Consider the following 144,179-nt stretch of genomic DNA (forward strand, 5'->3'; position numbering starts at 1 on the left):
GAGTTCTTCTTATGAATAAATTAAGTAATTTTCCGACTCAGTGCAACCTCTTATTTGTCGTGTGACTAGAATTGGTGGCGACCCAATATTTTGCGTTGATTTCAATGTCAGATAGCATTTTCTTATTCAAAGTGCACGTGGTTCGTTTAACCATCAGGATACAATCAAAGTCCGCTTCACGCTTCTTACACATAGCGACCTTTTATTCACGCTACTTACAGAAGGAGATGCCTTACAAATCACTTGTGCGACCGATTCTAGAATACTGCTCAAGCGTGTGGGACTCGTACCGAATACACTAAAATGACGCGTTGAACAGGTACAGAGAAGGGCAGCGCGAATGGTCACAGGTTTTTTGGCCCTTGGGAGAACGTCACGGAGAGGCTGCAGAAACTGAACTGGGAGACTCTTGAAGTTAAGTGTTTAAACTATCCCGAGAAAGTCTACTAACATAGTTTCAAGACCTGTCTTTAATTGATGACCCTGGGACTATACTACAAGCGCCTACGTATCGTCACATAGGGTTCGTGAGGCGAAGATTAGATTAATTACAGCTGCACGCACAGAGGCATTTAGGCAAACACTCTTCCCTGCGCATCATACGTAAATGGAACGGGAGGAAACCCTTGTAACTGGTACAATGGAACGCACCATCTACCATACACTTCACGGTGGTTCGCAGAGTACAGATGTAGATGTAGATATTGTAACAGACGGTGAGGACTGCCGCGTGGTGATAGCGGGCGGTAGCAGCGAGTTGGTTGGCGGCCGGGTGGCGGCGTGTTGTCGCAGCGCCGGTGGCCGGGTACACACACGCACTCACACGCACACACGGGTGCGAGGGCCGTTTTCCGCGAACAGCCGGCAGCAAACACCGCCTGGTGGGACGCGGCTCGCTCCACGACCTCTCCGCTGCGCTCAGCCAGCAGACTGGTCAGCGTGAGCACCGCTTCATGCATATTCATCACCTTCTTTGTGCAGGCTCACTTTCCGTAGGTTGTCCGAGCTGAACGTGACTCGCTGAGAGGTCTCAATGCAGAATCCACCACCCATCATTTTGTGTTTTTCTTCTTTTTTTTTCTTTACTGAGTTTCGATTCCCCCCCCCCCCCCCCCCCCCCCCCCCCGAAGGGGGCGGGCTGGCAGCAGCTTAGTATGCCGCTCTTCAGCCTACAGAATTTGTTTTAAAAAAGAGGAAGATAATAAATAATAAAAATAGGCGATAAAATCGGAGACTTAAATGGTAACATGGCGGAAAAAATCGTGGAACTTAAAACATAGAAACAAAGGTATGATGATGCTAATAAAATACATATGAAGCAGACAGGTAAAATAATAGACAGACAATTAAAAAACACGGCGACAGTCTGGTTTCTGTTCGCAAGAGACATAAAATTCACACCCAGCGACAGCATGATTTCTGTTCGCAACACTTTGGAAAGACGAACAACACTGAACATTCACTTGAACACTGCACTAAAAGTTGGCAAATATGACATACCAAAGCCGAGGGCAGGTGGGGGGAACCTGGATAGATGATGGGAAAATAAAAATGGGGGAAGGAGAGGAAAAACGAAGGGGGTGGGGGGTTATTCTGTGCAGAATGACGCCAATAAATATCTGGATCATCCACAGCATTCGTGGAGGCTTTTAGAAGGCATAGAAGGTCTTTCAAAAGTCATTTCTGACAAACGCAACAGTTACACAGAGAGCTTTATTGCATTTTCCATCTCCTTTTGTAATAACATCATGTTTCTAAAGGTAATCACTAATCTTCATATGACTGGAACGTGCACTGTTAGATACAAGGGGCGTTAAATTAGCAATGTAATACGACGGGCGTTTGAAAAGTCCGTGCAAAGTCCGAGAGATGGCACCACCGGCGCATATCGAGGTCATGTTTAGTTAGTAGCATCTTGGGAAAGAACGCACACCAAGTTTCAGCCATATTGGTCTATTTCTTTGTGTTTGGCATTCGTATGAATCAAGGAAGTCGAGTGATTGGCAAAAAATTGACGAAAAAGAATTTCGTGTGGTGATTAAACGTTACTTTATGAAAGGCAAAACACCTCAGGAGACTAAAGAGAAGCTTGATAAACATTACGGTGACTCTGCACCTTCGGTTAGAACAGTTTATAAGTGGTTTCAAAATTTTCGGAGTGGCCATATGGGCACAACTGATGCTGAACGTTCTGGACGCCCTGTGGGGTTTACGACTCCAGAAATCATTGATAAAATCCATGATATGGTGATGGATGACAGAAGAGTTAAGGTGCGTGAGATTGCTACTGCTGTGGGCATGTCGAATGAATGGGTACATAGTATTTTGCATAAAAATTTGGACATGAGAAAGCTATCCGCAAGATGGGTTCTGCGATTGCTCACGCTTGATCAAAAACGGAATCATGTGAAATATTGCAAGAATGGTTTGCAGCAATTCAGACAGAATCTGCAGGACTTTAAGCGTCGTTTCGTCGCTGTGGATGAAACATGGATACATTACTATACTCCTGACACCAAACAACTATCTAAACAATGGGTTAACAAGGGAGAATCTGCACCAAAAAAGGCGAAGACCAGACCTTCGGCTGGAAAGGTTATGGCGACTGTTGTTTGGGATTCGCAAGGGATAATCCTCATCGATTATCTGGAAAAGGATAGAACTATTACAGGTGCGTATTATTCATCGTTATTGGACCGTTTGAAAACCGAGCTGCAAGAAAAACGCCGGTGCAAAAACGTCCTTTTCCATCACGACAATGCACCAGCACAAACCTCAGCAGTTGTGGTCGCAAAATTAGTGGAAATAGGAATCCAACTCGTTTCACATCCCCCCTATTCTCCAGACTTGGCTCCCTCGGACTACTATTTGTTCCCCAATTTGAAGAAATGGGTGGCGAGACAAAGATGTTATTCAAACGAGGAGGATTGCAGCAACTAATAGCTATTTTGCAGTCTTGGACAATTCCTATTATTCGGAATGGATCAACAAATTAGAACACCGTTGAACAAAGTGTATAAGTCTAAAAGGAGATTATGTTGAAAAATAAAAGAGGTTTACCCCAAACACGTAAGTAGTTTTAATTTTTGCACGGACTTTTCAAACGCTCCTCGTACATTTTTTCTCAGGAAATTTCTGTTGAAAAAAAATGCGGGATTTGTTGTGGGACTTCGTGTTATGTTACCGTTTCAGCTGCTATAGTTTCATGAAATTTCGACAGGTGGCGGCGCTATACGTGGCCTTCAAAATGGAGTCTGTAACAGTGTTGGGTTCCAAGGAGAGAATTGTCAGTGAGTTTCTTTCGGCAGAAAACCATAGCATCGTAGATATTCAAAGGTGCTTACAGAATGTCTACGGAGAACTAGCAGTGAACAAAAGCACGATGAGTCGTTGGGTGAGGCTTCTGTCACCGTCTCAACAACGCGTCCAATCTCCCGCGTGCCAACCGGTCGACTCTTCATTCAAGGTGATCGATGGATCACACACATCTCGCTCCACAACTGGGCGTCTTCGTTGGTAGTACCGACACATTCACCCACCACTTTGTGCGTAACCGCTAAGTTCCTCGCCGCCTAACAAAGACTATAAAGAGCAACGAAGGACCATCTGTGGGGAATTGTTTGAGCGTTACGAGGCTGACAGTGACAGAATTTGTCGAATATCGTCACAAGCGATGAAACATGGCTTCATCACTTTGAACCAGAAACAAAACCGCAATCGAAGGAGTGATGCCACCCACACCACCTTTCCTCCGAAGAAAAAGTTCAAAGCCGCTCCTCTCGTACGTCTTGTAACATATCGTTTCCTGGCCCCGTTGGTCGCCATTGCGAGCACCAAGCCTAATTTTCGGTATCTAGGGGAAGGAGATGGGCAAATCTTTCCATAATTCACCTTTTACACTATAACCGGTGATTCAAAATTCACGTCCCAAAGGACAAAGTCTACACTGGTGATTCCATAGCTTGGACCATAGAAGGAAGAAGTAAATAGTGGAGACAGCGAAAATGCAAAGAGACGAACGCGTCCTACAGATGTGTTTAAATAGTGCAAAGAAAATGTTACGTCATTGGTCAATGATGATCTGAAACTTAAGGATACAATGCAACTATCATCCCCGGTCGCACATACCTCTATCGCAGAAGGTATTCAAACTGACTGCCATCCTGTGGACGACAAGTCCGAAGACTGCGACGGACCGTGCTAGACACTGACCGCAACGTCAGTGTCGGTATTTCTGTACAGGCGATGGTGATGTTCCCCTGCAGATCAGTTAATGTTCTCAGTGTGTTGCTGTACACTGTAGACCTGAATTGCCTCCGCAGGAAAAACCCCCGTGTCGCCATGTCTGGATACGCAGGTGGCTATTCTGCTGGGCGCCGTCTGTCAATCCAACACCCATGAAGAACTTCATCCAGGAGTTGGAGGACGTTTCGTCCAAATTGTGTAGGTGCGCAGTCCCGCTGGAAGAAAAACCTACATCTCTGTTCGAGAGGTGGATCGTCCAAATAGGATAGTTATGTTTCCTGAAGACGATGTCTGTAGTGTGCAGCAATGAGTGTGCCTTTCAAAAATGTGGGACCAATGAGGACACCCTCATTTATGCCAAACCGCACATTTAACCTTGAGGCAGTGTGAGTGTGCGCTTGGACTGCGGGAGGAGATTGTCGTTTGCCCAAAAGACGGCGTTTGCCTTTCCTATTCCAACGGGAACTAGTTTCATCGCTAGAGAAAATATCAGCTTCGAAGATCCGCTATTGTATGTGCCTTTCTTCAAACCATTCACAGAACTGAACTCAGCTGACAGTATCATCACCGTGGAATTCCTGCACACCATGGTTTCGTTGGGGTGGAAATGATTAGAGGACAGCATCTTAGACACGGAGGCTTGGCTGATGCCGCGTTCCGATGCCTCCCTCTCTGTTGCCCGAGTTGGACTCTCTATCGCCTCATGTAGCACAGCTTCTGATTTTATATCCCCTGTTGCTGCGCATGGCCGTCCAGAACGTCTTTTCTCGTGAACACAGCCTGCAGACTTGAACTGTTCCATTAAACGGCCAATCATTCTGTGTTAGGCTTACTTTGGTTTGGATGTCACGTATCGTATTCTGCTGCTGCTGCTTGCCGTTGACTCATACCTGCCGCATGGATGAGGATCATTTCCACCTTCTCCTGATATGGGTACACAGCTGAACAGGTCACTACACTGTTCAATAGCAGCACACTACAAATGCATGGCATCTGTTGCCCCTTTAATAACCTTCTGTCGGACTACGTTAATCATTTGGCTCAAAGACAACCGGCCATGTTATAGTACATACATTGCATGCGACTAATCATTTCGGCAGAGTGGTGGTAGTGAGTCGTTCCTTCCTTGTAGCTTTCGCTGTCTGCTCTAATAGCGAATTTGACCTATGGAACTTTACTTGTGAATCACCCTGTATATTAATGATCTGTGAAACCATATAAATAGGAACTTCAGTCTTTTCGCAAATAATGTAGTTAACTATACTAAAGTTGTGTCTCAATAAAACTGCGCATACTGTCAGTCAGATTTTGAAAAGAATTCAAAATAATGCAAGGATTTGCAACTCGCATTAAAGAGAAATGTAAAATTACATACTTCAGAAAACGAAAAAACCTAGTATCGTATATTTATAGTATCAGTAAGTTACAGTTGGAATCAGTCAGCGTATACAAATACTTTGTAACCTTCCCGTGTCGGCCGGTGTGGCCGAGCGGTCCTAAGCGCTTCAGTCTGGAACCGCGCGACCGCTACGGTCGCAGGTTCGGATCCTGCCTCGGGGATGGATGTGTGTGATGTACTTAGATTAGTTAGGTTTAAGTAGTTCTAAGTTCTAGGCGACTGATGACCTGAGATGTTAAGTCCCATAGTGCTCAGAGCCATTTGCAACATTTAACCCTCCCGTATACATACAAAAATATAAAATAATGATGTGTAACCTTCTCGAACATAAAATAAAAAATAAAAATAATTAAATTTGGATAATTAAATTCTGACGTATGAAAACTGATAAATCTTAATTCATGAAAAACTGATAAATTTTGGTGAAAGCAGCGCTACGCCATGGCCCTGTGAAATCAATCTGAATCTGTACGTGAGAAATAAACTGAAAAATTCTTACCTCGTGATCGTGTTGCCTGATAACGCTGTCTATATATCTGCTCGTGATTGGCACAACTTAGTGCAATTCTGACCTATCGACCAGTACTGGATAACATTTGTCTGAAATCTGGATTACGAGAACGACTGGCTTTACTTAGTGACACAGCTGCACAGTTGGTCGTCTGATTACTAAAGAAGACATGACTATGATCTGACAAAAATTCTGGAATATTTTAATGTAGATAAATGACTGGATCGGGACTGGCAATGATTTAAGGGGAAATTATACTTTTATAGTTGACTGGTAAAAACAATTATATTCTGAAAAATTTTTACGTTATTGACAAAGATCTACAGTCCATTACACAGGAAAATTGAATATATTACAAATCTGTGTCAACTGGTGCTGACGATTCACAAGAGAAAAGATTGAAACAATATCATATTTACATCTCAGACACGTGACTTAACTACGCGCATGCCAATAAAAATAATAAAATTAGCCTTGAAATAGATGGTTGACTTAATTACACCGTTGATTTTTCTTTATATTAACAATTATTCATCTGTTCATCATCATCTCATTCCATGGTATCATTTAGCTCTGCGGCTGGTCACAATTATTATTCAGTTCTGTATAATAAAATTTTACAACTTGTTCTGCACTGTGACTTTAGCAATTACTAACTGTAAACTGCGCTGTACCAGCGGCAGACTACGACTACACGGTAGCAGCGAGCGACTGCAACTGCCGCAGAGACTGCTCTCACCTGCGACTCTATTGCAGCTTTCTTTTAACAGGGGCAAAGATATTTTATGTCTCAGGCAGCGCCTTTGAATTGTCGTTCTAGCAAGTGAGCAATACATCGAGATTACATTTGCTCCAGCCGGGTGATGAACCCCTTAAAACTTGAGTACAAAAATTTGCAGGAATAGGAAATGGAATTATCAAATAGGTTCAGTCGTAGATAAAGCAAGCAGCAGATGCTTGAAGCCAGACGCCAACTATACTGCGTAGCTCAATTAAAACTGTTCAAGGACTACCATTAAGTAAGGGATCTAGAAATATTCTAAAACCCATTATGTACCGGTCCTGTAGGGGCTGTACAGTCGCGATTAGATTAGTTACAGTGGTCGCAGAGGCATTTAACCAATCATTCTTCCTGGAATGCACAAACAAATGAAACAGAAAGAGGTCCTGGTAAGTGGTACAAAGGAATTATTCTCTGCTGTGCACTTCATAAGTGTTTGCAGAGTATAGATGTAGACGTAGAAATGTAGGTATAGAAATCCGTTGTGATCTGTATCTGCTACGCTGTTTTCAGAGACGAGTGATTTTCGCAGGATGGCCACTGTTTGCCAACACCTGTTGGAAATAAACTGTTGAGAAGGTCTAAATCTACATTTATACTCCGCAAGCCACCCAACGGTGTGTGGCGGAGGGAAGCAGCGGTTTGTAAGGTAGTGCTGATAGCGGGAGAAGGAAACGGCATATTGTAATGCGTGTTCCTGAAGCTGATTGGCTCTAGAGAATTGTAACGAAATGAAGGAAGACGTGCAGAGGTTCGACGCTTGGTGCTCGGAGTGGCAACTGACACGCAACATAACGAAATGTGGCGTATTGCGAACGTATAGGCAGAAATACCCTTTACTGTATAATTACACGAATGCCGAACAACCACTGGAGGCAGTTACTTCCATAAAATATCTAGGAGTATGCATACGGGGCGATTTGAAGTGGAACGACCACTTAAAATCAGTCGTGCATAAGGCAGATGCCAGACTGATATTCAATGGAAGAATCCTCAGGAAATACAATGCATCAACAAAGGAAGCAATATTCAGACCACTTGTTCGGCGAACACTTGAATATCGCTCGTCAGTCTGGGATCCGTACCACATAAAACTGATAGAGGAAACAGAGAAGATTGAAAAAAGAGCGGTGCGTTTCGTTAGATGTTCATTTAGTGTGCACGAAAGCGCCACAGAGATGATCAGCCAGCTCCAGTGGCAAAAGCTGCGAGAGAGGCTTTCTGCACCACGGTGTGATTTATCGTTGAAGTTCCGAGAGCGTGCGTTCGTAGAAGAGTCGACCAATATGTTGCTTCCTCCTATGTACACGTGCATCTCGCGAAAGGCTATGAAGATAACATCAGAGAGGGTGGAGCCCACACGGAGGGTTACCCTCAATCGTTCTTCCCGCGAACTATTTGCGACTGGAACAGACAAGGGGGGCAACGACAGTGGAACGCAAAATACCCTCCGTCGCACACCGCAAGGTGGCTTGCGGAGCATAATGGGGCTGTAGAGGTAGATCCGCTAGAACAATTATAAATACTGCTACATAGAGCAAAAATTTCTGAAAACATTTTGAATGAGCAAACTGAGTTTAACAGGAACACATTTTTCAGCGACTTTAAAATGTTAAATGTTACCTAAAGAAACAAATTTTTAATATTTATTTAAAGTCAATACCACTATTAAACTGTTTTTTATTTGCAGTGTTACATTTACACGATCATGATCCCGGCTTCATAGAGCCATTATCAAGTGTTTTAAGTGTTATAAATGGCTCTGAGCACTATGGTACTTAACATCTGAGGTCATCAGTCCCCTGGAACTTAGACCTACTTAAACCTAACTAACCTAAGGACATCACACACATCCATGCCCGAGTCAGGATTTGAACCTGCGACCGTAGCAGTTCTAGGGGACTGATGACCTCAGATGTTAAGTACCATAGTGCTCAGAGCCATTTATAACACTTAAAACACTTGATAATGGCTCTTTGGAGCCGGGATCATGGTCGTGTAAATGTAAGACTGTAAATAAAAAACAGTTTAATGGCGGTATTGACTTTAAATAAATATTACAAATTTGTTTCTTTAGGTAACATTTAACATTTTAAAGTCGCTGAAAAATGTGTTCCTGTTAAACTCAGTTTGCTCATTCAAAATGTTTTCAGAAATTTTTTCTCTATGTAGCAGTATTTATAATTGTTCTAGCGGATCTACCTCTACAGCCCCATTATGCTACGCAAGCCACCTTGCGGTGTGCGACGGAGGGTATTTTGCGTTCCACTGATGCGCCTAGAACCGGTCGGCCAACAAGACCGGCTTTGTCATACAGTGCCTAAGATGGCATACTGTCGTATTTAAAATACACTATTAGACACATTGTCTAAGGGTCGATATGTGTATTTTAAATACGACAGTATATCATCTTAGGCACTGATAACACTTAAAACACTTGATAATGGCACTTTGAAACCGAAATCATGATCGTGTAAATGTAACACTGTAATTAAAAAACAGTCTAATGGCGGTACTGACTTTAAAGAAGTATGACTGTGGCCCCACATTACGAAAAAATTATTAAATTTTTAATAATTGCAACTATTTTATAACGTAAGGCCGTGTCTCTTATCTGCACAAAATAATTGTTTTTGAAAATGACGGATATGTATAAACAATAATGTAACATCGTTGTACACTTCAGAACAGCAACAGCTGGGTACAGGTGGAAATTTAGCATCTTTACGTTTGGATATTCGGAAAGTGTGCACGTGCATACAAATATGTCCGTCCACTCCTACAACAAAGTAACCACTACTGAAAATAGAAAGTAATTTTTCATTTTTGTAAAAATTGAAGTCAAAATATGCCACCTTGAGGTATACCCATGTACTCTCAACAGAATCAATAAATTAAATTAAAAAAAAAAGAAAAGATGTAGACTGCTGAAGCATCTGAAGAAGAGTCCGCAGCGTTCGAAATGCACCATGTCGTGAAATAAAAATCACGACTCGTGTATTCTTTCTTCGAATGCACGGAAACAACACTGGCAACTATGGACATAATGAAGCTGAATGTTATAACAGTATTGTACAGTGGCTTGGGACTCACGAAAAAGAGTAGTCGGTCGAAAGCTGTCGTTGGGCGTAGGAGGAGAGTCACGTGCCATCTGATGGAGAAGGTTTGTATTTTAGCACTTTGCCTGCCGTGTGGCCTTCGACGGCTCCCGCAGAACCGCAAGCTTGACGACTTGTGGCCGTCGGGGGCCCCAGCAGAACATAGAACGCCTAATGGCGTGTACTCATCCTGGCCTGTCCTGGCGGTGAATCATCCTTCACTAAACCCGAGCCGGCCGTGGTGGCCGAGCGGTTCTAGGCGCTTCAGTCTGGAACCCCGCGACCGCTACGGTCGCAGGTTCGAATCCTGCCTCGGGCATGGATGTATGTGATGTCCTTAGGTTAGTTAGGTTTAAGTAGTTCTAAGTTCTAGGCGACTGATGACCTCAGAAGTTAAGTCCCATAGTGCTCAGAGCCATTTGAACCATTTGAACTAAACTCGACGTCACACGGTCCGTGCATTCGAACATCAACGTTGAGCGTGCCGAGTTCAAAGTGCTGCTGAACGCTCAGAAATGATGCGGCTTGTGCATACGTTACGTGTGCCTCAACGTGGTGTACGGCTATATGCAATCGCTGCGCGCTCCAAAGACAGTCGTCGGATGCTTTTGGCTGATAGATCACATAAATAGTTTCCGAATTGTATGGGACTAAAATTCCTATGTTAGTTCTACTAAAACGCACATTTCCTCTCGTGTCCATATGCTAATCATGTTGTTCTCTCTGTATTACAAATAAAATCGTGGCGGAGAGGTTCTAGGCGCTTCAGTCAGAACCGCGCGACTGCTACAGTCGCAGGTTCGAATCCTGCCTCGTGCATTGTTATTTACAATAGTCTTTCACATAAGATAAAAATTATTTAAGCATTTTCATTTTTAGCGGAATGCTAAAGTCATTCTTATTTGATTGCTATTTCTATTAAGTAGCAGAATCTTTAGCGTATGTGAAATACACAACTAAACAAGAAAGTGCAAAAGTCTTATTGCAAGTAGTGAAAGCACTCTTGTACGAGGATAAATCCAATCGGGCGAACACACTCCTGAGAGAATTTAATGTAGTTGTATTACACACAAAAAAAAACAGTGGGTGAATCTGCAACACATCACACACTGCTTTATAAATCTGCCCCTCTATTCATTACACTACACAGAACTTCTACATCGCCCGACCTTATCTCGTACATGTTGTCATTTTTTAATAGTTTTGATAGAAACTGGCGCTTAGCATAGCTTATGCCTTCTATGTTTATGTGACAAATTCGAACTACAGGTCCGAGTTTCCCGGTCAGAGGGACCTGAGAGGGGCCGTTTGGTGTGTCTGGTGACATAACTCTTTCTGAAAGTGTCTTATAGTCAGGAGATCCACAGATTATCTGACTTCCAGTATGTGCTAGTTCATTTAGCGTTACCCAGGGTGCACGTGTAGTGTTATACTAGCGTTACACCTCTGGCGGAAACACAATCAAGAAAGTTCGGGTATTCAAAAATGGTTCAAATGGCTCTGAGTACTGAGGTCATCAGTCCCCGAGAATTTAGAACTACTTAAACCTAACTAACCTAAGGACATAACACACATCCATGCCTGAGGCAGGACTCGAACCTGCGACCGTAGCAGTCGCGCGGTTCCGAACTGAAGCGCCTAGAACCGCTCGGCCACCAGCGGCCGGCAAAGTTCGGGTATGCTGACGACTGGGCCATCGCTACAAGATGTAGCACAATTGAAGCATCTGAGGACATCCTAACGAAAGACCTGAAGATAAGGGGTGAATATTTCCGTAAGTGGAGACTTCAACCAAATGCTTCCAAAACAGAGGTTAGTTGCTTCTATCTCAACAACAAACTCGCTGGAAAGGAACTCAACATTCGATTTGAAAACACCATTCTCAGGCACAATAAAACTCCGAAGTACTTGGGCATGACGATGGACAGAACACTAGCTTTTAAAGAGCACCTAACAAAGACTCCCGAAAAATTAAAGACAAGAAACATCTTAATTCAAAAGCTCTGTGGTACTACCTGGGGAGCAATGGCCTCCACTCTCCGCACCTCTACTTTAGCAACTGTATTCTCGGCTGGCGAATACTGTGATCCGATTTGGCTAAACAGCCCACATGTAAAAAAAGGTGTATGTCCAGTTGCATAACACTCTAAGGATGATTTCTGGAGTAATTAAACACACTCCAACGCAATGGCTCCCAATATTAAGCCACATCCCGCCGCCACACCTGCGACGTACTGTCGCCCTTGTACGTGAATACAAAAACATCTTGGGAAATCGAAGCCTGCCATTCCACCAAAACACTGAGGCTGCAAACACTAACAGGCTTCGATCTAGAAACCCGCCAACAAGAACAGCAAGGACCTGTGTACAAGAAGGTTTCAGTATCACAAACGCATGGTCTGAAAAATGGAACGTATGGCAAAATCATAACATGCCTTGCGTCTCACAAAAGCCACCTGGTTTTGACCTACCACGCAAAACGTGGTCCACTCTTAATAGGATTCGAACTCGCCGTGGCAGATGCGCTTACTCCTTGTACAAATGGGGTAAAATACCATCCGCTCAGTGTGACTGAGGAGAAAATCAGACCATCAGCCGCATTGTTGATGAGTGTTCCAGAAGAGCCTATAATGGAAGCTCCGACGACTTCCTGCTCGCAACTCCAGAGTCGATAGATTATTATTATTATTATTATGTGCGATTGGACCCATACGGATCACGCAAAGCTTTTCCGATTCAATTTTTTAATTCTCCAAACTTCTCTCATTCTTTCCCCATGAATTCTCTTTCTTTCCTCTGTCCATTTTGTCCCCTGTCTCTTGCAAACTTCATTCTCGGGTTGTACTTTCCAACTATTGATTTTTTGCCTGTATACATTTCTGTTTATAACTTCTGAAGAATTTATTTGTGCATTTGCTAGATCTGTTTTGGTTTCTTGTATCCAGGGTATGGTTTTCAATTTTTCAATGTATATTAAAATTTTGTGGGAGAGTCTGGGTGTTGGGAGTCAGTGGATATGACCGTAAAATTTTAGTCTTCTTTTCCGGATGTCTGCGGCGAGGTTAGATAATTTTTCTGTAGTTTTCCGAGACTGTTCCCTGTATCCATCTTCCGCTCTTTATGGGCCAAGAATCTTTCTGATAATTTTGCGATCCTCTTTCAGGATGCCTTCCAGGTCGCCTTTTCTACGGAGTGTGAGTGTTTCGCTGGCATATAGTGCTTCGGGCTTGATTACTGTATTGTAGTGTCGTATTTTTGAGTGAATGGAGAGACACTTTTTATTGTTGATGTTGTGGGTTTTCCAGTACGCTCTTTTCAGTTTTTGCAGTCGAACTTTTTGTGCAGTTTTCTCTCCCCCTGTGGGTTCTAGGACCTCGCCTAAGTATTTAAAGAATGGAACTCTCTCAATTTGTCCATCTTTTGTAGTCAGTTTTTGAGTTTCAAATTTTGAGCAGATGAATTTAGTTTTTTGGAAGGAAATTTGTAGCACCGTCCGTGCGTGGTGAAGAGCCACATCCTACACGAGGTGACCCTGTTAACGCAGAACACGGCGGATCTATAGGAGAAAACCTTGAAAAAAAATCTCACATTCCAAATCCTCAATGCGTCTGTACTCGAGTCGAGCGGCAGCGAGGTCAGCGTCTGTCCATCTAGTAGGTGCGGCTGTATTATATGCTCCAGGAACTGACAATCCCTGGTTCTAAACACCCAGTGGAAACACTGCACCAAAACTTACAAGCTATCATGATTCGTGAGAGTAATGACAGAGTCGATAGATTATACACTCCTGGAAATTGAAGTAAGAACACCGTGAATTCATTGTCCCAGGAAGGGGAAACTTTATTGACACATTCCTGGGGTCAGATACATCACATGATCACACTGACAGAACCACAGGCACATAGACACAGGCAACAGAGCATGCACAATGTCGGCACTAGTACAGTGTATATCCACCTTTCGCAGCAATGCAGGCTGCTATTCTCCCATGGAGACGATCGTAGAGATGCTGGATGTAGTCCTGTGGAACGGCTTGCCATGCCATTTCCACCTGGCGCCTCAGTTGGACCAGCGTTCGTGCTGGACGTGCAGACCGCGTGAGACGACGCTTCATCCAGTCCCAAACATGCTCAATGGGGGACAGATCCGGAGATCTTGCTGGCCAGGGTAGTTGACTTCCACCTTCTAGAGCACGTTGGGTGGCACGGGATACATGCGGATGTGCATTGTCCTGTTGGAACAGCAAGTTCCCTTGCCGGTCTAGGAATGGTAGAACGATGGGTTCCATGACGGTTTGGATGTACCGTGCACTATTCAGTGTCCCCTCGACGATCACCAGTGGTGTACGGCCAGTGTAGGAGATCGCTCCCCACACCATGATGCCGGGTGTTGGCCCTGTGTGCCTCGGTCGTATGCAGTCCTGATTGCGGCGCTCACCTGCACGGCGCCAAACACGCATACGACCATCATTGGCACCAAGGCAGAAGCGACTCTCATCGCTGAAGACGACACGTCTCCATTCGTCCCTCCATTCAAGCCTGTCGCGACACCACTGGAGGCGGGCTGCACGATGTTGGGGCGTGAGCGGAAGACGGCCTAACGGTGTGCGGGACCGTGGCCCAGCTGCATGGAGACGGTTGCGAATGGTCCTCGCCGATACCCCAGGAGCAACAGTGTCCCTAATTTGCTGGGAAGTGGCGGTGCGGTCCCCTACGGCACTGCGTAGGATCCTACGGTCTTGGCGTGCATCCGTGCGTCGCTGCGGTCCGGTCCCAGGTCGACGGGCACGTGCACCTTCCGCCGACCACTGGCGACAACATCGATGTACTGTGGAGACCTCACGCCCCACGTGTTGAGCAATTCGGCGGTACGTCCACCCGGCCTCCCGCATGTCCACTATACGCCCTCGCTCAAAGTCCGTCAACTGCACATACGGTTCACGTCCACGCTGTCGCGGCATGCTACCAGTGTTAAAGACTGCGATGGAGCTCCGTATGCCACGGCAAACTGGCTGACACTGACGGCGGCGGTGCACAAATGCTGCGCAGCTAGCGCCATTCGACGGCCAACACCGCGGTTCCTGGTGTGTCCGCTGTGCCGTGCGTGTGATCATTGCTTGTACAGCCCTCTCGCAGTGTATGGAGCAAGTATGGTGGGTCTGACACACCGGTGTCAATGTGTTCTTTTTTCCATTTCCAGGAGTGTATTAATAGACTTGATGTTTGTTTGTCATCCTTAAACTCTGTTATATTAGTGATGTTTGTTGGCAGTTATTAACGTTTGTCATATTAGTGATACGTCTGTTTCTTTCTTATGTGTCTGTATTGCCAAATAAAAAATAATCTCGTATATCAATATCTTGTCTTGTGCGTTACCACCACCCGAAGGCTTTAATCGCAGATGTTTTATTAACTGACGTTTAATTGTAACAAATCTTACCAAGAAAAATGTGTTAGTGATCGATCTTCAATGTGACTTTGCATTGAATCGGTATACTTTCACAACGCACAAGTTACAATCCGAAAATTCTTTAACCACCAATATGAAGTTTTCCACAATTTTAACACGACAGATCGTACCAATAAATGACGGCTTTTCGCGATATCAGTTTGCTGTTGCTTTGAAAAGCCTATGTTCATAGGATGTAAGCTACAACATAAAACCCACCAAATATGGGCTTCAACTGAGAGTCGCATGGCGTCTGCCGACTCTGTAATGAAAAGCATGGCGTGCATGTAACGTAGGTGGCATTCTTCCATCTCACTTGCCTACGTTCAAACTCACATTCAGAATATGTTATGCCAGATATTGCTCTACCCGTTCGGGAAGACTCCCCAACGACCTTTTTCATCGCTCTGACTTCAGAAACACGGCTCGCTCAACTTTGACGTTTGAATGCACGGTCCGTGTGCAGACGGCTTAAGGCCAGGTTCTCAATGAAATGAGCAAATAATAGGCAAAGTCTGGAATTTTTTGTTGTTGTTGAGAGAATGAAAAGACATACAGAGGATCTGTTTATGGATTATGACTGATCATACTTTCAACTTTATTTTAGATTTTCAATACAAAAAAAATTGCGCTCGTAGTTATGATTTGATTAAGGGCCAGCGAGCATTAAGTAAGCAGACTGAATGCAGTGTAACACATTAGGAGTTATCTGAAATCAAAAATGGATAACATCAGTCGATACTACATTAAATTTATGCGAGCTTATACCTACCCACAAAGAAACAACCTTAACTTTAACGATATGGTGCTAACTCGATCTTTGAGTTTGATGTTTGAGGTTTTCTTTCGCTCTTTATGGCTTTACAAACAATAGTTAATATTAAAAAATTTCATATGTTTTTAAGCGCCCAAGTCTGGTTGACTGGTTGATTGATACGGGGGAGAGGACCAAACAGCGAGGTTATCGGTCCCATCAGATTAGGGAAGGATGTCGGCTGTGCCCTTTCAAAGGAACCAACTCGGCATTTGCTCGAAATGATTTAGGGAAATCACGGAAAACCTAAATCAGGACGGCCGGACGCGGGGCTGAATGGTCGGCCTCCAGAATGCGAGTCCAGGGTGGTAACCATTGCGCCACCTCGCTCGGTAAAGCACCCAAGAAAAGTGTTTACTTTTCGGTGGTCAGTGAAAGGTAGAAGTTAATAGGTTCAACCGTTTTTATTTTATCCTGAACGCAGTTTTGAAAAATCGTTTGTCGAGAAAAACCTGTTTAAAGTTTAGGGAAAACTTTTATATGTATTATTAATTCAATTTTCATAAAAACTACATGTTGTGAGCGTGGAGTTGATCTGTTATTCTGGTATTCTGCGCAACGGATTAATCTGAGATGTACCCTTTACCCTGTGGCTCCTGCAGGACGCTATTTCCACCCCCACACTACTACAGAAGTCAGACAGACGCTCCTAACGTTCTAAAGAGAAATGTCTGAAAAACTTTCAGCAATAAATATCTTCTGGAGTCGTCCGCTGTAAGGAAATGACACAAAAATTCACAAAAATTTCTTACGTAACTAGTGGGATACTTGGGTACTGGAGTAGTGCTAGTTAGTGTAAGAAAAACGTGAAACTAAAGAAAGTTATTATTTATTTTGCAAAAAATCTGAGAAATCACAATGGCACGTTTAGTTATGAATTGAACAAGTTATATCCTGGTTCTTTTCGGAATGTGAAGTTACCTCTCAAGGATCGGTTTCGCTAATGAAATTTCTATGCAAAGTTTAAGATGGTTGTTGACTTGGCAGAATGGCTGAGAGCCGCGCCTACTCAGCTTGAATAATTATCCTTTAGAATGTTGCTAGGTACGGTCGAGGCTGTCGCGTGTGAAATGCAGTGAAGTGTACTGTTGTGGAGGAAATATGGGGCTCACAATAGCTGTAGTGTGTAGTGGTTAATAAAAAAGAAAAGAGAGAAGAAAAGAAAAGGTTGAAAATGTGGGAAGAAATCGTGAGTAAAAAGGGGTTTTTTAAAATCGTTAATGACCGTGAAAAAAGGGAAAGAAAGAAATGCAAATCGGACTTCGTATTACAGAAAAGTGATTCAGAAAAGCTATTGTTGGGGTGGTCCTTGTGGCGTTTCTGAGCAAAAGTCAAACCAATTTCCACTACAAAAATTATTTGAAAAAAGACAGAGAATAACAAATGTGACTAACAGGGGGAAATGGCGTAGATAAGAGTTCATTCCTTACCATGTTAATATGTCTTCTTTCGTGCGGCGTCCAGGTCTTCAAAAATCTCCTACTTCATTTCTGCGTGAAAAGTCTGCTCCGAAATCTTGCAATAAGTTTCATTGTCCAGGAATTTCTAATCTATACAAAACCGTCTTGATATTAAATACAATTTATTTTACGTTGCTTCCCTCCTCCAAATGTCATAACAACTTCCACAATATGTCTACACATTAATAAGTTTTTTTCATCTTCATCAGATCACATCTGCATTAAGCTTCCGCTCTCGAGAGACAATACACGGATAGAAAAAAAAAAGAGTTACAATTGTAGTATTTTCTCTGCCGTCGAGCGCTCATACCGCTACGACGGTATAATTTATGTCTGAGGGAACGAGTGTAGCGCGGTGAAATTCAAAGTCCCACTACAAGCGCACAATACCATAAGCTGCGATGACTGCTGTCTGCGCCGCTCGCTGCTGACAAATAAGATAACTCTCGTTCTATCTGGATTGACCTTCGCCAATCAAACTCTCCCTATGCCTTGATGAAGTCAAGGATTCCTATTCGCCCCTAGTCTAACTATTGGCGTGGTACACTGGTCAGATAACCTGTCCACCGTGATGCCGCTCAAAATTCACTCGCAGGTGTGTAACTATAACTCTGTCCGTTCACACCTCACAATAAGTGTGTCAGCCAACACAGTGAACAACGCTTAATCACAAGGACTCAATATAGAGTAGCACTTCGATTCACTCTTGACAGAGGTGCTCTCCCGGTGAAGTACTGAGGAGAGACTTGTTCCTTGCTCCAAGAGCGACAACGGAACGGCGCCTCTCCACGCCAGACGTGAGGGGGTATATCTTTTGGTCTCTTCCATTATTCCTTCAGCTCAAGAGATCAGAAATATCGTCTGACATCAGCATTGCTCTTCTAAAACGGGAGAATGACGTTTAGTTTAAGGCGACCAATCCAGAAACCTGTAGGATTGGCGTTTGGTGTTTGCTGTCTGTGAAAATCTCAGAAACTGCGTGCTATGTGTAAAGAATGCGTGGGCTGGCTGCTCCCACACAATGTAGCGGAATTTGCTTTTAAGCCGATGACGGGGTTGTTCCCCCCTTTCACTCGGGCCCACGCTGTCCGCTACACAGGCAGTCACCCGCCAACATAGGCTGGGTCATCCTCTGAAGGGACCGGCTTCCCATTGTGCGGTTTCTCTCCTGAACTAAAAGCTTCTGTGAACATTGTGTCTGGAATGTATGTGTGTACGCCAGCCTTGAGTATTTCAACCACGGTGCGCTTACTTGTTAATTGCATATTGTTTACATGATTTCATACAACATTGACTTCATCTTATCGAGTTTGGGTTCGAATGAAGCGTCTTGATGTGCGGAATATGATTGTGAGGGCGGAATATATAAGCAATGAAGGTCAGGAGACCATGACGTCTTACAATGTTATTATATATTTTTGACGTCACTGAGCACAAACCTCCTAAGTTAGATTTTCAAAATTCAAAGTGGCTAACCCAATATGGCAGACCAAAAATTATGTTTTGACCAATTTTCACCAACATTTCGTTACCTACGTTTAGTCTGCAGTTCCAGGACCGTATATCAACCCTTCCTCTAACTCGAATTGTTCCTGGAGAGAAATTCCCCGGTTTTTCTTGGCGAGAAAAGTCGATCTGGCTGAGCTGGATGTACTGCGTTCGGCAGCCTGCACATTTTGTTCTTCAGCTTTTTCGGCGAATATGTTTGGATGTATGCTGCAATATGAATCATTTTGTGAACGTGCGTCACGGCACGACAAATTTTCTATCTGAGTCGGGCGTCTCTGGCTACGAGCGACCCACAGCAGCTGTGACGCTGCTTCGAACAATGGGCTGTAGAAAATTTTGCAACGCACGGATTAAAAAAACCTTTTCGTCCCAACATTATAGACATTTACACCTTTCAAAAAATGTAATAAAAAATTGAATTTTGGACCATTTTGAGTGAGAACCTGGCCTTAAGCGCGTGACAGTCGACATGCTTGGTGGTCAATAAGATTACTTTCCCAGTACGGAAAGTTTGCAAACATTCTAAAGTGTGGTCTCGTTCATGGGCGTGGATTCTGCTGAGACAGCTTTAGGGTTTTCCACACTAGCGCTGTAATCCAGCGAGCACATGCTGACGCATTAGAAGAGATCTCATAGCAGAACAGGGAGACAGTAGCTGGATCTATAAAAGTGACGTACCTGGCAAGGTTTAATCAAAGCCAATGGATTATACTTGTGTTCGTGGAAACTTGAAGTGAGGTGGTGATGTGTGATTATTACCTGTTTACTTCGAACGATCATCCAGTTTTTGTTTTTGTGGTGGAAGTTGCTAGGAGCCAGCTGGACGGAGTGTGTGTGGCCTGTTAGAGGGTTAAATTTTCCAGTCTACTGGATCCTTCTCAATGTAAATTACCACAGGGTGCTTATTAGTAGCACAAGGGTAGTGACAATTTCAACCCTCTCTTTTTTTCATAGCTGCTTATAGCAGCTGCGGTGCGTAGTCTTTAAAATAAAAATCAGTGATCGGTTACACAAAATTTGTTATTAAATTCACTTTATCGTTTCCAACAGATTAATCTGTCATCATCAGAAGCTTGACACAGTCTTAAATCGTAGGTAAGCCGACGACAAATAAGGATTGGACTATAAAGGCGTCATACAAAGAATCAGTAAAAAAAATATGATTCAATTTTCACTCTGCAGCCGAGTGTGCGGCAGTTTGAAACTTCCTCGCAGATCGAAACGCTATGCCGTGCTGGTACTCAAACCAGTGACATTTGCCATCTGTGGGCAAGTGCTCTACAAGCTGGACACCCAAACACGACTTCCGTTGTCATACCTTTGCTTCAACCAGCACCTCAACTCCTTTCACAAAATTTCTCCTGATTAACTTGTAAGACTAGCACTATTGGAGCAAAGGATATTGCGTAGAGACATGGCTAAGCCGCAGCCAGGATGATTGTTTCCAGAATGAAATTTCACTCCGCAACGGAGTGTGCACTGAACTTCCGGGTAGATTAAAACTGTGTGCCGGGCCGGGACTCGAACCCATGATAACCTTTCGCGGGCAAGTACTCTACCATGAGGTACTGGAGAAACTAAGGACAGATCGTGAGTCGTGTTTGGGTCGCCCAGTGGTAGACCACTTGCCCGCGAGAGGTAGAGGTAGTGGGTTCGAGTCCCAGTCTGGCATACAATTTTACTCCGCTAGGAAAACTTGCCGAAAGTTTTCACACGTTACTCCCGCTGTCTGGTCCACGAGGAGTGCTCGCGTACCACACTGCTAGCGAAAGCAGAGTGAGTTCTGTCCCCTGTCCAGCACACAGTTTTAACATGGCACCCACAATCGACAAAGCGCTCACTTCGCAGAGAGTAGAAAAAAATCGATATTTGTTCTTAAAGTGTTTGTCATCTAGTTCATGTGCTTGCAGTGAATAGCGTTCCATAAAGTGCATTGAAGCAAACCATTTTCAATCTTCCATAGACTCATAACAGAGCATACGTACAGTGCGTCATCGATTTAGTTCAAGTTCTGCTCTGGTACGAAGCGCGTCTGAACTGTTTCGGAGATATCGAAGATCAAAGAGACTTGTTCAGCGCCATACGAGAACGCCAGACGTGGAGCAATAGTGTTAGCGCAACCGGCCAAGGCCGTAGACTAGCAGTCTGCACATAGTGTGTTAGTTTATTCACGCTTTTTTTCACCAGCCACTTGCATCAATACAATGAATCATATTTCTTCGGAAAGGAAAAATAATTAAAAAAAAATGCTGACAATGGCACATTCGTGGCGAGATATGATGGCGGTATAATGAGGAAAAGTGACAAAACCAACAGTTATTTATCTATACATTCATGAACGTATGGCAGATATACTGTACTTTATTCAAATCAGGTATAACCTCGCGTGACTTCAATGTGATGCGCTCCTGTACGTGTACGAATACTAATATCGATTGCGCCACCCTACGATCGAATCGTACACTCACACTTCTTCAGAACCTCTGGCAACAGCATATTCGCGCATACCGGAATGCTAGCAGTATTTATTAGTTTACTTTTTTGCGCACCCTGTGTTAAGTTGCATGTACTAGGAAAGCGGCATAAAAGCGATCGTCAGAGTCTTATGGTGGCAGCGGTGGGAGGATGGATAACTCCGAATCATGATTGTGGGTGAGTCGACCGGACGATATCGAATTCATTGTGTGTGTGTGTAAAAATGAACTCTGTGAGTAATATGGAGTGTGTCATTTCAGACCTCACTTTCATTTTTTGCTTTGTTTAATATCGTAAAAACAGAACTATTAAGAGTAGTAAGAGGATCCCGTTTCATAATCAGGCACATGGTCAGAAGAAATGCCAGTGACGCCTAATTTCCCTGTTATCACCCTCCATCATAGTTGTCAGATTGATAAGGTTGGTGTAAGTAGTAATTGCAGTTAGCCCTCCCTGTTGTCCGTGCGGTCTAACGCACGGCTCTCCGGGCGGGAAGGAGCGCCTGGTGCCCGGCACGAATCCGCCCGGCGGACTTGTGTCGAGGTCCGGTGAACCGGCCAGTCTGTGGATGGTTTTTAGGCGGTTTTCCATCTGCCTCGGCGAATGCTGGCTGGTTCCCCTTATTCCACCTCAGTTACACTATGTCGGTGATTGCTGACCAAACACACGTGTACACCACCAGTACTCTACCACGCAAACATAGGGGTTACACTCGTCTGGTGTGAGACATTCCCTGCAGGGTCCAACAGGGGCCGAACTGCACAATAACCCTGGGTTCGGTGTGGGGCGGCGGAGGGGTGAAGTGGACTGCGGTAGTGGTCATGGGGTTGTGGACCACTGCGGCTGCGGCGGGGACGGGGCCTTTCCGTCGTTTCTAGGTCCCCGGTTAACATACAAACATACAATTGTAGTTAAAAACATACGGGGTGAACATTAATAAAACCGACAAACTCTAGGGACGGATTCCTGACTGAAAATGGAGGCAAAAAAGCCCATGAACACGTGTCCGGAAATGGAAGGTGTGCTTTCAACGAAAACAAATCGTCCCGAAACACAGAACAGAGCTGCATCGCATCCACGTAACAACAAATGTTCCAAGTGACCTCATTGGGAAGCAATGCAGGCGTTCACACGTCGAATCGTGGTTTCCCGCACTCCGGCCTCTCTGCGACTAACGTCACAGACGTCGTGGCCACGTTGCTGAAGAGTGTGCACATCCGGAACTGGTTCGGCAGACACAACGCTTTTCAGGTGCCCCCAGGGGTTAAAATCCAGGGGTGATCTAGCAGGCCATTCTACACGGCCACCGCGTACTATCCCACGTCCGGGGAAGATGTTGCTGAGGTGTCGGCGAACTGTAATGCGGAAGTGCGGTGGTGCTCCATCATGCAGAAACCACACAACCTGTCGTGTTGAAAAAGACACATTTTCAAGCAGCCCAAATAGAGTATTCCGCATGAAGTCCAGGTAGGTTCCTCTGTAGAGGCATTGTGGAATAACAACTGGCCGCACCCTCTACGGAGGATAACACGGCGGTCGGATGGTCCCGGTAGGTCACTAGTGGCCTGACGACGGAGTGCTTAGTGCTTAGTGCTTAGTTCCAAGCATGTGGCCGCCAAGAATCCTTACCCACACACTGATGCTGAACCGATGCTGATGAGACACCTCAACCATTCCCTGGGGATTGTCTGTAGCCCACTGATGATGATTTTGCAGATTAATGACGCCAGTTCTGTTAAAGGTTGCTTCGTCAATGAAGACAACTGATAACAGAAAACCCATAATTGCGATGGTCTGGTGCAAAATCCATCGACAAAACCCGTTACATAGAGGGAAAACCCCTGCTGATATTACACTACTGGCCATTAAAAGTGATACACCAAGAAGAAATTCAGATGATAAACTGGTATTCATTGGACAAATATATTATACTAGAACTGACATGTGATTACATTTTCACGCAATTTGGGTGCATAGATCCTGAGAAATCAGTACCCAGAACAACCACCTCTGGCCGTAATAACGGCCTTGATACGCCTGGGAATTGAGTCAAACAGAGCTTGGATGGCGTGTACAGGTACAGCTGCCCATGCAGCTTCAACACGATACCACAGTTCATCAAGAGTAGTGACTGGCGTATTGTGACGAGCCAGTTGCTCGGCCACCATTGACCAGAAGTTTTCAGTTGGTGAGAGATCTGGAGAATGTGCTGGCCAGGGCAGCAGTCGAACATTTTCTGTATCCAGAAAGGCCCGTACACGACCTGCAACATGCGGTCGTGCATTATCCTGCTGAAATGTAGGGTTTCGCAGGGATCGAATGAAGGGTAGAGCCACGGGTCGTAACACATCTGAAATGTAACGTCCACTGTTCAAAGTTCCGTCAATGCAAACAAGAGGTGACCGGGACGTGTAACCAATGGCACCCCATACCATCACGCCGGGTGATACGCCAGTATGGCGATGACGAACACACGCTTCCAATGTGCGTTCACCGCGATGTCACCAAACACGGATGCGACCATCATGATGCTGTAAACAGAACCTGGATTCATCCGAAAAAATGACGTTTTGCCATTCGTGCACCCAGGTTCGTCGTTGAGTACACCATCGCAGGCGCTCCTGTCTGTGAAGCAGCGTCAAGGGTAACCGCAGCCATCGTCTCCGAGCTGATAGTCCATGCTGCTGCAAACGTCGTCGAACTGTTCGTTCAGATGGTTGTTGTCTGGCAAACGTCCCCATCTGTTGACTCAGGGATCGAGACGTGGCTGCACGTTCCGTTACAGCCATGCGGATAAGATGCCTGTCATCTCGACTGCTAGTGATGTGAGGCCGTTGGGATCCAGCACGGCGTTCCGTATTACCCTCCTGAACCCACCTATTTCATATTCTGCTAACAGTCATTGGATCTCGACCAACGTGAGCAGCAATGTCGCGATACGATAAACCGCAATCGCGATAGGCTACAACGCGACCTTTATCAAAGTCGGAAACGCGATGGTACGCATTTCTCCTCCTTACACGAGGCATCACAACAATATTTGACCAGTCAACCCCGGTCAACTGCTGTTTGTGTATGAGAAATCGGTTAGAAACTTTCCTCATGTCAGCACGTTGTAGGTGTCGCCACCGGCGCCAACCTTGTGTGAATACTCTGAAAAGCTAGTCATTTGCATATCACAGCATCTTCTTCCTGTCGGTTAAATTTCGCGTTTGTAGCACGTCAGCTTCGTGGTGTGGCAATTTTAATGTCCAGTAGTGTACTTGCACTCACTGCGTGTGATAAGGATAGTAGCGATTGTCATACAGGATACAGAAAGCGTACTTCCGACCTTACTGGTGGGCCACTTGCCTGTAGCTTGTACCTACAAGGTTCATCTCACAAGAGAAATTCCCCATCCCAGCCCCCCTCATTTTAATGGTAAGATGGTCCAGTGCATAGCCCATTAAATACTGAACACAGCCCAAGCACGAAAGCGGGAAGAATGTGTACTGAACTGTGAAAAAGGAAGCAAAATAGAAGCAGTGAGTGATCCGAGTTCCAGATGTGCAATCTCCAGCGCACGGCGAGAGCCACGCGTCGTGGTTGTGTGGCCACAATGTTGGACTACAACGCTGGAGGTCCATGTTAAAATCTTCTCCGGGGCCAATTTTATTCTTTTTCACAAAATTATGAACTGTCTGTCCGGCCACTGACGTGTCTGTTCTCCTTCTGTAGTCGTGGCAGTTGTCATACCATACACTGTTTATAGAATATGAGTCATGTAGTAAGAATATACACTGGAGCGCAGAAGAAACTGGTACAGGCAAGCGTATTCAAATACAGAGATATGTAAACAGGCGGAATACGACGCTGCGCTCGGCAACGCCTATATAAGACGAAAAGTGTCTGGCGCAGGTGTTAGATTGTTTACTACTGCATTGGCGGGTTATTAAGATTTAAGTGAGTTCGACCATTTGAAGAGTGTACTGTGAACATCAGGTACCTTGTAAAACAACAAATCTCCGACACTGCTGCGGCTGGAAAAAGATCCTGCAAGAACGGGACCAACGAAGACTGAAGAGAATCGTTCAACGTGTAACCCTTCAGCAAATTACTGCACATTTCAATACTGGGCTATCAACAAGTGTCAGCGTACGAACCGTTCAACGAAACATGATCCATATCGGCTTTCGAAGCCGAAGGTCCCGTCGTGTACCCTTGATGACTGCACGACACAAAGCTTCACGCCTCCCCTAGGTCCGTCAACACCGACATTGGACTGTTGATGACTGGAAACATGTTGTCTGGTCGGATGAGTCTCGTTTCATGCGGATGGAAGTGTGCGGGTATGGAGATATGGAGACAACCTCATGAATCCATGGACCCAGTATGTCAGCAGGGACTATTCAAGTTAATGGAGGCTCTGTAATGGTTTGGGTCGTTTGCAGTTGGAGTGATGTGGGACTCCTGATACGTCTAGACACGACTCTGAGAGGTGACAAGTACATAAGCATCCTGTCTGATCACCTGCATCCATTTATGTCCATTGTGGATTCCGGCGGACTTTGGAAATTCCAGCAAGACAGTGCGACACCTCATACGCCCAGAATTACTGCAGAGTGTCTCCGGGAACACTCTTCCGACTTTAAATACTTCCGCTGGCCACCGAACTCCCCAGACACAAAGATGCCTTGCATCGTGGTGTTCAGAAGAAATCTACACCCCCCTCGTACTCTTATGGATGTATGGACAGCCCTACAAGATTTATGGCGTCAGTTCCCTCCAGCACTTCTTCACACATTAGTCGAGCCTATACCATGTCGTGTTGCGACACTTCTGTGTGCTCGCGTGGGCCCTACACGATATTAGGCAGGTGTGCCAGTTCCTTTGGCTCTTCAGTGAATTATCGTCGCAAATAAACGTGGAGAATAGTGAGAGCAGGCGATATGCCGCATAGACTTCTCACAGAAATGAAAACAACAAATAAACGGGTGCGAAACGTGTTACAACAAAGTAATTCAAGAGTCAAAACTTTCAGAACGGAACAAATAATTCAAGAGTCAGAACTTTCAAAACGGAACGCAAGAGTCATAACATGAGACACTTGTGTAGAATAAATTGGAGATTCGTACGTCAGGAGGTCCCTTCCTTACACCTCGCTGTTGTAAACGGACGGCTCGTGGTCGTGCGGTAGCGTTCTCGCTTACCGCGCCCGGGTTCCCGGGTTCGATTCCCGGCGGGGTCAGGGATATTCTCTGCCTCGTGATGATGGGTGTTGTGTGTTGTCCTTAGGTTAGTTAGGTTTAAGTAGTTCTAAGTTCTAGGGGACTGATGACCATAGATGTTAAGTCCTAAAGTGCTAAGAGCCATTTGTAAACGGACGTTAACCACGACACAGACACAAATTTGAATACAGAGAACAGACACGTCAATGATCGGACGGACAGTTCATTACTTTGTGAGGAAAGAAGGGTGGGGGGTGGGGGGGTGGGGGCACGAGAGAGATTCGAGCACTTATCACCTCCTTAGTTGTCCAATACTGTGACCACGTAACCACGACGCCTCGGTTCGTCAAATTCGCTTGCTGTTGCACATATTGAGCTTGACTGTTCACTGTTCCTCTTTTGCTTGTTTTTTTCACAATGCAGTACACCTTCTTCCTGTTTTCATGCTTGATCTCTGTTCAGTTTTTGATGAGATGTCCAATGGACCATCTTATCATTAAATCTGAGGGGAGTCCGATGGGGGGTTTCTCTTGTCAGAATCCTGTAGAACCCGATCCTCCAAACCTGGTGTACGCACAGTCCGCCGCCTCCCTGCACATCCGTCTGTCTGAAAGGACCCTTGATCACATAAATGCTCCCAAAAAGGGTTTGAAATGTTGTGTGATGTGCTTTGTGTCTGTGAGGGTACTTGCTTCGGTATAGCCGTGCTGCCTCTCGACCGTTTCCATCTATTTGGCCATACACGAACACCATCTCGGCTTGTTTCCGACATCAATACCGCTCCATTCTGCTGCTTACAGTACGCTGCGTCAATCACACAGCCTGCAACAAACAGGGAACACGCGGCACGCGGTCAGATGATCTTTCATTCGTCAGTGCCGTCTACCGTGACGACGATGCATTTCTGGACAAATGTTCATAGAACGTCTTTTCCTCCATTTTCAGTCAGGAATCCGTCCCTACATTTTGTCAGTTTTATTTATGTTCACCCTGAATATTAGGGAAAGCTAATGAGGATATTATAAATGTGTCGATAAATAAATGCTCATTCTGTCCAGGTTCCTTATTATACTCGTATATCAACACAATTGTACCACTGTGATTTTCATTACTTCTACAGATACTTTCCATAGAAACAAGATTCGCTGAAGTGAAACGAGTATTAGGTAGAAGATCTGATATACAACTTCCCAGGTGCGAGTATGACTCGCGCTCTGAGAATATAAGGAATGTAGACAATTCACCTACCCTGGGAATGCAGAATCTCGACTATTTTTGCCTGTTATCGACACTGGCAGTGGCAAGCTATCCGTCCCTAGAACTTCCATACGGTCGAGAATGTTGTAATTTTAACTTTCAAATCGGGTAACAAATGAGGAAAGCAGTATTTTTTTGCGTGTGATATCATTACAGATTCACAATTTTCGGATTTTTTCCCTTTACTTATACTGCGAAACCTTGCTTCTTGCCAAATTTCATGGTCTTAGCTGAATGAGAAATACCCTTTAGGTCTTAGTGAGTGAGTATGCGAGTATCAAAATATGTGACATATACGGACGTATCTCTTGGTTTCATTGACTTAGAATCTTTTTTTTTTTTACATCGCCAAGGGACCATAGACCTCAGTACATGTCATAAATTTCAGCTTGACGCATATAAACGTTCCTGAGGAAAAGACGTCTCTTTTCTCTGTGAGGTACTGGATGGGTTAAACAAAACGTTTAGAACGCTGGGCATATTTTTTGATTTAACTAAGGTGTTAATTGTGTTGATCACAAAATATTTCTTCAGAAGTTGGACCATTACGGAAGACGGGGCGTAGCTCACAATTGGTGCACCTCTTACTTTATCAACAGGCAGCAAAAGGTAATTATTAACAGCGTTGAGAATGGCTGTGATGTGGGGTCTGAGTGGAGTACAGTCGAACAGAGGGTGCCCCAGGATCAGTGTTGGGGTCACTCTTTTTCTTTATTTACATAAATGATATGCCCTCTAGTATTGCTGGTAACTCTAAAATATTTCTGTTTTCTGATGATACTAGCTTGGTAGTAAAGGATGTTGTGTGCAACGTTGGCTCGGTTTCAAATAATGCAGTTCATGACCTAAGTTCATGGCTTGTAGAAAATAAACTAACACTAAAATCACAGTAAGACTCAGTTTTTACAGTTTCTAATAAGCAATTCAAGAAAACCTGACCTTTTAATTTCACAGAATGGGCATACGGTTAGTGAAACTGAGCAGTTCAAATTCCTAGCTGTTCAGATAGACAGTTAACTGTCGTGGAAAGCCCACGTTCAGGATCTTGTTCAAGGACTTAATGCTGCCATTTTTACTATTCGAACGGTTTCTGAAGTGAGTGATTGTTCGACACGAAAATTAGTCTACTTTGCCTATTTTCATTCGCTTATGTCGTATGGTATTATATTTTGGGGTAACTCTTCCCATTCTAAAAGGATATTTTTGTCTCAGAAACGGGCGGTTCGTGCAATAAGTGGTGGAAGTAAGTTCGCGAACCTCTTGTCGACCCCTGTTCACTAGTGCGGCTAACTTGACAGTGGGCTCTGTTTCTTGTTAACAATATCATCTTATTACCAAGAATAAGCACCTTTCACTCAGTTAATACTCGGCAGAAATCCAACCTGCATTTGCATCGGACTTCCTTAACTCTTGTGCAGAACAGTGTGCAGTATGCTGCTGCTTCCATTTTCAGTAAGATACCACAAGAATTCAAAAATCTTAGCAGTAATCCACACGCTTTCAAATCGAAACTGAAGACTGAAGAGTTTCCTCATGAGTCACTACTTATATTCTGTTGAGGAGTTCCTTGAAAAATTAAGCTGATTCTTATGTTACATTGTTGATTGCGTGTACTTAAACTTATGGCTTGACTTTTTTGGGTCCACAAACATTTTATTTTTATCTGTTACTACTTTTATGTTGTAATTTCATGTACTGACACGTTCCATGACCTTAGAGATTTGCTCCTCAATTTGGTCCTACGGAATTTGACGTGTAAATAAATGACACAGAGACACTCGGATAGCAAACGACAAAAAATGTTATGTCATATGGTATAATTACTAATGAACAATTTCGCATTTTCCCCATAACTTGTAACATGAAACCTTTCTTCTTGTCAGATGTGATTATTCTAGTCCAACGGGAAGAACCCTAAGGGTTTTGATACGTGAGTTTGTGAGTATCAAAATATGTGACAGAAATGGCCAAATCTACTGATTGCATAGTCTTAGAAGCTAACGTTTTCTACACCGCCAAGAGACCATAGACCTTAGTATGAGGCATAAATTTCAAGTTGATACCTCAACCAATTCCTGAGAAAAAGAGGTCTTAACAGACGATCGAACAGACAGACGGCCAGGTAACAAATAACAAAAAAGTTTTTTCATGTGACATAATTGCAAATTAACAATTGTTGGTTTTTTCCTTTGGTTTTCTTGTGAAGCCTTGCTTCTTGCCAAATATCGTGATTCTAGGTCAGCAAGAAGTACCCAATAGGTTTTTATGAGTGAGTTTGCGACTATCAAAGTATGTGACATAAACGGCCGCATCCTTTGATCTCACTGACATAGAAGCTTCAACTTTTTACACCGTCAAGAGATCAGAGACTTCAGCATGTGACATAAATTTCGACTTGATATGTCAACCCGTCCATGAGAGGAAGTGTTTTTAACAATCGGACAGAGAACAGATAGACAGACTCTGTTGTCCGAATAAAGTGATCCTATAAGGGTTCTGTTTTCCGCATTTATAAACTGGGACACTGAACCCCCAAAAGGAAAAGAAAAATAAAATTAGACTTTAATAACGGGTGATAAAAAAATCAGTATAAATTTGAAAACTGAATAAATCACGGAATAATGTAGATAGAGAGGTACAAATTGACACACATGCTTGGAATGACATGGGGATTTTATTAGAACCAAAAAAAATACAAAAGTTCAAAAAAGTCCGACAGATGGCGCTTCGTCTGATCAGAATAGCAATAATTAGCATAACAAAGTAAGACAAAGCAAAGATGATGTTCTTTACAGGAAATGCTCAATATGTCCACGATCATTCCTCAACAATAGCTGTAATCGAGGAATAATGTTGTGAGCAGCACTGTAAAGCATGTCCGGAGTTATGGTGACGCATTGGAGTCGGATGTTGCCTTTCAGCATCCCTAGAGGTGTCGGTCGATCACGATACACTTGCGACTTCAGGTAACCCCAAAGCCAATAATCGCACGGACTGAGGTCTGGGGACCTGGAAGGCCAAGCATGACGAAAGTGGCGGCTCAGCAAACGATCATTACCAAACGACGCGCGCAAGAAATCTTTCACGCGTCTAGTAGTATGGGGTGGAGCGCCAGCCTGCATAAACATCGTACGTTCCAGCAGGTGTTTATCAGCCAGGCTGGGGATGATGCGGTTCTGTAACATATCGGTGTACCTTTCACCCGTCACGGTAGCGGTTACAAAACCAGAATCACGCATTTCCTCGAAAAAAAAAAGGGCCCGATAATGGTAGATGTGGTAAATCGAACCCATACCGTGACTTTCTCGTCGTGCAATGGAGTTTCCACGACAGTTCTAGGATTTTCGGTAGACTAAATTTTGCAGTTGTGGGCGTTGACAGACCCTCGGAGCGTGACATGAGCTTCGTCGGTCCACAACACGTTACTCAACCAATCATCATCTTCCGCCATCTTTTGAAACACCCACACCGCAAATGCCCTCCGCTTCACTAAATCGCCAGGTAACAGTTCATGATGCCGATGGATTTTGTACGGATAGCATCGGAGGGTACGCCTCAGTGCCAACCAAACAGTAGTGTATGGAATGCCGGTGCGACGTGCGACTGCACGAGCGCCGACTTCCCCGTGCATAGACGAATCGGCTACCGTTCTTCCTGAACTGTCTCAGCAGCATTACGCCTTGTGCTCGCTCGGCCACTACGGGGTCTATCGTCTAAACAACCCGTGGCTTCGAACTTCGAAATCATCTCGCCACAGCTGCATTTGTCAAGGGATCTATACCCGTTCGAATCCCCTTCCTATGGCGATAGGATCGTAACGCTGAACTAGCACATTCCCCATTCTGATAATACAGCTTCACTAAAAGCGCCTTTTCAGGTAACGTCAGCATGCTGCGACTGCTGGCGCATCTGATTCTCTCTCTTGTTACAGCTCGTTTTATACACGATTGTCATGCGCAGTCTCTGACGTTTTGCTGTCCAGCGCCATCTGTCGGACATTTTGTGAACTTCGTTTTTTGTTTTTTTTTTGTTCTAATAAAACCCCATGTCATTCCAAGTATGTGTGTCAATTTTTACCTCTCTATCTACATCATTCTGTGGTTTATTAAGTTTTCAAATTTATTCTGACTTTTGGATCACCTGGTACATTCGGGCAGACTTCGAGTATGCCGCCTTAGCAAGTTGTGTCAGTGCTGTCTGTCGACGGCTAGCGCCTTCGTATGCCATTCAACAGGCTCGTAAAAGTTTAAGCCTCGAATTTTCGAAAACGCTTGATCGCACTTGTTACATGTAAGTATATATCATAATGGTGAGAAAAATGAGCGAAGCAGGTGACACTTTGGCTGTATTCTTCCCTTGTCAAATGGAACTGCAGCAGCGTGTATGTGTGCGCGCGCGCGTGTGTGTGTGTGTGTGTGTGTGTGTGTGTGTGATTCACAAACAGGCGCGACCTCGCCGCGGTGAGAACGCAGTGACGTCACGCGCATGGCAGGCGTGACAAGGCGGCGCGCAGTGACCTTGACATGCAGCGTCGCCTCTCCACGTGCGGCGCTGCGAATCCGTAAGCACCTCACTGACAACCTCAACAATACCTTTTGAAGAGCCATAATCAACACGCCAAGATGCTGCGCGCAAGGAGTACGCCGTGGGGAACGACAGTGCGCTACTGATCGGGAGGCGGAAGTATTCACTTGGAGACTGTTTACGCGCTGAACAGTCACAAACATAACATACATTGGTATGCAAAACTCAAGGACGAAAGTAACTGTCGTGTGATGTCTCACTGCCAAGTGACACAGTTCGATGAAACATGGACCGTACAAGGAAATAACTGCAACAGTATAGTACAAAAGGTAACTGAAAGAAATGAGGAACGAGAGGAACAGAAATTAGACTGTTATTGCAGCGAAGTCACCGCCATTTATGATGGACCCCTCGATATTACAAATGGCAGGACATCTACATCTACAGTGAAGAGCCAAAGAAACTGGTACACCTGCCTAATATCGTGTAGCCGGCCGATGTGGCCGAGCGGTTCTAGGCGCTTCAGTCTGGAACTGCGTGACCGCTACGGTCGCAGGTTCAAATCCTGACTCGGGCATGGATGTGTGTGATGTCCTTATGTTAGTTAGGCTTAAGTAGTTCTAAGTTCTAGGGGACTGGTAACCTCAGATGTTAAGTCCCATAGTGCTCAGAGCCATTTTTTTAATATCGTGTAGGGCCCGCGCGAGCACTCAGAAGTGCCGCAACACGACGAGACATGGTCTCGACTAATGTCTGAAGAAGTGCTGGAGGGAACTGACACCATGAATCCTGCAGGGCTGTCCATAAATCCGTAAGAATACGAGGTGGTGGACATGTCTTCTGAACAGCATGTTGTAAGGCATCCCAGATATGCTCAATTATGTTCACGTCTGGAGAGTTTGGTGGCCAGCGGAAGTGTTTAAATCCAGAAAAGTGTTCCTGGAGCCACTCTATAGCAACCCTGGACGTGTGTGGTGTCGCATAGTCCTGCTGGAATTGCCCAAGTCTTCGGATTGCACAATGGACATGAATGGATGCAGGTGATCAGATAGGATGATTACGCACCTGTCACCTGTCAGAGTCGTATCTAGACGTATCAGGGGTCGCATATCATTCCATTTGCACCATTACAGAGCCTCCACCAGCTTGAACAGTCCCCTGCTGACGTGTAGAGTCCATGGATTCATGAGGTTGTCTCCATACTAGCTCAAATGGCTCTGAGCACTATGCGACTTAACTTCTGAGGTCATCAGTCGCCTAGAACTTAGAACTAATTAAACCTAACTAACCTAAGGACATCACACACACATCCATGCCTGAGGCAGGATTCGAACCCGCGATCGTAGCGGTCGCGCGGTTCCAGACTGAAGCGCCTAGAACCGCACGGCCACACCGGCCGGCTGTCTCCATACTAGTACAAGTCCATCCGCTCGATACAATTTGAAACGAGACTCGTCCGACCAGACAACATGTTTCAAGTCATCAACAGTCCAATGTTCGTGTTGACGAGCCCAGGCCAGGCGTAAAGCTCTGTATTGTGCAGTCGTCAAGGCTACAAGAGTGGGCTCCGAAAGCCCATATCGTTGGTGTTTCGGTGAGTGGTTCGTACGCTGACACTTGTTGATGCCCTAGCATTGAAATGTGCAGCAATTTGCCGAAGGGTTGCACATCTGTCACGTTGAACGATTCTCTTCAGTCGTCGTTGGTCCCGTTCTTGCTGGACCTTTTTCCGGCCGCAGCAATTTTGGAGATCTCATGTTTTACCGGATTCCTGATATTCACGGCACACTCGTGAAATGGTCGTACGCACTTCATAGCTACCTCGGAGATGCATTATTCCATCGCTTGTGCTCCGACTGTAACACCACGTTCAAACTCACTTAAATTTTGATAAACTGCCATTGTAGCAGCAGTAACCGATCTAACAACTGTGCCAGTCACGTGTTGTCTTGCCGACCGCGGTGGCCACGCGGTTCTAGGCGCTGCAGTCCGGAACCGCGCGACTGCTACGGTCGCAGGTTCGAATCCTGCGTCGGGCATGGATGTGTGTGATGTCCTTAGGTTAGTTAGGTTTAAGTTGTTCTAAGTTCTAGGGGACTGATGACCTTAGATGTTAAGTCCCATAGTGCTCAGAACCATTTGAACCATTTGAACTTGTTGTCTTATATAGGCATTTCCGACCGCAGCGCCGTATTCTACCTGTTTACATATCTCTGTATTTGAAAGTGCGTGCTTATACTATTTTCTTTGCTGCTTCAGTGTGTTCTACATAGATACTCCACAAGCCGCCATGTGGAGTAGGCGGAGGGTACCCTGTACCACTACTAGCCCTTTCCTTTCCGGTTCTACTCGCAAAAAGAAAAAAAAAAAGAGCGAGGGAAAAGAGACTATCCGTGTGCCTCCGTATGAGCCCTAATTTCTCGAATCTTATCTTCATGGTCCTTATGCGCAATACAGGGTGAGTCACCTAACGTTACCGATGGATCTATTTTGTAAACCACATCAAATACTGACGAACCGATTCCACAGATCGAACGTGAGGAGAGGGGCTAGTGTAATTGGTTAATACAAACCATAAAAAATGCACGAAAGTATGTTTTTTTAACACAAACCTACGTTTTTTTAAATGGAACCCCGTTAGTTTTGTTAGCACATCTGAACATATAAACAAATACGTAATCAGTGCCGTTTGTTGCATTGTAAAATGTTAATTACATCCGGAGATATTGTAACCCAAAGTTGACGCTTGAGTACCACTCCTCCGCTGTTCGATCGTGTGTATCGGAGAGCACCGAATTACGTAGGGATCCAAAGGGAACGCTGATGGACCTTAGGTACAGAAGAGACTGGAACAGCACATTACGTCCACATGCTAACACCTTTTTATTGGTCTTTTTCACTGACCCACATGTACATTACCATGAGGGGTGAGGTACACGTACACACGTGGTTTCCGTTTTCAATTACGCAGTGGAATAGAGTGTGTCCCGACATGTCAGGCCAATAGAAGTTCAGTGTGGTGGCCACATTTGCTGCGCACAATTGCAATCTCTGGCGTAATGAATGTTGTACACGCCGCAGTAATCTGGTGTAATGTCGCCGCAGGCTGCCGCAATACGTTGTTTCGTATCCTCTGGGGTTGTAGGCACATCACTGTACACATTCTCCTTTAACGTACCCCACAGAAAGAAGTCCAGAGGTGTAAGATCAGGAGAACGGGCTGGCCAATTTATGCATCCTCCACGGCCTATGAAACGCCCGTCGAACGTCCTGTCAAGGGTCAGCCTAGTGTTAATTGCGGAATATGCAGGTGCACCATCATGCTGATACCACATACGTCGACGCGTTACCAGTGGGACATTTTCGAGCAACGTTGGCAGATGATTCTGTAGAAACGCGATGTATGTTGCAGCTGTTTGGGCCCCTGCAATGAAGTGAGGACCAATGAGGTGGTCGCCAGTGATTCCGCACCATACATTTACTGTCCACGGTCGCTGTCGCTTTACCTGTCTGAGCCAGCGAGGATTGTCCACGAACCAGTAATGCATGTTCCGTAGATTCACTGCCCCGTGGTTTGTGAAACCCGCTTCATCGGTAAACAGGTAGAACTGCAACGCATTCTCTGTTAATGCCCATTGACAGAATTGCACTCGATGATTAAAGTTATCACCATGTAATTGCTGATGTAGCGACACATGAAACGGGTGAAAGCGGTGACGATGCAGTATGCGCATGACACTACTTTGACTCAGTCCACCGGCTCTCGCAATGTCCCGTGTACTCATGTGTGGGTTGATGGCAACGGCAGCTAACATACCAACTGCACCCGCTTCTCCTGTGACGGGCCTGTTACGGACCCGTTTGCGTGCTACGACCATACCTGTTCTGCATACACCCTGCAGGCTTCAGCTGCATTTCGTCGACACTCGCCGTAGATGAGTACCGTCTCAGGCTTTTCAGGGTTCGAATACACCATGGTCACAGTTCCTACAACAATACACTATCACAGACGTCTGGTAACACGGTGTACTACAGTTGGTCTGCGTGCGGAGACGAATGCAGAATAACAATAGCAGCAAGCGCTACATGCGGACACTGCGACAGCTAGACCAAACCACAACACTGCACTACAGCGACACTCGTAAACACGGTCGTCATCGTAAACATGTCCCTGCAGATGCTGCTCGCCGACCGTGGCCCGTGTTTATTACAACATGCAACTGAACGTCGGAGGTTTCAAGCGTCAACTTTAGGTTACAATATCTCCGGATGTAATTAACATTTTACAATGCAACAAACGGCACTGATTACGTATTTGTTTATATGTTCAGATGCGCTAACAAAACTAACGTGGTTCCATTTAAAAAACGTAGGTTTGTGTTAAAAAACGTACTTCCGTGCATTTTTTTATGGTTTGTAATAAACAATTACACTAGCCCCTCTCCTCACGTTCGATCTGTGGAATCGGGTTCGTCAGCATTTGATGTGGTTTACGAAATATATCCATCGGTAACGTTAGGTGACTCACCCTCGCCGTCGAGGACAACATACTGGGTTCTATTACTTAAGAGGTCTTCAAACCACTCATGTGTCTGCGAACTTATTCCATATGCTCGTACCTTCGTTAACAGCCTGCAATGGGGCAATGTGCAAAAAACTTTCAAGAAATCTAGAAATATGGAATCTGCCTGTTGTCCTTCATCCATAGTTCGCAGTATATCATGTGAGAAAAGCGCAAGCTGAATTTCGCACGAGCGAATCGAGAATGCAACAGCCTTAGCTTCCTAAGCATATTCCGAATTTCGTTATTAAACCATGGTGGATCTTTTCCATCCTTTATCCACTTAGTAGGAACATAACTCTCCAGACCACGATTTACAATCTGCTTAAACTTTGCCCACAATTCCTCTATGCCCATCTTACTAGAGCTACGTGATGTCAATTCACTGTCAACGTGAGATGCTAACAACTGCTTATCTGCCCTCTCTAGCAGAAACACTCTCTTCACTGAGATATTAACTATCGTAACCATAGTTGCTTTAGTGACATCATGATTGCTAATCCCCATTTCTGTTCCGACATTGTCGATAAGGTCCGGCGTATTTGTAGCTACAAGATCTACGATATTTCCATTGCGTGTGGGCTGCCGAGCTAGCTGCTCAAGACAGTTTTCAGAAAACTGATTCTTAATAGAGTGTGTGTCCACCGCGGACGGCAGTGCACGCTGTGCAACGTGATTCTATGGTGGACACAAAGCTGACAACTGTTGCATGGTCGTTGGAAAAATGGTTCAAATGGCTCTGAGCACTATGGGACTTAACTTCTGTGGTCATCAGTCCCCTAGAACTTAGAACTACTTAAACCTAACTAACCTAAGGACACCACACACATCCATGCCCGATGCAGGATTCGAACCTGCGACCGTAGCAGTCCCGCGGTTCCGGACTGCGCGCCTAGAACCACTAGACCACCGCGGCCGGCATGGTCGTTGGAGCAGGGGATTCAAGTTGGGCGATCGGCCAGGCCAGTCCATTAACCGAATATCCTCTCGTTCCAAGAACTCCTCCGTCCGCATTGTTTGAGGTGCTCGTGCATTGTCATACATACGTATGAATGAAGTCAGGGTCGATTGCACACCTGAAAAGATGCAGGCCGCGCAGGGTAGCCGCGCGGTCTAGGGCGCCTTGTCACGGTCTGTGCGGCTCCTCCCGCACGCATGGGTGCGTGTGTTGTCCTTAGCGTAAGTTAGTTTAAGCTATATTAAGTAGTGTGTAATCTTAGGGACCGGTGACCTGAGCAGTTTGGTCCTATAAGGTCTCACCACAACATTCCAGAAATGCTAAAAGATACACGTGGGAAAGGAATGCAGTGCCACAATAACGTTGACCTGTCAGTGTACCGTGTTCAATAGTTTGAAGGTTGTGAGGTAACGGGCAAATAGTGGCGCCCTGAAAATATTCTAAGTTGGCGTGGCCGCACGGGGACCGGCAGCAAACACATGGTGGCGAACTGGCGAAGGTTAGCCGGACGAGAGGGGTAGCCCCAGTGCATGGTCCAGCCGCGGGGCTGGGAATTCCATTGTAACGCTGTGTTGATGAAGGAGACACGCCTGGAGTGGCAAAGATGACGGACTTTGTGAAACCTTAATGGCAGACATTTGGCAGTTCATATAGAAATTAATGGTAACCAGACAAATCATAATACCTCAAAAAGAAACATGTACATTACCATTATTTGCACAACGATTCGGATGGTGTAATTAGATTTTCAATATCTTTATTAATTTAAAGTTTAATATCTGACTGTAAATTATACAATTAACACGCAGCAACGAATTTCCAAAACATAAACGCTTCATCCGATTTCGTCGATCGGCGTGTCTTTAGAAATCTATTAGTGTAAACCTAAATTGATATGAATTACAGGCATGTAACTTGAATACTACATGAGTTATTGGAGGTCAAAGTGGCCGATTACTATTGATCGCGTCAGGCCACAAGTACTCCATAGTGACGCGAAAAAACGGTAGCAGCATGCTTAGAAATATAATTATTCATCTATGACAAGTACTCCATAGTGACGCGAAAAAACGGTAGCAGCATGCTTAGAAATATAATTATTCATCTAAGTCTTTGTATATATCCGATATATACTATTCATGAAGAAATTGGTTAAATATTTACTGTGTTTTAGAAAGCACAGGGACATTAAGCGACTGGCCTACCTTTTGTTTGTAACACCCCACCCGTCACTTATCTGGTTTTGGCGTGTGTTCAAGCTCAATTGTTCCATTTGCTAAGTCCTAAACTGCAGAGATGCTCACTCTTTCTCAGGCAAGCTGAGTCATGAACGCCACGTCCGCACTCCAGGCAAGCTGGGAACGGAAGACTCCCACAGAGACTTCTCCCAGTACACTCTTCGCCTCGGTTTCCCCTCCAGCAAAATCACTTTCGCCAATTGCAGCGCAAGTCGCGTTAATTATGCGTCGCTTCCCAGCGCCGATCAGTGCCTGCTCTGGGAAGTGAACAAATTACCACAAAATTTTCCTTCCTCTCAACTTCTGCTATTTAGCTCCTCCCAGGCCACCCATCAAGGTTAGCTTCTGCACAAAACCAATTTTTCTGGAATTCTGACTCCTAGGAGAGTACTTCAAATCCCTTGGTCCTACGTTCCCATCGGAGGCTGGCGTATCTCATTCTGTCGCTCTTCACCTGATTTACTTCCTACTCTGCAGACCATGAATTCAGTGTGAAGTTGCTATAGTCACGAACACGCATATTTTGGCTTCTGTTTACCGCTCCACCATAGCTTTGCGTGGCTTTCTCGCTTGTTTCACTGAAAACGGGATGACGGACATTTATCAACAGGTGTACAAGTTCTCTGTCTGCTTCCCGGTACACCAGCATGGGGTCAACCACCCACTCACCGTCACTCATCTTAAGGCAGCTGGAGGTCGCGCCCCGTTACCGCTTTCTCAGAGCTTGAGCCGCCCTAAGCTGCCTATTGTCGCTTCCCTTTGCCGCTCCCCAGCTGGCCACGTTCAATTCTGAATACTTCCCTGGGATAAACTAGCCTCCAGTAAATCGACGCGTTTCCACAAAGTTTTAATGTCGTGTGAATTACTTTACATCACCCAACATTAACTATTCCAATATGTCCATACTATACCCTCTACAAGATGCATTGTGCCTTGTCAGTCATATTTGTTCAGCCCTACTGTTCGCTCAACGTGAGTTAGGTGATCTTTAATGACTTCATGTAAGGGGCATAGTTCTTGCCATCTTACATGTTCTGTTTCTTTGATATATGTTTATCGAATTTGTTTATGTATCTAATAATGTGTTAGAGCGTGTTTATGGTCCAGCCGTAGGAATATTTATTTAATTTGAAGTATTTAAATGTAAATCCAGTACTTAGTATGTGCTTAAATATGTTTGTGAGTGTACGTCAGCTTGAAGACATGGCGGGAGCGCTCTACCCAATCACAGCGCTCGTTAATGGCGAGACTGCATGGAAGTGGGGGAGGAGGATGGTTTGGAGAGAGGACGCGATGGTAATCCTGAGCGGTGGGCAGTTTGCAACCGTGCGGTGCGAGGGACAGTCGCTCAGGGCACGGAAAGTGCTAGACACGACGACGCGACAGACGCGGAGTCACAGAGAGGCTTGGAGAGTGTGGAGTGGTTTGAGAGTGGTCGCGACATATACAAAGACTTCAGAGTGCCGACTTGTGCACTTGTGAGATTTCCGTGGCTTCTGCAGTGAAGACGTAGTGTGCGTTTAAGAGTGAATATCTCGCGAGCTATATTATTGTTCATAACTAATTACTTGCAGTAGGAATTTATTGTTTCCCTGTTATTCAACTTATACTTTATTTAATTGCTGGACTATCGACACCAATAAATGTTTGGCAGAAATATACCACATTATAAAAAGTACTCCTACTATCGTACTCATCATTTAAAGTCGCCGCGCGAGATTAGCCGAGCGGTCTTAGGCGCTGCAGTCATGGACTGTGCGGCTGATCCCGGCGCAGGTTCGAGTCCTCCCTCGGGCATGGGTGTGTGTGTTTGTCCTTAGCATAGTTTAGGTTAAGTAGTGTGTAAGCTTAGGAACTGATGACCTTGGCAGTTAAGTCCCAGAGGAATTCACACACATTTGAACATTTAAACTCGTTAAGATAGTGCCTGCAGATTTTATTTAATTGCAATCTTTCATTTGTAAACTTATATGTTACATTCATAATTCGCAATTGCCGAGTGATAGAAACCTTCCACCATTCGATTCAGGTGTGTATTCATACCGTATACTGTAGACTCAGCAGTATTTGGCCTGTAATGCGGCAACTTCGTATCCCAGCCCCTAGACAACGAAACCAGCCAAAACTTTTAATATTTCAACTTAGAGTCGGAGGGTGCGTAGTTGAGGGCCACCACACATCATATCATCACTTAATTAGAAAGCCTCCAAGGTCAATACGTCGACGCAACTTTATGCCATCTCGGAGTTTATCCCGGTGCCATGCTTCAATAAAATCTTCTCTGTTTATAACTCGCGTCACTTCGAATAAAACACTAGAGCTTTCGATAGCTGTCTCCGCCATCGTTATCAGGAGTTAAAATCACTGACTACCAGGACTGGCAGAGTGTTCTGCTTACATAGATGGAGTAGCAACGTCTGGAACCAGGCGGGACGGAGCTGCTGGGTATGCCCAACTTGTCCCCCGCGCGAGCGTCACTACCTCTCACTCTGGAAGGTTCCAGACGCTGCCATTGCATCTACGTATATGAGTAGAAGACAGTGCCAGTCCCGTCAGCCAGTGATTTTAACTGCTGATCATTCCCGAGGCAGTTATCGAAAGCTCGAGTGTTTTATTCCAAGCGACGAGGGTTGTAAACTGAGAATATTTTGTTGAATCATTATGCCTCCTCACATTACAACACCTGGACCGCCAAAACGATCATGTTCGACAGTGGTGGACGTAACCTCGTACGGTGAAAGGTGGGAACTCGTAACGCATCCAGGAGTATTGTCGTTATTGTGACACTGTACTCTTTTCCCTTGCGCGTCATTCAGTGGTGCATTGGGCCCTGAATTAATTTTTGTGAAGGGCGACCGCATTGAACACTGCAGGTGGAGGAGCTTTCGAAAAAAGAGGATATTCGGTGACTGGACTAATCTGCCCGTTCCCTCGACTAAAATCCTATCGAACGCATGTGGGATGCATTGGGGAGAGCATTGAAATACGTCCATGTGGACCAGCGACCATCCAACATATGTCAGCCGCGCTGGGGGAGGGATCCCTTCTTACCAGAAGAACTCTTTACCAATCTTGTGGAAAGCGTAGTAGCATGAACTGATGTCCGTGGTGATCGGACACCCAATTAAGAAGCGTGCCCCGGCATTTGTAATTTCCGGGAGCTGCAGTGACGTCAGTATCATTATTGTCTTGAATAAGTAATTTCTGTTCGTCTCATTGAGTACTTCTTCAATTGCCTTTTGTACTATACTGTAACAATTCTTTCTACAGAAGCTCGAAACTTAGCGCGGAGTTCAATGCGAGACGCCTATAACAGTTTCCACAACGAAACTTTGTCTCGAAACCTAGCAGAAAATCCAAAGAGATTCTGGTCGTATCTGAAGTATGTTAGCGGCAAGAAACAATCAATGCCTTCTCAGCGCGATAACAATGGAGACACTATCGAAGACAGTGCTGCCAAAGCAGATTTACTAAACACAGCCTTCCGAAATGCCTTCACAAAAGAAGACTAAGTAAATATTTCAGAATTCGAATCGAGAACAGCTGCCAACATGAGTAACGTAGAAGTAAATATCCTCGGAGTAGTGAAGCAACTCAAATCACTTAATAAAAGCGAGTCTTCTGGTCCAGACTGTCCACCAATTAGGTTCCTTTCGGAGTATGCTGATGCATTAGCTCCATACTTAACAATCATATACAACCGTTCGCTCGACGAACGATCCATACCCAAAGACTGGAATGTTGCACAGGCCACACCAATATTCAAGAAAGTTAGTAGGAGTAATCCACTAAATTACAGGCCCGTATCGTTAACGTCGATATGCAGCAGGATTTTAGAACATATATTGTGTTCGAACATAGCGAATTACCTCGAGGGAAACGGTCTATTGACACACAGTTAACATGGGTCTAGAAAACATCGTTCCTTTGAAACACAACTAGCTCTTTATACACATGAAGTGCTGAGTGCTATTGACAAGTGATTTTAGAACGATTTCGTATTCCTGGATTTCCGGAAGGCTTTTGACACTGTATCACACAAGCGGCTCGTAGTAAAATTGCGTGGTTATGGAATATCGTCTCAGTTATGTGACTGGATTTGTGATTTCCTGTCAGAGAGGTCACAGTTCGTAGTAACTGACGGAAAGTCATCTTGTAAAACAGAAGTGATTTCAGGCGTTCCCCAAGGTAGTGTTACAGGCCCTTTGCTGTTCCTTATCTATATAAACGATTTGGGAGACAATCTGAGCAGCCGTATTCGGTTGTTTGCAGATGACGCTGTCGTTTATCGACTAATAAAGTCATCAGAAGATCAAACGATTTAGAAAAAATATCTGAATGGTGCGAAAAGTGGCAGTTGACCCTAAATAACGAAAAGTGTGAGATCATCCACACGAGTGCGAAAAGGAACTCGTTAAACTTCGGTTACACGATAAATCAGTCTAATCTAAAAGCCGTAAATTCAACTAAATACCTAGGTATTACAATTACGAACAACTTAAATTGGAAAGAACACATAGAAAATGCTGTGGGGAAGGCTAACCAAAGGCTGCGTTTTATTGTCAGGACACTTAGAAAATGTAACAGACCTACTAAGGAGAATACTGCTGGGCGGTGTGGGATCCTTACCAGGTAGGACTGACGGAGTACATCGAAAAAGTTCAAAGAAAGGCAGCATGTTTTGCATTATAGCGAAATATGGGAGAGAGTGTCACAGAAATGATACAGGATTTGGGCTGTACATCATTAAAAGAAAGACGTTTTTCGTTGCGACGGAAACTTTTCACGAAATTCCAATCATCAACTTTCTCCTCCGAATTCGCAAATATTTTGTTGACACCGACCTACATAGGGCGGAACGATCACCACGATAAAATAAGGGAAATCAGAGCACTTACGGAAAGATATAGGTGTTCATTCTTTCCGCGTGCTATACGAGATTGGAATAATAGAGAATTGTGAAGGTGGTTCGACGAACCCTCTGCCAGGCACTTAAATTTGATTTGCAGAGTATCCATGTAGTTGTAGATATGTGCAGCCCAAGTTTCATCGATTTATGCTACTTGTCAGTGACGCATCATGTGAAAGTTACATTCATCCTCAAGTTCTGTGCCCCAGTCTATATACAGACCCTCGAACGATTTGTTAAGTAAAGCTGAGTACATTGAGTGACCGGTGGAACTAGGGGCAGAAATACACAAAGCGAATGAACACGAACGTCCAGCAGAGCTCTGATGATATGCGCTACTGAGATTTTTGTTTGTGTGTATATTATATCTGTCGCGCAGTAGACATTCATTTCCGTATCGTTCCGTACCCGATTCATTTCCCGTTCACTTTTTTCCGACTACTGTTGTGTCATCAGCGAACCGTGTAATGCAGACTGTCTACACGTCACAAACAAATGCTTCGTGACTGACAACCGGAAAATACGAGGGTTGGAACTTAAATAGTGGCAACTATTTATTCACAACCGATACAAATGAGTTACATGTTTGCAGGTGTTGCTGTCCTTCAAAGTAGTCACTAGCGTTGTGTAGAAACTGTTGCCAGCGATGTGGAAGGCGTAGTATACCGTTAGCAGAGCCTGTTCTGTTGATGGTGGGAATGGAGCGGTCTGCTGCCTGTCGAATCTCTGGAACAGTTCTGAAGCGAATGCCACGAAGTGGTTCCTTCATCTTCGGAACCAAATCAAAGTCACAAGGGCTTAAGTCCGGGGAGTATGGTGGATGGTACAGTACTTCTCAGTCCCATCGACCGAACAGAGCAGCCGCAGATTGCGCTGTATGCGCCCGCGCATTGTCGTGCAAAATGATGGGTGGGTTGCGCAGAAAGTATCGCCGCTTTTTCGCAAAGCTGGTCGCAGGTGACGCTCCAAAAACGACCACCAGAATTTCGTGTGGTGATCAAACATTACTTCATGAAAGGCAAAATGCCTTAGGAGACTAAGAGAAGCTTGATAAACATTACGGTGACTCTACACCTTCGATTAGAACAGTTTATAAGTGGTTTCAAAATTTTCGGAGTGGCCATATGGGGACAAGTGATGCTGAGCGTTCTGGACACCCTGTGGAGGTTACGACTCCAGAAATCATTGAGAAAATCCATGATATGCTGATGGATGACAGAAGAGTTAAGGTGCGTGAGATTGCTAGTGCTGTGCGCATTTAGAATGAACGGCTACATAATATTTTGCATAAACATTTGGAAATGAGAAACCTATCCGCAAGACGGGTTCCGCGATTGCTCACGCTTGACCAAAAACAGAATCGTGTGAAGTGTTACATGGATGGCTTGCAGCTGTTCAGGAAGAATCCGCAGGACTTTAAGCGTCGTTTCGTTACTGTGGATGAAACATGGATACATTACTATACTGCTGAGACCATACAACAATCTAAACAATGGGTTACCAAGGGAGAATCTGCACCAAAAAAGGCGGAGACCTTTCCTTCGGCCGGAAAGGTTATGGCGACTGTCTTTTGGGATTCGCAAGGGATAATCCTCATCGACTATCTGGAAAACGGTGAAACTATTACAGGTACATATTATTCATTGTTATTGGACCGTTTGAAAAGCGAGCTGCAAGAAAAACGCCGGCGATTGGACCGCAAAAAAGTCCTTTTCCATCACGACAATGCACCAGCAAACACCTCAGCAGTTGTGGTCGCAAAATTAATGGAAATCGGATTCCAACTCCCCGCTATTCTCCAGACTTGGACTACTGTTTGTTCCCCAATAATTTGAAGAAATGGCTGGCGGGACAAAGATTTTATTCAAACGAGGAGGTGATTGCAGCAACTAATAGTTATTTTGCAGACTTGGACAATTCCTGTTATTCGGAAGGGACCAACAAATTAGAACAGCGTTGGACGAAGTGTATAAGTCTAAAAGGAGATTACATTGAAAGATAAAGAAGATTTGCCCCAAACACGTAAGTAGTTTCTATTGTTGCACGGACTTTTCAAACGCTCCTCGTACGCAATGCTCTCGCACGTCCTAAACCAGGGCTGGCTATAGTGTGCCAAACCACGCGCGTGCCGGGTGTGTAGGCCGTGCGCTGTCTCTGCTTTGCTCGGACCTTCTCGGAAGTACTCCCTAAAGCGCGATATTTAATTTAGTACTGTGTTGTGGCATTTTTCGGTCAGCACAACTCTCTTCAGTTCGGTAGAGTCGTGGTGTTAGCGCTGTTTAGCCTTCGCTTTCTGTTCGTGGTCTGAAGGAAATCCACGGGTCGAGTGGTTGATAGCACAAAAAGAGGCAGCTACCGATCTATCGCTGCAAGCCTTTGAATGGGAATGACCGTAGAGAAGGATGAGAATTCGCAATACATATTACGCAGTCGCATAATCGAAGGCTACGAGCTAGTTACTTTTTTCATCTGTAATAATTTTATTCCCTGCAGTGACTGTTTACTAATCTGGGTTCAGCATCTGCACTACTTTGTATGTTTCCCATGACGTCTATCCCCCATCCATTCTTCTTTAGGTTTTCTGCATTTACAATTATTATGGACCAGGTTGGGCTTGTAGTTGCACGTTCTGAGACGGAACAGCTTCAAACGATAGAGGAGAAGATGTAAGTATGGGCATCCTCTTTTAATTTTTGACTTAAATTTACTTTCTTTTGGAAATACTCTAGATTTTTACGTTAACAAGTATAGGAGGTTTACTAATTGATAGGATGCAAAAGATGATTAATATCAGTTATTTCTACTCTAAATCTAAGATTCACCAAATCTTATAAAACAGCATCAAAAGGGGAGGCAAATATGTGGCCTCCCAAAAAGTCACTAATAATCTTTTAATGTTTTTAATAAAACAGGTACATTTAAGCATTTTAAATGAACTTCAAATAAAAAATTATTTACGAGAATTGCAAACTAAGTTGGCATTTTCAGTCCAAGCGCAATCCAAGTGTGCTCCCTCTGGGAAAATACATTTGACCCACAATTCACCTCAAGTGTCTTGAGAGAATTTTTCATCACAAAAGATGCAAACTGCTTCGCTCGAGTCTGGTGTATGAGGTGTGTCATAAGTAATGAGACTAACAACACTGCGGGCGATCTTGCAACGCTGTGTTTTTGTACTTGTGTAGACCGGTGTGTTGATCTCTTCCAGATGCTCAGTCCGAGTTTCAGCTATGTACAACCATCACGTGATTTTTGAGAAGGCCTAAGTGAAGGTGTGTTTTTGTTGTGTGTTTTACGAAAATGGAACAGCGGAATTTAGAGCAACTTTATGCCATCTAGTTGTGTGTTAAACTTGGGAATCCACGAGTATGCCCCTTAAAAGTTTGAAACAGGCCTATGGGGAAGATTCCTTATCATGAGCACAAGTTTTCCGCTGGCACAAGTCATTTTTGGAAGACCGAGAACACGTAAAAGATGAACCTTGCTCAGGGAGACCTTCAATTTAAAAAAAAAAAACGACGAAAAGTTCGAACGTGTGCGTGCTCTTGTGAGATCAGACCGACGTTTAACAGTGCCAACCAAGTGCTTTACAAAGATGCCCTTGAGAGGCTCGGAAAGAGGGCAAATCGAACGAGACCGGACACTGCAGACAAGTGGATGCTATCATAATAACGTCCCATGTCACATGGTCATTTCCATCACGGTATGTTTGACCCCAAACAGCATTCCTGTCGTTTCGCAAGCCCCCCTATTTACCGGATCTTGATACTTGTGAGTTTCTTTTTCCCAAAATTGAAAAGGACATCAATTTGGGACTCTGGAGAACATTAAAAAAAATGCGACCGATATGTTAAACGCCCTACCAGTTGAAGCCTTTCAATGCTGCTATCAAGACTGGGACTCCAGCGGTGTATAGCTGCCTAAGGAAACTACTCTGAAGGGCAAAATATTGTTGTTAGAAAAAATAAAACCTTTGACACATAAAAAAATCAATCTCGTTACTTTTCTCTCACACACATCGTATCTCTATCATTGATATTCAGTGCACTAGCCGCCAGGCGCCGACGAAACCACTCGCAACATATACATCATGCGGGTTGCAGTAAGCTCAGCCCCTACAGTTCAGACGACGCAAGACTTCGCGACCCCGAAATTCAGTGAACAAGCTAGTAGAAGGCATCAACAGCACTCTAGCCAGACCACCCAGCGGCATACACGGTAACGATGGAGGTCGTCCACAAACCGCACCTCTTCATGCATCCGTTGTGACAGGTGCCGAAAATAGGACTGCAAGTATCCATCCACTAGGCTACTATTTAGGCCGGCTCATGAGCTCCGACAGCAGTTCAGTCGCAGTCAACGACCGGAAGACCTTAATCTACGCCGCGCCAAGTACTGAGCCGGCGCCCTGGATAGCACTAAGTGTTCGGCTACGTGCCAGCTGGGACGCGGGATAAATTTCTTAGAGTCAGTATTCTGATATGTGGTTCTGAGTAGACAAGACGGGTTGTCAACGCAACTACCTAGATCTGAGGATGATACAGAGTGATCGAAACATGTAATACAATTAAAAATGTGCAACTGAAACAGAATAAATGAGAATTAAATATCTATACAGTTTACTGAATCTCTTAAGACGATTATGTAGTCTATAATGAAAATGTCGGATTTTAAATTTTCTATCCTTGTTGGACTTATAAAATTTTGTTAGTGTTGGACCCTTGATACTTCAGCAAATGAAGTATCTACACAAGATTTCGTCAAGTATTTGTTCATTCTTTGGCTGTGGATTTGTTTACTATAACCGAGCCGAGAAAAGCTTTTTCCTGTACAAGTCCAAGTTCTGAATATTGATTTGGCAGGTGGTTATAATTAAACTTTCCCTATTTAACACGCTGCAGTATGGAAACTAATTAATACGTACGAGTACCAAACTTGGTAGCATTAATGTTGAAACCTTCCCGTCTCCCCTATACCTCCTTTTGTTGATACTCAACCTTCCCTTCTACAATAACCTATGAAACTTTCCCTTAGGATTTCTACCTCTTGCTTAATAATAACAAATGAAATCTTCCCTTTGAAATTAATTCTCTTTCTCAATCTTCGCATACAAATTTAAATGCTGCTTATTAAAAGTTATTTTCTGATTATTTCGACGAAACATAGAATTTGTTGTCGTCGTGGCCCTCAGTCGTTACCTGCAACAACCCAAAAGTGTTCCTTACCTTTTTTACTGTTACTGGATCGCCATCTGACTGCTACATCGAACTGCGACATGAATATACTTACTCTGTTTTACTATACTTTATTAGCTGCTGGTGGGCTGTCATAATAAGTGGCTTACTTATTACCAAAGCTGACGTTATTCTTTAATAGCAAAGCTGACGTTACTCTTTAATAAATTTGACTGAAGTTACGTAATTCATAGTTAAACTTTTTCTTGACAACAATCAAATTTTGCGAAGTTTTACGTTAATGGTTTTTGAGATGGATTATAATCAGTAATGCAATATTGCTGGCAAAACTTAATTATATTCTGAATGAAATGATTTTACAAATGTTCAAATGGGACTTACTTGTTACAATAAACTTACAACTAGCATTGCGCAAACATACCTTCAGTAGTCTTGCGTTTCTCAAAAAAATAATTCAATAATATTAGTTCCTCTTATGATAATAGCTGATGTCTGTCTACATCAGTTTATAATCTCTTAAATCATAGCTGGTTGCTGGCAGGCACACCGCTCCTCTCAACCTCTCGCTTCAGACCTGCTACCGACTCGCTTCACATCTCGCTTACTACTGACTTCCTACGAACGCTAAAGTGCGGTCTCTCCCGCCAACAATGCTTTCTGGTGCAGACAGTCAAGTCCCTCCTACCATTACAAAATGTATCAATGCGCGGTCTTTCCCGCTCTTTTCTTAAAATGTATCCATACGCGGTCTCTCCCGCCCTTTTTAAAATTATATCAATGTGCGGTCTCTTTTGCCAACAATACTTTGGTGCAGACGTTCCCTGCTACCACAATTATTTCCAACATGACAAATATTAATTATTCCTACTCAATCCTATTAATAAAATATAAACATCTTTCATAATTTGTGGTTTGACAATAGACAATAGAAATATACACGTCTCACAATGTCCAAAGTATGGGGTGCATGATTTCCATGCGTCACAGCGCCACCGTCCAGTTCCAACTATGGCCACCAGGTGTCGTGATCAGTCATCGTGATTCATAGTCTCTCACACATGACCAGTCGCAGTGCACCTGTTGACGTGTCACCATGAGCTTGGACAAAAGAAGCAGGGCATTACTGGTGAAGCTCTACTATCAAAACAAAAGTAAGTTGCAGCTGCACTTCGAGAATATCGCCGGCTGAAAGGATTACGGAAGGGTCCTCTTTCTCCACCTGCTGTGTGGAGCATGACGAAGAAGTTTGAATCAACTGAGGAACTGCGTGTCGCTCCGGCAAAGTGCCGACGACCCGTCGAACCACAGATGGTTGATGAAATCGCTGCTGCTATGGCAGACAACGCTGCGAGCAATTCCCGATCGTCAGGCAGTGCACGTGCTGTGTCACGACAGTTTAACATCGCGTGGTCCACTATACGGAAGGTGCTTCGAATCATTCTCAAATGGTATCCGTACAAGATCCACAGCATGCGCCACAGGGCACACAACGACGTGTTGACTTCGCTCTCCACTTTCTCGCAAGGACAGGCTGGCCCTGGATCACGCTATGGACAGACGAAGCTCATTTTTCTCTTACGGGTCAGGTGAACACACAGAACTGCCGAGTGTGGGGATCTTCATCTGTGCATGAAGTTCCTCTGGTGAACATGTCACCAGATGGTGTGGCTCCACGGCTACGTTCATCATTGGTCCATTCTTATTTGAACAGGTTGGCGCTCAAGGGCGAAAGACATGCCATAGAGTGGGCAGCGTTACTGCGATATGCTTCGCCAGCATATCTTCCCCGCCCTACAGGAGAGAGACACATTGAGCTCAACAGTTTTCATGCAACATGGGGTCCCACCGCACAACGCTCGTGAAGTTCACCTGCTTCTCCGAAACACATTTGGAAACGATCGAATTATCAGCCGATTTTTTCCAAATGCTTGGCCGGCACGATCACCTGATCTCTCCCTCTGTGATTTCTGGTTGTGGGGTTACCTGAAAGACGGGGTTTACCAGGGGAACATTCACCTATGTACATGCTTCGTTCTGCTGTGCAGAATACAATCCTGCGCTTTCAGACGCTTCTGGTCACTTATGGACGCCATATTGAGTCCCTTCATATTGAGTCCCTTTTGTAGCAGTACTGGTATCGGTATGTAATGGTATGATGTACCGTAGCAGCACATTAAAAGTGTTTTAATTGAACTGATTCTGCATTATTTCTCTTTCCCATGTCCTTGACATTAATGCTACACATCATTTTCTGTTATGGACATTTCCATCTGTGATGAGTGAGTTTTGATTCCAGATCGTCCTGGAAATCCCTGCTTGTGGATCAGCCTTCGTTTTGTTTTGGTGCTGACAGGGTTTGCGAGTGCAATATTTAGTTGCACAGTGACTTTTGCAGCTGTCGTCCTCTTATTTTTCGTCACGATCCTCTTCATGGACCACCGTCTGTCACTATCATACTACACACTCGTCGTCCGCGTTGTGAGTTAGCGGGTGATGTTCTTCAACTTTTCATTTATGCGCTATAAATCTTCGATACAGAGGCAATTGAAGCACCACTTCGGCCTCCTTGGTTACAGGAGCACCCACCATAGGAGCACCGACAATTTGCCCACTTTCGAGTTCTCTTAGCTCCGACATAGTGTAGTCACAACTACACAGAATACTGTTCTGATCACGCCTGACATTTGCAACGTATTGAGCTCATTGCATAGGTGCCATTCGGCGTCAAATACAAGAATGCAGCCTGCAGGCTTGGCTAACATCCGTATTTATATTCAAGCATGTGTTTCTCAGAACGTTGCCATATTTTGGTTTAGATCCTATATGTCTAACGGGGCAGCTGGATTTGAAGCGTCCATGGGATACTGCGAGATTTCAATGGGAGCCCATATTTATATCAATGCCACCTGAGTATCATGGCCGCTATCAACTATGACCTAAAGACTTGGGTGACTGAAGACGTGTTTTTAAAAATAGCTTAGAATTCAGATTTCAGAATATCGCTGTGAAATTATTTTAAACTAACCGTAAGGTCGTGAAAAGAAAACTACTTCGTGTACCTGACAAAGCTTTGGAGTCCAGAACAAGCACCTGTTCGCACAATAGCCGATGCTACATACACACTGCTTGAAAGATAAGTTCCAGTTGGTCTCTTCTATCAATAAACGGCACCGTTTACGGTCCTGGCAAGCAGCCTGTAGCATCTCTCAAACTACATCCGGCCGGCCGGAGTGGCCGTGCTGTTCTAGGCGCTGCAGTCTGGAGCCGAGCGTCCGCTACGGTCGCAGGTTCGAATCCTGCCTCGGGAATGGATGTGTGTGATGTTTTTAGGTTAGTTAGGTTCAATTAGTTCTAAGTTCTAGGCGACTGATGACCTCAGAAGTTAAGTCGCATAGTGCTCAGCATCATCTGAACCATTTGAACTGCATCCGGGAGGGGTGCCCACATTTACATCTGTGCCCGGTTTTACACTTTCTCCTCTATAATAAAATAATTTTTCAACGATGTATTAACTATGTTGCTAAGCTGCTAAAATGGTCATCCAGTTGAGTTGCAGGTTGTTAATGTAACGACTTCTAGGAACAGAAGATGTGATATTTTAGTACATAATTATTGAACGAATTTAAACATTTTAAATGCTCTTATAATCAACCCTTTAACTTAGATGTCTTAGCTCAAGAAACCATGTATTAAAGGTAGAAACTGTATCTGTGTCTTGTGGCAGCAAACTCTCGGTGCACAAATTGCTGTTGTTGCGGTCTTCAGTCCGAAGACTGGTCTAACGCAGTTCCCTACGCTATTCTATCCCGTACAGGCCTCTCCATCTCCGAATTGCTACTGCAGACACACCCTTCTGTATCCCCTTGCTGTACTCATCTCTTGCTCTCCCTATACGACCCCCCCCCCCCCCCTTACCATGCAGTTCCCTCCAATACTAAATTGGTGATCCCTGATGTCGGCTGCATCGGGACATTACGCGGAATTAGCGGCGACGAATGAAAATGTGCACCAGACTGGGATTCGAACCCAGGATCCCGTACTTACTAGGCAGGTGGGTTAACCACTGTGCAATCTGGCGCACAGTGTTATCGTAACCGCGCGGCCTGTCTCGTCACATCCATGGCCAATTCACATGTCCATCGATTACCGGCTATCCACAGTACCTGTCCATTCCCTCCATGCTCGCTACTCTGAGTTTTCCGCAGGAGGTCGGGTGCACTTGTGCATCAGCACTGAAGAAGGTGGACACATTGCCCATCCAGGCGAATCAGTTATATACGTAGATTGGAACTTAAATAGTGGTAACACTGCTGTGGAGACACTATGCAATGGAATCGGCTATTGTCAGTGATAGCACACGTTTTACACATACCTACCTTACCTCCGAGCAAATGGACTCGCCCGTCCCGCGTAAACAGCGTGCGCACAACCTAGGGAAACACAGTCACTTGTGAGCAAGCGGTCTAACGTAACGGTGTCACTATTCGAAACAGGAACAACGGAGTTGGATCAAGATTGAATGTGCCAGAGGTCGTAGAGCACGACAGTGTCATCAAGGTCTTCAAGAGGTGTGCGGGGAATCGGCATTGCCGTACAGAACAGTGGCACGCTGGGTAAAAGCCTTCAACGAAGGTCGCAAAACTGTGGCAGAAATGCATCGGGCAGGTAGTCCTAACGTCTCTGAAGAAGAAGTGCATGCTGTTGCCGCGTTAGTGGACAGTGATCGACGCCATACGTTTCGTGAGCTCGCCCACGAAACCGGATTAGCGCATACGACTGTGCTTCGCATCCTGAAGGGACGCTTCGGCATGCGAAAAATTGCATCACGATGGGTTCCACATGACTTGACGGAAATGCAGAAGTAAATGCTGAGACGCACTTGGAGCGTTATAAGCACGAAGGAGAGGCTTCCTTACGCCTTATCGTAACGCTGGATGAGACATGGGCCACATCGTACGAGCCAAAACTGAAACGCCAATCCAACGAATGGCGTCATAATGGGTCGCCACGAAAGTCGAAAGTGCACCAGAGCCCCAGGATGGTGAAAGTTACGGTGATTCTCGTGTACGACTGTGATGCTGTTGTCCTCAACACATCACGTTCCTCCACGGCAGACGTCAATGCACAGAATGACTGCTCGTTTTTGGAGCATCACCTGCGACCAGCTTTGCGCAGCCCACCCATCATTTTGCACGACAATGCGCGGGCCCATACAGTGCAAGCTGTGGCTGCTCTGTTCGGTCGCTGGGACTGGGAAGCACTGTACCATCCACCATACTCCCCGGACTTAAGTCCTTGTGACTTTGATTTGATTCCGAAGATGAAGGAACCAATTCGTGGCATTCGCTTCAGGACTGTTCCAGAGATTCGACAGGCAGTAAAGCGCTCCATTCGCACCATCAATAGAACAGGCTCTGCTAACGGTATACTACGCCTTCCACATCGCTGGCAACGGGTTCTACACAAAGGTGGTGACTACTTTGAAGTGCAGTAACAGGTGCAAACATGTAACTCTTTTGTATCGGTTGTGAATAAATAGTTGTCACTATTTAAGTTCCAACCCTTTCATATGTAAATCGAAGGTGGAGGGGGTGATGGAGAAAGGAAAGGTAAGGGAATATTGGTGTCAGCTGCATCGGGACGTACTTCAGCGCGGATGCACAAGTACGTCTGACGTCGTGAGGGGAATCTCAAAGTAGGGAGCATGGAGGAAATAGATAGGTGGCGCTCGATGGAATGTGGATCGGATGTGAGGTGTGCTGAGATAGTCCGCGAGTGGTGCACACTGTGTCCTCGATGGTGCGGAGGGTAACGGACTTGCTTATTAAGTAGGAGATCCCGGGTTCAAATCCTAGTCCGGTACACAATTTCATTAACCCGCCGCTGATTCCGCGTAATGTTCCGATACAGCTGAGATGTCCGAAAGAACAGACACTACGCATTTATATACTTCAGCATTCTTCTGTATCACAAGTTTCAGAAGTATCTACTCTCTTCTTATCCAAACTGCTTTCATACATGGCTACACTCAATAATAATACATAAAAAAAACCAGCGGTATGGCGCAATGACTGGCGCACTGGACTCGCATTCGGGAGGACGTCGGTTCAATCCCGCGTCCGGCCATCCTGATTAAGGTTTTCAGTGATTTCCCTAAATCGCTGCAGGCAAATGCATGGATGGTTCCTTTGAAAGGGCACTGCCGACTTACTTCTCCGTCCTTCCCTAATCCGAGGACCACGCTGTCTGGTTTCCTCCCCCAAACAACCCAACCTCTTTCAAAAAAGCCTTCCCGACAAATCTGTATTCGATGTTAAAAAATTTCTCCTCTTCAGAAACGCTTCTACTGTCATTGTCAGCCCTCTCTACTTTGGACATAATCAATACCACTGTCGGAAAATAATTAATACGTCAATTTTGATTCGATGGCCGCATGTCCCACCTGGCTGGTTCAAGTGGCTCTGAGCACTATGTGACTTAACTTCGGAGGTCATCAGTCCCCTAGAACTTAGAACTACTTAAACCTAACTAACCTAAGGACATCACACACATCCATGCCTGAGGCAGGATTCGAACCTGCGACCGTAGCGGTCGCTCGGCTCCAGACTGTAGCGCCCAGAACTGCACGGCCACTTCGGCCGCCGTCCCACCAGGGGAATTGTATATGTACTCATAATGGTTTCCACGTCGTCCGCCGACAAATAGCGTAGAGGTATAACAACCAGGGCGGCACCTGTGTCTACCCTTAAATAGCCGGCCGGGGTGGCCGAGCGGTTCTAGGCGCTACAGTCTGGAACCGCGCGATCGCTACGGTCGCAGGTTCGAGTCCTGCCTCGGGCATGGATGTGTGTGATGTCCTTAGGTTAGTTAGGTTTAAGTAGTTCTAAGTTCTAGGGGACTGATGACCTCAGAAGTTAAGTCACATAGTGCTCAGAGCTATTTGAACCATTTCTACCCTTAAATAGGGAATACTTACAGCCAGTAGGCTCAGTGCGGTGAAAACGTACGAAGCAAGCAGGCAGTCATGCCACGGAGACACATTTGTGCTTCCTAGAGCAAACTGAGCGTGTTTGAAAGGGGTTGAATTGCGAGCTTCCGATTGGCGGGATGGCCCTTTTGGAGAATTTCCTCACAAGTTGGACGTGATGAGTCAGTTCTGCAACAATGCTGATATCTACGGTCACGTGACCGTTCTCACGCCCATACATGAGGTTATGGACGTCCACGGAGCACAGACGACCGCCAGGATCGTCGTGTTATAAGAGCAGCGGTGGCATATCGTACAGCTACCACAGCACGGATGAGAGGACTCGTGAGCCCAGACGTGTCAACACGCACTGTTGCAAAGCGGTTATTAGCAGTGGGACTGTGGACACACACACCTCCTGCCCGTCCTCCACTCACGCCACATGGTTCAAATGGCTCTGAGCACTATGGGACTTAACTGCTGTGGTCATCAGTCCCCTAGAACTTAGAACTACTTAAGCCTAACTAACCTAAGGACATCACACACATCCATGCCCGAGGCAGGATTCGAACCTGCGACCGTAGCAGTCGTGCGGTTCCAGACTGTAGCGCCTTTAACCGCTCGGCCACTCCGGCCGGCACTCGACGCCACATCATCGACGATTACAGCTCGTTTGATGCCATCAGAGGATCACTTGGAACATGGAATGGCGCGACGTGGTCTTCAGCTATGAAAGCAGACTCTGCCTGTACACAGCTGACGGTCGTTTGCGCATACCTGGTGAGCACTGTCTCGTAGAATTCACTCTTCCAGGACACGCTGGCCCAACCCCATGCCTTATGGTGTGGGGTGCGATAAGCTACAACTCTCTTGTTCATCTTTGGTGTTTCAAAGGGAACATTAACCAGTGCTCGGTACGTGTAGAATGTTGGTAGTCCTGTTTCCATGACGTTCTTGCATCAGGAAAGTGATGTGATGTTCCAACAGGATAATGCTCGCCCGAACATCGCCCGTGTAACTCAAAGTGCTATATAAACGTGCAGCAACTTCCCTGACCAGAACGATCTCCGGACTTCTCTCGAATCGAGCACATATGATGGAACGAGAAATGACTCGTGCGATTCGTCAACCAACAACTCTTACCAAAATATGTGCACTGGTCAAGCAGGCATGGGATAAGTATCCCAGGACATTGTTCCCCATCTGTACGATCGACTGGACATCAGAGTCAGCACTTCCATTACCAACCGTGGAGGATACACCACGTAGTGATTTGGGTCTTTCAGCATGGTACGTTAGACCGTTGCTCATCAGTGTGGGATCCGTACCACGTCGGGTTGACGGAGGAGATAGAGAAGATCCAAAGAAGAGCGGCGCGTTTCGTCACAGGGTTATTTGGTAAGCGTGACAGCATTACGGAGATGTTTGGCAAACTCAAGTGGCAAACTCTGCAAGAGAGGTGCTCTGCATCGCGGTGTAGCTTGCTGTCCAGGTTTCGAGAGGGTGCGTTTCTGCATGAGGTATCGAATATATTGCTTCCCCCTACATATACCTCCCGAGGACATCACGAATGTAAAATTAGAGAGACTCGAGCGCGCACGGAGGCTTTCCGGCAGTCGTTCTTCCAGCGAACCATACGCGACTGGAACAGGAAAGGGAGGTAATGGCAGTGGCACGTAAAGTACCCCCCGCCACACACCGTTGGGTGGCTTGCGGAGTATAAATGTACATGTAGATGTAGAACCACTCGTGCTATTGATCTGTAAATGTAATCATTTCATGTACTCCATATGCACTGTTGCAACAATAAATCTTAAGTGAACTGGAAAGCTCTAAAAAGGGTGTTCTAATTTTTTCCAGCAGCGTATTTTAGTGCCCAAATAGCAAAACTCAGCTACTACTTTAGTGTACCGTTTTCAAATCTAACTTCCTCAGCGTCACCTGAGTTAATTCGACTACATTCCATTATCCTTGAGTTGCTTTCGTGATGTTCATCTTATATTCTTCTTTCAAGATGCTGTCCATTAAGCTCAACTGCTCTTCCAAGTCCTTTGCTGTCTCTGACAGAACTGTAATTGCTGCCCCAAATTCTTCTTTGGTTTCCTTTACTGCTTGCTTAATGTACAGATTGAATAACATCGGGGATAGGCTACAACCTTGTCTCACTTCCTTCTCAACGACTGCTTCCCTTTAATGTTCTTCAACTCTTATAACTGCCGTCTGGTTTCTGTAGAAGCGTACAAAGTGCCCAGACTATATAAATGCAGCAGTTAAGCTTGAGAGGAAGTAGCTACTTCCAAAAACTTTACACACAGTTTCAAACCATATAGAAACTTTTTCTTGCTGACATCCCTCACAAAATAACGAAATGAACTACGTTTCTCACGACTACATTTTCACTGTTGATGCACTAAAACTACAGCATCAGGCACGACGTTTTAATTTGTTACTTATGTGCTGCTAACTCTATTTACAGCACATTTTGCAGGGAGTAATGACTTTTCTGGAGACTAAAAATCTACTCTGTAGGAATCAGCATGGGTTTCGAAAAAGACGATCGTGTGAAACCCAGCTCGCGCTATTCGTCCACGAGACTCAGAGGGCCGTAGACACGGGTTCCCAGGTAGATGCCGTGTTTCTTGACTTCCGCAAGGCGTTTGATACAGTTCTCCACAGTCGTTTAGTGAACAAAGTAAGAGCATATGGACTATCAGAGCAATTGTGTGATTGGATTGAAGAGTTCCTAGATAACAGAACGCAGCATATCATTGTCAATGGAGAGAAGTCTTCCGAAGTAATAGTGATTTCTGGTGTGCCACAGGGGAGTGTCGTAGGACCGTTGCTATTCACAATATACATAAATGACCTTGTGGATAACATCGGAAGTTCACTGAAGCTTTTTGCGGATGATACTGTAGTATATCAAGAGGTTGTAACAGTGGAAAATGGTACTGAAATGCAGGAGGATCTGTAATGAATTGACGCATGGTGCAGGGAATGGCAATTGAATCTCAATGTAGACAAGTGTAATGTGCTGCAAATACATAGAAAGAATGATCCTTTATCATTTAACTACAATATAGCAGGTCAGCAACTGGAAGCAGTTAATTCCACAAATTATCTGGGAGTAGGCATTAGGAGTGATTTAAAATGAAATGATCATATAAAGTTGATCGTCAGTAAAGCAGATGCCAGACTGAGATTCATTGGAAGAATCCTAAGGAAATGCAATCAGAAAACAAAGGAAGTAGGTTACAGTACTCTTGTTCGCCCACTGCTAGAATATTGCTCACCAGTGTGGGATCCATACCAGATACAATTGATAGAAGAGATAGAGAAGATCCAACGGAGGGCAGCGCGCATCGTTACAGGATCATTTAGTAATCGCGAAAGCGTTACGGAGATGATAGATAAACTCCAGTGGAAGACTCTGCAGGAGAGACGCTCAGTAGCTCGGTACGGGCTTTTGTTGAAGTTTCGAGAACATACCTTGACCGAGGAGTCAAGCAGTATATTGCTCCCTCCTACGTATATCTCCCGAAGAGAACATGAGGATAAAATCAGAGAGATTAAAGCCCACGCAGAATAATCTTTCTTTCCACGAACAATAGAAGACTGGAATAGAAGGAAGAACCGATAGGGATACTCATAGTACCCTCCGCCACACACCGTCAGGTAGCTTGCGGAGTATGGATGTAGATGTAGATACCACTAAAAGTACTTGCAAAATCACTGTACATCACATAGTTCAGAAAATATGGCGAGATAAACATTGAGACGCGTGAAAAAGTAGCTTTTCTTAAAACGGAGCGCAAATTACCGAAACTACTCATCTTTTGATCCAGTGTTTGGTAATGAGAGTATGAGCGACTTCCAACAAACTTTAAAAACAATTTCAAACTTTTTCTAAACTTCTTCTGGCTTACAGCTTCACAAATTGAGTTCCCCCACGTGCGGATCGCGCACGACCGCTCGATGCACCGCCTGTCACTCGCGCGTGCGTCTTCCGACACTCGCGAAGGACGCATTTGGTTCCTGTTGCCCAACAGAGGGCTTAAACATGCCGAGCAACGAAAGACTTAAACGCTGCACAAGAGCCGTCAGGTTGTCATGCTGGAAAGCGCCACTGCTAGGGAACAGTTTATTGCTTACGAAATGTTCCTTGTTCATGCCATTAAACTTCAGTATCAAGCTTAACGTTTTAATTTATTATACGAGGGCTATCCCCAAAGTACATTATGTTTTGGAATTAAAAATAAATAAAGTATTGGAAAATTTTTTATTACATACAGATGAAAGCCACACTTAAATACTACGTTTCTACATAGTTGCCATTTAAATTAAGGCACTTATCGTAGCGATGGACGAGCTTGGAAATTCCTTCGTCGTAAAATTCTGCCGCCTGCACCTTCAACCACGTGGTTACCTCTTCTTGAAGCTGTGCGTCGCCATCAAAACGCTGCATACCCAACCACTTCTTCATTGCTGGGAATAAGTGGAAGTCGCTCGGTGCCAGGTCGGGACTGTACGGCGGATGAGGAAACAACTCCCACTTAAAAGATTCGAGAACTTCACGAGTGGCATTTGCCGTGTGGGCCCTGGCGTTGTCGTGAATCAGCAAGATCTTTGAGCCCAACTTTCCCCTGCGCTTATTTTGTATTGCTCTTCTGAGGTTGTGCAGAGTTTGGCAATGCCTTTGAGAGTTCTTTCCAGGAAATCCACAAAAATCACACATTTTCTGTCCCAAAAGACAGTCGCCATCACCTTCCTTGCCGACATTGTCTGCATGCATTTCTTGGGTTTTTGGGGGGAATTTGTGTGCTCCCACTGCACTGACTGCAATTTTGTCTCGCAGTTCACATGCTAACCCATGTTTCGTCACCAGTAACGATGCGATCGAGTAATGAGTCGACATCTTTCTCGTAAGCGTCCAAAAACGTTAACGCTGCAGCCATTCGCTGATTTTTTTGAATCTCTATCAAGATTTTTGGTATCCATCTTGCACAAAACTTGTGGTAACCAAGCTTTTCGGCAATGATTTCGTGCAACAAACTTCGTGAAATTTGTGGAAAACTCATAGAGAGTTCCGTTATTGTGAAATTACGGTTTTCACGGACCGCGGCATCGACTTTTTCGACAAGTTCGGCAGTCACTATCCTGGGTCTTTCACGTCGCTCTTCGTCGTGAACGTTAGTTCGGCCATTTTTAAATTTTATGACCCATTGACGCACTCCACCTTCAGTGATTATGTTGTCCCCATACACTTCACAAAGCTGCCGATAGATTTCTATCGGTGTACAGTTTTTTGTAGTCAGAAACCTTATTACAGCACGCACTTCACACTTCGCGGAATTTTCAATTAACATTTCAAACTGTCACAGTAACTCAACGGAGTACAGCACGAACCTCTCACTAGCACGGCAGGATGCCGACTGAGCGGCGGAATGCCATGACACCAAGATGGCCGCGCTAGCCCCGCCCCTAACGGACACAAACGAAAACGTAATGTACTTTGTGGATAGCCCTCGTATATATGATATTGTTCTGTATAAGGAAATTTATACGGAAATTCAATTTTTTAAACAATCGGGGGGTGAGGGGTGGGGGAATTTACTGATAAAATATAAATTATCAGGCATAATTTCGAGTATATTCTACGCAGATTTAAATAATGAGAGTGAAATTTTTAGAGCTGTTGATATCAAGTGATATTTTTCAAACACGTAGTAGCAAGTCAATACTGCTCGCTGAAACAACTGCTTCATGTGTCAATGGTTTGGGGGCACGTCTTCTACGGAGTACAACTCTTACGGACTTGCATAAAATTCATCTAGGTGAGCCTAAGGGAATCGTAGCAACCTCCACATGATTTTCACGTTCGCTTACTATGAAGGGGAACTGAGACAGTGGCTGAATCTTCACTCTCGAATCTTGTCCCTGGATCTCTCCATTCTGCTTGGAAACGGCGTTAATAGATATTTACCAATAATGTTTTGATAGAATTAAAGATTTGTTTGTTTGTTTCCGGAATTAATAATTCTAGCCCCTATAGTTAATGCATTATAAGTTTTTAAATCTCTCGCTATAGTGCAGTAAAACATGGTAACTGTAACACCCTAATGAACCCCAAAACCCAATTAGGAAAAACCATCATGATGTAAAGTAGGGAAAAGTTAACCTGACAGGTACGACAACTTTGCCGATGATATAACACCAGAAAGACTTGATAAACACCATCATTAAGCATTACAGATTGTGTTTTGCTAGAAAGGAAGAAGAAAGAAAGGTCATCTTTAGTTATTTGCCGAACATCTAAGTGATAATTGCACATTATTACCATGAAAGTTAAGTCCAAAGAAATGTCGGTCAGAGATAACTTTTATGTGGAAGAGAGTTGTAAACGCAACGAAGAAATTCATTGCGTCTACAATACTCATTCATGGAAAAAGTAAGTCGCTTGCTAGCTATAGTGCTATCAAGTCATACGAGAGCAGCTCTTGCCATAGTTGAGCTAACGGAGCGCGACGAGGTTGTTTTACTTTCGAGAGTCGTTGTTGCGTGACTTAGACATACGGATTTTGTGAACTGATATTCAGACTAGAGACTTTAACCGAGATAGTATGCTGACTGTGTACACCAAGTTGTAGGATTTTATTAACGGAAGTAGGCAATATTGGACTTAACATTCATATAAGTGAACTTATAGAAAGAAATGGACAAAGTTTCAAAAGACTATAATACACATTTAGTCTCGAGTAGGAGACACTGACACGAATACATGAAGAAGATACAATTACGCCGAGGGTTAAAGCTGTCGTAATTGTCACGATACTTGAAACTAACAGAACTGCCAGTGCTAATTAACAGTCTGTGCGTGCGGCGTGATGTTTATAAAGTGTTCAGCGAAAAGGAACAATAAAATTGTTCATCAAAAGTGGAAATTCAACGTGTCGCCTCCATCATTCTATGAATATTTGGTAACTACTCATCAAAAGTTAATGTTGTTGTTGTTGTTGTTGTTGTGGTCTTCAGTCCTGAGACTGGTTTGATGCAGCCCTCCATGCTACTCTATCCTGTGCAAGCTTTTTCATCTCCCAGTACCTACTGCAACCTACATCCTTCTGAATCTGCTTAGTGTATTCATCTCTTGGTCTCCCTCTACGATTTTTACCCACCACGCTGCCCTCCAATACTAAATTGGTGATCCCTTGATGCCTCAGAACATGTCCTACCAACCGATCCCTTCTTCTGGTCAAGTTGTGCCACAAACTTCTCTTCTCCCCAATCCTATTCAATACTTCCTCATTAGTTATGTGATCTACCCATCTAATCTTCAGCATTCTTCTGTAGCACCACATTTCGAAAGCTTCTATTCTCTTCTTGTCCAAACTATTTATCGTCCATGTTTCAATTCCATACATGGCTACACTCCATACGAATACTTTCAGAAATGACTTCCTGACACTTAAATCAATACTGGATGTTAACAAATTCCTCTTCTTCAGAAACGCTTTCCTTGCCATTGCCAGCCTACATTTTATATCCTCTCTACTTCGACCATCATCAGTTATTTTGCTCCCCAAATAGCAAAACTCCTTTACTACTTTAAGTGCCTCATTTCCTAATCTAATTCCCTCAGCATCACCCGGCTTAATTAGACTACATTCCATTAGCCTTGTTTTGCTTTTGTTGATGTTCATCTTATATCCTCCTTTCAAGACACTGTCCATTCCATTCAACTGCTCTTCCAAGTCCTTTGCTGTCTCTGACAGAATTACAATGTCATCGGCGAACCTTAAAGAATTTCTTCTCCATGAATTTTAATACCTACTCCGAATTTTTCTTTTATTTCCTTCACTGCTTGCTCAATATACAGATTGAACAACATCGGGGAGAGGCTACAACCCTGTCTTACTCCCTTCCCAACCACTGCTTCCCTTTCACGTCCCTCGACTCTTATAACTGCAATCTGGTTTCTGTACAAACTGTAAATAGCTTTTCGCTCCCTATATTTTACCCCTACCACCTTTAGAATATGAAAGAGAGTATTCCAGTCAACATTGTCAAAAGCTTTCTCTAAGTCTACAAATGCTAGAAACGTAGGTTTGCCTTTCCTTAATCTTTCTTCTAAGATAAGTCGTAAGGTCAGTATTGCCTCACGTGTTCCAGTGTTTCTACGGAATCCAAACTGATCTTCCCCGAGGTTGGTTTGTACTAGTTTTTCCATTCGTCTGTAAAGAATTCGTGTTAGTATTTTGCAGCTGTGACTTATTAAGCTGATAGTTCGGTAATTTTCACATCTGTCAACACCTGCTTTCTTTGGGATTGGAATTATTATATTCTTCTTGAAGTCTGAGGGTATTTCGCCTGTCTCATACATCTTGCTCACCAGATGGTAGAGTTTTGTCAGGACTGGCTCTCCCACTGCCGTCAGTAGTTCCAATGGAATGTTGTCTACTCCGGGGGCCTTGTTTCGATTCAGGTCTTTCAGTGCTCTGTCAAACTCTTCACGCAGTATCATATCTTCCATTTCATCTTCATCTACATCCTCTTCCATTTCCATAATATTGTCCTCAAGTACATCGCCCTTGTATAGACCCTCTATATACTCCTTCCACCTTTCTGCTTTCCCTTCTTTGCTTAGAACTGGGTTTCCATCTGAGCTCTTGATATTCATACAAGTCGTTCTCTTATCTCCAAAGGTCTCTTTAATTTTCCTGTAGGCGGTATCTATCTTACCCCTAGTGAGATAGGCCTCTACATCCTTACATTTGTCCTCTAGCCATCCCTGCTTAGCCATTTTGCACTTCCTGTCGATCTCATTTTTGAGACGTTTGTATTCCTTTTTGCCTGTTTCACTTACTGCATTTTTATATTTTCTCCTTTCATCAATTAAATTCAATATTTCTTCTGTTACCCAAGGATTTCTACTAGCCCTCGCCTTTTTACCTACTTGATCCTCTGCTGCCTTCACTACTTCATCCCTCAAAGCTACCCATTCTTCTTCTACTGTATTTATTTCCTCCATTCCTGTCAATTGCTCCCTTATGCTCTCCCTGAATCTCTGTACAACCTCTGGTTCTTTTAGTTTATCCAGGTCCCATCTCCTTAAATTCCCACCTTTTTGCAGTTTCTTCAGTTTTAATCTACGGGTCATAACCAATAGATTGTGGTCAGAGTCCACATCTGCCCCTGGAAATGTCTTACAATTTAAAACCTGGTTCCTAAATCTCTGTCTTACCATTATATAATCTATCTGATACCTTTTAGTATCTCCAGGGTTCTTCCATGTATATAACCTTCTTTCATGATTCTTAAACCAAGTGTTAGTTATGATTATGTTGTGCTCTGTGCATATTTCTACCAGGCGGCTTCCTCTTTCATTTCTGTCCCCCAATCCATATTCACCTACTATGTTTCCTTCTCTCCCTTTACCTACACTCGAATTCCAGTCACCCATTACTATTAAATTTTCGTCTCCCTTCACAATCTGAACAATTTCTTTTATTTCATCATACATTTCTTCAATTTCTTCGTCATCTGCAGAGCTAGTTGGCATATAAACTTGTACTACTGTAGTAGGTGTGGGCTTCGTATCTATCTTGGCCACAATAATGCGTTCACTATGCTGTTTGTAGTAGCTTACCCGCATTCCTATTTTCCTATTCATTATTAAACCTACTCCTGCATTACCCCTATTTGATTTTGTGTTTATAACCCTGTAGTCACCTGACCAGAAGTCTTGTTCCTCCTGCCACCGAACTTCACTAATTCCCACTATATCTAACTTCAACCTATCCATTTCCCTTTTTAAATTTTCTAACCTACCTGTCCGATTAAGGGATCTGAGATTCCACGCTCCGATCCGTAGAACGCCAGTTTTCTTTCTCCTGATAACGACATCCTCTTGAGTATCCCCGCCCGGAGATCCGAATGGGGGACTATTTTACCTCCGGAATATTTTACCCAAGAGGACACCATCATCATGTAATCACACAGTAAAGCGGCATGCCCTCGGGAAAAATTACGGCTGTAGTTTCCCCTTGCTTTCAGCCGTTCGCAGTACCAGCACAGCAAGGCCGTTTTGGTTATTGTTACAAGGCCACATCAGTCAATCATCCAGACTGTTGCCCTTGCAACTACTGAAAAGGCTGCTGCCCCTCTTCAGGAAGCACACGTTTGTCTGGCCTCTCAGCAGATACCCCTCCGTTGTGGTTGCACCTACGGTACGGCTATCGGGGTATCGCTGAGGCACGCAAGCCTCCCCACCAACGGCAAGGTCCATGGCTCATGGGGGGAAAAGTTAATGAACAGTGACTATTTAACTTGGAAGTAAAGTCGTGGACTGTTAGTTGTGACAAGGAAGTTTTGGACATACATAATATTACGACGCAAGATAATTAAGATATTGTTAAAGAGTATCTGTGGATCCCGCGTCATATAGAGCGAACAATTTTACTTAGCAACGAACAAACAACGACCAATAGATCTGAAATTGAACTTTTTCCTCGCTTTTGGTGATGTGGACGATGCGCTTGGGGGAAGATCCATCAATTACTGCACTAAAGTGTCAACCGGGCACATAATAATTAAACTTCAAACCATAAGAGACAATCAGAGTGCGCAGCTCGCATTAATAAGGAAACTGTGCGGACTCGCAATCAAACTTTAATCATTACGCGAGGAACGATTTCTTAAGAGCTTTTTCAGATCTTGTCTCTCGTTAACCGACGGAGACATCCATCATCGCGCATCGCGCCTCGATTCCACCGACCGAGCTGTAGCAGTAACAGCTCCACGTCGTCGACAGCACCAGCACGCGGCGGAGAGGTGACGTCACATAACATAAAAGTCATTACTTAGCTAGAGTTTCAAGAAGTACAGGGTGATGAGAATTAAACTTTCACTACTTGAGCCAGTATAGCCCAAAAGCTATTTACCGTATGGGTACCCAAGTATATAGGAATGATGTTAATACTGTGAACTGTAGGATTTCTGTTGTTAGTAGGGTTAGCGTCATGACCTGAGGGTAGGTACCGCTACAGGTATGAGACGTAGGGAGGAACTTGGACCCCAAGGTCCAAGGACACGCAGCGTTGCTGTGATCTGCCTCGCCAAATATGTGATCACTGCTCTACGGGAAACAGGTTTTTTGGACTCAACTTATTTGATGCACGATGGAACTCTGCCTCACACTTCTCGTGAGGTCACTCGTAGACCTCAACAGCACCGGCTAGAGGGTGCTGCCGTCGGTGTCTCTTGTAGTGCCAACCTAGCAGAGCGAACCTACTTTGTGACATCGTAGCTATCGATACCACACTCCATATGCACTGTTGCAACAATAAATCTTGAGTGAATTGGAAAGCTCTAAAAAGGGTGTTCTAATTTTTTTCCGTCAGCGTATTTTACTGCCCAAATAGCAAAACTCAGCTACAACTTTAGTGTACCGTTTCCGAATATAATTCCCTCGGTGTCACCTGATTTAATTCGACTACATTCAATTATCCTTGATTTTCTTTTGTTGGTGTTCGTCTTATATTATTTTTTTCAAGATGCTGTCCATTCCACTCAACTGCTCTTCCAAGTCCTTTGCTGTCTCTGACAGAACTGTAATTGCTGCTCCAAATTCTTCTTTGGTTTCCTTTACTGCTTGCTTAATGTACAGATTCAATAACATCGGGGATAGGATACAACCATAACACATTTGGAGAACATTTTAAAGAACATAGTTCTTATTATAGGAAACAGTGATCTATAATTATTATAAATAAACTGGAAGCAGTCTTGATTGTACAAATTTTTTAACGTGGTGACCGGTTTCGATCTTATTATAAGATCGAAACCGGTCACCACATTAAAAAATTTATGCGATCAAGACTGATTCCAATTCATTTACATTTGGAGAAAACTGAATCATTGGCAGACCGTTTTAAGCTGTGTGGTCCCCAAGGTCACCAAATCTGAGCCCTTGTGATCTTTGGCTGTGGGGTTACCTGAAGGGGAGGGTTTATCAGTGGGATACAAGCACACGTTCGAAGTTGAAGATGAATAGTATGGGGCGGCAGCAAACATCCCAACTGAGGTTTTTTGGTCAGCATTAGAGCAATCTCTAGTGCCGTTTCAGGCTATCGTGGATGCAGATGGTCGTTCTATCGAGCAGCGTTTGTAGCCTGGACAGTAAACATGACACGCAGTTGAAAAATATTACCACCTCATGTGTAAATTAAAATTTGTTCCCATTGGTTTTTTCGTTATTTCTATTCCGCATGTCCTTATCAATGTTTCCACAAAATTTCGTTGTGCTAAGGTCACTCGTTTTACATGGGGGGTCCCTTCCAGTAGCGAAAGTTTGATCGTAACCTCCCTGTACTAGCTGAAGTAAGGGCAAGAAATATGTGCCGTTACTTTTAGTTACTAACTAGTTCCTTGCTCCCTAACGGCGTTTGTTAGAAAAAGTGCGTCGCTTGCAAGTTTCATTTGGTCACTTAAGGGTATTTTGACGGTATTCGCGACGCGTGCTTTAGGTAACTCTGTCAAAACACGTATCTTGAGACCAAACTTTAGACGAAAAAAAAATCTGTAAGACTGGACAGCACTCTAGTATTTCACCACGCACTGGTAACATATTCGCAGCCTTCCACAGTACTGGAAGCACGCTCCACCTCTGCTGCAACATTCCCACTATCTGGATGATGGCAGTTGCCTGTGAAGGCAGAGGTTGGGCAACTGAGCCTTCGTATGCAGCCCTCGTTCTGAAGGGAGGCACCGTATACGGAGATCGCTCTCCGCTTCTGTATTCGCAGAAAAAACTTGCTGCGAAGAACCTGCAGTTTTCGAGAAACCAAGGCGGCTAGCCTGATGTGTCAGCCACTTGTCGAAGCAACTTCTCTTAGAGCGGTGCGGAGACAACTGCTCACCGGAAATGCCTGCTACAGACCAGTTCAGAAGTTCAGATGTAATTTCTATAAGGGCAAAGCCGGCGGTGGCTGGGAACAGAAGGTCTGAGATCGTGTTTTAACTGATGTTCAGCAGTTGCTAGTTCTCAGTTCGTTTAATGATCTTTTGAGAAGGAATGGATTTCACGAAATGAATAAAATCTGATTCGGTCCTAAAAATAATTCATTATGAAGTACGTACGGCATTTATCCACTGCAAATATATCTCCTGTTAAATAATTACTTAATTTTTTTTATGTTCTGTGACTCATGCTCGCAATATCTTGCTCTGATGTGGAATGTGTCGACTGATATGGTAAACTATCACTTTTTTTCAGTCAGTATCTCTTGCACGTTTACAAGTGTGGCTACTATTTTTATGTATATTATATTCCATCTATCTTTGAATCAGTGGTGCTCTGCAGCTTGAATATGTTGAATGAAGATCATCTTATCCACATCCGGCTCAACGTGAAAAGGTACCTCGTACCTCGGTTCCTAGGGTTCACGTCATTTCAAGCTACGAACGGTTGTCAGCAGAGTTAGACCATCTGGAAGCTACCTTTCGCCAGACTGGGTACACTGAGAGGCTGTCGATGCGTGTAGAGGTACAAGCTGTGAATCGAGTGAGAGACGAGAACAACAGTGGCGCCTAAGTCTACGGCCTTAAACATGTAATATTTCTAAGAGGATTGGTCTTATTTTGAGGGGATACGGTGTGAAGTGCGTTTTTCATCTTTTAGATTCTATAAAGAATGATCTTGGTTTACTAAATGCTGATCAAAGAACGTCGGCAGGAGTGGCCGTGCGGTTCTCGGCGCCACAGTCTGGAAGCGCGCGACCGCTACGGTCGCAGGTTCGAATACTGCCTCGGGCATGGATGTGTGTGATGTCCTTAGGTTAGTTAGGTTCAAGTAGTTCTAAGTTCTAGGGGACTGATGACCTCAGAAGTTAAGTCCCATAGTGCTCAGAGCCATTTGAACCATTTTGATCAAACAAGAAAAGGACAGAGCACTACTTGCTCTTCCGTTGTTTTTTAATATTTCACTATCTATTAGCTCTGACTCTGGTTACCTTTGGTTGTGTGATAGCGCTAGTTGTTTACGGTTTATGTTGTCTTCTCCTTTCATCGTCTTTTGGTTCCTGCTTTCCGTAGCCTCACCAGACGAAGGTTTAAGTATGATATTGCAGTGCCTGTGTTATTCCGAATTATGATGCAATGTTCCTTTGGAAATGAATGCATGTCCAAAGGAAGATTACGTCGTAATTTGGAATAACACAGGAACTACAATATGGCATTTATCCTCCACACCGAGCAAGCGACTTTCAAGTAAAATGTCTTGCCTCTACGGGAATATACTTTGTGGATGGGCGTCTGCAGCTTGTAAACACACGGTTGACGAAATAAATGTCGAAGTTTGGATCTAGTCGTGGGTCGTGCTTGGATAGCCTAATGGTAAGGCAACCGCTAGCGATAAGCGGGAAATCCGGGTAGGAGTTCTGGTCCGGCACAAATTTTCGTTGTCGTCTTTCCATTGTACAGCTGATGGTTGTCCATATTAGGAGTTGCAAAGTACAACTCATGAGGGTTTAAGTTGCCATGCACTGCGATTTATCATTTCATTTGGGCCTTGAACATGACGGAATGTTCGCCTGTCATAACAAAGGCGATGTATAAGGGCGTTACCTGGCTGAATTCTTGTAAAGTTATTTGGAAATTAGATACGCCTGCTGAAGCTCAAGTTTCACAACTACAGTATCGAGTGAAGCTGTGTAATATGATTTTTTTACATCCTTGTCGAACTAATTAGTGCATTAAGCCCGTCTTCATCACCAATACTTCAAATATTCATACTGCTACAAAATCCATTGTACGCCACTGGCCATTAAAATTGCTACACCAAGAAGAAATGCAGATGATAAACGAGTATTCATTGGACAAATACATTATACTAGAACTGAAATGTGATTACATTTTCACGCAATTTGGGTGCATAAATCCTGAGCAATCAGTACCCAAAAAAACCACCTCTGGCCGTAATAACGGCCTTGATACGCCTGTTCATTGAGTCAAACAGAGCTTGGGTGGCGTGTGCAGGTACAGCTGCCCATGCAGCTTCAACACAATACCACAGTTCATCAAGAGTAGTGACTGGCGTATTGTGGCGAGCCAGTTGCTCGGCTACCATTGATCAGACGTTTTCATTTGGTGAGAGATCTGGAGAATGTGCTGACCAGGGCAGCAGTCGAATATTTTCTGTATCCAGAAAGGCCCGTACAGGACTTGCAACATGCGGTCGTGCATTATCCTGCTGAAACATAGGGTTTCGCAGGGATTGAATGAAGGGTAGAGTTACGGGTCGTAACACATCTGCAATGTAACGTCCACTGTTCAAAGTGCCGTCAATGCGAACAAGAGGTGACCGAGACGTGTAACCAATGGCACCTCGTACCATCACGCCGGGTGATACGCCAGTATGGCGATGACGAATACACGCTTCCAATGTGCGTTCACCGCGATGTCGCGAAACACGGATGTGACAATCATGATGCTGTAAACAGAACCTGGATTCATCCGAAAAATTGACGTTTTGCCATTCGTGCACCCAGGTTCGTCGTTGAGGACACCATCGCAGGAGCTCCTGTCTGTGATGCAGCATCAAAGGTAACCGCAGCCATGGTCTCCGAGATGATAGTCCATGCTGCTGCGAACGTCGTCTAACTGTTCGTGCAGATGGTTGTTGTCTTGCAAACGTCCCCATCTGTTGACTCAGGGATCGAGACGTGGCTGCACGATCCGTTACAGCCATGCGAATAAGATGCCTGTCATCGCGACTGCTAGTGATACGAGGCCGTTGGAATCCAGCACGGCGTTCCGTATTACCCTCCTGAACCCACCGATTCCATATTCTGCTTACAGTCATAGGATCTCGACCAACGCGAGCAGCAATGTCGCGATACGATAAACCACAATCGCGATAGGCTACAATCCGACCTTTATCAAAGTTGGAAACCTGATGGTACGCATATCTCCTCCTTACACGAGACATCACAACGTTTCACCAGGCAACGCCGGTCAACTGCTGTTTGTGTATGAGAAACCGGTTGGAAACTTTCCTCATGTCAGCACGTTGTAGGTGTCGCCACCGGCGCCAACCTAGTGTGAATGGTCTGAAAAGCTAATCATTTGCATATCACAGCATCTTCTTCCTGTCGGTTAAATTTTGCGTCTGTAGCACGTTATCTTCGTGGTGTAGCAGTTTTAATGGCCAGTAATGTAAATATAGCTTTAGAGAAAAGAGAACCACCTGTATGAATATCAAGAGCTCAGATGGAAATACAGTCCTAAGCAAAGAAGGGAAAGCAGAGAGGTCGAAGGAGTAGAAGGAGGGTCTTTACATGGCAGATTTACTTGACGTCAGTAATATGGAAACGGAAGAGGCAGTAGATGAAGATGAGATGGAAGACGCTACGATCGCAGGATCGAATCCTGCCTCGGGCATGGATGTTTGTGATGTCCTTAGGTTAGTTAGGTTTAACTAGTTCTAAGTTCTAGGGGACTAATGACCTCAGCAGTTGAGTCCCATAGTGCTCAGAGCCATATGAACCATATATATGAGATGGAAGATACGATACTGCGTGAAAAGTCTGACAAAGCACTGAAAGACTTAAGTCAAAACAAGGCCCCGTGAGTAGCAACATTCCTTTAGAGTAATCATCTTGGGGTTGAAGCTCTTTTTTTCGTATTTGATTTAACACTACTATGTTTTTGAATAGGGTCCGCCTTTAGTTTTTTAACCCAAACATGTTTCACTGCAGTTGCAGCATCTTCAGTGGGCTTTTATTTTTCGTCTGTTAAAGATAAAAAATGTTCTTTATTCTTTGTATACATGTAACTATTAGTTCTTAGATCGTAATTACAGATATTTGAAAAACACATAATTTATGAATTCATACCATTTTACCACATGGTGGTAATTACGATCTAAGAACTAATAGTTACATGTATACAAACAGTAAAGAACATTCTTTATCTTTAACAGACGAAAATTAAAAGCCCACTGAAGATGCTGCAACTGCAGTGAAACATGTTTGGGTAGAAAACAAAACTGTGTTTTGCTAAAAGCGGAACCTATCCAAAAACATACGCATTCCTTTAGAGCTACTGATAGCCTTAGGAGAGCCAGCCCTAACAAAACTGTACCATCTGGTGAGCAAGATGTATGAGACAGGCGAAATACCTTCAGACTTCGAGAAGAATATAATAATTCCAGTTTCAAAGAAAGCAGGTGCTGACAGGTTTGAAAATTACCGAACTATCGGTTTAATAAGACATGGTTGCAAGATACTAACACGAATCCTTCACAAAAGAATGGGAAAACTGGTAGAAGCCAACCTCGGAGAAGATCAGTTTGGACTCTGGAGAAATGTAGGAACACGTGAGGCAATACTGATCCTACGAGTACTCATAGAAGATAGGTTAAGGAAAGGCAAAGCTACGTTTATAGCATTTGTAGACTTAGAGAAAGCTTCTAACAATGTTGACTGGAATACTCTCTTTCAAATTCTAAAGGTGGTACGAAAGAGAAGCAGTGGTTGGGAAGGGAGGAGATAGGGTTGTAACCTATCTCCGATGTTATTCAATCTGTATATTGAGCAAGCAATAAGGGAAAAAAAGAAAAATTTGAAGTAGGAATTTAAGCCCAGGGAGAAGAAATTAAAACTTTGAGGTTTTGCCAATAACGTTGTAATTCTGTCACAGACTTGGAAGAGCAGTTGAACGGAATTGACAGTGCCTTGAATGGAGGAATCAAGGTCTACATCAACAAAAGCAAAACGAGGATAATTGAATTTAGTGGAAGTAAATCAGGTGATGCTGAGGATATTAGATTAGGAAATGAGACACTGAAAGTAGTAGGTGAGTTTCGCTACTTGGGAAGCAAAACAACTGGTGATGGTCGAATAGGTAGGATATAAAATGTAGACTGAGAATGGAAAAAAAGCGTTTCTGAAGAAGAGAAATTTGTTGCATCGAATATAAATTTAAGTGTCAGGAAATCCTTCTTGGAATGTAGCCAGGTAGGGAAGCGTATCATGGATGATAAATAGTTTAGGCAAGAAGAGAATTGAAGCTTTTGGTATGTGGTGCTACAGAAGAATGCTGAAGATTATATGGGTAGATTAGTACTGGAGGGAAGCGTAGGGGGTAAAAATCCTAGAGGGAGAGCAAGAGATGGATACAGTAAGCATATTCAGAAGGATGTAGGTTGCAGTAGTTAGTCGGAGGTGAAGAGGTTTGCACAGGATAGAATAACATGGAGAGCTGCATCATACCAGTCTTTGGAGTGAAGACCACAACATCAACAACAGAAATAATCTTGGAAATTATCGATTTCTGCATTGCTGTTACTTTTACGTAATACTTGTGAGAGAAAGATTGGCATGGCGTGTGGTGTTTTCGCATGTTACTGAGTGTATCGGAGGGGAATTTCTATTTTTCTGTTTCATGTAAGCCCCCAATACGTGCTCAACTGGTGCTCCTTCCGTTGCCCGCGCCCACGGTTGACACACATTTACGGCACCTAATACTTTCTGCTCCAGTTTAGTATAACAGGGAGTGCTTAACCGTCCGCAGCTAATCGTTGCTACTTCCATTCTTGTACACGTTGAGAAATTTTACTAAGACCACTTTACCCACCATGCTAGGCTCCTTCTAGCTGGGCTGCGCACTCAGAGCTATCAAGGGGACGCGCCTACTCGTCAGCACGGATTCCGTTCAAATTCGTGGGTACATGCAGGGCTTGACCAGAAGTGAATGTGGCAGAAACGGAAGCTCCAGATGGCCGTCCGTTTAGGGAAAATAGCATTTTTGGCACGGGTCGGGCGAGGCATGAGCCGTTCATGTTAACATAGTTAACCAGGCAGAGAGGCTGGCGCAGCGGAAAGAATGCAGAAGGGCAATCCGAAGGGCGTTGTGTCGACTCCCTATTCAGAAACTTCTTTTATTCTCAATTTTTACGTTACTTACACTGCAAATAAAGCGAAACAATGATCAGTATATTGTGTTTACTAATATTTTCGTATTGGGCATGAGAAACGCAAAGAAAACTTCGGGAATGCAAGGCGTACACGACAACTTTGAATATAAAATTAGATAATATTGTTATTTTACAGCTGATGATTTACACGTGCTGGATATTCATCATAAGAACTGGGGAAGCAGTAATTGTCTCGGCATTTTGTAATAAACGCCACATTTTTATAATTACATGATTGTTATAAAGTTCCTGTAGAAGAATAAACTTGGTTTACATTCATAAAAGATTGTCTCTCATCGCATACTTTGGCAGCAAACCATCTGCAACGCATCTTTTCACCAAATACTGGCGAGGACAGCTGGTGATGTATAATGGAATGCATTTTGATGCATGATTTCAATCTACGTGGTTCGAACTGTCAGCGATCTTATTGTTTCTTCATAAGTAATTATTTTGATGCAGTCTTCTCGGGATGTGATTTCTTTTTGTTTCTCACTGCGCTGATGTTACCTACACCGGGAACCTATTGTTCGCGTGCAGCTGCCGATGGCTGCTCGAAGGTCGAATTGAAACTGAGGGAACAGCGAGTCCTGCACGCTTTAATTATAATCCTTTCGTGGAAAGGTATTTGCAGCGTCCTCGTGGACGGTTTAAGTATTATTATTTCTTGGAAATTTATTTGCAATCCCAAATTTTCCTTTGCCTTTCCTTTTCATGCCTTTTACGATAATATTAATAAATGCAGTGTGCTGAGCGTTATTTCGGTTTATTTGAAATGTAGGTAACATAAAAGTTGAAAATAAAAGTGGTTTCCGCAGAGAGAATAACCGTTGTGTACTCTTCCCAATGCGCTAAACGGTGCCTGCTTACTACGCTAACATAAATGATTCATGCCTCGCTCGACCCGCGTCAAAAATGCAATCTCTTTCAAAAACTTCGTCATCTGAGGCTTCTACTTCTACCACTTTCATTTCTGGCCAAGGTATATATATATATACAGGGTGAGTCACTTAACCTTACCGCTGGATATATTTCGTAAACCACATTAAATACTGGCGAACCGATTCCACAGACCGAACGTGAGGAGAGGGGCTAGTGTAATTGTTTAATACAAACCATACAAAAATGCACGGAAGTATGTTTTTTAACACAAACCTACGTTTTTTTAAATGGATCCCCGTTAGTTTTGTTAGCACATCTGAACATATAAACAAATACGTAATCAGTGCCGTTTGTTGCATTGTAAAATGTTAATTACATCCAGAGATATTGTAACCTAAAGTTGACGCTTGAGTACCACTCCTCCGCTGTTCGATCGTGTGTATCGGAGAGCACCGAATTACGTAGGGATCCAAAGGGAACGGTGATGGACCTTAGGTACAGAAGAAACTGGAACAGCACATTACGTCCGCATGCTAACACCTTTTTATTGGTCTTTTTCACTGACGCACATGTACATTACCATGAGGGGTGAGGTACACGTACACACGTGGTTTCCGTTATCAATTACGGAGTGGAATAGAGTGTGTCCCGACATGTCAGGCCAATAGATGTTCAATGTGGTGGCCATCATTTGCTGTACACAATTGCAATCTCTGGCGTAATGAATGTCGTACACGCCGCAGTACATCTGGTGTAATGTCACCGCAGGCTGCCACAATACGTTGTTTCATATCTTCTGGGGTACACATTCTCCTTTAACGTACCCCACAGAAAGAAGTCCAGAGGTGTAAGATCAGGAGAACGGGCTGGCCAATTTATGCGTCCTCCACGTCCTATGAAACGCCCGTCGAACATCCTGTCAAGGGTCAGCCTAGTGTTAATTGCGGAATGCGCAGGTGCACCATCATGCTGATACCACATACGTCGACGCGTTTCCAGTGGGACATTTTCGAGCAACTTTGGTAGGTCATTCTGTAGAAACGCGATGTATGTTGCAGTGCTCTCCGATACACACGATCGAACAGCGGAGGAGTGGTACTCAAGCGTCAACTTTAGGCTACAATATCTCCGGATGTAATTAACATTTTACAATGCAACAAACGGCACTGATTACGTATTTGTTTATACGTTCAGATGTGCTAACAAAACTAACGGGGTTCCATTTAAAAAAACGTAGGTTTGTGTTAAAAAACATACTTCCGTGCATTTTTGTATGGTTTGTATTCAACAGTTACACTAGCCCTTCTCCTCACGTTCGGTCTGTGGAATCGGTTCGTCAGTATTTGGTGTTGTTTACGAAATATATCCAGCGGTAACGTTAGGTGACTCACCCTGAATATAGGGTGTTACAAAAAGGTACGGCCAAACTTTCAGGAAACATTCCTCACACACAAAGAAAGAAAATATGTTATGTGGACATGTGTCCGGAAACGCTTACTTTCCATGTTAGAGCTCATTTTATTACTTCTCTTCAAATCACATTAATCATGGAATGGAAACACACAGCAACTCCCCGCGTTTCTTAGTTAAGGGTTTGTAATGCCATTGTGTTAGTAGCTGCAATATGTGCTGGGCTGTGGTGGAGCGTAGTTGTCACACCAGCGCGAAATCACTGTTGTAATGCGGCATAAGCACCTTTTCATCAGCGAAGAACGGCAGCTACGTAATCACATTGCAGCACAGCATTTCCGCGTTCAGTTTTTGTTGCGAGAAGAAGGAAATAATATGGTAAATCGCAAATAAATGGTCGATATGCAAGCAGCTCATAATAAATTATCATTTGTATTGCACATTTTAACAGTAAATGGAAAAGTCGATTAGCTCGAATAAATTTTCCAGTAAAGAATGAAGACTGAAATATAATCTACATCAATCTCTTTTGATGCTGGCTGAGATTTCACTGCAGCTATTGTAGTTGTCTACTTGGATCAGCAACGGTTTTTTTGTTTTGTTTTCTATCTCCAGACAGTGCGCTGTTTGTGCATACCTGTTTTCAAGTTTGTGTATATGACTCACTGAGTTCCTCCAGACACTTTGGGGAACACTTTCCAGAGCGGAGCGACACAACTGTTAAGTATCATTTATTTTAAAGTTCTTTTTATCTTTTGCTGCCTTCTTCTTGACAAATGCCCCAATAAGTTCAATGGCGTTCAATTCGCGCCGCGCTGCGGCGAACCACAGAAGTTCAGTTTCGTCGTCCACTGATCGCAGTATACTTTCCAAAAGATATTCCTGCTCCCTGAAGTGCGGTCGCACGTGTTCCAGTAAGCCAGCTTTAGTAAACTCAGAAGTTCTCTTCACTGGCTGCGACACGAAACTGCTGGCGCCCTGTTTTTTTTACATTTTTTTTTCGACCTCAAGTTAAGCAAGATTTTTCACAACTCGATAGTGATGCATGGTTTCACGCAAGTACAAGGCAACTAATAATGTTACGAGCACTGTCTCACACGAACACACAGCAAAGAATGGAAGCACAGTTGTTTTCTTTCTGAACAACAACGAATAATGAAGTGGAAATACTGTACAGAGGTCCACCAACATAGCATACGCGAGCACGCGGCGCATAGAAACTCAAAAGCAAATAAATAAAAGACGTGATACTAATATCACGTCTTATATTTACTTGCTTTATGTAGATATACGTGCATTAAAACATAACAGCTTGTAAGCGTATCGTCATATCACTGGCTTGGTTGAGGAGTGTCTTTGCGGGTAGCCGCATTTTGCTGAGTCGAGCACGGGACACGGAACTGTTGTGTTGAGGGTAGCTCTGCATGTGAGAGACGTTGTTAAAATGGAAGTTGAAGTGTTGCTACAAGTGCAATTACAGTAAAGTGCTGAAATATGGAAGTGATTCAGAGGAAAGTGCGTCAAGAAGTAATTAAGAATGAGCAGTGCCGCCAATAACATACTTATGTATCCTCTCGTTGCGTGTCGCACAGCATCGATCATCCGCGCCGTGTTCGGTCTCCCAGAATGAACTAATGTGAACAGTAAAAATTATTTAGCACAAAAGAGTGCAGTCAAGTGCCAGTGTCTTGTAGCGAGCGTGAGAACGTGCGTTCGATCATCACATTTCCGCATCATCAACAATCAACCGCGCGGCGACGGTTACGCGCACGCTCGTACAAGTGAGAACTGAGAACTGAAAAATTAACTTTACGAACAGTGTTATAACATTACTAGTGTCAAGGAGGACTGGCACCAAAAGAAATATCTGTATGTGTGACGAGCGTAAGAACTTTCGTTCGGTCATTCGGCTTCCGCATCATCAACAATCATCCGCGTCGTGTCGGCTACGCGTACGCTCGTGCAAGTGATATTGTGGACAGACAATCATCAAGATTGTTAATTGGAATAAACATTTACGACTTAGAGTGTAAACGGTGCAACCTGTGATTTGTTATCGTCTCAGAATATAGATGTTCATACCAAACGTAAGGCAGTGTTGCGTCTTGACATTGAGTGACTCCCCTAACTCGCTTGCACATCTCGATAGATAATTTCAGGCAAGCCAGCAGCAGTGTGGAGCAGAACAGTACGATCGCCGCGGGATTATCAGGTACCTGGTGTGAACAGGGCGCACGGTCCGAAGTGACAAAACAGTTTAAGGCTCCCGCCACCCATTTGTACCCCCGGGTGTGTTACAAACTATGAAAGGCCCCAGCACAGCTTGCATTTACACTTTTCGTCTTATTAATGAAGTTCAGTATGATTGCATCTTTAAACTGTGCAAAGGAAATTTTTCTCATAATTGCGTTCTGATTTCTATGACTCCTCTTTTTTTGACACTCGCCAAAAAATTGTCGAAAAAGCACGCTTTCTCTTAAATATTACCGCGTTTGCTGCCCACTTTTCAGCTAACATGTAGTACTCGTACATCAAATAAAAGTAGACATTTCCACGATTCCGACAAGGTATAACGCGTTGATGTTCGTCTAGTGATGTGATCAGAATGCGAGCTCGAAGACAGAGGTCAATCAATATTAGCAGTAAATGGGCAGTAGATCTAGGAGCCAGTTAGCAACAGCCTCCTGGACGTCGGTGTCGATTCTTAAGTTCTTTAACGGGCCGAAGAGACGAAAATACCTCATGCTACGGCATCCTGGCTATATGAAGTGGGTTGCAATACAGTCCGTCGCTAACGCCGGACCAAAACACACTTAACTGTGGCCGTATGCGAGCGGTCGTTATCGTGCAACAACACGACACCTTTTGAAATCAGGCACAATCACTTGCGTTCTGCAACCGTTCTAGCGCGGTATAAGAACTGGCAGCATCGGCAGTCTCTCCATGGGTGCTTAAATCAACTAGCACCATACATAGTTAGTCCCAAAAGACTGTGGCCGTGACTTCCTTCGCAGACACCGTTGCTTTGAAATTCTCATGGAGCGAAACGAAGGGTGTCTGCATGACACTTTCTCCGCTTCCGTTATCTCGAGATGCACCCACTTTTCGTCCCCCGGTGACGGTATTGTGCAGGATTGGAACACCCTCCAATTCTGGCAAGAAAACAGGCAGTAGCATGCTCTAAAAATTATATTGGCTCAAATGAGGGCATGGAGGCTGCTGCTGTTGTGAGGGTGTTCTCCAGATCTGAAGAGAAGTATACTGTTAAAAACGCTAAACACCTTGGTGATGGGGACTCCTCTTCGTTCAACGCTGTAAAAGATAAAAATCCGTAGGATACAACAACAGAAAAGTTGGAATGTGTTGGCCACATCCAAAGAGGCTTGGTGGTAGGCTTCGTCGCTTGCTGAAAGAGAAGAAAGGTGAAGTACTTGAGGATGGAAAACCACTAGGAGGAAAAAGAAGGCTTACTCTGAAAGGAATTGATTCTCTTCAGTTATTTTATGCGAGAGCTATCAGGAAAAACACACATAATTTAGAGGCAATGAGGTGTGCTGTGCGGCCAATTTTTTTTTCCACACACTATCCACTGACCAAACACCAGTGCACAATCTGTGTCCGAAAGACGATTGTCCGCAGCTCGTGGTCGTGCGGTAGTGTTCTCGCTTCCCACGCCCGGGTTCCCGGGTTCGATTCCCGGCGGGGTGAGGAATTTTCTCTGCCTCGTGATGACTGGGTGTTGTGTGATGTCCTTAGGTTAGTTAGGTTTAAGTAGTTCTAAGTTCTAGGGGACTGATGACCATAGATGTTAAGTCCCATAGTGCTCAGAGCCATTTGAACCATTTGAAAGACGATTGATGTAAGTTCAACAACAGAAATGAGACTAATTACCGGAACCTGTTATGAATGCAAACCCTTCACGGAAAGACACAAAACGTAAATGAGAGCCTCAATAATTTAATTTGGATTAGATACTCAAAAAGGACATTCTGTGGACTTGGAGTACTCAAAATAGTTGTCTATAATGCAGTTTTGTGTTACAATAACGGAAATAATGACAGAATTGGAGTGCTGAAGAGAGTTGGTATAGATCCTGGTGTGTTTACAACAGCAGCATTTTACACCATCGACGAGAGCAGGGTCAAGATAGCTAACAGATCAGTGTCTTACCTACAAATACAGGCCAGACATATTAGAAGAGGAGAGAAGGGAAACCTAGACGATGAAGAGTATCAGTATGGAGGATTTTTAAGTTGAGGTAAGCTTGTAAGTAGGCTGTTTAGGTTTTTATGTTGGTAACGGCACGTAGCGCTCCATTAAAATCGCTGACTGCGATGTGTGCAGTCTGGTTGGACTCGTTGTTGGAAGTTATACGCCAGTGCAGTGTTGGGCAGTAGGATGTGAAAGGCCCGTAGCGTAGGGGAGTTGGTGGTGAGCCGCCAGCAGTGGTGGATGTGGGGCGAGAGATGCTAAGAGTTCTGAGATGTTTATATGAACGGACGATCTGTACGTGTGTCCGTCAGAAAAAGGAAATTTGTTAAATTGGATGCTGTGACTTTTGAACATTATTAAGGTAAATACATTGTTTGTTCTCTACCAAAATCTTTCATTTGCTAACTATATGCCTATAAGTAGTTAGTGCTTTCAGTAGTTAGAATCTTTATTTAGCTGGTAGTATTGGCGCTCGCTATATTGCAGTAGTTCGAGTAACGAAGATTTTTGTGAGGTAAGTGAAGGGTATAGGTTATTGTTAGTCAGGTCTATTCTTTTGTAGGGATTATTGAAAGTCAGATTGCGTTGGGCTACAATAGTGTGTGTCAATTTAGTGATGATCAGAATAGGCAAAGAGAAAACTGTCTCAGTACGTTGAGTTTCACTCTGGTGTTTGAAAATCAAGTAACGTAGAAGTTTTACCAGCACAGTCATTCTTTACGTTCAAAAGGGAAGTTTCAAGCTTATTATATACAGGAGTATGAGAAGAAAATCTTTGAACCTCATTTTCTCTGTTTTACATTTTTTACGTTATTAGAAGCCTTTTCTCAAAACGTATATGCGATAATGCAATGAAATTTTCAGGAACTGTTCGCAACGTGTCGCTGTCTCCCTCGAACTAAAAAATACGAGATACTGCAATTACATTCCGATTTTTAGATGTATGAATGTCGTGTGACTAGAGCCTGCCGTCGGGTAGACCGTTCGCCGGGTACAACTCTTTCGATTTGACGCCACTTCGGCGACTTGCGCGTCGATGGGGACGAAATGATGATGATTAGGACAACAGAACACCCAGTCCCTGAGCGTGGAAAAATCTCAGACCCAGCCGGGAATCGAACTCGGTCCTTAGATTTTTGGATGATAGTTTTTAGAAAAAGAAGTTAATTTTGAATGTGCAGAATTAAAAACCCTGTTAATGATACAATTTGTACCATAAATTAATAACTGTGGTCTTATAACCTTCTCAGAACACTACAAGAAAATTTTCAGATTACCTGCATGATTAGAATTTGAGTTATAACTTTTTATCAAAAAATACACTAAAAAAATTGAAAATTCAAATTTCTGGCAAAATATTAATTCTGCATATTTTATTACATTTTTCTGTTAAAACACAGGTCGTTTAATTTATACATGCAAAATTTTAGATTTGTAAATTAATAAATACGGCTGTAATGATTTTTCAAATAAATGTTTACATTTTCCGTTACATCCCCCCTAAACTCAAGAACTGCGAGCGTACGAATGCAGTCAGATTATAACATTCAGAGAGTTCCACGTCCGTAGCGAAGTCCGTAATGCACTAATCTCGGGGAGAGAGAGAGAGAGAGAGAGAGAGAGAGAGAGAAAGGCTGAGTACTCGCAGGCGTAGTAGACACTAGACTGAACGGTGATGACGATAGCTTCCGGCCGCTTCTCACACGCTTCGATCGCGGTGCTGCCTGCGCAGGCCAAAGGAGGGCGTGTCCGCAAGGCGGCAGTCGATTGCTGTGTAGCTGCCCCTGGCGGCGGTACTAGCAATGTCCGGTGCCAACCTATGAATCACGAACTGACACTCCCGGTGTGGTATCTGTGGCGAGCGACGCCGCATTGCAAATGCAATGGATATACAGCACAACACACTGGACTGCCAGAAGACGTGCTCTCCTAGATACCCATGGCAATCTCAGATGAGAAGAAGCTGATAGAATTGTGTCTTTAGCATTTATTGCGGTACCAAGTGGACATTTTCCTTGTTTCCACCACCCATTGTTCATTAATCTTGACTTCCACTAAAGGTTTGCGAATTCAACCTTGCACCTACTAATATGTGTTAGTATTGTCAAAACGTAAATAAACCACATGCAAGGAAGTTTTCAGGGAAAGATATAGATGTCAGCCAGAGATATCGAAAGAAAATAGCCCTCACACTGACAAAAATTCCGCTGAAGCAAGCAGTTCCCCAAATGTCGGAAAAGGTGGGAGTGGCCGCCAGTGCAGGGTTAATCAGTTTAACAATTTAAAGGAATTTCTAAAGCTGCTATCACGACAAAAATTCACAGACAAGATAGATTAAACTGTGTAGATCAATAAAATAATATTTTTGAAAAACCGTTTTTTTGGACCAAAATCCATTACATCCCCCTCAAGTAAACGATTTTTACCTGACTGTTATTGTGTCTCTCATTCTTTGCTGTCTACCTTTAGAACCCATGCATCGCTACAGGATACAACAGGCAAGGTACATGTAGAGTTCGTGTGCAGTCTGCATCACACGAATGTGGCGGTCGGCTTGTAACAACACTTCGATACGGCATACGTTCTCATCTGAGGTGAGGGTGCTCGGCTGCCTGGCATTTTGTCATCGCGGACGTCTGTTCCGCCATAATCGAATTCCTGGTATCAAAACCACACCAGTCTTTGCAACATTACACTCGCCCCGTAAACTTCCAATTAATGACGATGAATTTCAGCTGTGTTTTCCGTAAACGCAAAAAAATCTTGTTACACTTTGTATTTCGAGCACCGATCCTGCATCCATCAATATCTTCAACTATAGGAGAGGCCCTCATAAAGTTTTAATTAACATCTCGGAAAAAAATAATCAAACTGCGACCATGAAGCTTGCGGATGGTGTTATAGCATCTTTATGTATTCACTAAGCAATGCGATTCATTGATGAATTCTTCTTGGGTTGTCAGCCGAGTGGTGGCGTCGTCTTGTCGCAACGTTTCAATGAGTTTCGTACCCATCATCTTCTGGCCAGAAGATGATGGGTACAAAACTCATTGAAACGTTGCGACAAGACGGACCCACCACTCGGCTGGTAATCCGAGAAGAATTCATCAGTGGAATACGCCGAGAAAGACTGTGTAATGTCTCCTGCAGCGGTCTCTCCGCGATATTTTCAAAAATTTTATAAATTATATAACTCAGTACATATCACAAAATATCTCTTCTTATCTTACCGATTCCTAAACTTTAATATACGATGATTATCAATGCAAAGTAGTTTCAAGCCCTATTATTCCTTGGAGCGTCCATTTACTCCATGGAATAGCTTCTCTGCTATCTATGTTTTCTCTTATGAAAAGAATGAAGGAGATCTTGCCGATTAGCCGTGAAACAAGGAGGATGTATATGTATGTATTGTTGAGCTAGTCGCCATCTTGATGAGATTCTGTATGAGAAGGAATTTAATACATGATCTAAACTAAAGTAAGTGTGTTCGCGTATTATTTAACTGATTATTATTGACAATGCCTGCTTACTACGCTGTGTTGCACGGGATCAGTGCGGAACGTCTGATTTACACTGGACGAACCTGCCGTTTTGTATGCTCAAGATATCCAGTTACTTCAAATAAATAGGCTAACACGGTCTTACCAGCAGATCTCCGGTCTTCCCCATGTGATCACCGAAAGTTAATAATTATTACAAATGTTTTCAGGAGATCGACTAACAATTTTCGTCGCACCGAGACTTCGAAATTGCTTCACTGCCTTATGGAATTTAAGTTAAGCTCAATTTAATCAGGATAGAACAGTATTGAACTGTGTGAACGTGATAAGCCTGCTTTGTGAATGAAAATTCCCTTAACATACGCATGTTTTTACTATACTGATCAGTGAAACTAAATCAGGCCGGTGTGACAGAGGTTTTTAAATTTTTTGACTACGACAAAAAAATATTCAAACTGCAATCGCATAAATACGATTCATTTTCACAACAATGAACGACTTGGAGGGGACATTGGTTATAGAGGTCTGCATTTGTCGTATTCAGGAAAAGTTGCAAGTCGAAAATGTCTTCCATGCTATGGTATATTCATCTGAGGAAAGAGGAAGAAATCACCGAGTCCATTTCAGGAGAATATGGGAGGTGAGACAAAATTTGATGTCTCACGTAAGCAGGATATGTAACTGTGTTCTATGTACAATGAGAAGGGCTGTTGCCGCTCAGTTGGCGGAGCACTTTCCCGCAAAAGGCAAAAGACCCAAGTTCGAATCCCTGTCCGACACATAGTTTTAAACTGGCAACAAGCTCCATACGTATGTCATGTCCAAAACGTTGTACAAGATATTGGGAATTCATCTGAGCCGTGCACGGCTCGTGTTCTTAACATTTATTGTTTGTCATCTTCTCTTACGGTACTGCCGCCTCGTTTTCTTATTCTATTCACTGGCGTCGCTAACTTCCTGCCTTACTTGTCCGTGAGCTCCAGCAGCAGCACGTATCGATATGTTCGCTGTCGTACCAGCCCTGGAGCGACCGACAGTATTTCTGGGTCGTCGTGTGTCTGGCACTCAGAGAGATCGGACCTGGAACGGTTGGAGTTGTAACGCGGCAGAAGTGCAGTCGGGACATAGCAGCAGTCGGGGACGGAGCTCTAGGGAGGCGCCGACAGCCAGTACTCGCAGACCGCTCGCCACACAGGATGAACTGCGGCAGGGGGATCGACCGTTGCTCGGTCGTTCAGTTGGCCGTCTCTTTGGGCGACGTGTGTTTGGTCTTATGACCGTTTATGGGCCTCGTCACTGGATCATCTTGCTGGACGTGGCTCGGTTCCTTCTTGTGCGGAGACGTCGTGGCCAATCGGCAAGTTACCTCTGCATGATTGGACCCGAGCCAGTGTGCCCGGATCGCCGTGTCTCCCAGTTCCCGACGTACGTCAGGTTGAGTCGAGTTGGAGCTGGAGTGAGCTCGGGATAGGCACACATGGTTTGAGCGCCAACGACCTTGGTTGGTTGTTGATCGGTCGTCTGGGCAGACGACGTGTTTCGTCACCGACCGTTCTTCGGTTTTGTGTGCGTGTCCGCCTGTGATTTGTTCTAGTTGTTCATCAGTGATTGGTTTTATACGAGTGTTCGACTTTCTTGTGGCAGTGTTTCGTGCAACACTGCGTACCCTGTGTCAGTTCGACTGAGCAATGCTTAAATGCTGTAAAGCTGTCTGCGTACTGCAGTAGCCAGTTGGTCGGTTGCGGCAGAGCAGCGGGCCAGTGTTTTCTTACCGTGTTGATGCTGTCTGCCACGGCGTGTAGTTCCACAGTCGTTGCGATGTTCATGTACGTCAGTAGTTATTGTGCCTTGGCTTATTAACCCACCAGTACTTGAAGATGAGTTTTACTGGTCTCTTCGCCTCGCTGGCATTTTGGTTGTAGTGTTTTCTGTCTGGTGACCGACACCAGGTAGTTGGTTGGTTCGTCGGCCTTCTGTCGGTTGGGTTGCCTTCCGATTTAGAGATTGTTGGTCAGGCTGGCTGTCTCGCCAAAAGGGAGTTAATGTTACAATTCCAGGCCGACCCTTGGAAACTTCTGAGCATCGTTCCGTGTCTGTTACGTAGTAACTTCCCTGTTTGAGTTTGAGTTATTTGGTTGATGTGTGAGCTTCAGCCGAGATTTAATATATCTTGAATTAATGTTTCTGTCTTGCCCTTTTGGCATAAGATTGTTATTCTTTATATGGCGCTGACAGCCGAATTTTATATCAATCCTTTTAAGGCCTTAAGCAGTTAAATGATAATTTTGATGTGTGGCCTTCTGCCGAATTTTAATATTTCTTAAATTAATGTTCTTGTCTTGCCCTTAAGGCATAAGATTGTGATGCTTTTGTAGGGCCTTCAGCCGAATTTTGTATAAAGATAAGGCCTTCTGTCTTTTGATTGAAACTCTTTTTAATGCTTAATGTGCCGCCTCCAGCCACGTTCCATTAAAATGAAATTGCTAAGGCCTTCAGACTGTTTAGATTGAAGATTTAGAAAGTAGTTTTGGCTGAAACCTCCAGAAGAACCTTGTATTTCAGTTTCTTGCTCAAGCCTTGTGTCTTGGATTTTTAGTGTGGCCTACAGCCGATCTAAAGTTAATCGAGAGAGGTCGATTAAGGTTTTAAGTGTTTTGCATCCTTGTTGTTGTATTGTGCGTTGATAAATAAAGTTTGTATGTTGACTGCAACTGACAGGAACTTATTTTGGCCCCTTTCCACAACCTAATCTGCTCTGTCCTGCTAGCCCAGGCGTTTCATCATCCATGACTGACTTTCACTAAGGACTGTGATACGCCGATCTTCGAGCACGAGGGACACCACTTGTCCAATGATTCCCAGTTTTTCGCGATGGTCAGATGGTTAGCAGTTCGTGGTCTTGTGGACAGTGTATCTGACTCTCACTTACTCTGAAAGGGCCTAGGCTTCGATTCCTGCTGGGTCGTGGGTTTTCTCCTCTCGGGACTGGGTGTGTGTGAGGGCAAGTTGAAAAATAGAGGGAGAGAGAGCTCGAAATATATACGTGCGTATGATAAACCCCTTCCCTCTAAAATTTATCTCCTTTACACCTCCTATGTGTCACCACATCTTATGTGTCACTGATCTCATTCGTACTAAGATTGCAGTACACGCGAGGTGCCTATTTGCTTCCACCGCCCTGAATGGAATGCATAAGTTCTAATTAATGATCACGAATCTGCAGTCTTCTACAGTTATTCTTCCCTGTGCAGAAAACAGCACGTAGGTAGTGAATCCGTTGAGGCAGTAAGAAACTCTTAGCGAGGAACTGATATTATGTGAATAATTAGATTTCCATTGTTTTGTTTAAACGGGATGCCACTCACTTTCTTATTAGCAGAATACAAGAAACTGCACAATTATATTTCACTTTATGGGTCACAAATAATCACGCTTTCATAAAAACAAAACAATGAACTGCGTATTTACGTAATTACTATCAAATTGTTCTCAATTACATGTCCACATAACCAGACATTGCTAATAAAGTGTTAACTGACCCCGACCGCGGCTGACAACATGTCTGTCCTCCAACACTGTCGAATCAGCTCTGATCTTACATCCGAACCAATTAGCCAGCCATCCAAGTTAGCATCATCCGAAGATATCCAACGTGCTTCGTCTGCCTTTTCGTTTAGCAGTTGTTTATTGTCCTGCTGGTTATTAATACTTGTGAAATAGTGGAATGATAGCTTGAGAGACGCTTTGATATGAAATGCTAGTAAACAAGCTGTTTAGTTTTTTCTAATATTAATAACAGAAGATTATCATTTCGGCCCGCAACTTCCGGACGCAGCAGCCAATTGCGGAGAAGGACCACAATATAGGCGGTCTTTCTCAGGATACTAGCACCGAACAAACCATCTGTCCTCGGCACCTCACATCACATTACGTGATCTTCACACTGCTGCCTTCTGTACTTCTCTAAGAAGAGCTTCTAGTAGCTGAATATAATGGCTGCGAAGCCAGAGATATTACAATGTTTTGAAATCTTTATCATCATCGAAGCGCAAATTACAGGAGTGGCATCAAATAAAAAGACTTACACCAAGTAGCCGACCTTCCCAATGGGACTTCGGCCAAAATTTCCATATGGATGGAGCTATTTTAATGGTTCAAATGGCTCTGAGCACTATGGGACTTAACTTCTGAGGCCATCAGTCCCCTAGAACATACAACTACTTAAACGTAACTAACCTAAGGACATCACACACGTCCATGCCCGAGGCAGAATTCGAACCTGCGACCGTAGCGGTCGCGCGGTTCCAGACTGTAGCGCCTAGAACCGCTCAGCCACCCCGGCCAGCTGGAGCTATTTTAATATGCACAGCTATATTACCTTGTCAAAATTGGATTTATTTACCACCTGAAGTATTTATTCCAACACATGCATTCGACACCTCAAAACAAACGTCTCCAAAGTCCTTTAAAAATTTATTCTGTAGTAATATTGTTACGATGTATATTCTTTTACTTTGTGATAATGCTTTCTCTTCTCCTATACGATCCTTGCACCTAATAGTTTCCAGACGCCATGTTTGTTTAAAAAAAATATGACAGTATGCATGTGATGTGTTACGACACTGAAAGGAGCCTGTGACCACTGTAGGTACTCTATTTTACTTATTTTATTTGTACCTACATCTACATCTACATCCATACTCCGCAAGCCACCTGACCTGACGGTATGTGTCAGAGGGTACCTTGAGTACCTCTATCGGTTCTCCCTTCTATTCCAGCCTCGTATTGTTCGTGGAAAGAAGGATTGTCGGTATGCTTCTGTGTGGGCTCTAATCCTGATTTTATCCTCATGGTCTCTTCGCGAGATATACGAAGGAGGGAACAATATACTGTTTGACTCTTCGGTGAAGGTGTGTTCTCGAAACTTCAGCAAAAGCCAGTACCGAGGTATTGAGCGTCTCTCCTGCAGAGTCTTCCACTGGAGATTACTAAATGATCCTGTAACGAAGCGTGCTGCTCTCCGTTGGATCTTCTCTCTCTCTTCTATCAACCCTATCTGGTACGGATCCCACACTGCTGAGCAGTATTCAAACAGTGGGCGAACAAGCGTACTGTAACCTACTTCCTTTGTTTTCGGATTGCATTTCCTTAGGATTCTTCCAATGAATCTCAGTCTGGAATCTGCTTTACCAACGATCAACTTTATATGATCATTCCATTTTAAATCACTCCTAATGCGTACTCCCAGATAATTTATGGAATTAACTGCTTCCAGTTGCTGAACTGCTATATTGTAGCTAAATGATAAGGGATCTCTCTCTCTATGTATTCGCAGCACATTACACTTGTCTACATTGAGATTCAATTGCCATTCCCTGCACCATGCGTCAATTCGTTGCAGATCCCCTGCATTTCAGTACAATTTTCCAATGTTACAACCTCTCGATATACCACAGCATCATCCGCAAAAAGCCTCAGTGAACTTCCGATGTCATCCACAAGGTCATGTATGTATATTGTAGATAGCAACGGTCCTACGACGCTCCCCTGCGACACACCTGAAATCACTCTTACTTCAGAAGACTTCTCTCCACTGAGAATGACATGCTGCGTTCTGTTATCTAGGAACTCTTCAATCTCCATTAGATATACGTTTTGTTTTTTGTCAAAAGAAACCCAAAACCATGTTCTGGCATAGTGTTTTGTTTTTCCACTAGACAGTGCCACAAGTTCCTCCAAAAAAATTGGCCGGCCGGTGTGGCCGAGCGGTTCTAGGCGCTTCAGTCTGGAACCGTGCGACCGCTACGGTCGCAGGTTCGAATCCTGCCTCGGGCATGGATGTGTGTGATGTCCTTAGGTTAGTTAGGTTTAAGTATTTCTAAGTTATATGGGACTGATGACCACAAAAGTTAAGTCCCCTAGTGCTCAGAGCCATTTGAACCACTTGAACCAAAAAATTGTAACACAACACAAACACACAAATGTAAATCCACCTGATGATGGAGGTTTAAACCTTTTGAGACGCGTCGTGGAGGGAAATAAACAGTGAGTGGTAACAGTAAACTTATTGTTTCGTTCGATGTCAATAACGTCATGATAAAGCCTAACCTTAAATGTTCGCATTTAAAGACTAGCTCTCCCATTTGGATACGTCAACTTCTATATACAAGTGGCGTTTGAAAGCCTAGATCGTATTTTTTTCTGCCTTTACATGGAATATAATTTGTACTAGGTAATTATACACCCGTGACATAGTTTTTTACCTTACTTATTGAACTTTCCGCATATATTTTGACTCGCTATGAGTTTCTAATGTCGTCATCCACAGCCAAAATGAGGAAGACCTTGGACGTCACACTGGCTGGCACCGGTTAGCTGTCCTCGTCTAACAAGACCGAGGGTCAGTGGCTGAAATAGGGTTTCTCTGTCCACGCTGGAGACGGTCCAAGGGCGTGGGAGGGCGCAGGTGAGCGAGCACCAGCGTGGGCGTAGCTAGACGGAACGCGTCTTCCTGGTGCCGGACACCGTGACCGAGAGTCCTGAAATACTGCGTCTCGCACTTTTATCACAGAGGGACATCTCAGCACCATAGAACTCTCCTCTGACCTTGTACGACGTCTACTCCAACGCGACGTCGGTTCGTCTCCTTCGTTTTGCTCTTCATGCGAGAAATTATTCATCCAACACGTCTCCTGGCTACGAACCAAGAGCGACCTCGCTAGACACAACCTAATCTCATGCAGCGCATAAGCCAGTTTTACTACTTGGACTAAGCATGGTATGAGGAAAAAACAGTACACTTGTTTCGCTAGCTATTTCTTACGTCTACGAACACGAAACAGATAAGATTTGCACACAGTTCTAGTCAAACTGGTTTCTACCGACCACAATGTCGAATAGACAGTTCACACTTTCACAGCTTTTCGTTCCACTTGTGAATGTCAGTTAGTTAGTTTCATGATCCATGAATCATTTGTATCATTAATCGCAATGGAGTGGAGCGAGTCATTTTACTTTCACATTATTCACTTATGCGGAAACATGGCTACATGTCGTCCATTCGCAAGTTTTTTTAAAATAACGATGTGAATTAGTAAACACCTTTTACAAACTGCAAAATTTGAATTTCTTATACAGAATAGAAGCCGTTGCCAAGGAGAAACTTTTTCAGTTCGTTTTTAAATTTAGTTTTGCTCTCTCAGACATTTGTATCACTGCTTAATTGACAAAAAATTTTTGATAGCAGGATTGTGCACCCTTTTCTATGCTAAAGATAAGCTTAATATGGCGTAATGAATGTAAATTTTTCTTTTGGTATTCTAACAATGTACATTATTGTTCCATTTGTACTGTAATGGGTTGTTCACAACAAATTTCGTGAGGGAATAAATATGCTGTGAAGCAGTAGTCAAAATACTTAATTCCTTACACAGTTGTCTGCAAGATGGTCGTGGGTGAGCATCACATATTATTTGTACAGTACGTTTTTCAACATTGAAGACCTTCTCTCTTACAGATGAGTTACCCCAGAATATTATTCCATGTGACATTACTTACTGTGTGTCTCTCGCCAAGATGTACAATGGTTCGATGTGCAAATGTGACTAATCTAAGTTGTGGTAGGAGTTCCAAAATGTGTTTGTCTAGTTTAAATTTTCATAAATATAGATACCAAAAATTTTTGATGTTTCCACCCTAGTTATTATTTCTTCACCTTGTCTTACACTTATGATTGGTGTAATACTTCCAGATCTGCCGAAATGTTGAAATTCGCCTTCGGGTACTTCTCAAATAATGCTTGATTAAGTTTGAAGCCCTCATGATGTTTCCAGCATTAGGAGGCGAAACGTTAGGTATTGAAACATGCCTTGGACCGCAGCTTAACGTCTTTAAAAATCAGCAAGGTTATCCATCGAGCCATCACAATTTTGCACATACTCTGTAAATGATAGGAACATAATGTGATGGAAAAACATTTGCCAGTTGTATAAATCATTGTTACTACATAAGCTGTATTATGTAACATAAGGGACGACAAATGATTTCTATTCCCAAGTTGATGAATCAGAGTACTGATGTATTATAAACTGATACAAATAAAAATACAATGAGAGGTCATTAGTCTTTAACAAGATTTTCACGTTCCTGGATAAAACAATGTAGGCTGTGACCCGCCGTTGTGGCAGTCGTGTTGTCTCTTGGTACTTCTGTGAGCAACCAAGGAAAAGATGGTCCACGTCTTCTTCCACGCTACGCTAACAGAGAGTGGACGGGGGCTTTATGAATTCGATAGAGGTATTTGCTGAACTGCCTGTGATTAAATCTGAGGGGAGCCATGATGACCATGAAATATCTGTGGTATTGGCATTTTCATACGACTGTTTTGACGGATATTTCATATGAAAATTTTAACTCTTTACTTCATTGCTGTCTTATTTGTGTTTGATGCTGTGGGGGAAGTCAATGAGTACTATTTTACTGCACGGCTCTATTACTGTGCACACTGCTTCCTTCGCTAAGATGCCAACTTCTCCGTTACCTGGTATTCCGCTGTGCACTTTGACCTAAATCAAGATAATTATTTTCTAATGCACTCTTTTTAAGTTCTATATTAGACCAAGAAAGCGAAGTAAGATAAAAATTATTCGTGTTGTTTGCATAGTGATTTCTACTAACTATGGGGACGATTTTGAACCTGATAAATTGAGACTGCTGTTATTTGAGACCTGTGGAGTAACTGAGGGTCTTTAACATAGCACTGGGTTCTGCGTTGAGGTTAGTAATTAAATTTTAACTTCATTTTTCTGGGTGTTGTCCAGAAAGGCACTTCATATTCCCTTGGCGCTTTTCGACCATCTGTTCAGATTATCCACGAAGGCGTCCATTTGGGTATGATATCCGTTATGGCCTTATTATTTTATTTATTTAACCTGACTAGATTAGGGCCTTCAGTCCCTCTCTTACACGCTGTGGTGAGAGAAAGACAACTCTGTCATAATATAGGGCCCGCTTTTGTGTTCAAGATCGGAGAGTTGAAGCAACTGAGAATTGGAGAAGAGTAAGAGCTGGGACGTAGAGCAGGATTTCGAAATATTGTGGTGCTAGAGGACGGAGGTTCCTGGTGCTCCAGGATTTAGCGTTGGCACAAAGGACTTTGAATTTGAAAAAATGGTTCAAATGTGTCTGAGCACTATGGGACTTAGCATCTGACGTCATCAGTCCCCTAACTAATCTAAGGACATCACACACATCCAAGCCCGAGGCAGGATTCGAACCTCCGACCGTAGCAGTCGCGCGGTTCCGGACTGAAGCGCCTAGAACCGCTCGGCCACCGCGGCCGGCTGCGAATTTGAAAACTGAGGTGCTCCCTACTGCAGTGAATTGTCTGCAGTTTAAAATTTTATCCATGAGAGGACGCCTTTGGGCCTTAGTGTCAATCTTTGGTAGTTAAAATTACCTATTGCTCCAGCATTAGCGTGTACCGAGGAAAAACAAGGAGGTCCGTGTACCGAGCCAAAGATGTACTTATGCGCATCGAGACACAGTTACGTTCGCTTCATTTCACGGATATTTGATTGATGATAACGCCGCTTGCGGGCTAAACTGTGACTCACCGTAATGGGAACAGTACTCCACTCATCTGCAGGTCAGTGTCAATGTCAACGTACCCAGTGCAAACGCTCTCTGATATCTCTCTGGTACATATCGTGCAGTAATTTGCATGAAGCCACCATCATTCAAAGATCAATAGAGCACTCGATTCTTCTGCTTCCGACTACAGTTTCTTTGCTTCTGTAACTTCCACACATTGAAAGTTAGTTCTGATCTAATATAACACTCACTTTCGACTGGACCACAAGATTCATTGAAATCCCCCGTTTTTTTTCTCTACCAGTTATTTTTACGTGTATTTTACTCACCAGCCTGCTTGCGTAACCTTAATGCTCAGCTAGGTGGCGCAGTGGTTAGCACACTGAACTCATATTCTGGACGATGATGGTTCAAACCTGTGTCCGGCCATCCTGATTCAGGTTTTCTGTGATTTTCCTAGATCGCTTCAGGCAAATGCCAGGTTGGTTACTTTGAAAGGGCACAGCCAGTTCCTTTCCCTTTCTTTTCTTTCTTTCTGTCTTTTGCTACCGCCTTTATCCCACATTGTGCGCAGGGTCAGCAGGGTTAAGTACGGAATTGGCGTGGTTAATTTTAAAGGTTGGCCGGACGCCCTTCCTGCCGCCACCCCATACCCCCAAGGACGGAAATAGTGTACCCCAGCTGTCAGCATCTAGTGTAACTCGTTAAGTAGTGTGAATGTCAGGACTTTAAACATAGCTGCGCAACAGCAACGGTTCCACGTAATCAGATTAAGAGCAGCCGACCAGTTGCAAAGGATAAAGTAATCTTTACCTAGGTTTCAATAGATATAAATCTATCTTCTTCAGAAGACGGCAGTATTACATTAACATGAAGCGATGTGTCCTTATCGTTTTTACAAACATCCGCATAGTTTCATTAGTCAAATAAAATATAGCCCTGAGAACAGGGTTTGTCAGACAAATAAAATAGGTACATGGAAGTTGGAGAGCGCATATGCTTATGCGCTCTCCAACTTCCATGTACCTATTTTATTTGTCTGACAAACCCTGTTCTCAGGGCTATATTTTATTTGACTAATGAAACTATGCGGATGTTTGTAAAAACGATAAGGACACATCGCTTCATGTTAATGTAATACTGCCGTCTTCTGAAGAAGATAGATTTATATCTATTGAAACCTAGGTAAAGATTACTTTATCCTTTGCATCTGGTCGGCCGCTCTTAATCTGATTAGTGTGAATGTGTTTCAAATGTTTGCGAGTCGTGTAACTGAGGCGGGACGTGGGGACTAGCCCAGTATTCACCTAGTAAGATGTGGAAAACCGCCTAAAAACCACATCCAGGCTGGCCAGCACACCGGCCGTTGTCGATCCGGGGCCGGCGCACCTACCCGGGCCCAGGAAGCAGAGCGTTAGCGCTCTTGGCTACCCTGGCGGGTCATGGCCAGTTTCTTTCCCCGTCCTACCCTAATCCGAATTTCTGTTTCGTTTGTAATGACCTCGTTGTAGATGGGACATTAAACACTAATCTCCTCCTCTTCCTCCTTAATGCTCACCCATCTTATGAGGCAAGGAGGCTAGCCAAACCCGGATCGAATGTTCGCGGCCGGTTGAGATTGCTGGTCTGGGGCATCGATCAGTCTGAGTGTAGTTTTTAGGGTGTAATCCACGCTCGTTTAGGCAGATTCTGGGTTGGTCCCCAATCTCTAGCTTAGAAAATTACAGTTACGATACGCTAACACAACGAACAAAGTTCACGCGATTCATATACGGGAGATATGACTTCCCTCCCCGAAGTTAGCTGACGAATGAGGCGACAGAAAGAGCATCCGGTCACAAAGACAAAATAAATTTTGCCAAATAATGAAAGCAATTGACTTCGTAAGACAGGGTAAATGATAGGAAGCAGAGACAGACACAGAGGGGGCTGACGTCATATGATTCAACCGTTCACTTTTGATTTCATTTTTGTAAAATACGCCTAACGCTGCATATATGTGTTGGCAGTAATAGCTATCTTTTAGTCTTAGCGAGATGATAGGTAACGATCTTCTTCATTATTTTTGGAAAAGAATTTTATTTTTTGGAAACAGCCATTCCACTACTAAACTTTGTTTTCCCTTTCTAGTTGTTTATCTATGCGACTATTATTTTAGCTGTGACCAGTGGTGACATCGGATCCCAACTCGAGGCTTTGAGACATAGTGGGAACGACTGCTTGAGAATGAGGCTGCAATCCTCAAATTAATCGCGTAGAATTAATGATGAATAAAGTAAAAATAAAATGTGGATGTGGAGCGTTTATTTCCAAAATAGAAAGAGAACAGGTTTTTTTTGCGAGGGACGGCTTCCATGAACTAATCACGCTAAATCTCATATGAAAGAAGCGCCACTTGGTTTGAAATTGCCTGGTAGATTGAAATTGAGTACTGGGCCCGTACTCGAACTTGGAAACTTTATCTTTCGTGGACGAGTGCTCCACCGACTGAACTATCAAAGCACGATCATAACGCGGAAGGTAGGTGAGGTACTGATGGAAGTATATTTATGAATGCAGGTCGTGACTCGTGATCGGATAGCTCAGTCGGTAGAGCAATTTGCCCACGAAAGGTAAAGGTTCCAGGTTCGAGTCCCGATCCGGCACACAGCTTTAGTCTGCCAGGAAGTTTGAAATCAGCACACACTCCGCTGCAGTGTGAAAATTCACTCTAAGTACCACTTAGGTTTAGACAGTGTTTATAAATAGCCTGTTAAACTTATTGAACTATTTCAATCGAAGCAGGAGGTCAACATATGTGACTAAGACAGCTAGTTTCTCGCACATATTTTAATAATTAATACCAGTGCCGTTTTTCTGGGGGCACACTGGGGGATGCGTACCCCTAAACTTTTTCGTCGACAAAGTAATTCTTTTACTACGTTGAGAACTTGGGAGAGTGCCAAAGATTTATTTCACGGACGTAAATTTTTTATTTCGTATTTTCGTGTTGGTAATTGCAATACGAACGATACCAGTGCAGTTTTTGGTGGGAAAATCGATGTCATTGACTGTTTCAAGCATTTCGAAGCTGCGGCAACCGTTCTCGACAACTGAATCGCTGGCAGCCATTTCGACAACCATGTAGTGCCTGCGCCCACTAATAGTGGGCGATGGTAGTGGTAAACGGATATGCGTACGCTCAAATCGCATGCTTCATTTGAGGAGATGTAACCTGAAGTGCTCGATACCACTTTCTCTTGTATGTTTGTTTCTCGGTATCGCCTGCTTCATTTGAGCTGTAAAGTCAACTGAAGAGTCCGATACCATACGTCATGGCTAAAAGCAGACGGGTGGTATCCCATGCTTCAGTTATAACTAATTTTCGCTGCATTATATTCCATGTCGGAGTACCCTCAAACTTTTATTTAGAAAAAAAGCACTGATTAATACATCAATTTGGAAACACAGATTACTTTCCAGGCATGATACATAAATAAAATGTGATATCAGATTCCCGTTTCCAACCAAATGCTACCGTCTGATATCCATTAAACGTTATCTGTTCAGTCAGTATATTGTAGCTAGCTTCGGTGCTTATAGGGAGATACTGGGTGAAATTAACAACATGTGAACTAACGGTTTAAATTGAAGGCAAATTTTCTATGTACTCAACTGATCTCTATACGTTGCGTGACGAAAACCGTGAAACAGCCAGGGGGGGGGAAGAGGAAACGAAATGAAACTTCACGAGTCGAGAGGGTTTGTGTTGTTATTTCAGTGATTATGGCAGTATTAGCCCACTTACCAGTATGACATTGCACCCACTCTAGCCTAGAAACATGCACTGCTTCTTTTGGCCTCTGGTAATCCATCAAGGAAAGTGGGGCGGCAGCCGGACACGAAGTACTTGAATAACGATAACACAGCCAGCAGATGTACTGGAATCCAACGTCGCTTATTCTTTTTAATACGCGCTACCAGTTGCCACACCAAATGGTGTCATCTTCAGGCCCCAAGCGTAACCTGCCATCCACAGCCGCAATGAAGTCTTCAAATAGGGACAGTTGCCAAGCTGACGTGCATGCTTGATGGTAGCATGTACCGGATGGTTATAATTAAACTTTCCCTATTTAACACGTTATAGCACGGAAACTAATTTCCGTACGACGACCAGACTTCATGGCATTAATGTCTAGGATATGGGGAAGAGAAATAATGCAGAATCAATCCAATTGAAACACTCTTAATGTGCTGCTACGGTATCTCATACCACTACATACCGGTACCATTACTGCTAAAAAAGGAGTTCAATATAGCGCTCATCAGCGTCCAGAAGAGTCTGAAAGCGCAGGATTGCATTCTGCACAGCAGAACAAAGCACGTCCGTAGCTATGCTGGCTCCCTCACCTGATATGCTGCGCTGCAGATCAACACCATACAGAGGAACTTCATGCACACTGAACGTTCCCCTGGTAAACCATGTCCTTCAGGTAGAAATCACAGGCAGAGAGATCAGGTGATCGTGCCAGCCAAGCATTTGGAAATGATCGGCTGATAATACGATTGCTTCCAAATGTGTTTCGGAGAAGCAGGTGAACTTCACGAGCGATCTGCGGTGGGGTCCTGTCTTGCATAGAAACTGTTGAGTTCAACGTGTCTCTGTCCTGCAGAGCGGGAAGCATATCGAAGTAACGCTGGCCAGTGAGACTGCACGCCTTCGGTCCTTGAACCCCAGCCTGCCCAAAAAAGAATGGGCCAATGATGAACGTAACCGTGAAGCAACACGTTCACCATATAGAGGAACTTCATGCACAGTGACTGGAGGTGACGATCCCCACGCTCGGAAATTCTGTGTGTTCACCTCACCCGTCAGAGAAAAATTAGCTTCGCCTGTCCATAGAATGGTCCAGGGCCAGCCCTCGTCAACTTCACTCCTTGCAAGAAAGTGGACAGCGAAGTCAACATGTCGTTGTACGCCCTGTGGTGCAAGCTGCTGTGCCATATGGATTTTGTACCGACATCATTTGAGAACGGTTCGAAGCACCTTCCGTATAGTGGACCACGGGATGTTCAACTGTCGTGACGCAGCATGTGCACTGCCTGACGATCGGGAATTGCACGCAGTGTTGTCAGCCATAACAACAGGGATTTCGTCAACCACCTGTAGTGCAACGGGTCGTCGGCCTGTTCCCGGAGCGACAACCAGTTCTCTAACTGATTCGAACCTTCTTCATCGTGCTCCGCACAGCAGGTGGAGAATGAGGACCCTTCCGTCTGATCACGGCACCTGGTGGCCGTAGTTGGAACTGCACAGTGGCGCCGTGACGCATGGAAATCATGCACCTTATACTCTGAACATTAATGCTACCTAGTTTGGTACTCGTACGTATTAATTAGTTTCCGTGTTATAACCTGTTAAATAGGGAAAATTTAGTTATAACCACCCGGTATTAAAAAGAATAAACGACGCTGGATTTCAATACAGCTGCTGGTTTTGTTATCACTATTCAAGTACTGCTGTAACTGGTCTTTGATATCTCTGACACTGGGACTGGGACAGAACTGGCGTCCAAGCTGGTCCCACACATGTGCTATTGGGGACAGAGTTTGGGATCTTGGTAACCACGGGACAATCTCAACATCATGCAGACAGTCACAGAGAAACAGGTCACGTGCGGACGAGCGTTGTACTGTTGAAAACTGGCACCATGAAACTGTGGCAAGAGAGGTAACACGTAAGAATGTAGGATGTGGTGGATACTGTTGTCCAGTCACAATTCCCTCAGTCACTATCAACCATGGCCTCAAGTTATATCCGATGGCTGCCCACACCATGACATCTAGAGTAACAACTGTGTTCCCTCTACAAAATATTGGAATAACGGCACTTCCCTTCAGGTCGCAGTGACACTCGCTGACTACGGTCATCCAGGATAGTATGGGACCACAAAATAACGCAACATTATACATCACCATCCCAGTCACGGCACCTCTCCAGAGTCATCATTTGAGTAGTGATGTTAACTGCAGCCTACCGCACAGGGCGCTGCTAGGCTCCGAGCAATTGGGCATGGTGACATGGAGTGTTACAGGGAGTCCATTACTTGTTCTCGGACGGCAGGCATGGACGTGTAGGGGTTACAATGTGCTTGATGCACGATACCACAACATAGCAATCCTCCCTTGCGTTGGTCAGGCATGGTGGACCTAAAACTTCGCGATGATTATGCCTACCCTCACGTTCCCATGCAGTCAAACAAGGGGTGCTGTCACATCCGAATGCCCACAAATCTGGATATCGCATGGTTCGATCAGCCAGCCAAATGGGGACCCACAATGAATCCCCTTTCTAAGTCTGTAAGTTGTGGATAACTCTGCCTCAAAAGAGTGCGCAGCGTCTCCATAGCCTTCACAGTAATCACTCAACATCTGATGCTGTTCCCGCTCCTTGTACAGTAAAGTGCCAAAGAAAATACGCACGCGTACTCAAATACAGAGATATGTAAACGGTACTGTGGTGGTCAACACATACACTGCTGGCCATTAAAATTGCTACACCACGAAGATGGCGTGCTACAGACGCGACACCGACAACGTGCTGACATGAGGAAAGTTTCCAACGATTTCTCATACAGAAACAGCAGTTGACCGCCGTTGCCTGGTGAAACGTTGTTGTGATGCCTCGTGTAAGGAGGAGAAAGGCGTACAATCACGTTTCCGACTTTGATAAAGGTCGGATTGTAGCCTATCGCGATTGCGGTTTATCGTATCGCGACATTGCTGCTCGGGTTGGTCGATATCCTAAGACTGTTAGCAGAATATGGAATCGGTGGGTTCAGGAGGGTAATACGAAACGCCGTGATGGATCCCAACGTCCTCATATCACTAGCAGTCGAGATGACAGGCATCTTATCCGCATGGCTGTAACGCATCGTGCAGTCACGCCTCGATCCCTGAGTCAAGAGATGGGGACGTTTGCAAGACAACAACCATCTGCACGAACAGTTCGACGACGATTGCAGCAGCATGGACTATCAGCTCGGAGACCATGGCTGCGGTTACCCTTGACGCTGCATCACAGACAGGAGCGCCTGCGATGGTGTACTCAACGACGAACCTGGGTGCACGAATGGCAAAACGTCACATTTTTTTCCGGATGTATCCAGGTTCTGTTTACAGCATCATGATGGTCGCATCCGTGTTTGGCGAAATCGCGGTGAACACATATTGGAAGCGTGTATTCGTCATCACCATACTGGCGTATCACCCAGCGTGATGGTATTGTGTGCCATTGGTTACACGTCTCGGTCACCTCTTGTTCGCATTGACGGCACTTTGAACAGTGAACGTTGCATTTCAGATGTGTTACGACCCGTGGCCCTACCCTTCATTCGATCCCTGCGAAACCCTACATTTCATCAGGATAATGCACGACCGCGTGTTGCAGGTCCTGCACGGGCCTTTCTGGATACAGAAAATGTTCGACTGCTGCCCTGGCCAGCACATTCTCCAGATCTCTCACCAACTGAAAACGTCTGGTCAATGGTGGCCGAGCAACTAGTTCGTCACAATACTCCAGTCACTACTCTTGATGAACTGTGGTATCGTGTTGAAGCTGCATGCTCAGCTGTACCTGTACACGCCATCCAAGCTCTGTTTGACTCATTGCCCAGGCGTATCAAGGCCGTTATTACGGCCAGAGTTGGTTGTTCTGGGTACTGATTTCTCAGGATCTATGCACCCAAATTGCGTGAAAATGTAATCACATGTCAGTTCTAGAAAAATATATTTGTCCAATGAATACCCGTTCATCATCTGCATGTCTTGTTGGTGTAGCAATATTAAGGGCCAATAGTGTATATAAGACAACAAGTGTCTGGCGCAGTTGTTAGGTCGGTTACTGCTGCTACAACGGCAAGTTATGAAGATTTAAGTGGCTTTGAACGTGGTGTTGTAGTCGGCTCACGAGCGATGGGACACAGAATCTCCGAGGTAATGACGAAGTAGGGATTTTCCCATACGACCATTTCACTAGAGTACCGTGAATATCAAGAATCCGATAATCAAATCTTCGACATCTCTGTGGCCAGAAAAAGTTCCTGCAAGAACGGGACTAACGACGACTGAAGAGAATCCTTCACCGTGACAGAATTGCAATCCTCCCGCAAAATGATGCACATTTCAGTGCTGGACCATCAACAAGTGTCAGCGTGCGAACCATTCAACAAAACATCATCTATATGGGCTTTCGGAGCCGAAGACCCACTCGTGTACGCTTCATGACTGCACGACACAAAGCTTCACGCCTCGCCTAGGCCCGTCAACTCCGACATTGGACTGTTGATGATTGGAAACATTTTGCTTGTTAGAACGAGTCTCGTTTCAAATTGTATCGAGCGGATGGACGTGTAAGGGTATGGAGACAACCTCATGAATCCATGGACCCTGCATGTCAGCAGAGGACTGTTCAAGATCTGCATGGTGTGGGGCGTGTGCAGTTGGAGTAGTATGGGACCCCTGATTCGTCTAGATACGACTCTGACGGGTGACATGTACGTAAGCAGCCTGTCTAATCACCTGCATTCATTCATGTCCATTGTGCATTCCGACCGACTTGGTCAATTCCAGCAGGACAATGCGACACCCCACACGTCCGGAATCGCTACAGAGTGGCTCCAGGAACACCCTTCGGAGTTTAAGCACTTCCGCTGCCCAGCAAACTCCCCAGACATGAACGTTATTGAGCATATCTGGAAACCCTTGCAACGTGCTGTTCAGAAGAGATCTCCACCCTCTCGTACTCTTACGCATTTATGGACATCCCTGCAGGATTCAGTGTGGTAGTTCCCTCCAGCACTACTTCAGACATTAGTTGAGTCTATGCCACGTCGTATTGCGGCACTTCTGCGTGCTTCGGGGGCACAATATTAAGCAGGTGAACCAGCTTCTTCGGCTCTTCAGTGTATAACCTCACACGCCTAGTAACAACAGTAAACACGAACAACACCAACGCACTTTGCTGGTTGTTTTAGATGTCACAGAGAATTGCAACTCTAATTACTTAGATACTCGCTGATGGCGTATAGTCGTAGGAAGCTACGCTGACATCCAACGATGTCTTCTGGACACCGCTTTTTTATCAAGCACAGCATATTGTAAATTAAAGTCTTCTGCCGTGTTTTTCTGCCTGGACTTCAAGAGTAATGGATGGAGCTAAAATAGGGATTTTTATACGGTTTTGATTAGTAGATGGACTGATTCATGCAGACAGTTTTGTATACAATTTATTCCCGCTACACCAAACAAGTCGTCGGGCCATAGATACTAACAAGGGGAGGCCGCCAATTGTGAAATTCAGATTCGATTCATACTGCGCATAATAAAAGCTCATGGCCAGAGGTGTAATGTGGCAAAGCACCAAGATGCACTTCTCAGCCGTTGTCGAGAAAATCGACAGTTAAAAGAAACCGTTGCGGTGAAATACTCTCTACGATTAATGGTGTTTCTACAGCGTCGTGGCGCAGCTGTAAGCGCTGGAGTTCGTAATCCGAAGATCGCCGGATCGAATCTCACGCCATGTAATTTTTTTTATTATTATTATTTTGTAATTCAAATATATATATATATATATATATATATATATATATATATATATATATATATTGATTTTCGACGATGTTATAAGTTGCGCTAGGGACCGCATCTACCTTCTTTCGAAGTTAGCGCGCAACTACGCTGTTATGCGGCGGCTCGTTTCGGCCCATTCAACATCTGTCCTTCAAGTGTAGCGAGCGAGTAACGAAGTTGATATTTCATATCTGCCACAGCAAGTTTGTGTTCGTGGGGTCTCTATTCTAATTCGAACGTTTGACTTACGCTATACGTATTCGTTTCGGAATATCATTTCTACGTCTTCCGTTAACTATACGTGGTTAACATTATGAAGACAATTAATAACATTTGTGAAATACAACTTTGTTTGCGGAAAACATAATGATGTTCGAAATCGCCAGTTTTTCCACGACAAACGACTTTCAACAACTTATTATATGCATAATTGTTGCAACTGATTGCCGGGAGTTTTATATATATATATATATATATATATATATATATATATATATATATATATATATATTTGAATTACAAAAAACAAATACTAAATAAAAAAAAGGTGGGATGGCGCGAGATTTGACCCGGCGACCTTCGGATTACGAAACCGAGCGCTTACCGCTGCACCACGACGCTGTAGAAAATTACTCATCGTAGAGAGTATTTCACCGCCACGGTTTCTTTTAACTGTCGATTTTCTCGACAACGGCTGAGAAGTGCGTCTTGGTGCTTTGCCACATTACACCTCTGACCATGAGCTTTTATTATGCGCAGTATGAATCGAATCCGAATTTCACAATTGGCGGCCTCCCCTTGTAAGTGCTACCGTGTGGCGGAAAAAAAATCTCAACACCGAAAAATAATTAATGTACGGTACCGATATTTCGCGAAGACATTTGTCTAAGTAACATATTGCAAGATCACAGGTTAATGAAGCGCGAGATAAGGAATTGCAAACGTGAAGTGCTGGTAGATTATTAACCGGCGTAACGGCCAGAACTTTGAACTCAAGTATGCAGACGTACATGCATTGTGTCGTACAGGTACCGGATGTCAGCTTGTGGGATGGGGTTTCGTGCTTGTTGCACTTGATCGCAATACTGGGACGGTTCATGCTGCTTGTGGATGACGCTGGAGTTGTCCTCTGATGATGTCCTGTGCGTGCTGGAGCGCTGTTCATGAGTTGGAGCGCAACAGATCGAATCACCAGACTGACGTACAGTCTTGCAGCCAGGATGCGTGGGATAAACACGAGAGTGCTCCTGCTGTTATACGAAATCACACTCCAGTCCATAATTTCAGAAGTAGATCTAGTTTGTTTAGCTCCCAGACAGACTGGTTGCAGGGCGTCAACTGGCTCCTTCTAACCAACGCATGGCCGTCACTGGCAACCAGGCAGAACCACCTTTCATCAGAAAACACAACAGACCTCCACCCGGCTCTCCAATGCCTCTCGCTTGACACCAATGAAGTCGCAAATTGTGGTGGTGTGGTGTCATTGGAACGCACGCTACAGGGCGTCTGATTCGGAGCTGTCCTTGAAGTAACCTGTTTGTAACAGTTCGTTGTGTCACTATGGTGCCAACTGCTCTCCAAATTGCTGCCGCAGATGCAGTACGACTTGCCAGAGCCATACGCCGAGCACGATGGTCTTCCGTTTCAAAAAATGGCTCTGAGCACTATGGGACTTAACATCTGAGGTCATCAGTCCCCTAGGACTTAGAACTACTTAAACCTAACTAACCTAAGGACATCACACACATCCATGCCCGAGGCAGGATTCGAACCTGCGACCGTAGAGGTCACGCGGGTCCAGACTGAAGCGCGTAGAACCGCTCGGCCACTGCGGCCGGCGGTCTTCCCTTTCGGTAATATCAAATGACCGTCCATTACCCTGATCACCGTTGCCAGCAATCTTATACAGCGGCTACAATCCTGCCAAGTATTTCTGCAGTATCGCAAAAGAGACATCCAGCTTCTCGTAACGTTATTACACGATCTCGTTCAGACTCAGTGAAGTGTTGATAATGGCATCTTTGTCACCTTAAAGGCATTCTTGACAAACATCAACTCACCATGTCCAGTCTAAAAGATAACTAACGCTTACGACCGATCCAACGCGTATCCTCATTGTAGCGCGAAATTTGAATAGATATCATCTTTCAGATGTAGAAACACACCTACCATCTTTCGTTTATATCGCTCAACACTTCCTTGGTGTTTCGATCTTCTCAGACAATGTATAACCAGTAATTCTGTAGTGTTAAAGTCAACCTTCCGGCTAATGAAAGCTTTACTTTTTAATTGTATACGTTAACGTTGGAAGCTGAAGAACTGAATTAAGATTTGTGCTGCAGCCGGGACTCGAACCCCGGACCTCTTATGAAACTTCCTGGCAGATTAAAACTGTGTGCCGGACCGAGACTCGAACTTGGGACCTTTGCCTTTCGCGGGCAAGTGCTCTACCAACTGAGCTACTCAAGCACGACTCACGCCCCGGCCTCACAGCTTCAATTCCACCAGTACCTCGCCTCCTACCTTCCAAACTTCACAGAAGCTCTCCTGCGAACCTTGCAGAATAGCACTCCTGGAAGAAAGGCTACTGCGGAGACATGGCTTAGCCACGGCCTGGGGGTGTGAAGTTTGGAAGGTAGGAGGCGAGGTACTGGCGGAATTGAAGCTGTGAGGACGGGGCGTGAGTCGTGCTTGAGTAGCTCAGTTGGTAGAGCACTTGCCCGCGAAAGGAAAATGTCCCGAGTTCGAGTCTCGGTCCGGCACAGAGTTTTAATCTGCCAGAAAGTTTCATATCAGCGCACACTCCGCTGTAGAGTGAAATTTTCATTCCCGGTCCTCTTGCTTACTAGGTAGATATGCTGACCATTACACCACCGCAGCATTATGGTCAACAGAGCTGCACGAACTACCCGAGTCAAATACCCTCTCCAACACAAACTCCAATTCACATATCCCCTTATATTGTCACTATTACCAGGGCTCTCCGCCATTGGAATAGCACCACAGCATTGGACCTAATGGGGAAGTGCTGTACCACATGTGATCGTAGAGAAATGGTTCAAATGGCTCTGAGCACTATGGGACTTACCTTCTGAGGTCATCAGTCCCCTAGAACTTAAAAGTACTTAAACCTAACTAACCTAAGGACATCACACATCTATGCCCGAGGCACTATTCGAATCTGCGACCGTAGCGGTTGCGCGGTTCCAGACTGTAGCGCCTAGAACCGCTCGGCCACCCCGGCCGGCTGACCGTATAGATCTTAAATTAAATTTTCCCTGAGAGATTTAAGTGTCTGATTTATTTACGATAACGTTGGAAGCTGAAGAAGTGAATTAAAATTTGCACTGCGGCCGGGACTCGAACCCGGGTCTTCTTACTTCTTATATAGATATGCGTACCATTACACCACCGCAGCTACGTTGACACTAACGTTACCGTATTAAGAGTCAAGTCGTCACCATGACGCACGACACGGCTAATATGGCGTTAGGGGCCACTAGATTAAAATAAGCTGCCTCATCAAAGACAGTGGGTACGTGTCAAAGACAGTGATACGATATGGGTCATTAAGTGTTAAGTGTGTAGCAGCCAAGGTGGTTATTCAATGGAGATTTCATGTTGAAAACACTGACTCCGGCAGAACATGCTAGTGCCTGCGTCTGTTTTGTATTAGAGTGAAAAATATACAAACTCTCAGAGTACCTTATGTTTACCTTTTTTTCTCGTTGGCATTCAAAATCCACAGCCGTGCGCCTTCAGCTCTAGACAAGATAACGATCTGAAAGTCGTGCATTTGTCGATCTACGCGTTTACCCATCATGAGTTGTCAACAAAAGCAATCACGTTCACGAAACGGTTAACGCTCGACACACGACGGACCACCTTTTCGAAGAATCCATCAAGCATGTTCCAACGTTGGGATGGCATCGAGTTTCTGCTCCTAGTACATACCAATAAATTCCAGTCACCGCCGCGCATCACAGTTCTAAGCTATTCTTGGCTCTTGTTACAAATGGTTTTCAGGTTTACACTGTCTGCGGACAACAAAAGAACGGACATTTAACAACCCGGGCACCTCAGTGTGATCTCGACTTGACTGCAATCAGAAGAAGGTCCTAGAACACAGTCCGTCCGTTAAATACAGTCTTTACACCATCTGCAAATAAAGTAATCCCAATTGACTTCTCATATAGCACCAACTGCCCTTCTCCCACTTTGAAACACACTTTTTCTACTATGTACAAATAGCAGTAGTGAATAGCAACACAGCTGTTTTTTATGTGGTACAAAATACAATTAATGCCTTGTGTCATATAACATTATATATCTACGCCATTTGTCTTCCCATAATACAAATACCGTTTAACCTATACTACACGTCTTACTCAGTTAAGCTTAAGACACTATTTTAGCAACTTCTTGATGACGAATTTGCAACTAGGTCATTTTAATAATACGACGAATTGATGGTTGTAGTAATACGTAGAACTATTTGTTGACTCGACATTGCTGGCCGGTTCTAGGCGCTTCAGCCAGGAACCGCGTTGCTACTACGGTCGCAGATTCGAATCCTGCCTCGGGCATGGATGTGTGTGATGTCCTTAGCTTAGTTAGGTTTAAGTAGTTCTAAAGCCTAGGGGACTGATGACCTCAGTCCCACAGTGCTTAGAGCCATTTCAACCATTTGAGTCGACATTGTGTTTTGTGAAGTTAGAAGTTTCAAATTGCGAGTGTGGTCCAGTAAAAACATGTGCCCTGTTCCTGCATGTATTTCTGCTCCAGATGAACATGAAAATAAAGAGAGATGCCATGAACTGATGACCATAGATGTGAAGTCCCATAGTGCTCAGAGCCATTTGAACCAAGAGATGCCATGAAAATAGCTTTGGCAAGCTACGTAACAATATAAAGTAGATATTGCCGAACCTACCAATGTAAAGATTAAGACACATGCAAAAGTATACATTGACGTTGGCATAAAGATGTTGGATCATGCTTGGCCATTAAGAAGAATAGTTTTTTTACACTAAAAACACCTAAATTTCTTTTATTTAGTCTACAAACACAGAGGCTGCTACGCTTCAAAATGAAACAATGATTAAAAAATTGATTATATGTGTATCACTTGTTTTACATTTGTGGTTGTAATTGTGGACTTCAGTTGGAAGACTCCACGCCTACAAACCTACAACCCGGCTGCCCTCCCCCCCCCCCCGCCCGCTCACACACACACACACACACACACACACACACACACATTTCCTCCAATACTAAATTGACGATTCAAACAGATGCTCCGCAAGGTGCTCTCTCAACCGAGCCGTTCTTTTAGCGAAGTTAAAAGTAATTAATAGTACTTTTCTTCGCAATTCTAAGCTGTACAACCTCATTAGTTATTAGATCTACCGGTCTAATTTTAAAAGACTCTATACTCTTTTTATCTGAAGTGCTTACTGTTCAGTTATCACAAGGTTACACTCCACATATTTATGAAAAGGCTTTCTGACTCTTATGTTATATGAGATGTTAACGAAGTCTTCTTTCTGAAACGCTTTCCTCGCCATAACCAGTACGCCTTTTTACAGCCTCTCTGCTTCAGAAACCATTAGTTGTTGTGCTACCCAAATAGCATGCCTTATCTACTACTTTTAGTGTGTTAATTTCTAATCTAATTCCCTCAGTATCGCATGATTTAATTCAACTACAAAGAGTTTCCCCTGTTTCACTGTTGTTGGTGTTCATCTTATAACCTCTTTTCAAGACATTACCCATTCCGTTCAAATGATCTTCCAAGTACTTTACCATAATTGACGGAATTACAGCCGGCCGAAGTGGCCGTGCGGTTCTAGGCGCTGCAGTCTGGAACCGCGAGACCGCTACGGTTGCAGGTTCGAATCCTGCCTCGGGTATTGATGTGTGTGATGTCCATAGGTTAGTTAGGTTTAACTAGTTCTAAGTTCTAGGGGACTAATGACCTCTGAAGTTGAGTCCCATAGTGCTCAGAGCCATTTGAACCATTTTGAACAGAATTACAATGTCATCAGCAAACCTCGCGATTCTCAATTATTTCCCTGAACTTTAATTCCGTTTCTGCCGGCCGGGATGGCCTAGCGGTTCTAGGCGCTACGATCTGGAACCGCGCGACCGCTACGGTCGCAGGTTCGAATCCTGCCTCGGGCATGGATGTGTGTGATGTCCTTAGGTTAGTTAGGTTCTAGGGGACTGATGACCTCAGAAGTTAAGTCCCATAGTGCTCAGAGCCATTTGAACCAACCATGGCCAGACGCGCACCTGTTCAGGTTGTGGCCAGGAAGGCTATGTCTGTTCTGAATATCTCCGACGTAGAGTGGTTCAGACGCCGATCGAAGACTGGTTCAGACGCAGATCGGAGGTGTCGCTCTTTCAGCGGCGCCCATTGTGTCACCACAGTCTTACGCGTCTGTGGCGGTGCTGCCTCCTACGCCCCCTCTGAATCAGTCGGTACCGGTGTCGACTCCTCTCGACAACGCGATGTACGCATCGCCTGCCTGTCCTACACCCCTGCCGGAGGCAATACAAATGAACGACGACCGTCAGCAGCCACAAGCTGTCTGTCCCGACCCTATGGTTGTTGATCATGGAGCTGCACCTACCTCCTCCTTTCTGCCATGTGGCCACATGTCAGACGATAGCCGCCCACCACCCGACGCAGAACAGCATGTTAGGAATCAACGGTCGCTGAGGAAACGAAAAAGACAATGCCGTACCTCTTCTGAAGACTGCGTCCATCGGAAGTCTGCACAGGATGACGTCCCTGCTACTGATGGTGTGCTGCCTCTGACGCCTTGACACCTGACGACGCGACGTTCTTCCCCACCTCCATCTCCAGTCAGCGACCCCCGCCGGGCACCGACCTTCCTCCGCCTGCATTTGATGAGGTTACCTCCCTTTCTGTGTCCGACGCTACCTCTCGGCGCACCTCTGAAAATGTTCCACTGAACTGGTCCGGTGACACGTATGTCTCCTGGGCCGATGACGTCGATGCTGAGGAAGGACATTCTGGAGGTGTACAGGACGACGGACCCCATTTGGTGGAGTCGGTTCCCTCCAGTGATGTGCCCTTCCATAGGGGCCTGACAGTTCCCTGTGCTTCCCCCGTGTTTAAATCGCCCATCCTCCTGGGGCTGGCAGCTTTCCGGACTTATCGCATAGCACCGATCAATGTCAACACCATTCGCATAAGCCACAAACTGACTTTACTCCACGACATGCTGTACGCCACGGACGTTGACGTAGCTCTCCTTCAGGAGGTGCATGTTGCAACTTTCTGTGCTCCCCATGCTTTTACAGCACATGTCTCTCATGCTTCCCCTGCTGGCAGTGGGGTGGCGATCCTCTTACAGGATGGTATCCACGTTAGATGTGTGGTGTCACCGCCAGACACCACACTTGCTCGGTGGTAGCCTTTAAATCGGCCGCGGTCCGTTAGTATACGTCGGACCCGCGTGTCGCCACTATCAGAGATTGCAGACCGAGCGCCGCCACACGGCAGGTCTAGAGAGACTTCCTAGCACTCGTCCCAGTTGTACAACTGGCTTTGCTACCGATGGTTCACTGACAAAATACGCTCTCATTTGCCGAGGCGATAGTTAGCATAGCCTTCAGCTACGTCATTTGCTACGACCTAGCAAGGCGCCATGTTCAGTTACTATTGATATTGTAAATAATGTACAGACAAGAGCTACGTTCAACATTAATGGATTAAAGTTAAGTAATCCACCAGTTACCTCCTTTTTTCTGAAGTCTAAATTCCTTGTCCTGTTCGAGACCTCACGCCGGCCTGCGTGAGCTTAAACGCGTGCCTTTCGGCTTCCTCTAAAATTCGTGGGTTGGCTCTCCTGCCAATCCACAACAGGATGCAGTTGCCTGTCTCCTTGATACCAAATGTAAGGCTATCACGTTTAGTGGCGTCAGGATCGCCGACGTATATGCCGCATCTGGTTCGGGTCGTCGCGTCGCGAATTTTCCAACTTCTCTGAGACAGTCAGGCCTCTCTTCCTGGGTCGGCAGGATGCATTGATCATGGCAGGCGATTTCAAGTGTATCCAGGCAACCGAAGACCAACTACCACGTCACTTTCTGTGCGCGGCGTTAGCGGAAGCTCTCCAGCACCTCAGCCTATAGGTTCTTGGGACCATATTCATCGCGGAGTTGATACATTTCACTAGCCGACTCGATCGTGTTTACGTTTCAGTGGGGTGCAGGCTGCTTAAGTCTGGCCCATTGCATTACATGACCATGACGCACATATCTGCACCATCAATTTCTGCCGCTAAAGGGTGCGGCGCAGCTCTAGACCATGGAAACTGAACACGATCCATGCTGGCAGCTTATCGAGACCACGTGTACAGCTTGTCGTCGACGCCGTGATGCCTATCAGTCTGCCCTGTCATGGTGGATGCTCTGTGCAAAGCCTGCCCTCTGCAAGGCCTTGATTGGTTACAGGAGGGCGGTTGTGGTGTAGCGACGACGAACTCAGGAATTCTATTTCACCATTCTCCGGGAATGTATTATGATGCCATATTCGCCAGAGCGCCAGGCGATGGCGAATCGTGCCAAGGCACAGCTCACATCCCTCTATCGCCGCCACCTTGAAGGAACTGTGGTCAGGGCGGACGCACTCTGTATTTTAGTGCAAGAGCGTCCATCTACGTATCGTGTCATAGTGGAACTACGCCACCATCGGAGGAATTTGATTAATGTTATTACGAATGATGATGGGCAGCATTTTGATACCCAACGGGATATCAGGTGTGCCCTCCATGCACATTATGTTCTGCTGTGCTCTGAACAACGTCACTGCCCTGCCAGCATTTCGGCGGTCTCCAGAGTCTCCCTTGACTCGGTTCCCGTGGAAGCGACGCTGGAGATCTGATTGCTAACGTCACGGAGGATCATAACGCTATCCAGGCGGACTCTACGGACAGGCATCCTGGCCCTGACGGCCTTCCATTGGAGTTTTATCGGGCACTTCGTCCCCTTCTGGCGCCAGTGTGGACGGAAATTTACCAGGACCTTATGTCTCCTTTCTTGCAGATTCCAGACGGTCTCCTTGATGGTTACCTCAGTCCCATCTACAGGGTGTTACAAAAAGGTACGGCCAAACTTTCAGGAAACATTCCTCACACACAAATAAAGAAAAGATGTTATGTGGACATGTGTCCGGAAACGCTTAATTTCCCTGTCAGATCTCATTTAGTTTCGTCAGTATGTACTGTACTTTCTCGATTTATCGCCAGTTGGCCCAATTGAAGGAATGTAATGTTGACTTCGGTGCTTGTGTTGACATGCGACTCATTGCTCTACAGTACTAGCAGCAAGCACATCAGTACGTAGCATCAATAGGTTAGTGTTCATCACGAACGTGGTTTTGCAGTCAGTGCAATGTTTACAAATGCGGAGGTGGCAGATGCCCATTTGATGTATGGATTAGCACGGGGCAATAGCCGTGGCGCGGTACGTTTGTATCGAGACAGATTTCCAGAACGAAGGTGTCCCGATAGGAAGACGTTCGAAGCAATTGATCGGCGTCTTAGGGAGCACGGAACATTCCAGCCTATGACTCGCGACTGGGGAAGATCTAGAACGACGAGGACACCTGCAATGGACGAGGCAATTCTTCGTGCAGTTGACGATAACCCTAATGTCAGCGTCAGGGAAGTTGCTGTTGTACAAGGTAACGTTGACCACGTCACTGTATGGAGAGTGCTACGGGAGAACGAATTGTTTCCGTACCATGTACAGCGTGTGCAGGCACTATCAGCAGCTGATTGGCCTCCACGGTTACACTTCTGCGAATGGTTCATCCAACAATGTGTCAATCCTCATTTCAGTGCAAATGTTCTCTTTACGGATGAGGCTTCATTCCAACGTGATCAAATATTAAATTTTCACAATCAACATGTGTGGGCTGACGAGAATCCGCACGCAATTGTGCCATCACGTCATCAACACAGATTTTCTGTGAACGTTTCGGCAGGCATTGTTGGTGATGTCTTGATTGGGCCCCATGTTCTTCTACCTAAGCTCAATGGAGCGCGTTATCATGATTTCATACGGGATACTCTACCTGTGCCTCTAGAACAGGTGCCTTTACAAGTACGACACAACATGTGGTTCATGCACGATGGAGCTCCTGCACATTTCAGTCGAAGTTTTCGTACGCTTCTCGACAACAGATTCGGTGACCGATGGATTGGTAGAGGCGGACCAATTCCATGGCCTCCACGCTCTCCTGATCTCAACCCTCTTGACTTTCATTTATGGGGGCATTTGAAAGCTCTTGTCTACGCAACCCCGGTACCAAATGTAGAGACTCTTCGTGCTCGTATTGTGGACGGCTGTGATACAATACGCCATCCTCCAGGGCTGGATCAGCGCATTAGGGATTCCACGCGACGAGGGGTGGATGCATGTATCCTCGCTAACGGAGGACGTTTTGAAAATTTCCTGTAAAAAAGTGAAGTCACGCTGGTACGTTCTGTTGCTGTGTGTTTCCATTCCATGATTAATGTGACTTGAAGAGAAGTAATAAAATGAGCTCTAACATGGAAAGTAAGAGTTTCCGGACACATGTCCACATATCATATTTTCTTTCTTTGTGTGTGAGGAATGTTTCCTGAAAGTTTGACCCTACCTTTTTGTAACACCCTGTATAAGCTTAGGGATACCTTACGGATATTCGATTACCTCCCCTTGACGTCACTCAAAAGAGGTACAAAGATCTTTACCCAGCTGTTGGCTGCGCGGCTTAAACGGACAGCTCGGTACGCGATTTCCCCAGATCAAATTTCTTTGGAGGATCGCAATAACATCCTCACTGCCCTCTGATGCTAGCGGGACATAGTCACTCTTGCTCACGCTCGTCGTATGCCTGGTCGTTTGGGAGCTCCTGACTTCATCTAGGCGTTCGATCGCGTCGATCACGACTTCCTGGAAGGGGTACTCCGCAATATGCGCTACCGTGATACTACCGTCCACGTCGTAATGCGTCTCCTTCGTGGAGCTACGTCTCGTGTACCCTACAATTGCAGGCTTACTCCTCCCATCTCGGTCCGTTGATCAGTGCGTCAAGGCTCCCCACTCTCTGCAGTGTTGTATACATTCGCCATGGAACTGCTGCTACGCGGACTCCGTCAACGCCTCTCTGTGATGCCTCTCGGTGACCATGTACTCAGCTGCAGTGCTTATGCAGACGATGTCATCGTTCTTTGCAGCGGTGCTGAGATCAGGGAGTTACTGGCATGGCTTACCATGTACGGCGAAGCTTTGGTAGCTGCCTTAACGCCATGTCTACAGGTGCGGGACTTCCTGTGGACAGTGCTGCTCCTTTACGTATAGTTGACACTCTCCGATGCTTAGGACTCGATTTCGCAAGTAATGTGCGGCGGACAATTGCCCTCAACTGCCGGCGTTTACTTTCCCAACTACGAGCTGACTTCTTAGATCACCGTTTACGAGTACTCGATCTTCTGCAACGCACACAATACGTAAATGTATATTTGGCGTCATGTATCCCCCACTTGGCACAGACACTTCCTATTCCGCCACGCATGGCCCGCCGCATCCTAGCGGCATTGGTTCGTTTGTTTGCCACAGCTTGCTGTTCAAGATAAGGTACGGGATCCTCAAACTCCGGCGTTGCTGGAGCGGTCTAGGGCTGTATCATGTGGCTGACACAGCGGTAGCCCTTTTCACTGCCTCTCACATGACGTTGTGGCGCCGTAGTCCCATGTGCCTTACCAGCCTATTACTGGAGGCCCTTGCACCACACTCTCCCTCAGCACCTATCCAGTTTTCGGAAGTTCCGCCGCCCTTCTTTTACTTCCTCCACTTTTCCCTTGAACTGAGCTACGTCCGTACTGTAATGGTTCAAATGGCTCTGAGTACTATGGGACTTAACTTCTGAGGTCATCAGTCCCCTAGAACTTAGAACTACTTAAACCTAACTAACCTAAGGACATCACACACATCCATACCCGAGGCAGGATTCGAACCTGCGACCGTAGTAGTCGCGCGGTTCCGGACTGAAGCGCCTAGAATCGCTCGGCCACTCCGGCCGGCGTACAGTAATACTGCCGGCGTAATTGACATCCACGAAGGCGATGTATGGTTTCCTTCAGCAGCACAGGTCACCGAATGTGGTTGAGGTAAGGCTTCCCCACGTCGACTGGCGTGCCTTTTGGGAATCGGTGTCCGCTCCTTGTCTTGACGCTGACTTCCAGTCTGAATGGTACCTCCACAGGACTCACCTCGCAGACACCCTGTTGTGTGTCGCCAGTGATATTTTGGACACAGACGAGCACCGCCTGGCAGGCAGATCGGCGAGTGGTGTCTGCTTCTTGGTGTGACGATGTTGTCTCCAATTACCAGTACCACTCCTTATCAAATACCTACTCAACCGGTCCTTTTTCCGGACGCGGAATACTTCCCGCAAGCGAAGACGAGCTCTGTTTAGATGGTCCAAATGGCTCTAAGCACTATGGGACTCAACCTTTGCGGTCATCAGTCCCCTAGACTTAGAACTATTTAAACCTAACCAACCTAAAGACATCACACACATCCATGCCCAAGGAAGGATTCGCACCTGCGACCTTAGCAGCAGCGCGGTTCCGGATTGAAGCGTCTAGAACCGCTCGGCCACAGCGACCGGCTACGAGCTCTATGAAGTGAGTTTGTGGACACGCAGCACATTACTTGTTTGGGGATGGCGAGAGAAGTATCCTTGTCTTTTGGCAGTTCCTTAATGAACGGTACTGTGCAGTTGTCTGCAATCCAAAATACAAATTTCTCTCCAGTTTCCTTTGCGGTATCTTCCTTAACGCACCCCAGAGCGAGGGTGTTCTGTCGCGAAGTGTTGATTCCCGCCTCTTCCACACTTAGAACCGATACTCTCCATGGTATTAACAACAAAAATAAATAAAAATAAGAAACAAAAGGAAAATAAATAAATGATATTCATTGTACCCTACTCCACGTTCCCTACCATTTCCTTGGTTCCTGGAGGGTGGGAACGGGACATGACGGCCAGGTGTCGGGTTGTGACCCGTGCCCACTTTGCCCCCGCCCCTCCCTTTGGGCGCCGGGAAGGTTCCTTTCATAAACAGAGATAGGCGTGTGAGTTAGCACGCCGCTTTGGGAATTCATGCTGGCACGCCAGCCTGGGTCGAATCCACCCAACGAATTAACGAGTTCAGTGGCCCAAGCTAGCCAGGATTTGTTTTTAGGCGGTTTCCCACACCTGACTAGGAGAATACTGGGCTGATACCCACTTCATACCTCAGTTCCACGACTCACAAACTTATCGAACAGGTTCTCACACTTTCATACAAGGTAACATTAGACGCACACAAATTGCGTCCCAGGGGTACCAGTGGCGATAGGAAGGATATTCAAACACCTTATATCACTAACATCGACAAATCCAGATTAAGATGACGACCCCATGAAGACATGGGGTAGAGGCCAGTCGGAAGATGAAGTGTTTCAGTTAACATTTTCAAGAGCTTTCTCTAAATTTACAGATGCTATACACGTAGGTTTACCTTTTTTCATTCTAAGTCATAGGGTCAGCATTGCTTCGCTTCTTCCTACATTTCTCCGAAACCCGGACTGCCCTTCCCCGAGGTCGACTTCTACCAGTTTTTCCATTCTTCTGTAAATAAGGTGTTACTGTTCTTTCTTCGTTCCATGATTCCTAGAAATCAGTATAGCGTATTCCAACTTCGTAGCTGTATGTTAAGTAACAGGTTGGACGAGGTGGCCTCGCATTATACGGCCTTCGCAGATTGAAGTACTGAAACCAGCTTTTCTGTTTATCAGTTGCGCTGCAGCGCAGCTCTGTCTCGTACAGATCCGAGGTGCGGCGGACGGCCTTGGGATGCTGCGCTGTGCCGGCGGGCTATCAGATGGAGGACCGCGCTGGGACGTGACAAGAGGCGCGTCGCTGTCGCCTGCTGACACGCTGATACGGGAGCTGACATGCTGATACGGGAGCTGACAAGTCAGCAGAGCACAGAGGACACGCAGGCGCAGACGGGGCGGCGGCTGCTGGCTGTCCACCAACCCGTACTACCGTCTCCCGTCTGTGCTGACGCGAGCGTGCGTGTCCCTGTGTCCCACCCACGCGCATCCGCAGAAATTTATCCCAGTGGAGGAAAGGCGCTAAAATTGTCATCTTCAGTGTGACAGATTCGATGAATTTCAAGAAACATCGTGCTCCAAGAACTTGATCTACATCTACATCTACATACATACTCCGCAATCCACCATATGGTGCGTGGTGGAGGGTACCTCGTACCACAACAAGCATCTACTCTCCCTGTTCCACTCCCAAACAGAACGAGGGAAAAATGACTGCCTATATGCCTCTGTACGAGCCCTCATCTCTCTTATCTTATCTCTGTGGGCTTTCTGCGAAATGTAAGTAGGCAGCAGTAAAATTGTACTGCAGTCAGCCTCAAATGCTGGTTCTCTAAATTTCCTCAGTAGCGATTCACGAAAAGAACGCCTCCTTTCCTCTAGAGACACCCACCCGAGTTCCTGAAGCATTTCCGTAACACTCGCGTGATGATCAAACCTACCAGTAACAAATCTAGCAGCCCGCCTCTGAATTGCTTCTATGTCCTACCTCAGTCCGATATGATAACCCGGCCGCGGTGGTCTAGCGGTTCAGGCGCTCAGTCCGGAACCGCGGGACTGCTACGGTCGCAGGTTCGAATCCTGCCTCGGGCATGGATGTGTGTGATGTCCTTAGGTTAGTTAGGTTTAAGTAGTTCTAAGTTCTAGGGGACTGATGACCACAGATGTTAAGTCCCATAGTGCTCAGAGCCATTTGAACCATTCGATATGATAGGGATCCCAAACGCTCGAGCAGTACTCAAGAATAGGTCGTATTAGTGTTTTATAAGCGGTCTCCTTTACAGATGAACCACATCTTCCCAAAATTCTACCAATGAATCGAAGACGACTATCCGCCTTCCCCACACCTGCCATTACATGCTTGTCCCACTTCATTACGCTCTGCAATGTTACGCCCAAATATTTAATCGACGTGGCTGTGTCAAGCACTACACTACTAATGGAGTATTCAAACATTACGGGATTCTTTTTCCTATTCATCTGCATTAATTTACATTTATCTATATTTAGAGTTAGCTGCCATTCTTCACACCAATCACAAATCCTGTCCAAGTCATCTTGTATCCTTCTACAGTCACTCAACGACGACACCTTCCCGTGCACCACAGCATCATCAGCAAACAGCCGCACATTGCTATCCACCCTATCCAAAAGATCATTTATGTAGATAGAAAACAACAGCGGACCTACCACACTTCCCTGGGGCACTCCAGATGACACCCTCACCTCCGATGAACACTCACCATCGAGGACAACGTACTGGGTTCTATTACTTGAGAAGCCTTCGAGCCACTCACATACTTGGGAACCAATCCCATATGCTCGTACCTTAGTTAGGAGTCTGCAGTGGGGCACCGAGTCAAACGCTTTCTGGAAGTCAAGGAATATGGCATCCGACTGATACCCTTCATCCATGGTTCGCAAGATATCATGTGAAAAAAGCGCGAGTTGCGTTTCGCAGGAGCGATGCTTTCTAAAGCCGTGCTGATGCACGAACAGCAACTTCTCTGTCTCAAGGAAATTCATTATATTCGAACTGAGAATATGTCCGAGAATCCTGCAACAAACCGATGTTAAGGATATTGGTCTGTAATTGAGGATCCGTCCTTCTACCCTTCTTATATACAGGCGTCACCTGCGCTTTTTTCCAGTCGCTCGGGACTTTACGTTGGGCTAGAGATTCACGATAAATGCAAGCTAAGTACAAGAAGTACACTAAACTTGCCGTATCTTAACTGACTGATAATTTATCCACTCACTGTAAGACAGCATGGGAGCAGGATTCAAGATGGTATGCCACCTCTGTTTGGGGTGTCTCCAGACAATGTCATTGACTGGAGTAGAACCGCCTTCTGTGATGAGTCCCGCTTCGATTCCAGACAGCGGTGTGTTAAACCAACCTGACTCTCGCCCGCCACGGGGTTCGACATTCCATTTCATAGCAGGACCTCTTTGGGTGTCAACTACGGCACCCTTATACCACAGCGGTATGTCGAAGATACTTTACGCCCCGTTTTGTTGCCTTTCATGGCAAGCTATCCTGGGCTTACATTTCAGCAAGATAACACCAGCCCGCAGACGCCGAGAGATCCTACTGCTTGTCTTCGTGCTTGCCAAACCCTATCTTGTCCAACAACGTCGCCGTATCTCTCCCTAGTTAAAAAGTTTTGAAGCATTATGGCAGGGCCCTCCAACCACCTCGGGGTTTGACTATCTAACTCGAGAATTGGACAGAATTTGGCACGATATCCCTCAGGAGGACTTCCAAGAACTTATCAATCAATGTCAACCCCAATAACTGCTTGCATACGGGCCAGAGGTGGATCAACTTTCTCAGTTTGTGATACTCTTTCTCTTGAATAAATCATCCAATTTTTCTGAAATTGTAATCATTTGCTTGTCTGTACACGTACATCACATCTACCGATTTTCGTTCCATTCGGACAATACCTTCGTGTTGCGTTGTTTTTTGTGTCTGAGAGTGTATTTTTGAAAGTAAATTATTTTGATAACTTGAAAAGCATCGACTATCTGCGGCGACTTTCATCTGAGCGCAAGCGCGTCGCTCGCTCATCTTCTGTTTCCTTCCAAAGCACTGTAGTTCTGACAGGCTGCGTTGCGTGGGTGTTCAAAACGTTCAAATGTGTGTGGAATCTTATGGGACGTAACTTCTAAGGTCATCAGTCCCTAAGCTTACACACTACTTAGCCTAAACTACCCTAAGGACAAACACACACACCCATGCCCGAGGGAGGAATCGAACCTCCGCCAGGACCAGCCGCACAGTCTATGACTACAGTGCCTTAGATAACTCGGCTAATCCCGCGCGTCTGCGTGGGTGTGCCCGGCATTCAGGTGTCTACAGACATTCAGTATTTGTTGAAAATACTAGTTTGTCAATGCTACAATACACCGAAACGCCCATCACACGACTAATAATATTCTCAATATTGTCTGTTTGTAAAGCGATTTTACTAGATAAGATATCGAATACCCAAGAGAAAACGTGTGCCACAGTTATTTTAGCTATAGTAAGTGTATAACAAAACGATGAAATGGGTCAGAGGTTGGCTGAAGAAAGAAGCGAATTGTAGCATGTTAATTTATTGACTAAAATAATAACCATGGAACGGAAGGATATCATAAACTACGGCTTACGACAAATTAATATTGTTGATACGACATAAAACATAGAGTCAGAACACATTAATGGGAGGGTCTGTCGCATTCGACGAGGCATTAGGTAAAACTTTGAGATTTCCGGCGACAGGCAGGTCATTCAAAAATGGTTCAAATGGCTCTGAGCACTATGGGACTCAACTGCTGAGGTCATTAGTCCCCTAGAACTTAGAACTAGTTAAACCTAACTAACCTAAGGACATCACAAACATCCATGCCCGAGGCAGGATTCGAACCTGCGACCGTAGCGGTCTTGCGGTTCCAGACTGCAGCGCCTTTAACCGCACGGCCACTTCGGCCGGCGCAGGTCATTCAGATGCTTGCAGTTCAATGATGTACTTATCAGCAAAAATAGCCAACAAAACTCTTATTGCAACTTATAAAGTAATTACATGCGTCCTGCCATGATATACTCAGGTAATGAACGCGAAATATTTTTTTACGTTTTGCGGTAACGTCTACGTCTGTGTGATTAATCTGCTATTCACAATAAAGTGACTGGCAGAGGGTTCAATGAATCGCCATAAAGCTCTCTCTCTACCGTTCCACTCTCAAACGGCGAGCGGGAAAAACGAGCACTTAAATTTTTCTATGCAAATCCTAATTTCTCTTATTTTATCGTAATGATCATTTCTCCCTATGAAGGTGGGTGCCACAGAATGTTTTCGCAATCATAGGAGAAAACTGGTGATTGAAATTTCATGACAAGAGCCCGTCGCAATGAAAAACACCTTTGTTTTCATGACTGCCACTCCAATTCACGTATCATGTGTGGCACTATCTCCCCAATTTCACGATAATACAAAACGTGCTGCTCTTCTTTGTACTTTTTCGATGTCATCCGTCAATTCCACCTGATGCGGATCCCACAACGCACAGCAGTAATCCAGAATAGGGAGGACAAGCGTGGTGTGGGCAGTCTCTTTTCCGGCGTGTGTGGCCGAGCGGTTCTAGGCGCTTCAGTGTGGAACTGCGCGATCGCTCCGGTCGCAAGTTCGAATCCTGCCTCGGGCGTGGATGTGTGTGATGTCCTTAGGTTAGTTACGTTTAGGTAGTTCTAAGTCTAGGGGACTGATGACCTCAGATGTTAAGTCCCGGCCGGCCGAAGTGGCCGTGCGGTTAAAGGCGCTGCAGTCTGGAACCGCAAGACCGCTACGGTCGCAGGTTCGAATCCTGCCTCGGGCATGGATGTTTGTGATGTCCTTAGATTAGTTAGGTTTAACTAGTTCTAAGTTCTAGGGGACTAATGACCTCAGCCATTTTTTTTTGTTAAGTCCCATAGTGCTCAGAGCCATCTGAATTTTTTTTTTTTTTTTTTTTTTTTTTTTTTTTTTTTTTTTTTTTTTTTGAGCAGTCTCTTTAGTAAACTTGTTGTACCTTCTAAGTATTCTGCCAATGAATCGCAGTCTTTTTTTTTTTTTTGCTCTACCCACGACATTATCTATGTGATCGTTCCAATTTATGTTATTTGTAACTGTAATCCCTAAGTATTTAGATGAATTTACGGCCTTCAGATTTGTGTGACTTATCGCGTAATCGAAATTTAGCTGACTTCTTTTAGTGCTCATGTCAATAACTTCACATTTTACTTTATTCAGGGTCAATTGCCACTTTTCGAACCATACAGATACCTTTCTAACTCATTTTGCAATTCGTTTTGGTCATCTGATGACTTTAAAAGACGTTAAATGGCAGCATCATCTACAAACATTCTAAGAGGGCTACTAAGATGGTCTCCTGTGTTGTTAATATAGATCAAGAACAACAGAGGGCCTATAACACTTCATTGGGGAACGCCGGATATTACTTCTATGTGGTGACATTGACTTGTATTTCGTATTCATGTCATATTTATAGCGAGGCCTACTGTGTTTCCAAATTAATAATGAAATTAATTCTTTAGTGAAACCTACACTGACCATCCTAAAACGGTAAATACAACTTTCATTGCATAGCGCTATTAAAACCGTTTTGTAGTAAAAGACAACTTTAAAAATTGAATTTGCGAGATGTTGTACTCAAAGACGAACTGATAACGTGCACAATGCGCACTTGCGCTGATTGGCTGGTTCATGAAGGTCAACATCTGAATGGCGAATTTCTCAAACCGCCAACTCTTCACTCACGCGGGAGTGTGTATTGACAATACTGAAAATATTTTGGGTCCATGAACATTGCTAGAAATATTTCTAATATTGACATTAGGTCAATAAGAGCTCTCAGATGGCGAATGTATTGATGGTTTGATAATATTATCACTTTATTGAACGTGTGAAGGCCGCTGTTATCTCTGCGTAGCTGCGCGTGGGTTGTCTCGCGGAGCCCAGCGACTTTGGACTGCCGTAGCCAAAGTGCTCGCTGCGAAAATTTCAGTCTGGGGCAACGTGGTCGCAGCAGGAAGACACTCTGGACTCGGATTTTGTGTTGTGGAGACACTTTGGTACTACTTTTGGGACTGATGAAGCAGGTCTTCGGTTTCAACAACAATCTGTTTAATATACACTATGCGATCAAAAGTATCCGGACACCCCCAAAAACATACGTTTTTCATATTACGTGCATTGGGCTGCCACCTAATGCCAGGTACTCCATATCAGTGACCTCAGTGGTCATTACACATCGTGAGAGAGCAGAATGAGGCGCTCCGCGGAACTCACAGACTCCGAAAGTGGTCAGGATATTGGGTGTCACTTGTGTAATAAGACTGTAGCGAGATTTACACACTCCTAAACATTCCTAGCTCCACTGTTTCCGATGTGATAGTGAAGTGGAAACGTGAAGGGACATGTACAGCACAAAAGCGTACAGGCCGACTGATAGAGACCGCCGATAGTTGAAGAGCGTCTTAATGTGCAATAGGCAGACATCTATCCAGACCATCACACAGGAAATCCAAACTGCATCAGGATCCACTGCAAGCACTATGAAAACTAGGCGGGAGATGAGAAAACTTGGATTTCATGGTCGAGTGGCTGCTCATAAACCACACATCACGCCGATAATTGCCAAACGATGGGGAGCGTAAACATTAGTCGATTGAACAGTGGAAAAACGTTGTGTGGAGTGACGAATCACGGTACACAAGGTGGCGATCCGATAGCAGCGTGTGGGTATGGCGAATGACCGGTGAACGTCATCTGCCAGCGTGTGTAGTGTCAACTGTAAAATTCAGAGGCGGTGGTGTTACAGTGTGGTCGTGTTTTTCATGGAGGGGGCTAGCACCCTTTCTTGCTTTGCGTGGCACTATCACAGCACAGGCCTACATTGATGTCTTAAGTACCTTCTTGCTTCCCACTGTTGAAGAGCAATTCGGGGATGGCGACTGCATCTTTCAACAATATCGAGCACTTGTTTATAATGCACGGCCTGTGGCGCAGTGGTTACACGACAGTTGTAAGTAGGCTGTTTAGGTTTTTTTATTGGTAACGCCACCTCTGTGTCAATTTCTAATTCTTGTAACAGTCCCTGAAAAGCTTCAATGTCGTCTTTGCAACGTCCTGCTAAAATAATATGTCGCAAATGTTCAGGCAGTTTGATTAAGCAAATGCGGATGAGTTCTGAGTGGCTGTATGGGTTTGACAGGTACTGATTCTTGTGCAACATGTCTTCAAAATATTTCACAAGACTGGAGAATTCTGATTGTTCGAAATGTTTCATCATTATGATGCCATGTTTTACTCGGTCTTGTGTGGCTCGAGACCAATATGCTGAGAGGAAGGCATGGTAAAATTCTCCTTCACTGTGGCAATCGTGAATGACCGATCGCATTCTTTCAGCTGGTTCATTCTCTAAGTAGCCACACATAAATTCTAATCTGTGCTCTAACGACCAGTTGGGAGGAAAACAATGAGAGAATTGGTGGAGCCAAGCTTGTGGATGAATGTCATTGCCAGAATTCTTAAATGTTTTGAATTTACGTGTAGTAATGAACAGCTTATAGTCAAAATCATCGTGTCGGCGAGTCGCATATCGGTCATTGTTACGTTTCTTTCATAATTTCCGAAGTGCCCTGAGTTATTATTTTGTGGCTGTTCCGTACATCTATGTCCCTCTTCCCGTATTGTAGCGCGAGTGTCCTCTGAAATATGAAATCTTTGTATTACTTGTGCCAACTGATCTTGTACTTCCCAGATTTCTCTTTTGTATTGCGTATTAATTTGATTCTGATTTTGTTTGAATTTCTTAATTTGTTCATACTCTTCTGTGTCAGTGATGGCTACAGGTCTTGTGTCATTCAGATCATCATCTACCTTTGTAGATAAGTTAGTGACCTGATCCGAAAGTTCGGCTACTTTCTCCGATAGTGAACACATTTCCTCAGTGTGTTTTCCTGAACCAAGTTTCAGAGTGTCCATTTGTGTTGAAATCGAATCTACTGTGTCCTTCAAGTTTTCCTGAGTTTTTGTAAGTTGCGTAACCGAATCGGTAGATGCAACTGAGTCAAATTTAGCTTGCAAGGTCTCATGATTTTCATGAACAATAGTTTGCAGTTCTTTTATGGCTGCTTCGTGATTCTGTAATGCATTTTCATGCCGCGAAAAAATAGGTTGAAAATGCTCACAAATTTGTGTTTTTACGTCATTACAGACTTTTTGACATTTCGATTCGATTTTATGTAACTCAGTAGTTAAATCTTCACGTGTTTGTTCAAGTGTGGTGTCTAACTTTTGAAGATTTTGTTCCATTGTGTCTAACTTTTGAAGCTTTTGCTGTGTTTGTCTCTGATTTTGTTCCATTGTGCCTAACTGTTGCTGTGTTTGTCTCTGGTGTTGTTCCATTGTGTCTAACTTTTCAAGCTTTTGGCCCATTTGTTGCATTAATTGTAATAACAATGCACTGGTGTCTGAAACATGTTCCTCAGTGCTTTTCGGCAGTGAATTTGCACCGGCAACATTCACATATTGACAAGCGGAAAATGTGTCCTGACTCATTTGAGAAAACGGTGAGAACGCAAATCCTGAATCTACAGTATTTGCAAAATTGTGTCCTGTCATTTCGGATTCCTGAGGCGAGCTGTTGCCGAGCGATCGATCGATAATGCTTCCCTGTTCACTACCTGTTTCACTGTCTACGCCATTGTTTGCAGCCCGCTCCATTTCCCTATGCACTGTTACCAAATTACTACTTTGAACATTAGTTAATTCATTACTCGGTGGCGCTAACACACTGCTTTCGTCTTCACTGTCATTTCTCAGTTTACTTTGGAGCCTAGTATTACGTTTTTCACACGCCATTATTGTCACGATATTTCACACGATAACACAGAAAAACACAATTTGAAGAGCAACAATAAGAGAACACATTAACATAGCACTTAAAATAATATCTCGTTAATTGCAAGCGCAGCAGCGAAATACTTGGTGCACATTAACATGCATGCCACAACAACAATGAAAGACTGCAACTACAAAGGAGATCCTCTCTACGATTACGCGCTAGCAGTAAACAAAAGCTACACTAATTACACAAACTACAAGAAAAAATCAGAAGATTCCAGTGAGGTATCCTCGGCTAAGGGTCGACATATGAAACGTCCCCTTTGAAGAATTATACACGACTGTGCTTAAACTGACACACAATAATTTTAGCGCAACGCAATCTGACTATCAAAAATCCCTACAAAAGAATGGCCCAGACAAACATTAAACTATACCTTTCACAAATCACTTACCTCACAACAATCTTCGTTACTCGAACTACTGCAATACGGCGAGCGCCACTACTGCCAGTTAAATAAAAGATTCAAACTACTGAAGGCACTAACTACTGATAGGGATAGTTAGCAAATGAAAGATATTAATAGAGAACAAACAATGTATTTACCTTAATAGTCATAATATATATAGCAGTTCATGACAAATTACAAAACTCCGCCATCTCTCTCCCCACATCCACCACTGCTGGCGGCTCACCTCCAACTGCGCAACGCTACGCGCTGTTCACATCCAGCTGCCGCTGCCCAATACTACAATGACAGACAACAATGCAAACTAGACACAGACTGCACACAGCACAGCCAGTGATTTTCACACAGAGGTGGCGTTACCAATAAAAAAACCTAAACAGCCTACTTACACAGTAACATCTCTGTAATGGACTGGCCTACACATAGTCCTCGCCTGAATCCTATAGAACACTTTTGCGATGTTTTGGAACGCCGACTTGGTGCCAGGTCTCATCGACCAACATCGATACCTCTCCTCAGTGCAGTACTCCGTGAAGAATGGGCTGCCATTCCCCAAGAAACCTTCCAGCATCTCATTGAACACGTGCGTGCGAGAGTGGAAGCTGTCATCAAGGCTAAGATTGGACCAACACAATACTGAATTCCAGGGCGCCACGAACTTGTAAGTCATTTTCAGCCAGGTGTCCGGATACTTTTGATCATATAGTGTATTTGGCTAAGGCTATTGCATGCCCTTGGTTGTATCTGGCATTATATGTGTATCACTTTCGTCTCTTGCTGCTAATGTTTACACAGAGTCAGTTTTCGCGTTGCGTATTTGTTCAAATTATATCGGAAATCAGCGTTCGTTTGTGATCATTTCGGGCTATGTGCCGAAGCACATAGCGATATCTTGTTGTTATTAACACATTTACGAAAAACGATGGCATTCAAAATATCTCTCTCTCTCTCTCTCTCTCTCTCTCTCTCAACTAAGAGTAGAAATAACAGTTTCATTGGAGAATTTTTGTCCTGTTAAATAACTACATTATTGAGCGGTATTTGAGACCAGTTGCAATCGCCCTCTTGGGAATGTCTAGCCTGTCAATAATCTTTTGGAACATTATATTGTCTTTCTACAACAATTTGCGTTTTATCTTTTCATTACGTTATCAGCTTTCCTTCGTTTGATTTACAGCCACTATTTTGCACCAACACTGGGTTTCCCAAGATAACTGGTCCTTTTGCCCGTTTAGCTTCAGTTAGTTCTCCTTCGCCAGATACTCTTCTGTTATCTTACGTAACAGCTACAGCTACCAGGTAAGTCGACCTGATGCAGTTTGCTGATGCACACATTTCGGAGCAGCGACGTCGTCAGCTCAGTCTCTTCAGCATAAATTTCGTCACAGTTTGATAGGATTCGAACGTTCTTGTCCTGGATGCTTTGTTTCATATCGTACAGATGGCGAATACATGGTCTTGCGCGAGATTAGTCTACAGACTGAGGCTCATTATACATCTGTTCATTGATGTAACGTTGCGCATGCGAAAGCACTACCATCGACTTTAGAATTACCGAGTCACATTGCGTTATCAGGGTATCACGCCTGAAAACTGTCTGAAAAACAGGATAAATATGTTTCAAAATTTTAATTGAATATTTAGCATAATGTTTCAAGAAAATAGTAGACTTTTCATCCTGAAAAGTAAGCATAGTTCATTAGTATATACTGAGTATATATTTTCATATTATTGATATATGCTTGCCAGCTCGAATTAGAAATCGGCTGTTAGAGTAAGTTTCAAACGGTTGTGCTGGAGTCTTTGCTATCAATGTCTCGTAGTGATGAAGGGCAAACCTCCGTACGAAGGTTCATACTTAATGTTCGTAATGTTGTTCTACGTAAGTAATCTCAGTTATTCTGCTGTCCATTTGCTTCGAACGATTTGCATTCGCATTTGTTTTTCCAGTTATTGTGACGTTATAATATTGTTGAGGTTTCATGGTCACTTCTTGAGGTCTTGCCTCTTGACTTTCGTCTCTGGATCTTCGGGCGACAGCCGTCTAGCGGTTTTGTGTCGTTTCGCCAGTATGGGTGGCTGGCATTGTCAAAGATCGGCCTTCCATTGGTGGTAGCGGACTGTCCTTTTCCCAAAGATAAGAGATTCCTTCGCGTTTATTTTCATGTTTTATATTTCTAATGGATTCTTATTCGCGCCTTTTCGAGAGTATTTTTATGAGCGATGGATTAAAGACATTTGCCTAGTAGCGCTTAGCATACACTTTAGCTTCGATGACCACTGTTGCTCAGACTATTCCAGTTTGGTACTGGAGTGACGGTATGAGACATTTTCTCGTTGAAAGTATAGACGAACAAGAGGGTGAACTTTATCAAACAGTAAGTTCCTGTACCTCGCTTCGCGGTGAGACGATGGCTAATTTATCAGGGCACACTTCTTCACTGTAAGTACCGAACAGCGAGGGAAGAAAGCTACACCTTTATGGAACACCCTGCCTGCGTCTCATTCCATTGTCCTTTGTTTTCAAGCTCCTGATACGTTTATCCTTTCGAAACCCAGTGTCCAACATCATCGGTGGCTCTGCATTTTAATATTTTATTGATTCTTTTTGTCTCCTTTGCACCTACTTCTCTGATACGAGCAGTGCTGCTTTGGTGAAGAAATCATTCTTCGCCAGCGCCAGTCTGTTACAGATGTGTCGAGTGCCGTTGATGTTTGATGGAACCTTGGATAACATAATTCTCTCATTCCGTTTCCGCATGTTCACTAGTGTCTATCCTTCTTTATTATACTAATCACCACGTTCGCCCACTTTATATGCTAAATAGATCGTCCTTTCCATTCAATTCTTATTTCTATTCGTATTATTTTTTACATTTCCTTCATTGCTTCCTCGAGTTAAAAGTTCAAGAGAACGGTTATACATTGCAACTCTGTTTCCTTCTTATCTTAGGAGCCACTACATTTCCCAATACAAATGGTCATCTTTTGAGTTATCACATATAACGAGATTATTTGGGACAGTCACTGTGACCGGAGGGAACTGATTTCTGAATTCCGTCATGTGAATATGCATATATAATTTTTTCATGATAATGTTGAGAGAGTAAAGCCTTGAGGGCGGGTCGTAAGTTGTGAATTACCTAATCTGAATGTGCATGTATAAATTTTTGAGGATAGTGCGCTGGCCGCCAGTTTTGAGGCACCATGTCACGGATTGCGCGGCCCCTCCCGCCGGAGGTTCGAGTCCTCCCTCGGGCATGGGTGTGTGTGTTGTTCTTAGCATAAGTTAGTTTAAGTAGTGTGTAAGTCTAGGGACCGATGACCTCAGCAGTTTGATCCCTTAGTAATTCACACACATTTGATCATTTTGAGGATAGTGTGGCGGAAGTAAGGCCGTGAGGGCGGGTCGTGAGTCGTGTTTGAATGACCCGGTAGGCAAAGCACTCACCCACCAAAGGACGAAGTTTCGAGCCCGTGTCTTGCTCCGACAAGCCGTTTCAGTTTGTCGAGATGTTTCATGAGAAATTACAGTCTCTTCCCGTCTTTGCCTCTGCGTGATCTAACTAGTCAAAATACGCGAAATCCAAGCATGCAAAATACATTATTCACAAACGCTATTAGTAAGGTACACACATTTATTTTAACTCAGTAACTATCATTTACGTCAACACACAGCAGCATAGTCCAAGTTCAACTGAAATCACTTTCAACACAAGTGAGTCACTGCACTTGTTTTAACTGATACAGGAAATGGACAGCGTTAGATAAAGGTGTTGTTGCAGAGACTACTTTCCTTATTGAGCCTTGGAGAAATCTCTTCCAGTTGTCAGTAGGAGAACAAAGTACGCTTTGGACCAAATACACACAACTTGCATCTGAGAGGACGCTGCCCCCTTCTCCTTCACTCACTCTCCTCTTCCCCTCCGTCATTGCTAAGAAACATCCTTTCCCATACCTTCCCTTCCCAAGCCCCGCCTCTTTTCTCGGAAATGGGCCAATCAGAGAGCTTCTAATCTAACATACACATTTATCTCACCCCAATAACAGCTCAATATTTTACCGCAGTCACGGTTCTCAACTTCTTCGTAAGCCATACCCCATCCCTTGAAAGTAGGTGAATCAGATTTTCTAAGCAAACACACCTATTTAACTAGCACAATTAAAGCGCAGTATTTTACTGTCCTATCACATTTCTCAATTCTTTCTTAAGCTACGCCCTTTGTTTGGAAACAGGCCAATCAGAGAGCTTATAAGCCAAATGGGTTACACATGGGTGTAGAAGTATGAAACCGAAATTTCCCTTTAGATGGTACTAACCGTCAGTGTAGGGCCTGTGAGACCGCGTCTGCAGCGCCATCTGCTTCCTGTAACGGCTGAATACAGATGTCAACAGACAGTAATCCAAGTTCCATACATCGGTATCTGTTTCAAACCCATAAACATGTCGAGTTCTGTGCCTACGAACTACGATTTGCGGATAGCATTGATTTTCAGTTATCATTTGAAGAAAATGCTACAGAATCGCGTCGAATGCTTGTCGAAGCTTTCGGCGAACATACTGTCGGGAAAACACAGTGTTCCGAGTGCTTCAAAATATTCAAAAGTGGTGATTTAGACGTGACAAACGACGAGTGCGGGAAATCAACGAAAAAGTTCGACGAGAACGATTTGCAGGCTTTATTGGATGAAGATGATACTAAAACTCAACAGCAACTCGCGGAACAATTGAATATGGCGCAGAAAGCCGTTTCTCTTCGCTTGAAAAACTATGGGAAAGGTGCAGAAATAGGGAAAAAGGGTTCCGCGTGAACTGAATGAAAGACAGCAAGCAAATCGAAAGACCACTTGTGAAATGCTGCTCGCCAGATACAAAAGAAAGTCGTTTCTCCTTCGAATAGTGATAGCTGATGAAAAAATGGATATATTTTGGGAATTCTAAGCGTCATAAATCATGGGTGAATCCAGGCAAACCATCAACATCCACTGAAAGATCAAATCGCTTTGGAAAGAAGACAATGCTCTGTGTTTGGTGGGATTAGAAGGGACTCATCCATTATGAGCTGCTAAAACGTGGTGAAACCGTTAACACTGATCGCTACCAACAACAAAAGATCTAATTAAATCGAGCATTACGTGAAAAACGACCTGAATATGGAAAAAGACAAAGTCATATTGCTACATGATAGCGCCCCGTCACACACAGCAGAATGGGTCGGGGAAACGATCGAGGCGTTCAGTTGGGAAATTCTAGGCCATGTGGCTTATCCTCCAGATTTGCCTCCGTCCGATTATCATATATTTGCATCACTGAGACACGCTTTCATTGAACAACGCTTCAATTCTTATGAAAATGTACGAAAATGGCTCGCTGACTGGTTCCCTTCAAAAGAAGAACTGCTTTTTGGCGTGGCATTCCTAGTCTGCCTGAGAGGTGGGAGAAATGTATAAATAGCAATGGAGATTATTTTGAATAAAATATTGTTTATCACTTTCAAACAACAGACTTGTAATTATTGCAACCAAATTCCGGTTTCATACTTCTACACCTGGTATTTAGTTCTAACAGCAGCTCACTATTTTCTACCATAAGAATGAAACAACCAACGACATTTCTAAATTCCTTCCAAAGCCACACTCCTTTCTTGGAAGTCTGATAACCTTGGAGTTAAGTTCCTTTAATCTACAAACCAACCAACCCTTCTTGGAAATAGGCCAATCAGAGAGCTAAGCGAATTGTGTTACATATATTTAGATTTTCCAATAACAGTTCTGAATTTTACTACCGAATCACATTTCTCAGCTCCTTCTTAAGGCGCGTCCTTTTCTTAGAAACAGTGCAGCCAAAGAGCTTCAGAACCAACAGTGTTACGTATATTTAACTGTGCCAATAACAGCTCAGTATTTCACTGTCATAAAAACGAAACAATTAATCACGCAGCTTCATAAAACAAGAATTTATGGGAAGAGATGTTATCGTTTTCCTGTGATGATGACAGTTGCGTAATTCTCCTTCTTACAGGTCGTAACAGATATATGGTTCGCTTGGCTGTGTGTCACTCAGGTTCAAGCAGACATGACAGGTATAGATCACAAGAGAAACGTTGAGACATGTAGGCCAAAACATTATGGAAAGTTACATTGTGATAATCACCTACAACATGTGTATTACATTTTCATAATACATCTGTAACAAGTAAGATACATTTTCAATGTCATAATGCTAAATCCATTAAATCTCACCCCCCCCCCCCCCCCCCCCCCCCTCGTTGCGTACAAAGCTGTGACTAGCCCTGCGCTCTCCAAAATGAACCCACGGTACAATGTTCATTCTTTGGGGAGTGAGCAGTGCGCAGGTGTAAATGGAGGGGTGGGAGGTCAGGTCAGAGGTCGAATTTGGTCCATTGAATTCATACTAGTAAACTATAGTAGTACTGTTGATGAATCAATGGTATGTTATGGCAATGAACCTTAAAAAGTAAACAAGAAGAAAGAAATTTATCTCCAGAGTACGGAAATAAAGTGTCTACAAAGTGTTAGAGCTGGTAAAAGAAGGTGTCACTTGCAGAGAAAGGTTCCTAAAAACAGGGAAATACAAAACAAGAAGAAAACTAAGTCCTGTAGGACTGAAGAAAGACGACAGCTACAACAGGCTGTAAGTAGGATAAAACGGGAATTGAGGAAGAAGAAAATGGCAGAGAATAAATTCCCCTCAAAAAATTTGCATCTACACTCGTTGGGAAAACAATTCGAGTAAGTACTACATCAACGCTTATTACAGAAAATACAATAGTTTTGGGCATGGAACGAAGTTTGTGACTTAATTAAGGATTTATTGATAGAGAGGTGGAATCAACGTATTTTCGATAATCATATAGATATGTAGAACTAACTTCAGGCGTGGCTCAAGGGAGTATGTTCGCGAACAATATTAAGGGTAACCTAAGATTTTTATCAGATGCTGCAGTTATCCATAATGAAATACAATCTGAAAAAAAGTACGCAAATGTATAGGAAGACCTTGATAAGATATGAAAGTGGTGCAAACTTTGGCAGCTTGCTGTAAGTGTTCACAAAAGTAAAGCTTTGAACTTCAGAAACGAAAAAAACATAGTCTCCGAAGACGCCGATCCGTGTGCGTCGCAACTGTTATATATATATATGTATATATATATATATATATATATATATATATATACATATATATATAAGTTTTTTCGGACATGTCCGAAAGCACAGGTACCATCTTCATATATATAGTTAAGGCTCACCACCCATTTGATCATTTTCTTCTGTGAGGACTCACAAACAGTGCCCGAACTCTTACGGGAATCGTCAAAAAGCCACGCGTAATGAGTATAATGGGCAAGGGCACTATGAATATGGTGCGGGACAATAAGTTGGGAATGTGGGTCTCACGGGAGGCGTGCCAGAGATAAGTCCCTGCAGTCACACCATCCTCTGTGTCCTCGATGGCACAGATACAGCGTCTGCCACGTAGCAGGAGATCCCGTGTTCGAGTCACGGTAGGGGCACACATATTCAACTGTCCCCACTGACTTACATCAACTCCTGTATGCAGCTAAGGGTATTCATTTCATTGTAATTTCATTAAAAATATCTGTTTAAAAATTTATGGGGACAAAAAATAAAATGACGGCGTAGGTTAATTCGGGTTTTTGGAATAAATCTGTAGAAACGAAGTCAGGCCATGTTATAAAAGTGGGTGGGAACCGTACCGAATAGGTCTAACAGGGCATACTGGACGCACACAAAGAAGGGCAGCACGAACGTTGACAGCTTTGTCGGGTCCACTGGAGAATATCGCAGAAATGCTGAAAAACCTGAGCTGGCAGACACCAGCTATCCCACAAAAGCCTACATACAACGTTTCAAAACCAGTAATGAGTGAGGAATCTGGCAATATACTACTGACCTCTACGTATCGCTTCCGTTGGGGCCGCAAAGATCACGCTAGAGAGGCATTTATAAGCAGGCATTCTCGCTGCGCTGAACCATAGAGTAAATATCTCTGGAGTGAGCATTGTGTTCTGCGCATGTTGTCAACATTAAACCAGGACTGTCACGTGTTTTCGGGACTTCGCTGTGCGTGTGTGCTTTCTGCAGCGTTTGAAGTTAATAATATCAAGAGTTTTTGTTGTGTTTCACCATTTTTTGATAATGTAATAGCGATGGTGTTGTTGCTACGGATGCAAAGAAAAATATGTGGATGGAGGGATAGTAACTTTTCATGGGTACATACCATGTAGCTCTAATAATAGTTATCATACTAGTGAGAGACCCTGTATATGTTTAAAATTTCGAGACGCATTATAATTAAGGCTTGATACTGAAGACCTATTTTTCTACGATTTTATGACTATATAATAGATATTATGGCTCTTACAAAAGCTTACAAACAATCGCTTCCTCTCGTAAATTTGCTAGTGGAACAGGAAAAGGGAATGGTTAGTTGTTTCAGCAAATACTATCCTCCATGCATTTATCAGTGACTTGTCGATTATGTATGTAGATTACTCAGTCTACTATTTATTTAATAAACTGGGAGAAAGTACGTGAAACGCGTTAAATAAATACTTCAAAGTGTCACCAGTAAGAATAATTGTGCTTTAGGTCGCAAAAACGAGAAAATAAATACGCAGAAATAGCAGAAAAAAGGACGAATTAGCAGGGATACAATCGCTAATGTGTGGCAAATTCGGTGTTTTTCGAACATTTGCAAAAGTACTAGCGTACTGTCAAGTCGTTTTGCAAGACTATCACTGCAAAAATGTACGTCAGGCTCTGTAATACTATAAAGTGTCGTATCATACCGGAAACTACCAAAAATCGAGTGCATCTGAACTGTGACACCTATCGCAAAGAAGCAGGATGTAATATTACTTGCCCTTAAAAGTTACGTAGCTGGTTTATTCCCGGTATCAAATTGATACTGTTAAAATGTCTGCGCAACATATATAAATAATCCACGACACGTACGAAAAGAATCCGTCTGTACTAGGGATGTAGTGACATTCTAAATATACAGGGCGCTATACGGACAAACACACGACGTCTCGAGATCACATGACCAGGCCGGCAATGTATGTTGATAACACAAAATCTGTTCTGCGCATGTGAATGCTCACTCCAGAGATATTTACTCTATGCGCTGAACAAGAGAATTTAACACAAATCCTAATAATGTGCGTACACACGTGGCCAAGGAGTGACAGAGACTGGATTCTCCCACACGCTTGTCGCCAGTGCGCTGGCGGTCGGCTACTTATCCACACTAAACGAAAGGGCTTTGGGCAAGGGATTCGGCCACGTGGAATCGCAGTTGGCTCTCATAACTTTCAGACGTTGCTTGAGTTTTGTTATTGTTATAAAGTAGCGTTTTAATCACAAATTCACCGGCCGATATGGCGAGGGAAGAAGAAGATTTAGTAATTGTCGTATGTGCAGCTTTTATTTCACTACAAGGAGCTGGTCATCAGTATAATAATAATAATAATAAGAAGAAGAAGAAGAAGAAACGACACTGGCGGACAACATCTCTTCTAAAAAGTAAGACTCTCTATGCGGGGACAAAATTAATGTGTGACTTTAAAGCTGAATTGCGATATTGGCTGTTTCATAACTTTTTTCCGAATGAGAGCTACAGATTTGGAATCGTTATTGAACTGTGTAGGCCATAAAATTTTGGAAGATAATATGTCTTTTAGGAGAGCTGTACCTGCAACAGTAACTTAATAGTCACTTCCAGTGTTGTTTCTCTTTGTCTTTCACGGCGAAAAGATGTCAATAAAGATACCATTTTCTGTTTCACATTGCGCATATCACTTTCCAATAGCTGAGTTATGTCCCTCCAAGCGTCAAGACTTCGCTGTTCGTAGGGGTCAATAAGCATCCCCGTTCACGACAGAACTATCTGTAATGTTCTCTCCATACTCCAGTCCATACTCTTAATATTTTTAAACACTCTAAATACACACCCTTAGTGAGAGCATGCATTGCCGGAAGTGAAACAGCGGCTGTTGAAATTAAGTTTTACAGGGCAGCCACCAGTCGCACTCAGTATGTTTTATCGACTGGTTTCGCTCCTTAACTTAACAGTGAACTACCGTATTTTAAATTGTAAATTCCAGAGTTTCTGATGATACTCTTGTTAAATTAAACAGCGAAGTCGCTCAATAAAACATATAAAGTGCGACTTACGACTATCCTAAAAAAAGAAAAAAAAGAATACACGCCCGTTCTAGAGACACAACAAATCGCTACTGAACCAAAGAACAATCGATCCGGAGTCCGCACACCGAGGGGTGTGCCAGCGCCAACCAATCGCCAACGCTTTCAGGTTACCACCGGTACACCGAACACCAACCGCTTTGTTGGCTCCGATTTGCCGCCCGTACACACTACGCAAATCCCGCTCAATGAAGCGGTTGGTTGTCGTTCGTTGCCCTTGGTTCGCCTAGTTGGTACGCGCCTATAGTGGTGCGATGGCACGCACCATCTGCCAAGCACTTCTCAGTATGGACGTAGACGTAGACGTAGTCTTTGAAAGGAAGACTTGACTCGTGTGCCTCGCGCTTTGCCGGCTAATTCTTTGTAGCCCTTCAGTTTACCTTCCGGCCCTCCTCGATCAAACACTTCTCGTCATCGCCGGAGCGGAAGCGCTGAGCGAGGAGTCTGTAAGCAGGGCCGTCCGCTCGGAAGTAAGTGTGTGTGTTTGTGTGTGTGTGTGGGTGTGGGCGCGCGTTCTTATCTGGGAGGCAGCTGCAGCCGCTGCGTGCAACCAGGAGCCACCTGCGTGTGCAGTAGCTGGCAGGTGTGCCAGCGCTGAGGCAGGTGCACATCCTGCGACACACACACACACACGCACGCACACACACACATACACACACACACACACACACACACACACACACACACACACACACCAGGGAAGTTCGCAAATCAGTGCTGCGGCGTAACCCGCCCTTCTTTGTACACTACTGGCCATTAAAATTGCTACACCACGAAGATGACGCGAAATTTAACCGACAGGAAGAAGATGTTGTGATATGCAAATGACTAGCTTTTCAGAGCATTCACAGAAGGTTGGCGCCGGTGGCGACACCTACGACATGCTAACATGAGGCAATTTTGCAACCGATTTCTCATACACAACAGCAGTTGACCGGCGTTGCCTGGTGAAACGTTGTTGTGATGCCTCGTGTAAGGAGGAGAAATGCGTACCATCACGTTTCCGACTTTGATAAAGGTCGGACTGTAGCCTATCGCGATTGCGGTTTATCGTATCGCGACATTGCTGCTCGCGTTCGTCGAGATCCAATGACTGGTAGCACAATATGAATTCGGTGGGTTCAGGAGTGTAATACGGAACGCCGTGCTGGATCCCAATGGCCTCGTATCAGTAGCAGTATAGATGACAGGCATCTTATCCGCATGGCTGTAACGGATCGTGCAGCCACGTCTCGATCCCTGAGTCAACAGATGGGGACGTTTACAAGACAACAACCATGTGCACGAACAGTTCGACGACGTTTGCAGCAGCATGGACTATCAGCTCGGAGACCATGGCTGCGGTTACCCTTGACGCTGCATCACAGACAGCAGCGCCTGCGTTGGTGTACTCAACGACGAACCTGGGTGCACGAATGGTAAAACGTCATTTTTTCGGATGAATCCAGGTTCTGTTCACAGCATCATGATGGTCGCATCCGCGTTTGGCGACATCGCAGTGAACGCACATTGGAAGCGTATATTCTTCATCGCCATACTGGCTTATCACCCGGCGTGATGGTATGGGGTGCCATTGGTTACACGTCTTGGTCACCTTTTGATCGCAGTGGCGGCACTTTGAACAGAGGACGTTACATTTCAGATGTGTTACGACCCGTAGCTCTACCCTTCATTCGATCCCTGCGAAACCCTACATTTCAGCAGGATAACGCACGACCGCATGTTGCAGGTCCTGTGCGGGCCTTTCTGGATACAGAAAATGTTCGACTGCTGCCCTGGCCAGCACATTCTCCAGATCTCTCACCAATTGGAAACGTCTGGTCAATGGTGGCCGAGCAACTGGCTCGTCACAATACGCCAGTCACTGCTCTTGATGAAGTGTGGTATCGTGTTGAAGCTGCATGGGCAGCTGTACCTGTACACGCCATCCAAGCTCTGTTTGACTCAATGCCCACGCGTATCAAGGCCGTTATTACGGCCAGAGGTGGTTGTTCTGGGTACTGATTTCTCAGGATGTATGCACCGAAATTGCGTGAAAATGTAATCACATGTCAGTTCTAGTATAATATATTTGTCCAATGAATACCCGTTTATCATCTGCATTTCTTCTTGGTGTAGCAATTTTAATGGCCAGTAGTGTTACTTCAACACATATGCACACCGTCCTTCCACTTGCAACACTCAAGTCTTCGATCTCTCGAGGATCACTGTGGTGATGTATTCCTACAAGTGAATTCTACCATATCAACCTTCGACCGCCACATAGCCTCACACATGAAAGATATCAATAATGTAATTCCTGGTACTGAAAAACAATTAAGACAACTTAAAGCATACAAGGCATCAACGCCTAAGTGGACGTCCATTAATTACTTGACCTTTTTTTAAAAAAAAAATTTGGGGCCCAGAGAGAGAATCCAACAACATTCTGGTCCTACGAAACACCATAAGCGGCAGTAGAATCGTTCATCAGTCAGCTTCAAATTCCGGTTCTCTAAATTTTCTTAATAGTGTTCCTCGAAAAGAACATCGTTTTCTCTCCAGGGATTACACTGACCGTAAGGACAGCGGAGATACGAGAAATTAGGGCTCATATGGAGGTATATAGACAGTCGTTTTTCCTTCACCCTTCTTGCTAGTGGAACAGGAAAGCATATGACTAGTAGTGGTATAAGGTGCCCTTCGCCATCAGCGTTCGGTGGCTTGCGGAGTATCTATGTATACTAATCAGCCGAAACATTATGACCACAGCCGACCGCAACGTTGCGGGCGTCAAAAGTATGTAAGCGGAGCAGACACGAATCACCTTAGCGAAGATGTTAGCTGCAAATGGGAAAATCCATTGAGACAAGAGACTTTGGCAAAGGGCAGATTATTATTAGGCAGAGCCTGTGAACGAGTATCTCGAAAACGGCGTAGCTGGTCGAATGTTCACGCGCTATAGTCGTGAGCATCTGTGGAAAGAGGTAGAAGGACGGTGAAACTTTCATTAGGCGCTGTGTGGTTGGACGTCTAGAACTCTTCACAGAACGTGGGGTTCGGAGGCTTGTCCGTTCTGGACAAATGGTGATCTTTGATATCTGTGCCGAAAGATCACAATGCTGATGCACGTACAAGTGGGTTCTCAAATGCTTATCTTAAGAGCTTTGAGCACTTCGATACTATCAAACAAATCTGCTCTACCGCAAGCTCTCTGCTTTTCCATATTTTGAGAGATGACCGTACGGACCAAAAGAAGGAGAAAACTGTTTAGTAAATATGGGCTCTTAAATGCATACCTTAAGAGTTATGAGCACTTGTTCATCTTCCTTGCTGTGAAACAATCAGTTATGAAGCGTAGATTGAAAACAAGTACAATACCCTTGGAACATGTGGGTAGACACATGATAGCAACTATATAAAACTATGTTTGTGAATAAGGCCACTGATTGTGGAATGAGTTAATGAGTTGAAAAGAAGTCCCGGAAAAGCATGAAAAAACGCAACTATCCTCGCCTAAGTGCATAGTCGGTGCAGACAGCTGGTCGTGAAACCCTGATGCAAGATAAATGACTTCTCACTCGCCTCGTCTCAGTGAAAGCAAATACAGCCCAAGTTTACCACTGTAATTGTGTGTGAGAGCAGGAGATGGCTGCACTAATGGCTGAGAACTCTAAGTTCAGCGCAGCATCTGAGTTCTGCTCCAAGTTGGAAGTATTTTCGCTGCAGCTCTAAGATGAAGAGTACCACATCGTACCATGAGGAGGAGTATTCCCTACGATGTCCCTAGAGCAAATTCTTTATTACCTTCCTCTACAAAACTTAGCTGGAACTGACAGCATCAAAATTTTGCTGACCAGTCGCAACAGAACTTGTGAGTTCTAATCAATGATAATGTGAAAATAATGCTAACAACTTCCCTTCTGTTAATGAAGTATATTTCTGTCTTGGAGTGGGGTAGAATGCAGACAATCTCCCACACGATGTCAGTGATTTCTACCCACGGCCAATGAAAAGGTGAGCATGTACACACATGCGAGAATTCTCCCCTGTTATCAAAATAATTGCTAGGAGCCAACCAGGGATCCCCTTACCAAATAGTGAAAAAAAAATTTCAACTGCTCCTTCAGGCCTAACAACTGGTTCCATGCTAGCAGTGCCATATTTTCTCCTGTCCTCCAGACCATATCTTTGCTAAAGGGATTCCTTTCACTTTATGAACAATGAATCTCTGTAAGGGGCTGGCCACTCTCGCTAGTCGCTGCTGCTGTGTTCCCAGCGTTTACCTGTATGAGAAATTTTTGGAAATATGCGGTAAGGTCTTACGGGACCAAACTGTTGAGGTCATCGCTCCCTAAGCTTACACACTGCTTAATCTAACTTAAACTAACTTACGCTAAGGACGACACACACACCCACGCCCGAGGGAGGATTCGAACCTCCGACGGGGGGACCCGTGCGTACCGTGACAAGTCGCCCCTTTCCACGCGGCTACCCCGCGCGGCTACTGCATGAGACTTTTGCTTTGAGCAAAAAACATTTTTATGAACCAGGCAGTTCCTCTAGTGGTTCTTGCCTTTTGGCAGCCAGCTAAAAACCCCTGACTGCAATACATTACATGACTCCTTGTCGCCTTGACTATACCAAAAGGAAAAGAGATAGACTTAATTAGGATTGCAAATACTGGCATTTTTTATTATTGCTTCCAGATTTCGCGAAGTATTAGCGATTTGGTTTGACTTACTAGACACATTTGCGTGTTAGGTTGTCAAACAGGTTGTTGTTGTTACGGTCTTCAGTCCAGAGACTGGTTTGATGCAGCTCTCCATGCTACTCTATCCTGTGCAAGCTTCTTCATCTCCCAGTACCTACTGCAACCTACATCCTTCTGAATCTGCTTAGTGTATTCATCTCTTGGTCTCCCTCTACGATTTTTACCCTCCACGCTGACCTCCAATACTAAATTGGTGATTCCTTGATGCCTCAGAACATGTCCTACCAACCGATCCCTTCTTCTAGTCAAGTTGTGCCGCAAACTTCTCTTCTCCCCCATCCTATTCAATACCTCCTCATTAGTTATGTGATCTAACCATCTAATCTTCAGCATTCTTCTGTAGCACCACATTTCGAAAGCTTCTATTCTCTTCTTGTCTAAACTATTTATCATCCACGTTTCACTTCCATACATGGCCACACTCCATACAATTACTTTCAGAAACGACTTTCTGACACTAAAATCTATACGCGATGTTAACAAATTTCTCTTCTTCAGAAACGCTTTCCTTGCCATTGCCATTCTACATTTTATATCCTCTCTACTTCGACCATCATCAGTTATTTTGCTCCCCAAATAGCAAAACTCATTTACTACTTTAAGCATCACCCAATTTAATTCGACTACATTCCATTATTCTCGTTTTGCTTTTGTTGATGTTCATCTTGTATCATCTTTTCAAGACACTGTCCATTCCGTTCAGCTGCTCTCAAACAGGTTACGGGACAGTTTTAGAGAAAACTACCACTTAACAATATACTGTGAAGCCCACGTTTACTGGACTTTTTTGCTCCAAATAATTATTCCTGTCACATCCGTGAATACTGACCGTTCCTCACGGGACATCCTGTATGCAGGGTGCTCAAAACAGTCTAAAAATCTGATAAGGGTATTTCTGGGTAGGTTACGCTGAGAAATAATTGTTAACAAAAAAATTAGCCAATCAGGCATATGCAAATTCAAGTGGCCTGGAAGAGACGGTGACGTCAAACTTGTTGTTCATGTGCTTTTCTAAAACCGAACAAGAGAGTGATACAAAAAATGGGCATTGAATGGTAATAATGATCGAACACAAGACACAGGCTCGTCGGCTGATGAACGAAGGGATAGTGTAATGTAAACTAGTGATATACGGGCACTTGGTATATAATATTATTTAATTTTAGCTCCTGTTATGACTACACACAAGACTGGATTCCTCCAATTTCCGTTGGTCAATGAGTCTGAAGATGGTGTAATGGAACAATGAAACTGGTTCTGTAAATAAATTAAATGCAAAAGTGAAGGCTGCAAGTGCTTTAATTTTCATCTCATACTAAACAGTCAGAGTCCTTGTAAACATTCACTATAAGGACGAACATGCAAATACTGAACAGTCTCGTGTGCTATCAT

Source organism: Schistocerca serialis, chromosome 5 (assembly GCF_023864345.2).
Source record: "Schistocerca serialis cubense isolate TAMUIC-IGC-003099 chromosome 5, iqSchSeri2.2, whole genome shotgun sequence".
Lineage (NCBI taxonomy): Eukaryota > Metazoa > Arthropoda > Insecta > Orthoptera > Acrididae > Schistocerca > Schistocerca serialis.